The sequence below is a fragment of the Poecile atricapillus genome, chromosome 2 (genome assembly GCF_030490865.1).
Source record: "Poecile atricapillus isolate bPoeAtr1 chromosome 2, bPoeAtr1.hap1, whole genome shotgun sequence".
Taxonomy (NCBI): domain Eukaryota; kingdom Metazoa; phylum Chordata; class Aves; order Passeriformes; family Paridae; genus Poecile; species Poecile atricapillus.
Genome location: NC_081250.1, coordinates 82,816,406 through 82,943,834, shown reverse-complemented (window position 1 = coordinate 82,943,834; position 127,429 = coordinate 82,816,406). Strand labels below are relative to the sequence as shown.

Below are 127,429 nucleotides of genomic sequence, written 5' to 3'. Positions count from 1 at the left end.
AATCTAAACCACTACAACCTGCCAAGAGTGGTCTCACCTCTGAGCCCTAAAAAGGGCTGTTGAAAGATTGCAGCTCTTCAACTGAAGACATGGAGCCTTCATATGGAGTTCCTCAGGAAGCTTTATTCAGATTCTTCCTTGGAGGGGTCCAGGGACAAAGAGCCTGGGAGTCAGAGGGAGTAGGGGTTTATATAGGAGGATCAGGACCAGTCAACTGAAGGTCCAGGGGCAGAGCAAAGGGGAAGGACCAATGGGATACATAGAATCTGCATGGGGTGCACAAAATTTGCATGGGTGCAAGACGTGTTGGGCGGGGGGGTGTGACTCCTTTCTGCTTGTCACAACTGCAAAAGCTGTTAGCTAAGGTTTCTTGTAGAAATGCATCTGAACAGCTTGGGCCATAGTGTGCACCAGCCAAACTGTAGAGTTTCTTATTGGACCCTCTGAAATTTATCAAGGTTGCTGAGACATAAGCTGTTCTAAAAATAAGAAAGAAGAGCCTGAAAAACAAGAAAACAAGACTGCAAGAGCTAGATAACAGAGGGCAGTTGAATACCTGGACTGTAACCAATCCTGCGCCCCCAGGGGTGTGTGCAGAGCGTGTGGAAAGGACAGGGGCACCAATGAAAAGATGCATGTTCACATTGTTGTGGTTTTAAACTAGTAACAAAAATTACTTATTTTTTGCTGTGAGATATGGATTAAAATAAGAGCAAAACAGGCTTAAAACTTAAAAGGAATAAATACAGTTTATTAACAAACTACTAGGATAAGAATACTAGAATAAACTTTCAGAAAACCTTTTTACTTCTCACTACTTGACTATTTCTTTGTACACATAACCACATAGAGACAAAAAATTTTAGAATCTTGGTGGTTAAAAACAGTCTCAATTTTTAGAGTCTTTTCATCAGTCCCCGTAGAGAAACAGAAGTCTCTTTCTGCCAATCTATGGAGTTTTTAGAGTCCACTCCTCCCATTGTACACTACTCCGAGGTGTGCATGGGTCAAATGAGTCCAGGGATGCTATTTTTAAGGATAAGTTATTCAAAGGTAGAAATCTTCTTCATTTGTTTCTGTGAGCCTTCCTGGAAAACAGCGATCTCCTTGGCCCCTTTAAGGCTTTAAAATCTTCACTTCACTCATAAGTTCCAGCAACTCACAGTATCACAACCACTCTCTCTTTTCTCTAAAGTCCACACTTTGAATACTCTATTCCTCCCATATTCTAGTCATGAATTAAAGGAGTCTTTTAAACTACGAGTGTTCATCTCCATAGCTGTAACAGAAAGATATTTCAGCTGTAAAGCATCTTTTTATTTCCTCTTTCTTATTTAAACTTAACTCTTTTCCTTACTGTTTTTAGTAGTTCTATGATGTCTTTTGCATGTTGATTGTCTCTCTTTGTCTTTCTTAAGAAAAAGGAGTAATCTGTTTGTTTATCCAGGTAGTAAAAGAATTAAAAGCTTAGAAAACTGTAAAAGTTCATGGTGTCAGGTTTCAGTCCAGCAGCAGAAACTGAAAACCAAGCTCGGCTGACCAGCTCTGCTTCCCCCCCCCCCCCCCCCCTCCCTGCGGCCTCGTTCCGGCCTGGGAGGGGGGGGAAAGCCAAGACAGAGCTTGTTACCTGATCAGCAGTCGGAAATCAAAGAGAGCGAGAGAGCTCGGAATGTACTTCTTAAGGAGGTGTTTACAAGCTGAATTCACTTTTTAATGGTCAGAATGGCTGTCAATTCTTGGAAATGACTGATAATTGGTCTGGAGGAAAAACTCCCATCAGTCACCAGTAGCTTCAACTTCCCCTCTTTTTACTCTGTCTTAAAGGTGAAGCTACCCCATGACACATGTGAACAGTAGTTTTAGTATGTATGAATAAGTGTGTAATGTGAACAATAAATGGCTTCTGTGAAATCATATTGGTTCATTAGTCAGAGGTCCTGAACTCCTGCAGTTTCTCCCCCAGGGGAGTGTGGCAAGCTGGAGCTTAAGGGATTTCTCTCCAGGGGAGAGTGGTTACATTGTTGGCCGACTCACCAGCCTCCACAAATACTCCCCACTCTAACTTGTAGAAAATGGCCAAGGCTTTTGTACCAGCAATTTTACTATCCCAGCTGACATCTTGGGGAGTGTAAAAACAAGATTGGATTAGACTGATTTAGATGCATGTGTGAACTTGATGTGATGCACTCAAAGCAATTATTAATAGTCACAGTGACAAACAGTCAATTTGTTTACTGATACACCCTTAGTTATGTAAAACAAAACATGTAGCTGAGACGTTCTACACTTGCAGTTAGAGCAAAGACTAACAAGCAAAGGCTGGTCCTTTGGGTTCCTCTCCTGCTGCTAGGTCACTTTTCAGTTGAAAAAACTGTAGCACCTGCTGTTTCAACTATTTAATTAATTGAGCTTCAGCACAATACTATTTGGGGGGGGGGGGGGGGGACAAAGATAGTGTACAAATGACTTGTATAAATTTGAATTCTTCCAGGAGGCAGAAAATCCTGAGTACCTACCACAGTTTTTATATTATGTTTGTGATTGAAATATATTAATAAATTTAGTATAAGACTGTCCCAGTCTGTTTTATGCTCCTCAGTTTTAGCAGTAACAGTTGCACCTGTCAGGGCAGCCTTTCATACACACATCCATTTAGTGAGGAAAGCAGATCTCAGGGTAAAATTGCACCACTTTTTTCAGTGATGCAACGTATCTATCACCATCTAAATGTTCACGTGACCACACAAAAATATGTGTAACCTAGCAATTAAATTTCTGTTGCAGGACAAAGGGCAAAGCCTTAACCAAGGTTTGCATCTGAAAGAATTGCACCAGCAAAGCTTGCTCTCAAACTACTTAAAACAAGATATTTTTTACATCCCTTGCTTGATTTACCATGTCTGCTTAAAAATCAAAGCCAATACATGTTGCATTGTTGTGTACAAGTAGACACTGGAAGCAGGTTATTTGCTCACAGAGATGAAAGAGAAAAAGAAAGTGTTGTACCTGACTGTCGTGGTTTTAAAGCATTAGCTAAAAAAATCTCTAGAAAACTTATTTCTTTCTTGCTGTGAGATATGGATTAGAACAAGAGCAAAACAGGCTTAAAACTTAAAAGGAACAAAGAAAGCTTGCTAACAAAACTACAATTATAAGAAACTGGAATAAAACTTCCAGAACTCCTTTTTCCCCACTACCCAACCATTTTCTTGTTCACATGACAACATAGAGACAAAAAACCTTGGTGGTTAAAACAGTCCCAACTTTGCTATAGTCTCTTCATCAGTCTTTGTAGAGAAAAAGAACTTCTCTTCTGCTAATCTATGGATTTTTTCCCAAGAAAACCATTTTCCTATGGCTTTCTATTTCTGTGATGCCAGCCGCCCGGAAAACTCAGTCATCAGCTCTTTCGTCCCATTTTACATCACTCTGAGGTGTGTTATGGGTCATGGGTCAAGGGGTGTCATTTTAAGGATGAGTTATTCAAAGGCAAAAGTTCTCTTCATCTGTCTCTGTGAACATCTCTGTAAACAGATTTTTTCTCTTTGCCTCTTAAGGCCACAAATTTTCAACGACTCTCACTTCTCCGTTTCCGTTCCAGCATCACATAAGATCACAACTATTTCACCATTTGCTTAAATCCACACATTTAAATACTCTATTCTCCCCAAAATAGTCTTTCATGAATTAAAGGAGTTTTTCAGAACACAGTTCTCTATAGTTTTAGCAAAAGAATATTTCAGCTTATTAAAGCATCTCCTTATTTCTCTCCCCCATTGGAAGCTTAATTCCTTTCTTCACTGTCTTTGATAGTTTATGTTGTTTCTTTACATGTTGATCACTCTCTCTCTTCCTCTCTCTCTCTGGAAAAAAAGGATTAATCTACAAGTCTCAGCTGGGTAGTGAAAGAGTTAAATCTTGCCCAGGTATTGTAGATGGTTCTGTGATCTCTGCCGGAGCAGCAGCTGGACCTGTCTGTGATGGAAGATTTTTTTTCATAGTTGCTCTGGAAAGTGTAGTCACTGTCTCAGCTCGCCGCAGATCAATGGCTTTTTCTCTCCTTACTCGGCAGTCTGTGGTAAAACTCAGCAGCGGCAGAAACTGCAGCTGAGCCAGGGACTGGCCTGGCCTGGCTGGAGCCCAGGAGAAGCCCTGTAGACCCCATCTCCCAGCTGGGAGGCTGCGGCAGGCCAGCCCAGCCTTTGCCCGGGCTGGATGGCCTGGGCAGGGGAACGAGAGGCCAGCTGGAGCTCTGTTACCTTTCACAGCCAGAAAACAAAGAGACAAAGAAGTTCCCGAGCTTAGGTCTTAAGGTGGTGTTCACAGGTTGATCTCACTTTTCAATGGTTAAAACTACTGTCAGTTCTCAGAAATGGCCAGTTATTGGCCAGGAGAAAAACTCCCATCAGCCTCCAGCAGTTTTAACTTCTTTAGGTATTTCTCTTTGTTTCCTTAAATGCCAATCTAGCACACTGACACTTGGTACAACCATGGATGCTGTATGCGAGAAATCAGGCAGGGAGCACAGTGGCTGTGTGAAACTAAATCACGTAAGTTTCTCACACTGGCCTGAGAAATCATAAGGAGGGATCCAAACAGTCCTTAGAGAATGAAAATAACCTTTTCTGGTGTTGTTTGTCGCCTTGTTTACTTGCAAGAAACAGTCAAGGGGTGATCCTCCTAACTGTCCAATGATGGTGATGTGTTGGATTGATAACCAATGAGAGGTTTACCTTTTCGGACCTTCTCAGAACTGTCCATAAAAGATCTGGAAGAATAAAAAGTGCTCTCTCTTTCTTGCAACTAAGGCTGGAGAGTCTGTGTTGTCACTTCACCATTCCTAATTCAGTGCGACAGTGTAATACTTCCCTGGAGATGATGCCATACCAGTCTTCTAGCCAGAGTTTCTCAGTGGTGTTGTTTGTCCCTGCTCCCTCTTGTTTTGGAAATATCTGCCCAGTTTCTGAGAGGACATGGGTGGCTGGATCCAAAGACATAGCACTAGCAAAACCACATGTTCCAGCTGTTCTGGGAGGAGGCACTCCATTTCTCTAGGGCTACTGAAAGGGAAAACCACCACAAACGTAGTTATAAACTTCTGCCAAAAAAAGAAAAAGCTGTGTGATCTGTTAATGGGGTCTCAGACATTGAGCAGTACTGTCCAGACTAAAGGCCTGTTCAATGTAAGGAAGCAAAACTTACTCCAGGTACCTGCTATCTTTGTGTCCTGCTGGCTGCTTCATGGGGTTGGAATTTAATCTTTTTAATCCATATCAGTGTATTGGTGAACAGTCCAAGAGGCTTCCAGTTATGTCCCCAGTCCACATTTTTTTGCTGCAGAAGGACAAGAGACACATGCTGTGCAGAGTCAGGGTCATGCTAATGTGCAAGGAAACTGTGACAAAGCAGCCCAGTTCAATAGTGTAGATTTGTAGGATTTTAATGTTTTGCAAAGGCAAGTATGTTTCCTTTTTAATTCTCTGCCTGTCTCCTTGAAAAAGGTGATGGTATTGTTTTGGGGGTTTAGTTCTGGCTTGCCCATGGAATTTTTACCCATTAGTTGTGGGGACAACCTAACTGTGGGTACTTGGTAGGTGCTTGACAAAAGACAAAGAGTTCAGCCAGGCCCAGGGGGAAAAGGGGCAGGAAAAAAGGAGAGTGGGGACAGTTTGGTGGGCTTTCTTCAGCTTCGGAGAAGGACACTTTGGGCGCGGAGCTGTTGCGGTGGAGAGAAGGGAATTTCGCCATCACCCAGATGGAACTGCTGCTTCTTCTCCTTCTTCCCTCTTCATTGGTGGCCTTGCACCCCCTGTCCTGCCAGGATGTGCAGCAGTGCCAGTGACCACCGCAGAGCTGCTGATACACCTCAGCCACCAGCCCAGGATCTCAGCTCATTCCTGCTGTTCCAGCTGACTGTTCCTCAGAGCCCCACAGGAGCACCAGGACTGCCCGCCCGAGAGGGTTTGTGAAACAAAGCCTCTCCTCCATCCCTTCCCGTCTCAGCCGAGAAAGCTGTCACGGGGTCCCTGGTTCTGTTTTCTTGCTAATGCTGTAGTTATTGTTGTTTGTTTGCCTGGTTATACTAGTAAAGAACTGTTATTCCTATCCCCAGATCTCTGCCTGAGAGCCCCTTGATTTCAGAATTATAATAATTCGGAGGGAGAGGGTCGAGGGTCTATATTCTTTCATTCCAAGGGAGGCTCCTGCCCTCTCTAGCAGACACCTGTCTTCTAAAACCAAGACATATTGGAACAGGAGAGCTGACTCGAAAATCCCAAATAGTACTGTGAAAGTGTTCAAGTGTTAAAGGAGAGTCATCAGGATATACTAAAATCAGTAAACAAAGATGAAAATAGTCCTTTTTACATTTCAAATAATCCTTGCAGATTTTACTAGGCATCAGAAATAAGGAATATTAGATTAAGCATGATACTTAGTCTGAAATAGTACAGCATATGATAATTATTGATAAAGTAATACTAGGAAGAGTAGTGTAGAGAATATGAGTAGCTATGCTGACAGCATACAGCAGTATATGAATAGAAAGGTTATGAATAGAAAGCTAAATGACCAGAAAAATATGAGCTATTTTCATAAGCAAAAAGAGAACACTACTCTAGTGTGGAATCCTTCCTGGGCTGCAGGTGGATCTCTACTCCATTATGGACTTCATGGGCTGTGCTGGCACAGCTGCCTCACCATGGCCTTCATCACAGACTGCAAGGGAATCTCAGCTCTGGCACCTGGAGCACCTCTTCACCCCTCCTTCCTCGAACACCTGGGTGTCTGCATAGCTGCTTCTCTCACATTATCTCACCCCTCTCCCCACTTGCAGTTGCAGGGATTTTTGCCCCTTTTGAACTGTTGTCCCAGCAATGCCTACACCATCACTGCTGGGTTCAGCCTTGGCCAGTGATAGGTCTGTATTGGAGCTGGCTGGCATTGGTTCTGTTGGACATGGGAGAAGTTTCTGGCAGCTTCTCACAAAAGTAGCCCCCCTATTACCAAAACCTGGCTGTACAATCCCAATAATAAGTCTGAATTTATAGAAGTTCAAAATAAAACACTAACATGACACTTGCAGGAAAAGTCTTTTGTCGACTGCTTTAAGTGGTTTTCCTAAACTGAAATTGTGATGCAATGTAGACATTCCAGACTTCAATGAATAATATGCTATAATTACTACTCTTTAAGTGCTTACTATTAAAGGTAAAAAACCCCAAAGTAATTATACTTTGTTTCCTAATTCTTCATAGTAGATGAATTGTCATTGCAACAGCTTTTAATTTCAATTCAAAGCAGGCAAAACAATCACCTCTGCAGATGCAACCCCATCTGCTGCTGTGGCTAAACCTCAGAGATCTTCACGAATATTCTTGTTTCTGCATTAGATCAAAAGAAGATAAATTTCAAGTAACACTGCAAATGACAAACCATGCCTTATTTTTCATCGAGTAATACTGTCATCTTCTGCCACGTTGTGTCTTCATTAACACGCTAATTAGAAACATGAAATGATTAGCTAACATTTTATTACATATGAAATCTAGTCTAACACTGTTCTCAATTGTCTTATTGTGACACTGCACAGATGTGGGATTACTGGGTACCTATTGTATCATAGTTTCCAGTCCCCTCTAAGCACAGCCTAGAGCAGAAATTGTTACTCACAGCAGCAAATTCAAAGACAGTTCACTCCCCTAGCTCAGGGACCCTCGAAGCAGACAAGAATGCACCCCCAAGCAAGCGTGAATAAATTACCAGCAGAGGTCTGCACCAGCCATCTCTGTGTTGCACAACATGTAGAAAAACAAGGAGCGCTAACCTTCCTGCTCATGATCCTCTTTCCCCTCCAGCCCCCAATATGGTAGCCCCCAGTAAGATGCACCAGCCTCTACAAAGTTACTGATAGCTAGACCAGTTCTATGCCAGCACCTAACACATAGACTTTCATCTGGTGTCACAGCACTCAGCCAAGCAGGCCAGGAAAGATGGAAACTAGCACAGAGAATTTTTTAGTTCAGCCTTTCAGAGGCTTACAACTTTTGTTTGGGCTTGGAAGTTTTTTGTCTGTTTCTAGAAATATTTCAATAGAAATGTACAAAGTGGATGCCTCCAGCAGTTGAGCTTAGGCACCCAGTCTGCCCAGTAGCTGCCCCTGGATCTCAGTCTCCCCAGTCAGTGGCACTTGGATGCACCAGCCCATGCATGCATGAAGACACAGTTTGAATCCACCATTAACTGTGCTCAGACATGGAGGGCATCGAGCAAGAGGCTCTGCATCCTCAACCTCCACAGCTGACACCACTTGGAAATGCAAAATTCTGAGAGGCCTGCAGCTCCCTCCCAGCTGCTGGTATATTTAGTCTGTTCTTGTCTCAGATTTTCACTAAACACCTTCAGTTAAAATAAACAAACAAAAAACAACACCCAGAAAAAAAATTCATTCAATGATTTATTTATGTGACATTGTTTTATGTACAGTGAATTTATGGATTATCTCATGAATTGATAATAAGAGGGATTCCTGTAGAGTTTCCTGTGGAGAAAAGATTGCTTACCCAGAGCAAAGTTTTACTTTGGGGTGGGTAATTTTTGTGTTTTGTGGTTTTTTTGTTTGGTTGGGTTTTGGTTTGGGTTTTTTGGTTTTTCGTTTAATAATATTGAAACTCTATGATAGAGTTTGTGTTTGTGCTGATGAATTTTTGCAAAGCACTGTTTACAGGAGAAGCAGAAAGGGAAATGCTGGTACTGACCAGAAAAGTTGGGTTCTGCATTTATTAGTTATTTGCAACTTAAATATGTTCTAAAGTAGATGACTGTAGCATAAGATGTAGGCAAAATGCAAAATACAAAGCACAGGTCTATTGTTTATAGATACTGTTTTCCGTAAGACCATATTTTTCAGCCTAGGAACATACATCTCCAAAGGCATTTTAAACCACAGCCTTCGAATGGGCTTTCGTTTTAAGTAAATCAGTTTTCTGAACGGCTCTCCAGTAAGGCTTTGGAATGGATACTCATGAAGAATACAGGTAATTTTTGTTTCCAGGGACAAGGCCCCTTATCTTTGTTAGCCTCTGTACAGATTCTTCCGGAGAAACATACTGCCTTTTCCTACTCTTTGTCCAACATCAAGGCCAGCCATTTGGCAGCAAGGCTGGGAATTTAGCCAGAGCTCTACTTGATCTAGAAAAGGTTCTATCTTTCCTAATCTATACTGTACGGATTTTGTTCTAGGAGAACCTGTTTGAAACTTTCCAGGATGATAGATGAGATCTGCCCTGAGACATCACAGACCATTTCTTCTTCCTTGTAGGTAACTGCAAATGTAATTGCTGTGATATCAAAATGAACTGAAGATTGATGAGAGGGAGGCTGGTTTTCTCTTGTTCGGTCTCAGTTGTTTATTTTTTTCTTATCAGCATTACAAGGTACAAGGAGCTACATGCACTAAGATAGAAAAGGGGTAAAATGGCTAACAAATATCTTCTTCAAGGTCTTTTATATGTCCATTTACCCAATTAACAGATGCCAACCAAGCTATTTTTCTTAGTGACCCAATGACCCAACACCTGTGTGCTGCACTGCGGCATCTTCTACCCAATCACCTACTACTACCCAAAAACCCCTAGGAGAAGAACATGAAGAAGAAAGAAGAAGGACAAGAGACAACACTCTAAATCCTCCATCTTGTCTCTTGTTCTCAAAACTACTTTTTCACCCAGTGATTTAAAGAACTTTTTAATCTACACACTTACACTTTTCCTATCTAACTTTAGCATTTGTTCTCATGTATCACCATGAAAACATGCTCATGAATTTCATATTATATGAAATTCAGTGTTTCCTTGAATCCTAGAACTAAATATTAGAAACAAGGGCACACACTCTGTATCTCAGACTCCAACATCAAAACATTTTGTCTGTAATTCTTGCTGGCTTCCATGTAGCCCAAATGAGAGAGTTCAAACTGAATGAGAGTTTGAATCAGGCCAAGCAAAAAATCATGTCATGCAGTAAAAAATGTCAAGAAATTGTTCTTTGCAGCTGTGCAGAAAGCTGAGGCAGTGCTGTCTATGCTATAAATGGTATAATCAAGGTCAAAGCACCTCTACCCTGCCTCCTAGCCCTATGCCAGAGCCATTGCTAGAAGTAACAGATGGTTAGGCATATAGCAGCAGTCAGTAGAATCTTTATGGCAAAGCCCAGCAGTGTGTGATTAACTGTAACATGTCCTCAACAGGAAACATTCCACACTCAGGGCAGGGAAAGGATTTAATTTGTCACAAAGATACTGAAAGCAGAAAAGAGTAGGAAGAAATACAGGGCAAAAGGTGAAAAAGGCAGCTTCCACATCTTCAGGACAGATCCTTGTATGTTCCCCAGTCTACCTGTACCAGATCCAGTTCAAGGGAAGACTCTGAAGGGGTCTGCACTCCACAGCAAAGAGTCAGTAATAAATTTATGTAATGTAACTCTTGAAACATCTCACTGGGTAGTGTGGGGTACAGACTCATAAATACTGTGTATGGTTCTCAAAGGTAAGTTATGGAAGAGAAGGACCAAGAAATGGTCCCCACTCGAGGGCAGAGGAACTGATCAGTTTACACAAACAAGGAACTGTAAGAGGATGACTGTATCATGTAAGAATTGGCTGAGGCCCTATGAGAACACTAATCTCAGAAAGGATCACCTCAGGACAGTATGGCCTACCATCAACAAGGGAAGGAATCAACAGAACCATTTAAAATAGAATGGCAACAAAGTAGTCAGAGAAGCATTTTTCAACCACTAAGTGATACAGCATGCAGTTGGAAAGGCCAGTAGCCTGGCTTTATGCTCAGAATCACTGCTGTGGAGTCATCTGTATGGCCAGTATGATTAACTGATGGTACATGAACTGAGCAAATTACATGCAGAAATTGCAAGAGAGATTCATTCAATGCATTTTGTTTCTCCCACCATGCAAGACTTGTTTGCAGTATCAATCTTAGCTTCCTGCACCAGTAGCTTCACCAGGTTCTGAGATAATCCTAAAAAGACTGGTGTTTACATTGTGTTAATTACTGTCACCTTATGAGTACATGATCAAGAAATGATTTCCATCCAATAAAAATAAGTTTCATGGATCATATCTGTCATCGCCTAATGAGGAACCAGCTGGGATAAACTTTACGGCTGTCACCAGGCAACCCTGAATGAGAAAACATCTACAGCCTGGTGATGAAAGGAACTCTTCCAGGTCCCACCAGGCAGGCATGGAGCCACACCACATCTGTCCTGTGTCCAAATTGACTTGTTTCCCATGAGAAGGAGTTCCATGAAGCCTTGCTACCATATCAAAAGAAAAAAGCTGACGTTTTATGTTTCTGTGAGCAGAATGAATACCTATCTGCTTGATGGTATCAGTTAATACCACACCATGAGCTCTGCAGGGGACTCTGCAAGTAAAGCCTATCCCATTTCAAGTGTCATCTGTCAGTGATTATGGCAAAGATCTTCAATTTGAGCTGTAGTACTCGAGGGAGGTCAGACTATTTCAAGGCAGGCTCCTGGATGCAGGGCTGTCAGACCATTCACTCAGTTGAGAAGCACTAGAATCATCAATGAACTGACTGGACACCAGGACTCAGTGGAGTGGATCACCAGCCTATGAAGCCTCACTACAGGAACCTGGAGTTGTTTCCAGGCTTCTGGATGCTCTGAGCCAGTGGTGAATTTGAGGCATGGGTAAAAGCAAAGCTGCCCAATCACAAAGCTACATGGGAGCTTCAGCTTGGCACATGGCAGCTGGAATGGCAGCCTCTCCTTGCTCAGGTCCTGGACCTGCCTGGAGGGAGCAACAGATACTCTTCTATCTTAAACTAAGCACAGTAACCTTAGAAATCAGAAATCCTAATCTGTTTCAATGCTGAAATTTCACTCTTCTTTCCGCATGCCTTTTCTGCTCTCACCACAATAAATGAATGTTGTTTCTTCAATGTTATTTGCATGTCAATAGAGCTCACGAACCCAGGAGCTCATAGGCTTAAATTTACTGTGAAACCCATGTTTAGTGAGATTAGAGACTGATATTATGAGCAGACTCCTTAACTCAGTTTGCATGGCTGTGGAATTGAAAGTGCCATTGCAGGTAACTATGCTGGGTTCTGCCCATGGATCACAACAACCTTCTGCAGAACCAGAGGCTGAGGAAGAGTGGCTGGAAAGATATCCATTGGAAAAGGTCCTGGTTAACAGTCAGCTGAACATGAACCAAAGTGTGTCCAGGTGGCCAAGAAGGCAAATGGCATCCTGACCTGTATCAGCAATAGTGTGACCAGCAAGACCAGGCAGTTATCCTCCCCCTCTGCTTGGCACTGGTGAGTACTCAAGTCCTGTGTTCAGTTCTGGGCTCCTCACTACAAGAAGTACATTGAGATGGAACAAGTGCAGAGAAGGGTAATGGACTGGGGAAGGGTCTGTAGTACAATTTTGATAAGGAGCATTTGAGGGAGCTGGAATTATTTAGCCTGTGGAAAAGGAGGCTCAGGGGTGACCTTATCACCCTCTACAACTGCGTGAAAGGAGGCTGTAGCCAGGTGGGACCTCCCAGGTAATAAGTTACAGGACAAGAGGAAATGGCCTCGATCTGCACCAGGCGATATTTAGACTGGCTATTAGGAAAAAATTCTTTACTGAAAGGGCTGTCAAGCACAGACTGCCTGGGGAACTGGTAGAGTCACCAATGGTTGACTCCCTGAAGGAATCCTTGAAGTATTTAGAAGATGTGCAGATGTGGCACTTAGGGACACAGTTCAGTGGTGGACCTGGCAGTGCTGGGCTAAAGGTCAGACTTGATCCGACCTGGTTGGACCAGGTCTTTTCCAATTTAAACAATTCTTCCAATTAAACAAGTGATTCACTGCTGATACCTACAGACAGGAGATACTGACACTGCCATCACAAGGTAGGTTTGGATGTTCTATTCATCTACAGCCTTCAGGATCCCAAAGGCATATCTGTTAGACAGCATGTGTGTAAGGTCTCAAGGTGAAATGGTACTGACAAGCTGAAGAAGTCCTGGAGAAGTCACAGCTAACGTCTGTCCACAGTCTGTCCATGCACTGGAAAGAAATGATGGTGAGGCTGTTTTTTATTTCTCAAGGAAGGCAGCTGTAAAGTGCTATACTATTCCAGTATTGAACCACAGGATATAGGACCCATAGGAGGATTTGGTGCAAGAAAGTTGGACTGGTAGAAAGTCTGGGGGAGACTGGTGCCTGAATATTAGGATAGATGAGAATTTAACAGAAAAGCTTTACAGATATGAATTCTTAGCAGAAGGTTCTCTAGAAATGAAAGGAAGCTTTGATATATAAAAAGATGTTTTTAGGGCCAGTTGTTGCTGAAACAGCTGAGAGAACAGAGGTTTAATCAAGTTGGAAGGTTTAAAACAAAGGTTTAGTCAGTTGGAAAGAGGTTTTACGGCTAAAGTCCAACAGGTTAAGTAGTGTTACAAATGAGTAGCCAATTTGATTAAAAAAAAAGAACTTATTAAAAAATACAATCGTGAAAAGCCATAAGCAAAATTCAGTTTGATGCTGTACCAGGCTGTCTCGGTTCTAGAAGACAGGTGTCTGCTAGGGAGGGCAGGAGCCTCCCTTGGGATGAAAGAATGTAGACCCCCTCCCTCCGAATTATTATAATTTTGAAATCAAGGGGCTTTTAGGCAGAGATCTGGGGATAGGAATAGCCGTTCTTTACTAGTATAACCAGGCAAACAAACAACAATAACTACAGCATTAACAAGAAAACAGAACCAGGGACCCCGTGACAGCTTTCTCGGCTGAGACAGGAAGGGATGGAGGAGAGGCTTTGTTTCACAAACCCTCTCGGGCGGGCAGTCCCGGTGCTCCTGTGGGGCTCTGAGGAACAGTTGGCTGGAACAGCAGGGATGAGCAGAGATCCTGGGCCGGTGGCTGAGGTGTATCAGCAGCTCCACGGCGGTGGCTGGCACTGCCACATGTCCCGGCAGGACAGGGGGTGCGAGGCCACCAACAAAGAGGGAAGAAGGAGAAGAAGCAGCAGTTCCATCTGGGTGATGGTGAAATTCTCTTCTCTACCGCAGCAGCTCCGCACCCCAGAAAAAAAAATGTTTTTCCCCGAAGCCGAAGAAAGCCCACCAAACTGTCCCCACTCTCCTTTTTTCCTGCCCCCTTCCCCCCCTGGGCCCGGCCACTTTTTGTCTTTTGTTGAGCACTCACTAAGTACTCACAGTTAGGTTGTCCCCGCAACTAATGGGTAAAATTCCACAGGCAAGCCAGAACAACGACAACAAAAAAGGACACCTAACCCCCAACACTATCTACCTCGAATTTTTTCCCATACCAAAATGTTACATCAAATATTAAACTTTTAAATTATACACGAACACATACTACTTTAACTATATACATATGTACATGCAGATACAGATACAAGCAGAGTGTCTGTCGTTCTAATTGGGAACGGCAGGAAGAACGACACGGACTCTCAAGGGAGTCAGAACAGGAGAGAATCTCTAGTTTATTGCTACAGTCATGTTATATAGACTAGTTCGTAGAAAGTACAGAAAGGAAACTCTTATTGGTTAGTAAAGTGCTACATTACCATCATTGGTCAGTGGGGTTCACCACCCCCTGACTTTCTCCTGCAAGGAAAACACGGGAACAGACAAACAGCACCTGCAGGCTGTTTTCTGTCTTTGAGGATTGTTTTGAATCCTCCCATGAAATTCCCAGGCTAGCTTCTCAGACAGGGCTGGCAGGCCATGGGGCCTGCAGCTTGCTCCAAAGCTAGCCTCCACAATTCACCCTTTTGGTTTAGGAAAAAAAATAAAAAATGTACAGTGTTTGTAACATCCTGCTGGGCCCTGCAGGAGGGAGAACAAACACGGCACAAGTGGTTTCTTTAACTAGATATTGGAATGGATATTAATTTGGAATTTTGGTTTATGATGATGTTTAAAGATTGTTTTCCTTGCAAGGATTTGACGGTTGAGTCAAATATCCTTAACTCAGTGAACTAATACAAAACATTATTAGTCTGTTCAAACTGACAGTCTAACTTGTCAATATAGTAGTTTAAAAGAACACTAAAGTGGTACAAAGTGAGCAAATTTGGGTCTTGCAGGGATTGCAGGACTTTGGTGCGGTTCACCCCCTGCAAGGCGGGGTGGAACGCGTGCTGGCCGGGGCACTGCTCGAGCCCCGGCACCGTTTCGCGGGGTGGCTCGGGTTCGCAGGAGAAGAACCTGGCAGCACAAGGCTGGCAGAACTTGGCCCGGCTCCTGTAGCACGGTCCGCGCACGCGCGGGCCGCACTGACGGGCGCGGGGGGGGAGCGAAGTTCGCTCCCCGTCCTCCCCGCCACTTCCCCGCTGGAGCGCGGGTGAGCGCGGGGCAGCGGGGGTGTTGTGTGGGTCCCGCGGCTCCGCGCCGACCCTCGCGGCTTGCTCCGCGCGGGGCGCACACGCGCGGGGGGAGCAGGGGCGTCCGCGCGGGTGCCGTGGTTTCGCGCTGCTTCCCGCGGCACAGAAGAAAGGAGCTCACAGGGCACGCGCGCGCGAGCGAAAGGGGGGCCTGGGCCCCCCCCCTCCCCCGCCACTTTTTGGCTGGCACCTTGGATGGGTGCGGGGGGGGGAATGCTCGCCACGGCCCCGGCCCCGGCTCCAGATCCGGGCTTCGGCTCGGCTTTTATGGGGTTTTCGCAGCCGGCCGGAGCCAGAGGGCCCGGCTGGCCGCCCGGCCCGCGGCCGGTGGCGGCGGGCGGCGTCCTGAGTTAGCTTTTTCTTCTTTCTTTTCTACCTTTTCTCTCGTTTTTTTCTTGCTGCTGCTGCTGCCGCTGTGGGGATTTTACCGGTGGCTGCGGCTTTTCTGTGTGCTCGGGCGTCTGCCCTGGCTCCGCGGCGGTGGCGGCGGCGCCTGCGGGTGCGGTAAAGGCAGAGCTGAGCGATTTTCGCTCTTCTGTTGTTTTTCTGCTGGTAAAACCTGCGCGCCGAGCTCTGCGGATGGCGGGCGCTCAAATTTTTCTGGAGAGGGAGATCTCTGGTCCACGGATGGCTCCTGCCCGCTGCTAAAGTTCTCTAAGGGTCCGGGCAGAGCTGAAGGACCGCTACACAGCTCGGCTTCACTGTGTTTAGGCTGGCACTGTTCCAGTGCCTTAAAAATCACTCCCCAAGTTGCTGCTAAGCTGCACACACTGGTATCTCCCATAGCCAGCTTAGTCCACAGGTGGTCCCCCACTGACCACCAAATCTCAAGGTTAAACACATCATTCACAGTCACAGAAAACTCCTGCACTTTCACCCAGTGGAACAAAGCGCGTATATCTTCTTCAGGAATACAGAGTCCCATGCTCAGCAAGGCGTCTTGCCATGCAAAGCTGACAAGTTGCTCGTCAGCTAAATCACAATTCTCTATTATGAAAACTTTTTTTATCTTGGCGGCTCTGCGAATGCAATTATGCAAACGCTATCGGCTTGGACCCGGGATTTCAAGCTCTGCTTCACCAAGATAGGCTGTTCCAAGCCCGCTCTCTGGCAGGCTCCACTATCCTGTTGGTTAGAAACTAGCTTCCTCTTGGAAAGCCCGGGAGAATTCCACTTTCCCCTCTAGGGGGAAGGGCTGGTGTTTTTCCCGCTCGCTGCTTACCCTCAGGGGATTAGCAGATGTCGTCACGTCGGTTGCTTTCTGACCTCGGGGGTCGGCTGCACATCATGTCGGGTTACCAGACCTCGGAGGGTCGGTTCATCATCACGCGGGGTCACCAGATGTCGTTCTAATTGGGAACGGCAGGAAGAACGACATGGACTCTCAAGGGAGTCAGAACAGGAGAGAATCTCTAGTTTATTGCTACAGTCATGTTATATAGACTAGTTCATAGAAAGTACAGAAAGGAAACTCTTATTGGTTAGTAAAGTGCTACATTACCATCATTGGTCAGTGGGGTTCACCACCCCCTGACTTTCTCCTGCAAGGAAAACACGGGAACAGACAAACAGCACCTGCAGGCTGTTTTCTGTCTTTGAGGATTGTTTTGAATCCTCCCATGAAATTCCCAGGCTAGCTTCTCAGACAGGGCTGGCAGGCCATGGGGCCTGCAGCTTGCTCCAAAGCTAGCCTCCACAAGTGTCATGGGTAGTTCACCCTAAAACAAGGTCCCCTTGAGGTATGCACTGGGTCTCTCCATCTTTTTGCATCACCCACCAAGTGCAACCCGGTCCTTGAGCAAAGACAACCCTACAGATTGGATTGTCTTTGCTGGAGGCAGAATTAACCTAAACAGTTTTTCCCAGCATACTTCTCATATGTACCATAGGAACCTTATCTCCATCTGTCGTTCTAAAGGGCTCAGAATGGGCAGGGCCTGCTCGGTTAGTGGAACTTCGGGTGTTCACCAACCATGTGGCTTTTGCTAAGTGTCATGGGGTTACTTTACCTTTCAGAAAGTTAAAGTTGCTGGGGACTGCTGGGAGTCTTTTCTCCTGACCAATTATTGGTCATTGCTGAGAATTGACAGCAGTTTTAGCCATTGAAAAGTGGAATCAACTTGTGAACCCCACCTTAAAGTGTACAACCAGAACTCTGTTGCTCTCTTTGTTTCTTGGCTGTGAAAGGTAGCAGACCTCCGGCTGGCCTCCGGTTCCCTGCCCAGGCCACGCGGCCGGGCGGGGGCTGGGCTGGGCCTGCCGCGTCTTCCGTCTCCCAGCTGGGAGATGGGGCCTGCGGGAGCTTGCTCCGAGCCAAGCTAGGCCAGGCCGGTTCTTGGCTTGACTGCAGGTTTTGCTGTGATGGAATTTACCAGAAAACTGTTGAGTAAAGAAGGAGAAGAGCTCTAAGCCTGCTGCAAGCAGAGACGGTGACTATGCTCTCCAGAGCAGCTATGAGGAACTTTTCATTGCAGACAGCTCCAGCTCCTGTTCAGCAGAGATCACCGAACCATCTACAAAAGCTTGGGCAAGATTTTAACTCTTTCTTATCCAGATGAGACTTGCGGATTAATCTTTTTATCCAGAGAGAGAAAAGGAGAGTGATCAACATGAAAAGAGACTTTATAAACTATTAGTGGCAAGAAAGAAAAGAAACTTCAAGAAAGGTAGAGAATTAAGAAGATGCTTTAATTAAGCTGAAATATCTTTCTGTTAAAACTATGGGGATGGACAATGAAGTCCTGAAAAGAACTCCTTTAATTCATGATGGAGTATGGGGAGGAATAGAGTGTTCAAAGTGTAAATTTGAGAAAAAAGTAGAGTAATTATGGTATAGTGAAGTGCTGGGAGATTTGAAGCCTTGAGAGGCAATGAGAAAACTGTTTTCTAGTGAAGCTCACAGAAACAGATGAAGAATACTTTTTGCCTTTGAATAACTTATCCTTAAAAGTGCTATCCTCAAACTCATGACCTATAACACATTTCAGAGTGATGTGGAATAGGAGGGGTGGGCTCTGATAACAACAGATCTGAGCAGCTGATATCAGAGAAACGGGAAACTATAACAAAAATAGTTTTCTTGTGAGAAACTCCATAAATTAACAGAAAGGAACTTCTGTTTCTCTACAGAGACTGATAAAAAGACTATAGAAGGAATTAAGAATTGTTTAAACCATCAAAAATTTTAAAGTTTTTGTCTCTGTTGTCATGTGAACAAAAGAATGGTGGGCAGTGAGAAATGAAAAGGTTTTTCTAAAAGTTTATTCTGGTGTTCTTATTATTGTAGTTTGTCAATAAACTTTCTTTATTCCTTTTAAGTTTTATGCCTGGTTTGCTCTTGTTTTAATCCATATCTCACAGCAAGAAATAAATAAATTTTTTTCCCCTTTTTGTTAATTACTGGTTCAAAACCACGACACTAAGTTAATCTCCTAGTTCTTGAAAGTTCCCCCACCCAGTGCCTTCAAGCTGGTTTTAAGCAGGCCATTGCACTGTTCAACTTTTCCAGCAGCGGGTGCATGGTAGGGGATATGGTACACCCACTCAATGCCATGTTCCCTAGCCCAGGTGTTTAGAAGGCTATACTTGAAATGAGTCTCATTGTCTGGCTCAATCTTCTCAGGGGTGTCATGCCTCCAAAGGACTTGCTTTTCAAGTCCCAGGATGGTGGTCTGGGCAATGGCGTGAGGCACAGGGTCAATTTCTAACTATCCAGTGGTGGCTTCTACTATCGTGAGCACATAGCGCTTTCCTTGGCGGGTTTGGGGCAGTGTGATGTAGTCAATCTGCCAGGCTTCCCCATACTTATATTTGGACTAACGCTCACTGTACCATAGTGGCTTCAACCGCTTGGCCTGTTTGATCATGGCACACGTCTCACAGTCATGGACAACCTGAGAAATACCGTCCATGGATAGGTCCACCCCTCAGTTGCGTGCCCACTTATAGGTGGCATCTCTACCCTGATGACCTGAGGTGGCATGGGCCCATCGAGCTAGGAACAACTTTCCCTTGTGTTGCTAATCTAAGTCTATCTTTGACACTTCTATTTTTGCAGCTTGATCCACCTGCTCGTTGTTTCAGTGCTTTTCATTAGCCCTGCTCTTAGGGACATGGGCATCTACATGACGGACCCTCACAGACAGTTTCTCTGCCCTGGTAGCGATGTCTTTCCACTCATCAGCAGCCCAGATTGGTTTTCCCCTACACTGCCAATTGGCCCTTTTCTACCTTTTCAGCCATCCCCACAGAGCATTGGCTACCATCTATGAATCAGTGTAGAGGTAGAGCTTTGGCTACTTCTCTCTTTCAGCAATGTCCAGGGCCAGTTGAACAGCTTTGAGTTCAGCAAGTTGGCTTGATCCACCCTCTCCATCAGTAGCTTCTGCAACCTGTTGTGTGGGGCTCCATATGGCTGCTTTGCACTTCCGGTTCATCTTTACGATGCAACAGGAACCGTCAGTGAACAGAGCATAGCATGTTTCTTCTGTTGGCAGTTGATTGTACGGTGGAGCTTCTTCAGCCTGTGTCACTTGTTCCTGCTCCTCTTTATCAGTGAGACCAAAGTTTTCACCTTCCGGCCAGTTTGTAATTATCTCCAAAATCCCAGGGCGATTTGGGTTTCCAATACAGGCGCGCTGCGTGATGAGGGCAATCCACTTGCTCCATGTAGCGTCGGTGGCATGGTGGGTAGCAAGAACCTTTCCTTTAAACATCCACCCCAGCACTGGCAGTCGGGGTGCCAGGAGGAGTTGTGTTTCTGTGCTAATCACTTCTGAGGTGGCTTGAACTCTTTCATAGGCAGCTAAGATTTCCTTCTCTGTGGGAGTGTAGTTGGCTTCGGACCCTCTGTAGCTTTGGCTCCAGAATCTCAGTGGTCGGCTTCGAGTCTCTCCAGGCACTTTTTGCCAAAGGCTCCAGGACAAGCCATTGTTCCCGGCTGCAGAGTAGAGCACGTTCTTCACATCTGGTCCTGTCCTGACTGGGCCAAGGGCTACTGCATGAGCGATCTCCTGCTTGATCTGGGCAAAGGCTTGTTGCTGTTCAGGGCCCCACTGGAAAGTGGTTTTTTTTCAGGTAACCATGTAGAGAGGGCTCACAATCTGGCTGTACTCAGGAATGTGCATCTTCTAAAAATCTATGGCACATAGGAAAGCTTGCGTTTCCTTCTTGCTGGTGGGTGGAGACATTGCAGTGATCTTATTGATAACCTCAGTGGGAATCTGACATCGTCCATCTTGCCACTTTACCCCCCAGTAAATGGATCTCTCGAGCAGGTCTTTTGACTTTGTTCTTCTTGATGGTGAAGCTGGCTTCTAGCAGAATGTGGATGATCTTTTCTCTTTTCTCAAATACTTCTACTGCTGTGTTCCCCCACACAAGGATGTTATCAATGTACTGCAGATGTTCTGGAGCCTCACCCTTTTCCAGTGCAGCCTGGATCAGTCCATGGCAGATGGTGGGGCTGTGCTTCCACCCCTGGGGCAGTCGGTTTCAAGTGTGCTGCACTCCCCTCTACGTAAAGGCAAACTGAGGCCTGCATTCTGCTGCCAGGGGGATGGAGAAAAATGCATTGGCAATGTCAATAGTGGCGTACCACTTTGCTGCCTTGGACTCCAGCTCATACTGGAGCTCCAGCATGTCTGGCACGGCAGCACTGAGAGGTGGAGTCACTTCATTCAATGCATGATAGTCTACAGTCAATCTCCATTCTCTGTCAGACTTGAGGACAGGCCAAATGGGGCTGTTGAAGGGTGAGTGGGTTTTGCTGACCACCCCTTGGCTCTCCAGCTCCCGGATCATCTTGTGGATGGGGATCACAGCATCTCGATTTGTCCTATACTGCCGGCGATGCACCGTCGAGGTGGCAATTGGCACTCGCTGTTCTTCCACTTTCAGGAGTCCTACTGCAGATGGGTTCTCTGATAGTCCAGGCAAGGTGTTCAATTGCTTAATGTCCTCTGCCTCCACAGCAGCTATTCGAAAAGCCCACCTGAGTCCCTTTGGGTCTTTCTAATAACCATTCCGAAGGAAGTCTATGCCCAGAATACACAGGGCCTCTGGGCCAGTCACAATGGGATGTTTCTGCCACTCTTTCCCAGTCAGGCTCACCTTGGCTTCCAACAGAGTCAATTGCTGCGATCTCCCCGTCATTCCAGCAATGGAAACAGGTTCTACCCCCACATGTCCTGATGGCAGTAGGGTACACCGTGCACCAGTATCAACTAAAGCTTTGTATTTTTGTGGCTCTGATGTGTCAGGCCATTGGATCCACACCGTCCAAAAGACCCAGTTTTCTTGTGCCTCTTCCTGGCTAGAGGCAGGGCCCCTCTAGCACGTCATCCTCTCCTCCCTGGGCATACATGCTAGAGGTTCTTTCAAGGGGATCATCCTCTTTTCTGTAATATCTGGCAGTTTGGTCACGGGAGGTTGAGGCTACCTTCACTTTAGTAGAACTTTTCTGGTTAATGGTTCCCTCCCTGAGTCGACACACTTGTGCTGCTCGGGCAGGAGTGGGTTTCTCATCCCACTTTCCCATGTCTTCTCCATGGTCACGTGGGGTGTACCCTCTCTCTCTAGCTGGGGGACGCATGGGCTTGGAGTTTTGGGCATGTGACCTGCAATGGTGCTATATGGGAATTGCTCTTTTTCATCTCTTCCCTCATTTCCCTCATCTCCTCTTTGAGTTCTTTAATCACAGCGGAAATCTGAGCCTGCTGTGGGCCATGGACCATACTCTCGAAATTTCTAAGCCTGCTGGCGACAGAACCCACCATCTCTCGGCTGTTATTGGCATTAATTGTCGCAATGAAGGTGGTGTATTCACGTGGCCCTAGATTTGCCAGACTCTACAACATCTGCCCAGTGTACCTGACTTTGTCGGGGTCATTATCATGCTGTCCACCCCTCCCAAAAAGGACCTCTAATATCGCCACTTCTCTCAGCTCTTGGATCCTTTCTTCAATGGTTTTCCAGCCCCTTCTATGATAGTGCTCTTTCATTCTCTCTCTGTGGACAAACCTCTCTCTTACACTCATCCAAAGCCGCTCCCAGAGGGAAAGGGGCCCTGGCTCCCTGACGAATATCTGATTCACACCTGAGTCCTGGGTCAAGGGTCTCACATTCTTTGCCTCACCACCATCCAGCTGCACACCTGTACCCATAAGGTCCCAGACCCGAAGTAACCAGGTTCTATAAGCCTCACGCCCCCACCTCACAATGCCTTTTTGCAAATTACGGAGACTGTCATATGTCAGATACTCTGTAATGATTTCAACTTCTGGCTCCCCTGTGGGTTGTGAGGGCTCTCCTTTCTTATTTTTATCAACAGGATGCTGTGATTTCATCTTAAACTTCCTCATTTCTACAGGGGCAACAGCTGCTGGCTGTGACTGCCCTTGTGGTTCAGCTGGAACTTGGACAGTTGTAACGTCTGTGGGTTTCACTGCTGCACCATCAGAGTCTCCCTCTTCAAGGCAGGGGGAGGGTTTCTCAGCAGCTGAGGAAATGCACTCTATCTTCTGGCTCATCTCACTATCTCCTTCACCAGAACCCCCACCCACTGTGGGTGGTTCATTTCTGAGGTGGGCTGTGGGGCAGGGGCAGGCTCTGGAGCAGCACCCCCTGTCTCTGGGGCTGTGACAGGTTTTGGAGCAGCACCCCCTGTCTCTGGGGCTGTGCCAGGTTCTGGAGTAGCATCCCCTGCCTCTTACCCTTTGTTTCTGAAGACTAAGTAGAACAGGCCTATCAGCAGCACCAGCTACTGTATGATGTCATTAGCATTCAGAGAAGATTTTAACCCTTTGAAAACTGGTGGGGTAGGCCCAAGGAACTGGGTGAAAGGTTGGGAGAAAATTTCCCCAGCTGTCTTTTTCTCTTAGTAGGTACCATTATTAAAGTAACCCGAAAACCATCCAGTTAGTGTGTGATAGCTCTGAATCTATCAGCTTGCCATCCAGAGGACGTTAAACATCCATGAATTCTTCACTTTATCAACCCACAAAACAAACTGGATAATAGCCACAGTAGCCTTAGTTACAGGACTCATATTTAAGTAAGGTGCAGCAAATGGGAGAAATATAGCTGTGACTACATGCCCCCCGAACCTGGGTAAGCTAAACAACATGGTTCTACCTAACAAGGCTTCTAAATCCAGCATACAAAAGTTAGGTTATTTAAGAACTGTTATTCTTTTCCTGCCCTTTTTCTCTCAGTGCCGCACGTTGGGCGCCAAAATCTGTCTTGGTTCTAGAAGACAGGTGTCTGCTAGGGAGGGCAGGAGCCTCCCTTGGGATGAAAGAATGTAGACCCCCTCCCTCCGAATTATTATAATTTTGAAATCAAGGGGCTCTCAGGCAGAGATCTGGGGATAGGAATAACAGTTCTTTATTAGTATAACCAGGCAAACAAACAACAATAACTACAGCATTAACAAGAAAACAGAACCAGGGACCCCGTGACAGCTTTCTCGGCTGAGACGGGAAGGGATGGAGGAGAGGCTTTGTTTCACAAACCCTCTCGGGCGGGCAGTCCCGGTGCTCCTGTGGGGCTCTGAGGAACAGTCGGCTGGAACAGCAGGGATGAGCAGAGATCCTGGGCCGGTGGCTGAGGTGTATCAGCAGCTCCGCGGCGGTGGCTGGCACTGCCACACGTCCCGGCAGGACAGGGGGTGCGAGGCCACCAACAAAGAGGGAAGAAGGAGAAGAAGCAGCAGTTCCATCTGGGTGATGGTGAAATTCTCTTCTCTACCGCAGCAGCTCCACATCCCAGAAAAAAAAAATGTTTTTCCCCGAAGCCGAAGAAAGCCCACCAAACTGTCTACTCCCTCCTTTCCTGCCCCCTTCCCCCCCTGGGCCCGGCCACTTTTTGTCTTTTGTTGAGCACTCACTAAGTACTCACAGTTAGGTTGTCCCGCAACTAATGGGTAAAAATTCCACAGGCAAGCCAGAACAACAACAACAAAGAAAAGGACACCTAACCCCCAACACAGGCAAACAGCATCGGGTGAGGCAGGGAAGGGCTTGCTAGCACCGCTTCACATGCTTCACAAACTGCAACTGTTCCAAGGTGCTTTTTTATATGCTTTCAGGTTTTTCAGGGGTCTCTTGGAATACACTTCTTGTAGACAAATTTTCATGTTGTTTTGGGTGTATATGTTGTAATCTTGTCGGGTTTCTTGGAAATATACTTCTTCCAGACGAATATTCATGAGTTACAACCTTATCCGACAGAGGTTTCTTGGGAATATGCTCCTTGCAGATGCATATTCTTGTTGGCCTTGCTGCATATCACTATAATATTGTCAGAGAAGGTTTCCTGAAAATATGCTAGGATTTTTATCAGACAAGATTATAACTTCAGCAAGAATTTATTTATGTTTTGTATTACAGTCCCCCCCTTTCTTTATTAATTCATTAATTTGTGCTTTTTAGGACAGATTTTGATACATTTAACTTATTGTTTAATTTCATAATCAGTATTTACAAGATTTTTATACTGCTAATCAGTGTATAAAATTAATAATTTTTCATAAGATTGATTATTCTGGTATTTGACTCTTCTTATTTGGATACTCAATCATATATCAATGCAAGTGCCTATTGTATCCTGAGTTATATTTTGGCTGCGCAGTAGCTTAATGCTACTTGTAAAATACTTCTTTTCATGCTTCTTCATGTTATCTCTTTAAATTCATTTTAATTGCGTATGAGCTTTAAATCTGGCCAGAGCCTCAGCAGCTCTTTTTATTTTCTTTCAATTCTATCACTTTAGATATTTTGGGTGTTCTCTTGGATTGACCAGTTTTCATTGTAGCTAACTCAAGATCAATGGGCATTGCTGCTATGCATGCTTTGGACAACAGAATGGACTATTCGAAAAAACATGGTATGAGACAAGGTAGAAATAATAGCTCTATTATTGAACATAATATTAAAAATCCTAAGTTTTTTCACCAATCTTTCCTTTGAAACAATTGATCTCACTGAGAGGAATGATGAGCTTGTGGGTCAGTTGATAAGATGTAGCTATCAGTGAGAGATAATGGAAACAATGGGATGGATTCCAGTAGAAGATCAAAGAGGCACTGAAAGAACACTATGAATTCCATAAAAGTTAAGAAGTGTTATAAATTTGTATTGTGATATTGGCTTTCGCAGATGAAACTTATATGTTAAATACTTTTTAGCTATGTATGTACTTTTTTCTTACTAACAAGTCTTAAGCTTAAAAGAATTTCCTAGGTACAAGGCAAGGAAACCCCAGAGGGCAAGGACAGTGGGGCCCAAGCTGTTATCAGGAGAACAATAGAGTCCAAACTGTTATCAGCGAAAGATATGAAGCCCAGATACCCTCAGAGGAAGGATGATGGGGCGGACTCTTATCAACAAGTGACCATTTGCAAGAGAAAGGAAACCGAAGTCCAAAATAATGCTCATCAGCAAGAATAATGATGAGCAGCAAAAATAGTGCTGACCAGCAGAAAATTAAGTTGTGTAAAAGCATGATCTAAGAAGGCAGAACCAGGGAGGGGACATGCTTTGAATATGCATTAACCCCTCACAGCAGGGGGGGATAAATAGAGTGTTCCTGAGATACCAGGTGTTCCTGGCAACTCGCCAGGGCACCCGGCCGTTTTAACCCTTTGCTTTATTTCTTTTGTCTCCTAATTGTCTTTTTATTTATATTAAATTCTTTTTATAATTTATTAAGTGAATCTTGTTTTTAAGAAAGGGATTATGCATGGGGGGGGGGGGGGGGGGGGGGGGGGAGAGGTATCGCCGCCGGTATCAGGCGTTCCGGGAAGCCTGTACCACTCAAGTACCTTAGCCTATGGGGAAAGGGAGAAGGGACAAGCGGCCGGGAATTAGGATAAAAAGGAGGCTGCGCCCTCCAAAAATTTGAGAGACCCCAGGGGAATGTCCCATGGCCTCTCCCTTTATTCGAATAAAATAAAAGGACTCCTCTGTCTCCTTTTTGGACATAAACCTCTGGTGTTTGTGGATTAATTTTCCTGACATCACCAAGAAGTTTGAAGGATAGAATTCCATTTTTGAGCTGGTACATGTGCCACTTTTTTAATTTCTGCTGCAAGGTTTCTTATGGCTTCTCTATAGTCATTTATTTTTATACAACATTCAGATTCCTTGAACTTTCCGCAGAATCCTCTTTCTTCTGCTAGCAAGTAGTGTAAAGCAATTCGGTTCTTGTAATAAATTAATCTGTAAATAAAAATTCATAAAAGTATAAATAAGATATGTATGTGTTGTAATGATATAAAATCCAAAATGTAAAAAAATCCTTCTCCGAGTCTGGCCGGGAGTTTCCTCCGAGAGGCAACAGATTGCAGCCAACACCCAGATAACGAACATCAGCTCAGAAAATAGACAGGACGAGGGCCATCAGGAAAACAAAAGAACTAGCTCGGAGGAGATATCCATCTCCGGACCTGACCAACGCCCCTGCAGATCTCTGTTGGGAAACAATCAGGTCGACAAAAGACAAGCCCCGAAAAAGTAGTCCTCGCCAGACCTGAACACCCCACCTGTCAAACCAATGTTGGAGAAGCAATCAAAGGAAACAAAGGGAAAGACACTGTCGAGATACCCATCGGCACCGGCCCCGGATCACACCACTCTGCCTTGATGACACAAATTGAAATACATACAGAGTCTCTTTACATATGAGGAGATCCTGTCCGGACACTTGTTAGTTCTATTTTTCCATGCCAGGAAATCCATTCACCGGACAATCAAGGACACTTGGTGAATGGAGCCTGCTTGGAATTCTAGCCTGAGGATTTAAAATCTCTATAAAACCCCAGGCTTGAGAACACTCAAACGTGGATTTGGGAACCCTGCACCTCCAGTGTAGACCCTGTCCACCCAGCGCTGCGCTGACCGTTTTATTGTGGTTTTTTCTAGTTGTTTGTTCTTTGTTGTTTATTAATAAATTTCTCTTTTTATTTTTATCCTGAAATTGCCTTTGCATTTATAACAGTTCTGATACACAAATGCTTTAATATTCATTTGGGCTTTGCAGCCATGACTAGGTAGTGCTCGAATTTGTGGTACATACTCTTTTGCATGGGGTTTTACCTGCTCTTTTAGATTGTCTTGATTTTCCCTTTTCTAGCAATGCATTTTTGACTTACAACTGTGTTTACTAATTTTTTTTGAAATTCGTTTTACACCCCCCTTTTGTTTGTCAGGTTCTACATCCCTTTTTTAGTAAAGCACATATATTCTTTTCCCTTGGGACAAGGCAAACCCAGCTGCATTCTTCCTGGTGCAAGACTTCAGGCTACCCAAATTGATCATTTAGCCATGTTACATTAAGCTAATTGATATTGGTCATTCATGTGAGTGGCAGCTGCAAATGCATATTTGGTGTGGTGGCTATTATGTACAAGCTGGTAGCATTTGGAACAGTCTCCAATAGCTTGTAGATGTATGAAGCACATTACTATTTAAGAGGTCTGTTATGATTTATTCTTCTACCTCTCCAACCTAGCAACCAGGTAGCAACCTGGGTTGCTACCAGCAGTCAGGTAATGCATCTTCTCAGTAGCAAGAAGAGAGATCAATCCAGTCTTGCCCTCTTGTAATTTATAATGTGCTGCCACTTTTTCTGTTGCTGCTTTTTTTCACTGGGTTTTAACTTTGTCTCAAGTTTTAGCCTTAATATAAAAATATTCAGGTACTTAATTGCTTAAATCACACTATGTTCTTTCAATTTTTACCAGTTGTTGGGAAAAATTCTTTTTCTCAAAATGAAAAATTCTTTACTATTTTTCACTTCCTAGTAAAAGATGCTTCACCTGAACTGCAGTCTGAAGTGTTTGTTTGGTCTGCTTTCTTTCTGTTCTACACATTCACAGCAGAGGAGGTTTTTTGGTTTCTTAGCTCATGTACAATGTTTATATCACAAATTCTCAAATTTAAGACAGTGAAAACACACTCAAGGTTCACAATTACAGTTGGGAAATTAAAAAATTATTTTTCTGGAATATCTTAAAAGATATTTAACCAGTTGTCATGATAAGCTAACTTTATCAAGGTTGTCTCTGGAGTTCTTACTGTAGGTCTCTTGGGGTGGAAACAATTCTTTGTATAGGTTCAGGTGGAGGTTGTATTGGTCTTTTAACTTGAGAGGCATGTGTCTATCTTTTTTCAGCAGTCTACACAGCTGTTTTTGTAGTAAATATGGCTTTTCCTTTCAGGGGTTTTCTTCATTCTATGTTTTATCAGTACTTAATTTCTTATTGGATTTTGTGTACAGCAAAGTCTAAAGGCAGGGTCTGTACCAGTTGAGCTTTCTGTTGAAGAGATTTTACAGGAGACAGTATCTAAGCTACATATTGTTTCAAATATACATCACTTATTTTTACCCTCTGCCCTCAACTAGGCTGAGAATTACAAGGATAAGTAATCCTAAACATTAATTTAAAGGGAGATAATTGAGTATTTCTTTTGGGTTTGGCCTTTATTCTTGCCAAATCCAGCAGCAAGAGCCATACCAACAGTATTTTAGTTTATATTACCAGTTTCAGAAGGTGTTTTTTCATTTCTCATTTATTCTTTCAACTTACCTTAAACTTTAGGGATGGAGGTTCTATTCTATTCTTAAAGCAGTCATAACTCCTTTAAGATTTTTTCTTGTAAAATGAGTTTTTTTGAGTCTATTGTTTCCACAATCTTATATTTTGGAATTATTTGTTTTAAAAATGCCTTAATATCTGGTTTTGTAGTTGCTGAAATGCCTGGAAATGCTTTTGGCCACTTTATTAATTGATATCTTATTACTAGAAAAATTTATATTTTGTTACTTAGGGCATTTCAGTAAAATCCACTTGGCATCTCTGGAAGGGACATACAGCTCGAGGCTTTTTTGGTGGCAAGTTTCCTTTTTTTTTTTTTTTTAATTTTGTTACTGGTTTTAGCACAAATTAAACAATTATCAATAGCTCACTTTGCTAGAGTAAAAAGATTCACAGCATCATACATATTGAGGAAGGCTTCTGCTAGTCTTCAGACCTCAGCCACCATCAGAACTGTGGCTGCACAGCTCTGCAGATAATGGGGACTCAGTGTTCTTCCAATTTTGCATCAAGCCCACCCTAGGGGTAGGGAGGTGATTAATAAATTAACTAAGGAAAGATAATAAAATATTTCCCAAGATTTTCTTATAGCTTCCACAGAGGAAGCTGCATGATAATACTTTGCATAGGGACACCACTATCTTTACAAGGCAGCAGCTCCAGAATCAGCTTCAGGATTAGAATTTGCTAATTCTGGCTTTTTACAACAAAACACTCAAAAAGCAGAGGGGTGTGGTCCCCTCCAAACAGGAGCTTTTCAGCTCTGAACAAAACTTCATGTAGACAAATTAATTAAATTTTTAAATTCAGTTACTACAATTTTTACAATTTTCTCAGAGAAAAATGCATTCAGACTTCTGAGCTTACAGAAGAAACTACAATTCTCACAACTCTTTTGAACGATCAAAAAAATTATTTTGACAATTTTTCCCTCTCAGGGATAAAAATTAGAGGATTGAGAGGTTTTTGTTTTACTAAGACACACACCTCCTCTCGATCTAAACCCACTTTAAAAAAGGCTCCAGGTTGGTGGATAAAATGAAAGCTTTGACACTCTTAACAATCCATTTCTCTTATCTTCTGGACTTTCTTGAGAGTCCAGCTGTTTTTGCAGACACTGCTGTTTTCACTGTCCCTCTGCCCTGCATACAGCACACTGATTTTTCCCAGCCACTGTCTGGGTTGGGTCTCCCCTGCTGGGGAGAGAATGCCTCTGCCATTTGCTTGTGGCCGATCCCGTCCCCTCTGTCCTGGGGGACCCCTTGGGTCTTGCAGTTTTTCCCTCTTGGGCCGGAAAAAGGCCATCACCTTTGCTTTTCTTTCTTCTGCTCACTCTATTTGTCACACGCCAGATACCAATACCAGTCTCTGTCCTGCCACAGCTGTCCAAACAGCTCCTCCTCTTTACTCCGGTACTCCCAGCGGGTACGGCTGGCACCTCTACAGGCAGCTAGAGAAATGAATAGACCAGACTAGAGGTCCTTTTAATGCCTTTATTATAAGAGTCAGCTTGGATGGGGATCCGAGGGGTCGCGCACACCGCCACTGCTCCCAGTTTCCACGCAGAGAAGAAGAAAATTAACTTTGCCACGTGGCAGAGTCGGACCTTCCATCTTCAAGAGAGTCCACGGGAATGCTCATTTTCACAGCCTCGTAGTCTAGGGTGTCATCCTACTCAAGTCCTCTGTGGTTATGTTGGCCTCTGGAGGGAAGTCAGGGGACTCCTCTGGGTCTTCCTCGTTCGATAGGACTGTTTTGATTCCTTCCTTTTTGTGTGGCTCATTGTCTCTGGGTTTTTATCAGTCTGTGTGCGTCCCATGAGTCTCTGGTTTCTCTCATTTACATGTCATCTTCCTCCTCAGGGCCCAGCTGATCAAGGTACAGCAACTTGGGGCAGGGGTACAATGTTGCCATGTGGGAGTCTAGGAGCAGTGGGGCAGGGCCTGGCTGAACAAGGAACAAGAAACATGGGGTACAGCAACTTGGGACAGGGGTACAAGGTAAGGGGTTTACAAACAGTAACTGTACCATGGCTAACAATCTTCTAATTATTCTTAGCAATATCCCCCCTCTTATATTTTGATCAGGCTCTAGCCCGCATCAACCTTTAACTTCTGGCTCTTGGGAATATCTAAGTCTTAATTTTTGATATTGGTCAATGAATAGGTTCTTACCCAGTGTTTCATCCAGATTACCTTTCTTTATCCTCAATTGTTTTTCCTTTATTACATCATTCAGTCCCTCTCGTTCAAAGCAGAGCCAGGATTCTCCTACAGGGCATTCTCAAAGCAGATGTTGCCTAAATTAGGCAGTATTTCTAGTAAACCAGTATGTCTTTCCTTCTTCCTGACAGGTTTCCAATTGGGTATGATCAAAACAGGTGGGATTGATGTTTGTGTGGACCCTCATCAGTGATCCTAGATCCTCTCCATCATATAGGGGATAGTAGCACTTTGTACATGCTTCTCCACTTCCCCCTATCCCAAGGCTCACCAGCTGGACCAACATCAGTCCACCTAAGAGTCCAGTATGAGCTAGTTTTGTTTTAGGGAGCTTCATGGCTCACCTTCCTTTTTAGCCTCACCTGCTCTTGCCTCTTAGGTTTTTGGGGGATCAGGAGAGATGGGGATCAGGAGAGATGGTATGGTCCTTCTCTTCCCACCTTTTTCTTAATTTAGTTGCCTTTTTGGAGAATGGTCTGTGGGAGAAGTTAATGGGTGGGTTTTCTTATTCAACCAACTTTATTTAACAGCAACAACCACAACAACTTCAAGAACACTCCCGCTTAAACCAACCCACTCAGCAGAGTTCTGCAGTCTTTGTCTATATATTTTTTCTCAGTCTATTTCTGGCTGCCTCTTAAGCGTCACTTTTAGACTGGTAGGATCCGTAATTGCAGTCCACTTGAGAAAACTCGTGGCGGGTTTTTCTGGGCCTTGTCCACAGTCAGGAGGAGGTGATACCAGTCCTTTTACACGGGAGACGTGAGACCGCTTTTCTTGGGTCTGAATAGCAGCGTGGGTCACCAGCAGGACTTGGAAGGGACCTTCAAATTTTGGGGTTAAAGGGGTGTCTTTCCAGGATTTAATCCATACCCAATCCCCCAGATTGATCTGGTGGATGTTTGTGTCAAGTGGGAAGGTTTGGGGGAGGTATCCTCTCTTTCTTAAATTGTTTAGGGTCCTTCCAATTGTCTCTAGGTACTTTTTAGCCATTTCTTCCCCTTCTATATGATCTCCAGTGCTGTAAGGGGTCATTAGAAAGGGGAGCCCAAACATCATTTTGTATGGGGAGGTCCCAAGGTCAGATTGTGGCCTGGTTCTGATCCTCAGGAGGGTGATGGGCAAGCACTTTAACCAGTTCATCTGGGTCTCAGGTATTAGTTTTGTTAACACATTTTTCAATCTCTTGTTCATACATTCCACCCGACTCGAACTCTGGGGGTGCCATGGAGTGGGCAGTCTCCACTTTATTCCTAGAGCCTTTACAATGGCCTGTAAGGCTTGGGAGGTGAAATGGGATCCCCTATCTGAGTCAACGGTATTAACTAACCTATATCTGGGGATAATACTTTCCAGTATTACCCGGGCAACCTCTTCTGCTGTTTCTTTGTTTGTGGGGAATGCCTCTACCCAATGGGTTAGATGGTCAGCTATCACCAATAGGTGTTTATATCCTTGTATGGGAGGCATTTCTGTGAAGTCTACTTGCACACTCTGAAATGGTCTCATGGCTAACTCTCTTCCCCCAGGTTCAGCTTTTCTCATTACTTTCTGGTTTACCTTCTGGCATATTACACACACCTTTGTTATGGCCCTTGCTAGATCATAAACTCCCAAGCACAGGTTTTCTTTCCCTCAGAAAATGATCACACAACCCTTGGGTTCCCCAACAAGTCAATTCATGCATCTCATTTAATATCTTCCAGGCTAAAGCCTTGTTTAGAAACTTTCGCCCATCCGAGGTTAAATATTCCCCTTGTTCCCCCTGAGATAGTTCTAATTTATTACTTCCCACTCTTTCTTACTAAATATTGGTCCCTTCCTTCTGTACTCTTCAGTTACTACCTCATCCAGTTTAAAAATTTTTACTGATTCCTTTGGATCCAAGGCCACTTCTTTAGCTGCTTGGTCAGCAAGTTGGTTCCCTCTAACTTTCTAAGGAGTCTCCCTTCTGATGTCCCTTTGTGTGGACCACTGCAATCTCTGTGGGTTTGGTCAGGGACTCTAATACCGATCTAATCAGCCCTTCATGTGCCAGGTTCTTTGCTTTGGAGTTCAGGTAGCCTCTCTCTTCCCAGATCTTACCAAAGGTATGGACTATCCCAAAGGCATACTGTATAGATGGTCCCTTTTTCTTTCTCTAGCAAGACCCCTCTTTAGAGCATGAACCTCACAGCACTGAGCTGACCAACTGGGGGGTGTTTCCCTTTCTCTAGAACCTCTAGTTTTCCTTCCCCTGCTTCTATGACCACTGCATACCCTGAATATCTCTTCCCCTCCACCACTCTGGAGGAACCATCAGTGAATAGTACCTTCCCATAGGGCAGGGACACATCTCCCAGATCCTCCCTCACTTTGGTTTGGAGATTTACCAATTCCAAGCAGTCATGCTCTAATTCAGGCAGAGGCTCCCCCGATAAAAATTGTGCCGGGTTCAAGCTCTTGGAGGTTACTAGCTCCAAATTGCTAGTATCCATTAGGATGACCTCATATTTTAATATTCTGGCATCTGTCAGACACTGCTGAGCCTTTTGGCTCAAGATTGTTTTTAAATCATGTGGCATGTGGACTCTGATCTTACCCTATAGGGTTAGCTTTTGGGCCTCTTCTATTAGAATGGCAGCAGCAGCTATTGATTGCACGCAGGTGGGCCACCCACGAGCTACCGGGTCCAGCAGTTTACAAATTGTGTTTTTAACTATGCTTCTCCTATTGGAGAATTAGAGTCTACTTTGAATACAACTGTAGGCTGTTCCATAATCTGTTGAGCTAATCTTGCTTCTCTCTTGACATTCTTTAAATTCTTTGCTAATGTTCTACTCTCAGGGAGCAGCTATCCGGACTTTTCTCTGGGTTTTCTTTTTCTATACTTTATTTTACTAGATGTTTCAGTCCGATTTCTTAATTACTTCTCCCCTCAGTGTCCAGGTCTTATTCACTCAAGCGTACTGATTTTTAAGTAGTTGGTACTCACCGAACTTGGTCAGTTCTGCTTCTGTTTTTACCGATCTCTTCGGCCAGTGGGGACGTCCCATGGAGATTTGATTGGCAATGTGCTCCCTTTGTATTTTCTCTCTCTCTCCCCTGGACCTCTGGTCCTAGGCTAAAAAGGGCTTACCTGCCTCCAAGTACCTGGGAGCGTATCTTGCCTTTTTAACCCCTCCGTGACTGATGTCCGAACTCTTTCTCCTGAAATTCGGATTTTATGTACGTAATGAGCTTTTTCAAAATTACTTCCCCCCTTCACTGACCTAACCCCTCGCAGGATGTAGGAACTGTGGTTCTTCAGGGGTCCACTCTCGCTCCATGACTCTTGTCACATCTCATACACTCAGTCACACCTACTCAACCAGCGGTATTTACGGTCTATTTCCCGCATGGGTCTCTGTGCGCATAGAATTATGAGTAGAATATACCACGATTCCAAGGACCCCTCTTTGGATCATCTGTGGGGCCCCTGGGAGCACCAAGCTCGTTTCTTTCTTTTGCTTATGGCTTTTACTTTAAATTCAATATTCGAGTGCAACAAGGTTGTTGGTCTCCCACACTGTCAGGCTGCTGAAATAGTGGGGCACTCCCTTACTGGGGAAGGAGAGTCACAAAACCCAAAGTTGCATCGCATCAGGGTCACCAATCAGTTATAAATGAGTAGGCAATTTGATTAATAAAAAAGAACTTATTAAAAAATACAATCATGAAAATCCATAAGCAAAATTCAGTTTGACGCTGCACCAGGCAAACAGCGTCAGGTGAGGTTGAGAAGGGCTTGCTAGCACCGCTTCACATGCTTCACAAACTGCAACTGTCCCAAGGTGCTTTTTTATATGCTTTCAGGTTTTTCAGGGGTCTCTTGAAATACACTTCTTGTAGACAAATTTTCATGTTGTTTTGGGTGTATATGTTGTAATCTTGTCGGGTTTCTTGGAAATATACTTCTTCCAGACGAATGAGTTACATGAATTACAATCTTATCCGACAGAGGTTTCTTGGGAATATGCTCCTTGCAGACGCATACTCATGCTGCCCTTGCTGCATATCACTATAATCTCGTCAGAGAAAGCTTCCTGAAAATATGCTAGGATTTTTATCAGACAAGATTATAACTTTAGCAAGAATTTATTTACGTTACGTATTACAAGTAGTCTTCAAACGAAGCGTGTTTTCTACCAAGTGAAAAAGCATAGGCAGACAGAAAGATGTTTTTACCAAAGCAAAAAGAATTTTCCACTGCAAAACAAGTTTCAAAGTTTAACATGTAATTACTAACTCAAATGATTAGCTAGTCACTAACATAATATGGTAATTCTAGCACTTTTGATAGGATACATGTAAATGTAAAGGTATTGTGTATGATGCTGATTGGTTGTTATGCAATAATATGCACAGAAAGAGATATAATGCATTGTAACCAGAACCAAAGGGGCTTCAGGACACACGGCTTGCCAACAGCCATCAGCTGTAGGCCAACCCACAACCCCTAACTGCTAAAACTTAGTCTATGGAATAAACAGCATTATGAAAGAGAGCCATCTGAAGATGCCATCACTCTGTCGGCCCTTACAATTGACGTTCTAGTAGGCAAAATGGACTTAGTAGCAGTAAGAGGCCACCCAGTGAATGCAGGGTAAAGCGGCCTCAAACCCAAACTTCGGCACCTGAAAGAGGGTGACCAGAACTCGAACAGTCATCACTGATTGTTATAGATACATTTTATTTCGCAAATATTAAAATGAATGTTATGTGTATAAGAGGAATTTTGTTGTATTAATATAGTTTTCTTTATTTCTGTTATTGATGAAATTTAGAAATAGTAGTATAATACATATATGTTAGGTTATGGCATAGTATTAAAATAAAAACGGCTTTTGTTTGTATAACCCAAAGACTGAGGAAAAATAGCTAGAGAACTCCTGCATTTGTAAACTATCTTATCCAGATGAAGACAGCAGTGACCAGAACTCTGGGGGGAGGAATTTATTGCATTTTTGGTATCAGAGAATGTAAATCTCAATGGCGCCAAGAAGACTGATCTATTGGGAAGGGGGCAAGAGAAAACTAAACAGAAGAACACCAAAGATCCTAAGAAGAATGTATGAATATGTATGAGAATTTATGGATATGTAGTAGGGTTCTATTTTTAAGGGACAATCCTTTGTCAGTAAGGTGTGCTCTCTTGGCTGAATGCAGAGACACCCGGCCGTATCTGTACATTTGACTTTATTTTTTCTCCTAATTGTTTTTTATTAAACTTTTAAATTCTATAAAAATTATGTGAACCTCGTTTTTCACACTGATGGATCAGTACCTGGATTGGAGTTCTACTCAGCATCTGTTGAAACGGGGACAGCAGGTGAGCACCAGATAATCATGGGACAGTTTAGGTCTGCCCATGGAAGAGATGTTTATTACCAACTTAAACCCTTAATTAAGTCCAGTTCAAGAAAACTGCCAATGTAGGAATTAAAAAACCTCGTTGAATGGACTTTAAAACATTCCCCAATGCCGATTCCACGACTGTCTTTACCAGAGATTTTTGGGAATCCATAGGAGTTAAACTTTAGAATGATATTTCTCGCCGGAACAAAACTGCTGCAAAACTACTTCCGGTTTGTAGGGTGCCAGTAGAAATACTCGCTGCGCGACCCCTGCTGCCGCGCCCCGACCCCTCCGTTTCCATGACTGCCCCACCCGCGGCGCCTCCACCGTGTCCCACCACGGCACCGCCCCTGCAGCCTCCGCGGCCGCTGGCCTCCGCTGCGGCACCGCCCCCGCAGCCCCCGTCGCCGCCGTCTGACCCCGCAGCGCAGCCCTCGCCCGCATCCGTCGCGCCGGCGACGCCGCCCGACACCACGGAAGAGCTCTCCCCCATCTCCGCCCCGCCGCCACTGCCGACGCCAGCAGAGCTCTCCTCCGCGTCCGCTGCGCTGGCGATGCCGCCCTACACCGTGGAACAGCAGCCGCCGCCGCCGTTGCGCCCCACTTGCCCACGTTGCTGCCCGTTGTGCAGTCGCTTCCGGCCACCGTCGCAGCCGATGACGTCCCACCCCGCGGCACATCTACACACCTGTGCGCCATCACCACCAGCCGCGAAAAAGGGGGGAGAATGGCTGGGAGAGGGGGGGGCGGGGCTGGGGGGAGAAAAAGAGGGGAAAGCGGAAAGAGAAACATCAGAAGCAGATACAGCGGCACAAACAGGAGAGAAGAAGAGCTGCTCTGTCTCGGCAAATGCTATATTTCCAGATTAATAAAACTGTCCAGAGGGCTCAAATTATTTTCACTTAACAGACTGGCATGAAATAGGATGCCAAATTTGCAAAGAGGAAAGCCTTGATCTATTATCTATGCCAGTGATATTTGGGCTACAGTCCAGCAGTCCTAGGACATGGGCTCCTATTCCATCTCATGAAATCAAAGAAATAAGAACAGCTGTGAGAGATAGTGGTATTTCCTCACCATATTTTAAACAACTACTGAAAAGTACCCTATAGCGTCACACCTTAACACCAAATGATTGCAAAAACCTTGCTAGTATGATCCTCACAGACTCACAGTATGTGCTATGGGAACTCAAGTAGAAAAGAATGCTTACAGAAATACTGTCAATTTACAGACAAAGTAGAGATACAGATGTTCATACCATTACTATATCCAAACTAACTGGTGGGCATCCTGATGATAGAAATGAACATCAATTGACTTTACTCATAATTAAAACCTATTTTGATTGAGCAATGCAAAAATCAGAAGACCTGCTGTATGCCTTAATAGATGTTCCAGGTGCTTGCTTTATTCATTATCAAGTACACAAATTGATTAAAGCCAAATTATGCTACAAAGAAAAACCTCTAATCAGTGAAGAACCTTTAAATACAATTACTCTTTTCACTGATGTGTCAGGACAAACACATCAAACTTCAAAACACATTTTAGATCAACAAAAAGGGGGAGAAGCCCAAGCTACAGCCCAAAGAAAACAAAATAAAGCTTTGTATTTTTTGAATAGCTCTGCAAAAGAGCCTGATCCCCACATGTATGGACATTTCTTAAACAACAAAGAAGCAAATCTGAAAGAACACCCCCCAGTTCTAATTAAAGACTTAGAATCAGGACAAATAGAGGAACCATATAACCTTATAACGTGGGGAAAGGAGTTTGCATGTGTCTCCACAGGTGCACAACCCAAGTGAATTCTAGCAGAGAACAGAAGGTGAGGAGCAGGCACCCAAACGTGAGCTACACAGAATCATCAAGAGAAAAGTGCCTGCCAGAAACAGCGTAAGAAAAGAATGAAGTTACATTATCATTTGCGCGGGTGCATGTTGTTTTTACCCTTTTATTTTTATTTCTGTAGTGAAGCTTTACTTGTAACTCAACCGAAAATGGATGTTTGGGTTGCTTTAACCAAGCCAGCAGGCTCTGACACCTTCTGCTTATCTGAAACGAGCTCTGACAAACCTTTTTCTCCTTGTTTAGTTAGAGTGCCTTTCCCAGAAGGTTTTGATAATGTTACTTTTGATAAATATTGGCCATATGATGATCATCACATTTCTCCAACTCACAGTGTGAGACACCAGACTTATATTGATAATTCTGAAGTTGATAAATCTGACCTTCAAGAATTAGAAATTTTAGGCTCATTAACTATCGACACTTGTTATCTGTTTCATTTTGTAGGGAAAAAACGGCCCTCATCTAAACATTACTCCTTATCACTCAGTTTATAGTAATATAACTTCTTGGTGTAAGCAAACTAAGCTTTTTACAAATTATGAACCATCTTGGCTAGACAGTTTGTTTGATGGTTGGAGCTTTGCAACCTTGGCTAAAGGAACTTTGTAAAATAGATTTAATTATTTTAGTAATAATAATTGTAATCATATTAGAAGCACCATGTATACTCCAATGTGTGCATAAGATGATGAATAAGACAATTTCTAGCATCTATGTTGTTCATCAGGATGGGGGAGATGTAGGGAAGGATGAGAATTTAACAGAAAAATTTTACAGATATGAATTCTTAGCAGAAGGTTCTCTAGATATGAAAGCAAGCTTTGATATGTAAAAAGATGTTTTTAGGGCCAGTTGTTGCTGAAATAGCTGAGAGAACAAAGGTTTAGTCTAGTTGGAAGGTTTAAAACAACGGTTTAGTTAGTTGGAAGGAGGTTTTATGGCTAAAGTCCAACAGGTTAAGTAGTCTTCAAACAAAGCATGTTTTCTACCAAGTGAAAAAGCATAGGCAGACAGAAAGATGTTTTTACCAAAGCAAAAAGAATTTTCCACTGCAAAACAAGTTTCAAAGTTTAACATGTAATTACTAACTCAAATGATTAGCTAGTCACTAACATAATATGGTAATTCTAGCACTTTTGATAGGATACATGTAAATGTAAAGGTATTGTGTATGATGCTGATTGGTTGTTATGCAATAATATGCACAGAAAGAGATATAATGCATTGTAACCAGAACCAAAGGGGCTTCAGGACACACGGCTTGCCAACAGCCATCAGCTGTAGGCCAACCCACAACCCCTAACTGCTAAAACTTAGTCTATGGAATAAACAGCATTATGAAAGAGAGCCATCTGAAGATGCCATCTCTCCATCGGCTCTTATACCTGAATACTCTTCTGGTTCCTGGCTTTGAATTTAGGTTCTTCAAAGAGCAAATGGACATGTGTGTGCTGACTGATGAGCCTTCACTCTGACAGTTTTCCTAGCCCCCTGGCCAATATCTGCATCTGTCCACTCAATTTCTTTTGCCCCCCTTATTCCTAGTCGAGATATTTCTCTATATCAAATAAAATTGCTAGCCATGTTCTCTTACCGATGCATGCTTTTCCTGTCTTTGTTCCTATCCTCATTCTAAAGGACCCGCTAAACCATATTATTCTTTCTTATCAATCTTTATCTAATCTATCCTGATTATCCAGGTGCTGCACATCAACTCTAGCTAAAAACCCTGTCAAAAAATGTTCTCCTTTAATCTTCTGTACGTCTCTGCTAACTTATCCATGACCCAATGCAAATACAGCTCAGGTCAGCGCTTTTATATCAACAAAAAACTGTTTCTCTTCTGGAAATGTTCTTCCTGAGACATCCAAGTGATTTAGTTGTGGCCCAAGAACAGTAAAAAATTATAGCTTTGAAGATGTAGATGCAGGACATAGATGTATTTAAGGAGAGGGAGGTGCATTGCAATAGAACAGTTTCTATTTAAAGAGCGAATGCATGTAGGTATATGCCTCTGCTGGCTATAGGTGAGGACCAGTGGGCAGGATGAACCAATGATGAATACTTAGGCACTTGACCATGAAGGACAAATTACCTTCTTGACATCTGTACAAGATCAAATATGGCTTTGATCTAGCATGGAATCTAATAAAAGTGGGCTACATCTTTCACAATGATAGTTTTTGCTGTTGTCTGACGTGACCTTAATTCTAACCACAGTCGTTCTGCTATGCATAAATGATCCTTACAGGTTTAGTACAGAAGCAGCTGCTACTCTGATTGCCATGTTAATGTGACAGATCAGGGCTCCTGGGTACATTCTCCCTAAGAGACTTTTACATCAGCTTTCTCACAGCTTGCCTCTCATGCTCTCCCCAGCAGAAAGCTTACACCCAGCAGATATGAAGAAAGAATTTTTATTCTAATATTGTTCCTAGGAGGAACAATGTTTATCGATTATTTTCCTAGAAGACAGTCTAGCCAGATCTACTTTTTCTTTCCATATTAGTGCATGTGCAACCACTCTGTGAGTTGGGATCCCTCCCCTCTGCCAGGATTCATCCAACACGTTCTGCATGCCCTCAGCTGTTCTCCACAGCAGCCTGGAGAATGAAAACTTAAATATTATCCTGGGACCACCTAGATTGCAAACATAAGTAAGGGAGGAATCCTGACCAGTTTATTCCTATGAATTTTCATGAGAATCTCTTTAATATATTCTCTCAACCTATCATTCAAAGGCAAGCAACACTTCTGACAAAAGCAACTCTTTGCAGGGCTCTGTGTTAACCAGGACAGGAAGACAGAGCATCTGATTTCATACAACTCTTCAGAATCCACTTAGAAAAGTACTTTCAAAAGCTTTACAGATATTTAGCATAAACTTCATTTGTATCTTCTTTGTGCTTTTTATCACAATTTTATTTCATGTGTTAATAAAGCTTTGGAGAAAGAAAGCCTTTGAGATTTGTCTTCAATTACTGCTCTCAATTACATCCTCTCTTATGAAAAGTGACAAGTCTCTAAGGCAGAATTCCTAACCCCTGTGTTAAAAAACAAACCTTCCAAAACCTGTATGCTCCCAAACTTTCTCTAAATAATTAAAAGAAACAAAACAGAACACAAGAACAACTTTAAAACTTTCATAGAACATCCTTGATACAGAAGAATTAAATGTCACTGAAAACTGTAAAAATATGCTGTATTAAATACTTAATTACTATGTAACAAGCTAAGATAAACATTCATAATAAAGCAGGCTTTTGAAAGTAATCATTATCAGAGTCCCAGATACAGTAATGGAAATAGACTGTGGGAATGTCAAGGTGGCACCTTTACCTTGCTCCTGTTGTAGTATTGCATATGCATACCATGCACAGAGTAATGAAAGGTCTCCAAGGAAGAGTTCCTGCCAGAAGTGTTGACACACATTCAGCAGTGTGAGGCAAGAATCACACCCAGCTGTCCGTGCATGTTCTCCCACTATGATGCCACCCTGAATGCAGCGTGGCTTGTGAACCACCTCCCACGCTTTCTCCATTTACCACACAGCTATTTTATGTAGGCAGCTAGAAAAGGATTTTCATGTGCATGAACACGCCTGGCTGCAGCTGTTCAGCTGCTGATTTATGATGCGTTCAGCTTCTCTGACACAGGGCTGGCAACCCTTGTAAGAGCAAGGAAGACAGGGTGGGAAGAGGAGATGGCTGGTGGTTGACAGCTGTTTCAGGCATTTATCTTAATTGGCTCTGAATATGCCTCAACAATCTAAATTTGGCTGATGCTTACTGTCCATCAGAAGAGGACATAGAGCCTTGAAGAGAGGAAGGACTGAGCCAAGTAGAAGATTAAGGGAGAAAATATAACATGATTTAACCCAGTTCAGGGTTACTCTTACCCGGCCTTCTTTAATGGGAGACACAAGCCATTTTGAAAAAGGTAAAAGTCCATATTTCCAGACAACAGATCAAAAGAATGCCCCAAATCATACCTTTCAGGAACCAGAAACTGGTGTTCTAGATTTCTACTTGCCTCCCTGTTATGATCAGCCACATTTGAGACATGAAAATGGTATCTCCACTCTCCCATTCAGGAATTTATTTACTGAGAAAAAGAAGTAATGATAGTGCAGCAAAGGAAACTGTCTCCCTGCTACCTCCTCCCCAACACTATCTCCTGGTGACTAGCACACTCTGAAGGTCACTTGCTAGAGATGCACCTCCTTCGGTGAGACAGCCTTTCTCTCACATCCCCATCTAGCTTGAGACCTTGAATTGTTCTGTTCTTTCCTCTTTCCATCTTCATCAGGTATGAGTATGATATACTGCTGAGCCATAGTCTCTGTGCCTTCTCCATCCATCCATCCATCCATCCATCCATCCATCCATCCATCCATCCATCCACCCACTGAACCACAGAATATTCTGAGTTGGAAGGGACCCTCAAGGATCATTGAATCCACCTCTTAAGTGAATGGCTATGGGCCACAAGGGCTACAAAGGAGATCAGAACTGGTGAACATGAAGAAAGTGATGCATCAGAGGCTTGCAGTGTGATTGTGGTGGCCAGAATCAAGGTCATATGCACCAAAATCTAAATTTCATGTCCAGTCTTACACACCTCTAGGGATGGCAACTCCACCACCTCCCTGGGCAGCCCATTCCACTGTCTAATCAGCCTTTCAGTGAAGTAATTCTTCCTAATGTCCAACCTGATCCTCCTCTGGCACAGCTTGAGGTTGTATCCTCTCGTTCTGTCACTGGTTGGCTGGGAGAAGTTACCAACCCCCACCTGGCTACAGCTTACTTTCACGCAGCTGTAGAGAGTAAGGTCACCCCTGAGCCTCCTTTTCTCCAGGCTAAATAACCTCAGCTCTCTCAGCCATCCCTTATGGAATTTGTGTTCCAGACCCTTCATCAGTTTTGCTGCCTTTTTCTGGACTCATTCCAGCACCTCAATGTCCTTCCTGATTTGAGGGACTCAGAACTGGACACAGTATTCAAGGTGCAGCCTCACCAGTGCCAAGTATAGGGGGAGACTTTCCATTACCTGCATCTGTGGACATGATTTCTGAACCTGAGAGAATTTCAAGCTCTCAGGGGCTGACTGTTCCCAAGGGAAAATCTTTGGGAACTGTCTTTTTCAAGGACTATTTGTGTCAATAAGGTTTTACTTTCCCAAAACAAGGCACAGATGTTCTGAGAGTGTTATTTCTCTTGTCCCACCAATGAGAAGAGGGAGGTGTTGTTCCTTCTACCAATCAGGGTGACCTGATCAGAACAGCTTATAAAAAAGTTGACAAAACCCCAAAATAGAAGCTTCTTAACCTCACAAAAAACTGGTTACTGTGTGTGTGATTTCTTGTAACTATTGCTATACTTCGTGTCCTCTAGTGACATGCATCCTCAAAATTCAACAGTGGGAAGGAAGATTGATTGAAAAGAAAGGATATTTTTCTTATGATACAAACAGTATTTGACTTTCAAACATTCTGAGAATCTTACCTTCAGTATGGAGTTTCACTCAGTAAAGGACAGCTGAATTAAAATCAACCAGCCTTTTAAAAACTTAATCCTTGCAAAGGAAGTTCTCACTTGCTACTTTTAGAGGGAAATTCTCACTTTAAGGATACAAAATTAGAAGCATGTTTTATTTAGATTTCTCACTGGAGAGGCTAGAAACAGAGGAGAGAAAAAGCTGATGTTAGAAGATGATGATTTTTCTTGTTGTTGTACCACAACAGACCACCGGGTATTATTTCTCCATATTGTACATATTTATGTAGGAAACATGTAATATCTCCTTTTTTGCAGAGATATTTCAGTGATGGGCCACAAGCTTTGACAAATAATCATGAAAGAGATAAATTAATTGGTGTATCAAACCATTGCATATAGATTTCTCAGAGATTTCCTTCTTCTCCAAGTATTTAAAATGTGGACCTTCAAGCACATTGTGCCTACCCATCCATCCCATGTTCTCTATTACACTTACATGGTATCTTCTGCCTTGAACCCATACAAAGAACGGACAAAGCACTATTGTAGCTTCAGAAATTCTGGCTAACACAGCTTAAGCCATGAGAGACAACTCTCTCTGTGGCTACTTCAGGAAACAGCCTAGCCTCTTCCAAGACAGTGTTCGGATTGGTCAGTCATCCCTCATTCAAAAGCTGTTTCTGAGTTTCTGCCTCTTACAAAGCAGTGGTCTCTACCACTTAGACCTGAAACTGGAGATAATTTTAGCAAAGAGGGAATCAGACCCTCTTGAAAGTGCCAGCTTTTAAAAGATGGCAGAAAGGCAGAGAAGGAAATAAAGAAAACGGGTCATGAAACTGATGAGCTTGGAAAGGTCTCCATAAGGTTGCCCATTGTGTCTTTTTGGTTTACCCCTCCACCTCTTCAAGCAGCCTGGTCTAGTGGAAGGTGTCCCTGCCTATGGCAGGAGGGTTGGAACAAGATGATCTTTAAGGTTCCTTCCAATACAAACCACTCTATGATTCTATGATCCTACTGATCAGTGTTCCTTTAAGAGTTTTAACTCCGCAGATTGAAGATGTGATCTTTATTGGATGTATGAAAAGTCAAAACATGGAAATGAAGATGCTGAGCTGTGGTCTCTGTAGCCGCCTCAACCATCTCAGTATTTCACAGTCAATCTACAAAGTAACTCTTCCAACCATTAGCATACCACAGCAGCTACCCTTGCAGAAATACTGTTGATCCCCATCTTTCCTTGCTGTAGTCAGGCCACCAATAGAGGCAGAAATGCAAGGTATTCAGGGCTAAAAGAAGAGACAGTGTAATCCTCTGGTTTATTTCTTACAGTATTTATATAAAAAGAACAAGAGTCAAGGGGCCTGTTTATTTGTCTTCTTTCAAGTTCAGTTAAAACCAAACCAAAACAATCAAAAATTCTTTGGAAGATGAACCGTAGAACCAAGGACTGCTATCAGTAACTCAAGCTGGAATCTCTGCTGAAGATATGAACACTTTATTGACCATGCAAGAAATTGCAGTGAACATACTCCTACACGAGACATAATTAACAGCTCTTTCATGTGGTTTGGGTTTGGTTAGTTTATTGTGTATTCTTATGTGTACTTTGGCTGTTAGTCCTGAAAATGGGCCTACTCCTTAACAAAAACAAATTAATGATCTGCTTTTTCTAAATGACTTATGGTAATAAACATTAAGCTGCCACCCTAATATCAGTTGCCCTTGCTCTGAAGTCTAAGGGCATAGTTCTAGAACACAACTGCATCAAGCACAGCTATCTTTTGCTAACAAACGACTGTCTTGTTCTCTCATTCTCTCTCCATCCCCTCCTTAGTGCCAGCTCTGATCACAAAGTAAGCTAATTCAAAATAAACTGCTGAAAACTATTACTTTTTTTCCAAGTGTGGTCTTCTCTGAATTAACAAGTTAAATTGGCTCACTGATAAATATCAGGGGTTGTGCAAAGCAGCAGGGAAAGGAATTAGCAGGATTATGGAGAGTGGGACTTCTCCTTTTCTCACCTTCTGTGACAGCTAATTCATTCAAGAAGTACATGCAATTGCATGGGAGGGCTGTTCTAACTGGGATTCCCTGATAGTATTTGGGCTTATGCACGTACAACTCTTCTCTATGCTGTTCTGCAGTCAGGCTAAGTGCTCTATTGAACGGTCTGGGAAGTCCTAGATGGTTGGAATTTCTGGGGTTACCTCAGGAGAGGACACTTTATCCATATGCATGCTAAAGCTGCTCAAGGAAATAGGCAAATCAATGAAAGAGAACCATTACAGACATCATTCTGGGAGGCTGGCTTGAGATCACAGTGCATCTGTGTCTGATCCCCTTCCGATAGCAGTATGCATTTTACTTAGTGATCACTGCACACGAAACCCATCCATTAGAGACACCCCTTGGAACAGGCACTGTCTCCCTGTCCTGTCCTGACTGAAGCCCAATAAAAACTGAAATACCCAGTGGAAATGTGTTGCTTTGCGGTGCTGTCTTGATGCTACCAATCCAAGGAAAGCCTTCTCTTGGTTATGAACTGCATGGTGCTGCCTGGACACATCACCCAGGCCTCCCCTTTCCCCCAGGGAGTGAATGGCCCTGCTCAGCCCCACGCTCTCCACTGCACAGCCTCCCTAAAGGAGGGCTGCCTGCACCTGCTCCTCCTCTGAATTAGTCCTCAAAATCCATCCTTTCATTTTTGTGGGAACTGGGCTACAGTTCTCCAAAGGGATAAGCTGTGGCATGGAGGGGTCAGACAATGCAGTATTTGTGAGAAACCAACTCAGAAGCAGGGCTGCAGCTGCATCAGCCGCTCATGGAGATGAAGGGAAGACAAGAGGGAACCTCATGATTGTCTGCAAGTATCTGAAGGAAAGATATCAAGAGGATGGAGACAGGCTCTTCTCAGCGGTGCCAAGCAACAGGACAAGAAGCCAAGGGCAGCAACTGATGCAATGGAAGTTCTACCTAAACATGAGGAAGAACATCTTTCCTGTGTGAGTGACTACACACTGGAACAAGTTATCCAAAGAGGTTGTCGAGTCTCCCTCACTGGAGATATTCAAGAACTGTCTGGATGCAATCGCGCGCCGCGTGCTCTGGGATGCTTCTGCTTGAGCAGGGAGGCTTGGTCCACTGTGGTCCCTTCCAGCCTGACCCATTCCGTGACTCTAGGAGTTACGAAACTGCCGGAACCGCCCCGCGGCTCTTCCCACCCGCCTCCGGGGCTGAGGTACATCTGCCCCACTCCGCGCTGGCGCGGGCGAGAGAGTGCCGAGGCGGGGGAGCATTCCCAGCTCGTCTTCCTCCTGCTTCCCGCGCATGTGCGGTTGCCAGGGCGGCCGTCTCCGGTGAAGGTTTAAAATCTGCGGGACATGCGCAGTGCCGGTTCTGGCCCTGGCGAGGGGGACACGCCACATTGGAACGGCGAGCGGAGCGCTCCGGGCAGTATCGGGTACTGTTTGCGCCGCCTTTCCTTCGTCCCGAACCGCGCTCACCTCGCCCGGCTCTGCCTCCGGCTGCCCTGCCGCCCTCCCTCGCTTCCTCCTCCCCGCGACACATGCCGCTGCTGCCGGGCCGCTTCTAGCGCCGCTGCCGGGCCGAGCGACCGAGGGAGCGGGCGGCGGCGCGGAGCTCTGGCCAGGCAGTAAGGGACGGCGGCGACGGCGGACGGACGTGGATGGATCCCCGCGTGGCTTGGATCCAGCCCGAACAGAAAGGACCCGCGAATGCGCTGTGGATGCAGATCTGGGAGACCTCGCAGGGCGTGGGGGGCCGGGGCGGCGCCAGCTTCCCGCACTACCTCTGCCTCAACTCCCCGGCGCTGGACTCTGCTGCCTCTCCGCCCCGCGGGCATGGCTGCGTACGGATCGGGGCGCCTGGCGCCTGCTGCTCCTCTTCCTCGCCGCCTTCGCCTTCGCCTTCCCCGCCAGCCCTGCTGACTGGACTGGTGCCCACTGTCCCCGGTGGCCCCGCGGCGGTGAACGGTGGCGGCGAGGGAGGGCGGCGGCTGCAGAAGTCGCCTTCCGTGTCTTCCTCGTCCTCCTGCTCGTCGGTGGAGTCCGGTACCGAGAGCCCCGGCTTCTCCTCCTCGGGATCGTGCAGCGGAGGCGGCGGCTCCTCCTCTTCCTCCGGCGGCCCCCGGGCGGTGGCGGTGGCTCCTCCCGGGCTGCTGGGCAGCGGGGCCGGACCCGATGAGTTTTTCAACTTCCACGAGAACAAAGTGAACGCTGTGAATGGGCACCAACAGCCGTCGCACCCTCCTTCGGCGTCTCCTCAGCAGCACCAGTACCACCCGGGCCGCCGGAAACGGGAGAATAAAGCCAGCACCTATGGGATGAATTACCTGCTCTCCGGCAGCCGCGGCGTCGCCGTCATCAACTCCCCCCACCAGCAGCGGCAGCCGCCTCAGCCAGCGCTGCAGAGCCCCGGCACACCCTGGAAGACCAGGAAATACAGTCCGGGCGTGCAGGGGTGAGCAGCCGGGGCCCTGGGGGCTGCTGCAGTCCCAGAGGGAAGCGGGGGGCTCGGCCGCCTCCTACGGCTCCGCCGGGAAGAGGGGTGGTGGTTTGGGATCATAGGAGCTCCTCTGGAGCTGACCGCGGCAGGGTGCAAACCCGTGCCCTTTTGTAAATCACCTTGATCTGTGCCGGCTGGGTGGCTCTTGGCCGAAGCAGCGATTCAAGCAGTGCTGGGGAACCCGTAGATAAGGGGTTTAGGCCTTACGTTGTAATAGATTGAGAGGTGAAGTTGTCCGGCCATGATCAGAGGTCATCTACAATGATTAAAGAAAGGTTGTGTGCAGGATGCATGTCAGAGCTATTAGGTGTCAATTCAGATTTTAAAGGGGAAGTGGAAGGCTTCCATTCAGAGGAATTCAAAACTCTTGCGTTAATTTTTAAATGCCTCTGCTGAGGCTGCATCAAGCTCGTTAGCCTTGGGAATGTTAGCAACATCCGTTGAAAAGGAGGTGCCGAGTTCTGTCTGAGATAGGCATTAAAGTCAGAAAGTTGGAATATTTCTCTCAAGTGTGTTTTAGCTCTAGGATAGGTTGAGCTAGCCAATACCTGTACAGAAATCTTGCCTTTTTTAAGAGAATGCTTTTATGAAGCTTATCCTATCTTGTAAGCTATACCTTTCTCATATAAATGGGTAGTTGGTAAGGCCGAGTATTCAGTTTGATCTGATTGGAATGGAGAAGGGACTGCTGTGTTTCATCTGTAAAATTTCATTCAATCAAGGGGAAATATTACTTCCTGAAATTAAAGTTACTTTATTATTGGGAAAAGTGCTAGCTGACTGTAGCAGATTTCTGATGTCACTTCAAAAACAGTTTCTTGGAATATCCTAACATCAAGACCCTTGTATGCCTATGGAATAAACGCACTGCATATTGGTAGAGGGGAAATAGCTAAAGAGATGCGAGCTGGGGATTTTCAAGTGAGAGATTTAACTTAAGGACAGTGTCTTCCTTCTCTCTTTTGTGAAGTACTGTCATGTGCTGAGTATGTTAAAAGTTATGAAGCAGTATTAAAGTATATTTTTAAAATTCAGTTTTTGCAAACCATAACCTCCAGAGGGGGAGGACAAGACTTGTGACTACTGCTTTTTAATTCTGGACTGACACTGAAAACTAAAATTTCTTATAGGAAGCTAGAATTTGAATCTTTAAGAGGTGTCTTGTGCTAGGAACTTAGTCCTATACTAAGAAGTTTGTATGTCTCAAGTTCCAATAGTGTCTTTAAAATTCTGTGAAGTTTTTGTTTTAATTTCATAGAGATGTGATAGAGCACTGAATTAACTTCTCAATTCAAGTCAACTCTGCGTGAGGCAGATCTCCAGACAAGTGGAGGAGCAGCAGCCTGAGTTCACCCAGCAGATCAATGGCAAACTTGAATCAACTCCAAGCATTGCAAGTTTTGTCCTGTAGCTGTTAGGCAGCACCACCTATGCCATTCTCATATTTTTATTTTTATTCTTCCGTCCTGTTTTCTTTTAGCTTTCCTGTAATAGATGCTATGCCACTCTTCAAGTATGAGTTTACAGAGAATCCATATGGAAGGAAATTGTGTAGCTGAGATTCAGTTGCACTGCTCAGTTCTGTAATGTAGGTAGTTCTTTTGTTGATGTGTTAATGGCCGTGTTTTTTGCTAAATATCTTTGAGTGTGGGATATGTGTCTCCTGATCTTCTGTCAAGGATCTTTGTTACAAAAGTGGGACCTGATTCTGGGAGTGGGATACCAGTAACTGAAGCATGTGTGATACTGTAGTTCCAAACCATTCCTTAAAGCAGCAGGGAACTAACTAGTGCTGAAGGAGAGCATGAGACTTGAAAACATAGACCTAAATATGACAAGCAGTTTATACCTTAAAGTTTGAGTTCTGTTACCCTAGGTGAATCTTGCACAAGTATATATTCTTAAACAATTTTCTGGTTAGTGTTAGTAATTTGTTATGAAGTGTTTGCATGATTGAAATAAGAATACTGTCACTGATGGAGTGGATTTAGGTATCTATCTTCTGCAGTAATTCTTGTGTAGTGGTGACCTTAACTTTTTCCTGAAGCCTGGCTGTGTGTTATTTGGCAATTCAAGTAAAAATGCACTGAAAAGGCTGGGATGGGGACAGATCCCTACAGGATTTTCTTGTGGATCCCTTGCATTTCTTTAGTTTCCAGCTGTTCCCTGGAACTGTCAGCTCAGTCCTGAAGTATCACTTTGATAACTTTTCATCTGTTGACAAAGCATCTTCAGTGATGCCTTATGGTATATGCAGCTGTTAAAAAATGTGATCCTGAAAACTTTTAGCTGCAGTCTGGTTTGGGCATTGATTATAGGAGGAAGGACTTGATCATAGGTATTCTTATGCTTCCCCTGTACATGAATGGTAGAGCTTACTCTCCTGTGAGTACTGTTTGTAAAATAATGCTTTTTTACAATGTGTTGGAATTTCCGAGTGATTCCAGTGACTCAGTGTTACTGTATTGTCTTTTGGTAACAGAGTAAACAGGGTAATCTCTGTTAGCCCTTTCCCAGGCTGCAGTTCTACTTCTGATGAATTGCCTGTGCGCTTTGAAGCAGTTTTGTAGCTCAGCCTTGCTCATTCAGAGCTGAGGATGGTCTGTAGCACTCCAAGTTGTTTTATTCACACTGCTCGTAGTCAGTAGCTTTGTGGTAGTAGATGTGGTGATGTGTAGGAATACTGTATAAACACTGTTTTCCACTGTTTTATATACAGCATTCCTTTTCTTCCAGTGGCCTCATGCTTTCACCACTTTGATAGCAGCATGAAAATCTTTGCAAAGGAAGTTTTTCCTATAAAACACAAGTGTGAAAAGCTGTGTTTGATTAGATTTCATCCTAAAGCTGTGCTCTTGGATGCACTAGATTGCCCTATGTTACACTTTCACAGAATTTTGGAAGGAGTGAGGAGAGTGAAGCCATATTTATTCCAGTGCTTCAATAGAGTGATTAATTTAGCAACACTGTAAATTCCTGTGTGCCTGGGTTTAGGGCTACAGATGACAAAATGATTGGTTTCAGATTCAAGGCAGAGAAGTGTCCTTTAGTATTATGAGGTTAATTCAAACTAGTGACTGATGTTCAGAACTTCATGTTATTTCTTGGTACTGTAAAGTATCCTCTTGTGGGGTTTAAAACTACATCTAGCCTCTCAGGGTGTGCATTCTTAGTTCAGCAAATACCTTCTGTTTCTGTAAAGTTAATATCTTAAATGTATCTGAGTAACTTAAGCATCCAGAGAGTTTAAAAGTGCTCAAATACTGCTTCAAAAGACCTCATCAAACTATTCTAAGCTTTTTACTGAAGCCTCTACTGTTTTTGTTTGGATCCACAGCTAATAGAGTGCTTTCTCTGAAGATGTAGCTAATACCTTGTGAATGCTATAAAATCACATCAGATTTAATTATTTTGCATCTTAATAAGAGTTTAACAAAGTAAGTAAAGAATTAAAGTGGTTTTAATATTGTGAGTCCATTCTGCTTAATACTTTCAACTAAGTGTTCAGTCTAATTGTGGACGTTGAATGAGATAAGTGCTGAAACATCTGGCATATCTGCTTGGTACATTACAGTGCTGTGCAGAAACAACAGAACTGGCTTGTTGAGGATTAGCTTGGATGTATTGATACATTGGAATGGTACTCTGCCTGAACTAATTAGTTTTGCACAGTGTCTGATGACTTCCAGCATTCATTGTTTCCCCTGTATAGCTTTTGTCTTTAACTCTCTTTTGATAATGCTACATAAGTTCTGCTGCATAGTACAAGAGCATCAAGACCTCTGCATTTCCTTATGCTGAAGGAGGATTCAGGACAGCATTCCCTGATGACTACAGCAGGTACTTGGGGAGAGTTCTCATAAGCAAAGTAAGCTTATGGTAGCGCTTTCACAGAAGCTTCAGTGTTCACCAGTTTGTAGCTGAATTGATACTGTGAACAAAAAGTGATATCCAGAGATAATGGTGATGCACCTGTATGCTAAGCCTGTATTAGGTCATCTTTATTTCTTCACTTCTATGCAGGGTTTCTAATTCCAGTCTTACAGGGGTTTTTTGCATTTTTGATATATTTCAGAACTTTAAGTAGGTAAAATTTAATTCCAGTTTAGTGCAGTTCACTATTAAAAATCCATTGCATTCAAGACTGTGCATAGCTCCAGTTGCATGTTTGTCAGCCCTTGCTTATTATCCTGCTGTCAGAGCTGTCAGATACAAATAAATGTGTGAGCATGCCACATTGTCAGCCCCTTCTGCAAAATGCTTTCTTGTAGTTTGAGCTGAAAGAATGTAGACTTTGTAAATACTCTGAAGCCTTTACTGTCTGCAGTGAGATGTCCAGTTCTTGTAAGGGCTTTAGGGGCCTTCGCTCCAACACCTTCTAGTAAAGATGCAGCACAGTGGACTATGCTTCATGCACACTGCTGTCCAGTCCTTGCTGTCTGCTATCTGTGATGCTAGGTGGACACCTGTAGTGGAGGTGTTAATGTAAGAGGCAGGTCATGCTGGCATGGTACACTCAATTCTTGTTTTGCTTGACTATAGGGTCAGGGTAGAACTAGGCAGTGTATGCTGGAGTATATGCAAAGGGAAGTGTGGAGCTAGTTGCCTGTTATTCATAGTAAATTTCTGGAGAGAGCATCAGGATGTAGTTAATTAAATGGATTTCTTTTCATGCCTGAAGGTTGGTATGAAGGAAAGTTCCAAGATAGCTGCTGGATGAATTGTCAGAAGAACAGAATGTCTCTTTTTTTTCTGTGGTCAAGTAAACTGCCTTGGTAAAGCACAAAGTTTCAATGCAAAGTGAATAGATACCTAGTGTAGAGTTAGAGACTGATGCTTTGGGCAGTGGAATGGAGGGAACGTTTTGGCGGCAGTAGGCTCGAGTCACCAGAGGTGTACTATAAGTCAGAAAGGCTGAGCTACAGTAGTAAAATATGAGAAGGCCTTCCATGACAGGTGCTCACATCTCTGTGTAAAGAAGAATGGGAAATATTTGGAGCAGTTGAATCCTGGCATCAGCTTCATGGTGTTTTTGACAGTTGTTAGGCTTTGGCAGTAGAGGCAGCTGGCACTAAGAATATCTACAGTTGTACTGGGTGAGACCCTTAGAGGCCAATGGCAAATATTGGGAAAAGAATATATCAACATGAGCTTACAGTGATATTTCCTGGAAGCATCTCCCAGCTTTAAATTACCTGTGGTTCTTGGACTGTCTGGGCTGTAGGCAGTGCATTGTTGTGCTTATTGTAGATTTTGTGTATGAATGTGTCTTGCATTGACATTTTATGATCTGGCGTTAGCAATGACCTGTGGGAAGATGTTACATTGCTACAGTAAAGCTGTGCATTATGTAATGATTTTTTGTTATTGTTGTTTTATCCCGAGGCTGTCACTAGGGTTGTAGTGGCAGCCAGTTGCTGCCTGTGCTCTACAGGGGCAGATCATGAGTGCTTTTTGCAGGGGACATGAAAAAGGAGGAGGGGGAGGTTGAATCACCTGGCAGTTGTTTGTTTTCTAGCCTGTTAAATAAGTTTTTGTATTGAAATTGTTTCCTGCCTCTAGATGTTTATCTCCTCTGTATGCTTTACAGTCCCTGTTTTATCTTTGGGACTCACATGAACCTCACCTGTGTGTGATAGCGTCACAGTATTCTTGCATCTTGGGCTGTCTTGTTCTATCTTGTACTTTGTCTCCTGATTACTAACATGGGACTTGCCTGATGTTTTTGTGCTTTGAGGCTTCATCTGCGATCTTACTTTAATATGGAAACTAAGAGTTCCAGCTGCTTGTTTTCTGTTTAAAACACTTCTTTATCTATATGAAGATATATATCTATATATATATATCTTTATCTATGTATATAATCTCATGTCAGCTTAGTTTCTTCATAAGCCTGCATAAGGGTGTATGTCAAACGCTGTCACATGCCATTTGAAATCCAAGAAAATAATGGATTTTCCTATGTAGTTCTCTGATTCTTCTAAGTAGCAATGAAAGTTGTTTTTTTAAGACACTACTTCCATTTATGTTAGTAATGTCAACATCTTTATATAGGCATAGCTATTCGTTTAATGCATTGATTCTATTTTAGGCTACTTTGATTATTTTGAATGTCAAAGCTAATGCTTTTAAATTAAAAAAAGAAAGATAACTGCTTATTGTATTGGTACAAAAGCCATATTGAGTGAGTGTGACTTCTGGTGAGTACTGAATTACCAGAAATAGGTTTTGCTGTGAAGTATTTTCTATTAAAAAGTTTGGGGTAAGTTCTCCCTTCATAGCTGTGGATCAGGGAAGTCTCTGAGGAATTAACAAAATAAAATACTAGCTTCTCTGCATATCATGCATTGAGGTCACTTAATTTTCTCTGTACTGATCACTTAATTTGCTTAACAGAAGCATGTTTTTGGGCTCTTGAACTAGTTTAGCCTTTCTCAGTCATAGCTTTGCATCTCATTAAGTTGTTCTTCGTCATTGTTTTTCATGTCCTTAATCTTCCAATCCTCTTTTTCTGCTTTGTACGTGACTTCAGGATTTCTGAAGACATCTTCTGATGGAATCTTACGAGAAAGTAGTAAAAGCTCTTTTTTCCCCCTAAAACCTGATTAGCGATGCGCAGTAAACAACCAGTGTGAAATCTTTAGAAGTCTCTGAAACACATTATTCTTTTGGTTATGATTTTAAAGGAGCTTCTTCTATAGCAAGCTGCAGCAGTACTTAAATCCAGAAAATACTTTTCCAGCTTTTTTTGACTTGCAGAGATGCTGACTTTGAATATGAGGGGTCTGTTACCAGTAGTGCTTTGATGGATGCATTTTGAATTAAGAGTCTGCTCCTCAGAATTATGCCAAGAGTTACTTCTCTTTAATGTTTCAGTGACTAATCTGATGTAATGAATACCTGAATACCATGGGCATAATTAGTCTCTCATCAGTAATATGTTTCTGCTGTTGCAATCTGACTTGTCTGGGATGTTAATCACTTGCTATCTTTGAGCATTTGGAAAATAATGTTATTGAGACAGGGATTTGGGGGTTCAGTGGTTTCATTTATTTGCATAGCAAGCTTGCTGGTTCAGTCCCAAGGTTTAACATATGGCATTCTCCTTCACTGGTGCAACAAAATTATTGCAATGTTTTTTTTTCATCAGGACTAATGCACTTCAGAAACTTATGTAGTGGATCTACCATTGCCATGTATTAAATTGGAGGTGTACATCTGCTTATTTTTAATTTTTTTTTTATGATGCAGCTTTTCCAAAGTCTGTCCAGCCATTAATAAGGTAACTGTTTGAGTTTTATTGGATTGACATAGCTTGCAAATTAGTTTAGTTTCTGATTTTCTTCAAAATGCAGACAAATTCTGTTACTTAGGTTTGGAAATTTACAGTACAAATCAATCCAACAGACTTGGTTTCTTGAGTGTATCAACTGTCAAGGTGTTCCTAAGAGGTAAAATCTAATTGGCAAAAAATTTGGTCTAAAGTTAGGATGGACTCTGACTTGCATGACTGTGGGGCAAAGAGAAAGAGAGGAAATAAGAACAGTATGATCTCTTGTGGAAAAGGTACAATATATTTTACAAACTACTCTTTGTTTTGTGGATGAGAACAAAGTACTTTTTTCTTCCAATCTCTCCTCTGTAGCTAACTTGCAAAGTAAACTCAATTTGAGTTTGGTATTTAGCGTACCTGTCTGTAAAACCCTTCACAGCTTTGATTAATAAGTTCTATATAGTTGAGGTTTGTTTTTTTGTTTTTTTTTTAATTCTGCCTTCTGTACAGTTACAGTGATGAAGATAATTGCTATCTGAATAACGTAGTACTATGAGACTGATTTGGTGCAGCAGTACAGTCTGTGAATGTAGCACTGTGTTCTCATAGTTCCTCTCATCTGTGTCCTTAGAGCATTGCATAGGGCATAGAGTAGTAGTGCCTGAGCCTTACTGGTGTTGAGGAGGACTAGTATACAAAGGTAAAGGCATCTGATGTATGTTATGAATGGGAATATGAAGAATTGTAGTTCATCTCTCCTTGGTCATAGTTGTATTTTAGCCCCTTTTGCACATGTCTTAATCTTTAGATCATATTGGGAGACGTCTGTGTCAGAATGCATTATTGCGTTCACATACACACTCACTCTCTGTCCCTGTGTGTATATATATATTCATATATATCTCCCCCTTTATTTCACTGAAGTGTGTTCCTTAGACAGTTTCCTGCTTTAGACTGTAAGACTGATTTCAACTATTGAATGCATTTAATAGTTGTAGTGTGAGATTTCACCTGCATTTCCATGATAGTGCAATTGTGCTTTGCCCTAGTCGTAGGTGAAGGTACAGTTCAACAGATTTCCAAAATACGTGCAGTGACGGATGTGCATTTCATCATTTAGTCTAGAGATGGTGAAGTCACATGTGTTTTGGAATTCATGTTTCACTGAAGGAATTTTATTCTATGTATGTATTCTATGACTTGTAACCTTTATTTCAACAGAGATTCTTTTGAGATACTGCCTTTACTTCCCATTTCTTTACCTCCATTTTCTACACACTTGCAGTGTTAGACCCCCATGCTTTAAACTGTGGCATCTCTTCTTTCCTTTTATAAGGATTCTTGGATGATGTGTTAGCCTTCAGCTAGAAAAATACTTACTTTAATAAGTAAAGAATATGTTTTTAAAAAGCATTAGTTGTTCCACATAAAAGATGCAATCATGTTTCTGTCTGTTCCTTTAGAAGAAATGAATGTGCTTAGTAGTGTAGTCATGTTGAAATGGAACCACATGCTTTCTTGAGGGAACAAAGTCTCTGTAGCTTTTCATTTGCTTTCTAGTTTGTTGATGTTTGAGAATTTAGTTTCACTGCATTGAAGTTAGCCCTTGAAGTAATAAGTCAGTCTTATGTAGTAGTAAATGAGTAAAATGGATGATCTCCTTTCTTAGAAATGTGCCTTTGAAGAAAAACATTGCAAAAGTCTGAGAATGTCGTCCAAGTGGTATTTTAATCTAGAAACTAGAAGAGTGGCTGCCTTTTCTAAAACAGTAGAAGGGATAATTTTTTGATAAACAGAAGATAATTCTGTTGCAGTAGTTCAGCCTGTAAGTGGCTGCTGCTTGCTGTGCTAAGCGGTAAGAACGTCAGTAAATGGTAGGTTTTTCCAGGCTGTTAAAATTAGCAACCTGAATTATGTAGTAAGTTGTAGTGGTGTAGATTTGCCAATCTGAGTTTCCTGGCCAATGCACCAAATAATGTGGTGGGTTGTAAGCGCTGGCTAAAATCACCAGTGCACGTACTCATTTCTTGCTGTGAGATATGGATTAGGAGAAGGGCAAAACAGGCTTAAAACTTAAAAGGTATAAAGAATTTTATTAGCAGGACTACAAGAATAAGAAACGTCAGAATAAAACATCCATAACACCTTTCTTCCCCTTTCCCAACTTCCCTTTACAACTGACAAGGTAGAGACAAAACCTGGGTTGTTAAATCAGTACCACTATACAATAGTCTTTCATCAGTTCTTGTAGGGAAAGGAGTTTTCTCTTGTCATTCCATGGAGACTTCTCCACAAGAAACAGCTTTCTTGTGGCTTTTCATTTCCACAAATAGCAGCCACCCGGGCAAAAATTTTGCAGCTTGACATTCCTCACATTTTCACAGCCTACCTAGAGGTGTGTCTATAGGCCATGAACTCATGGGGTATTATTTTAAGGATGAGTTGTTCAAAGGCAAAGGTTCTCTTCATCTGTCTCTATGATCATCTCTGCGAACAGAGGTTTTCTTCTCTCCCTGGAGGCAAAGGGTCTCCATAATTTTCATCTGTCTCTCTCTGTTTAAGTGTCTCATGAGATCACAGCTACTCCACTATCTGCTTCAGTTTGAATACTTCATTCCCCCATACTCATGAATGAAAGGAGATATTTCAGTATATCATTGTCCATCTCCATGGCCCTATCAAAAGAATATTTCAGCCCCATTAGAGCATCTCCTCATTCTTCTTCCATCTGAGGCTTGACTCTCTTTACTGACCTTGGTGTTTTCAGGTCATCTTTCTACGTGTTGATCACTCTTTCTCTGTCCCTGGAGAGAGGATTGAGGTTTGCCAGTCTCATCTGTGTAGTGAAAGGGTTAATATCTTTCCCAGTGGCCACAGCGGCGCTGGGCCCCTCCCTCGACGTGGCCGCTGCTGCGGGGGCAGTCGGTCCCAGCTCAGCCCGGAGCTGTCCGTGCGGGCCAGGGAGGGAGAGCGTAGTGTTGACGAGATGTCAGCAGCTGTGGCCCGGCTCAGCCTATCCCCTGCCTGGGAGCCGCTGGGGTCAGGCCTGGCTGCCCCCCGCCTGGCTGCCCCCCTCCTGGCTGCAGGGGAGCGGGGCCAGCCCCACCAGAGCTCAGCTACCTTTCGAAGCCAGAAGCAAAGAGAGATTTCCCGGGCTTACGGTTTTTAAAATGTGGATCTCACAGAGGCAGAACTAATTTCTAAATGGTGTAAAATGTCAGTACGCAGAACTAGCCAGCTATTGGCCTTTCCCAAGCACAGAGGAAGCTCTCAGCACCTTCTCAGAGAAATCACTTCCATGGGTGTTTCTTACGTCTTTCCCCACATGTCAATCAATGTGAAACCACCACACAAGTACAAGTAACTGCTCTTCTGCATCCCTGTGTTCTAATCTTTGCCATCTTATATTAGGAAGGACGACTGTTAGAGCTTACCAACACATTTCTTTCCCAGTATTTCTATAAATACAGTAAAACTGTCTTGTGAAAAAGTTGATTAAAAGGCCTACATTTGCTAGTAAAGTAAAACAATAGGAATCTTAAATGCCTGTTACAGGAGGTTGCTAGGTCCTGTGATGCTGTTGAGTATCCAAATTCTTTAAGAAGCCAGAAGGAAATTGAGAAGACTGACTTATCTATATGTTAAAGGAAGTTCTATAAAAAGAAGAGTTAGAATGTTACTTGTATCTGCATGTACATCATGTGCTGCAGATGGAAATTGTGTTCCTAATGGTTAAAATACTGCCACAGTCCTGACTTAGGAAATGCTTATGAAAATCATAGAAGCTATGTGGACAAAGTACGCAAGTAAAAACTATTCCTGTACTGGCTGGCTGAATATTCCACTTTACCTGTTTTTTTTTAAGACACTGCATTTTTCCTTCAGCTGGTAAGAAGTTACACTGGGATTAGTCCCAAACAGCATACAGGATCTTGTTTTTATACATGAGAGCTGAGGTTTTTTTGTGACAGTGTTCCAGTAACTTTATCTGAGCGAGGATGTTTACAAAATTGCAAACTACTGTAGCATTAAATTTTAAAAAAGCATCTCTGTTTTGAGAAGCTTCTTCAGGTGTAAACCAGAAGGTAAAATGCTAGCGTGGTTGTGCTGCCATATGCTGTTAGTATAGCATTGATTCTTACCTGGAAGGACATAGACTAAGAAGATGGTCTGTAAGAAGTAGAAACTGTTGAATTAAGGAAAACTGGAAAGAACAAACAAAACAGACTTTTATTAAGACAGAGAGTTGAGAACTGTTTTGCCAAATGCATTAAAGACCTGAAAGTCTTGCACATCGAAAGCAAGAAACTTGCCAATCAGTAGGGCTCAGAGAGAGACACAAAAGGGCACCAGGGGGAACACAGATCATGTAGTCAGGCAATCGGAATTTTAAATTTCAGTAAGTGTTTAAATCCAGTCAGCAGAATGATACCTGTTATATACCTATGTATTGTGGTATTTGCCAAAGAATTTCAGGGGAATTAGCCATGAGTATGGCTTGAACTCCAAATGAGGTTTGATATCTAGACCTTTGCTATTGTCCCAAGCAGATTGAAACATTAAACCTTGTACTGCCTTGCCAGTGCAAAGTGGAAAATATGAACCTGACTTCATATTAAAAAGCAGATTAGGGAAGGAAATGTAGACTAGTGATGAGTGATACTCCTCTGAGTCTTTCATAGGTGGTTAACAATTGTGACAGTGTTAATCGTTGGAAGAGGTGCTCAGTGGGGCATCAAAGTGAGAGTACTTGTGTTTGGCTCTTTTCCTGAGCTCACTGATGCACTGGGGCTGCTGTGTGTGGTGGAGGTTGTGATGAGGATGGCTACTGTAAATACATTTTTTCCACAGAAATGCCTAGATCTCTTAGAGTGGTTGGATGGAGCTGATACCATAAAAAAAACCAGAACTTCTTGCATGACCAAATATAAAGGAAGGGTCTAGTGCATGTTTTGATAAAGGTGGTTGTGTCTCACAGGTCTCATTTTCTTGAAGGATTCATTGTTAATCCATATTCCTCTGTTCAGTTTAATAACACAACTGCTGAATTTTTTTTCAGAAGAATGTTTGAGATTCTTTTTGAAGACTTTGTAAAAACCAGACATTTACAAGTTTGCTGGGTTAGCTGCTTAGAAATAACCAAAGGAAAGAATAAATTATTTACTTTACTTAAAGGAAAGTTACACATAGAATTACTCACGACTCTTGCTCTATATGTTCATAAATACCTGAAGGGAAGAAATGAGTGAGAAAAGGATAGAAAGGATAATAGAAAAATAAAGCTGACTGCAGACAGACACAGTGGGAGTTCATTGTTCATTAGATTATAAAATTGCTGGTAAAATTAAATTCTAGTAAATATAGAATCATGAGTGAAGAAAAACAATTCAGGCTGAATGCACCCAGTGAGTGGACTTTATGTTAGTGGTTTTGTTCAGAAGCTCCTTCATTATGGTCTCTTCTAAAGAGCAGCTGTGTGCTCAGGTACCCTGAAGCAGCAGCAATATTCTCAAGTGTAGGGGCAATAAAATGAAAACAGGTGTGTGTCCTGGACTGAATGGCAGAATTACATGTTGACTCTGTGTGTGTTTCTGCCCACCTGTCAGAAAATGTGGTGCAATAGAAAACAAGCTGAAGAAGGTTACCGGTGGTCAAACTTTGGACTTGTTCTTGTGGAAGGAGATAGAAGCCCGTGAGGATCAGTAGCTTGGAAAACTGTTGGTGAATAGAGATAAATGGATTGAGGGCCTGAGAAGTCTTGTGTTTTGAGACGAACTGCGAGTAACAGCTTTTTTTTTGCCCCAGGAAAAAAACATTAGATAAAATCATTACCAGGCAGCAGTTTAAAATAAACCACTCTTTATTCTGATGCATATTTAATTAATTCATGCATATTTAATTAATTCATGGAATTCCGTGAACAACAAAGCTGAAATGGACTAAAAGACCTGGAAAAATCTATATAATGAAGTTCTTTGAGCTAGTATGTGTCATGATTTGGATTCCCCCTGAAAATATGCCAGACAAAATTACTGGAGGCTTGGAAGGATGTCTTCCTCTTGCCTTTTCTTGCCTTTTCTTGCTTTCGATATCTGCCTACTGCAGAGTGTTATAGGCAGGAGAACAGGAAGTCTTTAGGTTGTCTCCATTGCTGTTGGGTATATTCAAGTATTTTATTCATTGGTCTTTTGTCTTGGAAAGGTAGGGAAAAAACATACTTTCTATAAACAAAACAAAATAAGAGCATGTCAGTTTGTATTTTTTGTCTTGCTCTAAAATTTTGGAATCAAGTGGATTCATCAGCAAATTGAAATGTTACTTAAATGTTCAGTTGTGGGTCCAGGCTCAGTTTAAGATAAGAGAAAGGGCAAACATTAATTCATAATATTTATGCTTTTTCGAAGTATATTTTAGTTTTGCTGCAAAAATCTCTGTCTCTGGAAAGGAAAACTAACACTTAAAAATTAGGCATGTGGTCTTTTGGAAGTTACCTCGTAGTAGGGAAGGTACCTAGTAAAATGAATTGCAACAGACTTGGATGAAGAGTTGAGTTCTACTAGTGAGGTATTAAATTTTCCTTTTGGAAGGCTAAGTATATAAACTATAGATTGATTTTTCAGTTTAGGACAGCATTTGGATTTCACTACGATATTGACTAGATATATTTAATGAGTTAGAAATCTTAGAAATATGTGAACACTGAAAAAATATTTTTGAAAAATGTCACAGCAGTAGTTACTTGAATTTTTGTTTGGCATGGCTTGATGCTTTTTCATTTAAGGCAAACATGACATTTACCTGAAAACTCAAATTTGGCAGCAAGAGTTCTGTAGTAGTGGTAGATGTGAAACAAAAGGGCTTAATAGGTGTATAAGGCTCCAGTGTCAGGACTCTTCTTGTAACATGGGTATAAAAATACTTTACACTTGAGAATATATTTAATATTTCTTACTTTGAGTTCAGTTGGAAGGTCACTTCGTATATGAATGAAGGGCTTGAGTGTCAAAAAGTGGATGTTTTTATGTCAAGAAATACTCAAATGTCCTTTTTATTGTCCTCTGCAAAAACTCACAAATGCCAGTGGCCTGTTTGCAGTCTGTGTAAACTGCCCCATACACAGAAGTAAGAACTGCTGGAAGAGTAAACCTGCTTGAAGTCTGGTTGGTCTTGTGCTGCTTCACATTTGCATGCTTATGTAGTTTTTAAGTCTCAGCTTTGTTTTTTAAAGAAAATTGTCATTAAAAATCAGGAATTGAATTTGACCTTCACTGTTGAGCCAGTAAGAAATTCAGTAAATGTCTGTGTCGTAGTTTGGCATTTAGAGAAAGTAGTGGGAAACTCCCACAGAAGTGATTTCTCTGAGAGAGGCTGCTGGGAGTTTCTTCTGTGCTTGAGATCAGGCCAATAGCTGGCCAGTTCTGAGAACTGACAGCATTTTGCACCACTGAAAAGTGAGTTCACCTTTGTGAATAACACCTTTTAAAAACCCAAGCCCAGGAACTTCTCTCTTTGTTTCCGGCCTTGAAAGGTAGCAGACTTCTGGTGTGGCTGGCCCCACTCCCCCATGGCCTATGCTGCCTGGTGCAGGGGGCGGCTGGGCTGGACTCCAGCAGCTTTTGGGCAGGGGGTGGAGACTGTGTGGCCTTCCCCGGGCCAGGCTCTGCTGTGGCCCCTTCTGGGAAGCCCTCTGGGTCCCATTCCAGCGGGGCGGCTGAAGCTGTTCCCAGAGGGGCCCCTGGCCCAGGCTGGGCCAAGCCATGGCTGCTAACATCTCGCCGACACCCCTCCTCCCCCCTCTTGGCCTGCACAGATGGTTCCAGGCCGAGGACCGTTTGCTCCCTCCTAGCAGCTGCACAGCTGAGAGAAAGCACCAGCTCGGCCTCAAATCTGACACCATGACTGTCTGTGTGTGATTTAGCCCTTTTGCTACACAGATGAGACCTGCAGACTTTAATCCCCTCTCCAGAGAGAAAAAGTCAGAGTGATCAACACGTAGAGAGACAACATGAAACATCAAGGTCAGTAAAAGATGGAAGAAGAATGAGGAGATGCTCTAATAGGCTGAAATATTCTTTTTGTAGGGCCATGGAGATGGACAATAACGTTCTAAAAAACTCCTCTAATTCATGAAAGAATATTGAGAGAATGAAGTATTCAGGCTGTAGATCTGAGCAAAAGTATCCCTTGATGAAGCTAAGGAGATGGTGGAGTCACTGTGATCCCATGAGATGCTTGAACAGAGAGAGAGAGAGACGCGAGAGCTGATGAAGACCCTGTACCCCAGGGAGAGAAGAAGAAAACCTGTGTTCCTAGAGATGATCACAGAGATAGATGGAGAGAACCTTTGCCTTTGAACAACTCATCCTTAAAATAATACCCTAGGAGTTCATGGCCCATGAACACACTTCTTCAGAGTGGTGTGAAAATGGGAGGACAGCATGATGGCAGAGTTTGTGCCTGGGCGACTGGCAGTCATAGAAATGAAAAGCCACGAGAAAACTGTTTCTCATGGAGAACTCTCCATGGAATGACAAGAGAAAACTCCTTTCCCTACAAAGATTGATGAAAAGACTATTGTATAGTTGGTACTGCTTTAGCATCCCAGGTTTTGTCTCTATGGTGTCAGTTGGAAAGGAAAAAGGTTGGGTGGGGGGAGGAAAAGGTTTCTTATTTTTGTAGTCTTGTTAATAAAGTTTCTTTATTCCTTTTAAGTTTTAAGCCTGTTTTGCCATTCTCCTAATCCATATCTCACAGCAAGAAATGAATAAGTAGTCTGGTAATTTTAGTTAGTGCTAAAACCTGCTGCAGTCTACTAGAGTCAGTGTTCTGAGCTCTTAAGTTAAAGGATGATATTAAGTAAAGCCTATAGCCTGTTTCTTAAAAAATTTATTGTAATAGTTAAATAGTTCAATTGTCACTTTAACTGAACCTACTTTCTCCGTTAGACTACATGAAGAAATCATTGACTTCTATGACTTCATGTCCCCTCGTCCTGAAGAAGCAGCTATGAGAAGAGAAGTGGTAAAAAGGATAGAAACGGTCATCAAAGATCTTTGGCCTACCGCTGATGTGAGTGTAGCTTCAGTTGTGATTTGCTTCTCTAGTAAATTGTAGAGCTTGGTTTACTTAACCTTTCTATTATCTTTCTTTCTTTTAGAAATGAACAGGTTTCAAGTTTAAGGCAATTGACCTACTATCACAATTCTTGCAGTATTTGGAAATTTATTTTAAAAGAAATTTCAAACGTGGATTTTGGGTTAATGAATTCTACTGAATGTTTTTTTCATTTTGAGAGCTGGGAATGTGAATAAATGTCCACTCTTAGTAGTGCATTTCCTAAAGTAAAAGCTTATTAAATTGTCTCTGTATATTTTAATTTTGCATATTAAAGTGAGACTGACTACCTCTGTATCCGTTTCTGCAAGGGTCCTGAATATGTGGATATTTTTAAATAAAAAAAAATATAAAAGAGCAATTAAATGCAGGTTGTTTGTTTTTTTTTTTTTTTGCTCTTCATGAATTTGACATTCAAGGAATTACTTTAGCCCTACTGTAGTGGGAAAATTTCACTTCCTGAGATATGTTGCAATCTAAGCTGGCGTAATTTCAAACACTTAGTTATTCAATGCTTATTCAAAAAAGCATTATTCAAAAATAATGTATTGTAAACTGTATTTCTAGCATCAGCTTTGATTGCCAGATGGTAGCATTGTCATTAACAACCAAAATGTTGTGATTTCATAGCCTTCCATGGCAGACAGTGAGGGCTCAGGCCACAGCACTGAGCTAAAAATACTGTAAAACTCCTCTGCTTCAGCCTTACCCATGTTTTTTCTTCATAATGAGATTTTACTACCTGGTGGAAATAAAAAAAAAAATGCTGGAAAGGACTTGTGTTGCTGAGGAAAAAAACTAAGTGAGCTTGTAAATTGGGCTCTACTCTATTGGAGAGGGAAGAACATCTCAATTCTTTAGCTAGGCAGCTCACTGAAAGTATTCGATGTGGTCTGTGGATTTATCTTCATTGTGGCTGCTTTTTCACATACAAACACCTGCTACTACTTTATAGTTGTTCTTAACAGTAAAATCTGAAGTATTTCTTTTGATCTGAATGATATATTTAGGTGTACTTGCTGGTTTTTAAACCTAAAATTTTGGAAAAATCTTCCTTGAACTCTTCCAATTTCAGTAAAGCTGTCCTGTAAGGAAAGGAAGGAACAAGATGGAAGGAAATTAATAAAAGCTTGTATGTCTGTCAAAATGGAAATAAATAATTAAAAGAACTTGCTTAAATTTATTCTTTGCTAGCTGGATTGGTATTTATTTCATATTAAAGAAGCCAGATTTCCTCTAAAGTTGCGTCTGTAAGAAAATGTGTGTTTGTACAGAGAGTATATAGTAAAGTAACTTTTTTTACTTTGCTATATCCTTAACACCTGGAGAAACGTATGAAGTTTTGTGAAAGTAAAAGGAAGTGAGCATTCATAATTGCAAGATGTTTTCCTGCTGTGTTCTTTTCAGGTCCAGATTTTTGGCAGCTTTAGTACAGGGCTTTATCTTCCAACTAGGTAAGTAATAGTTTACTCTTGTCTTTTAGAGAAAAGGAGATTTCAAGGAGAAGTTTAGAATGTGCAAATGTGTCAAATTTTCAGTAAAACTTTTATCTAATATTTCATGTGACAAAGGGAAGAACTTTCGAACTTCAAGATTTGCAAGTATTTGATGTAACATCTTACTGCTCTGCTCTGCTTATTAACCCTTTGGTGAATTACCTTTCTTTCCTTGTGTCTGGGGTTAGTCTTTGGCTTTTTTTTAAATAGACAGTGGAACTGAATGTTTAGCATTTCCTTTGTAAAAATTGTGTTTTATTAAATAAGAAGAATTACCGAGAATGTGTCACTTATCGCAGTGTTACTATGCAAAGTCAAAGGAGCCATCACAGTGCTGTATTCCCATCTTTTTAGAGAGGAAAATGTCTTACTTAGTTTGGCATTTTATATCACTTAATGGTTCAATTAGATGTGGAAACCTGTGTAGCTCTGCGTTAAAGATGTTGTCTTTACATCAAGTAAATTTTCAGAAGAAAAGCACTGGAAATTTAGTTTCTATGAATACCAATCACTGATAAAGTTCTTTGAATTATTATAATGCCTGTCAACATGAGTAGATAGATGAGGGATGGAATTGGACTGTGGAAGTCAGAGGGGAGGGAGTGTGAAAGGTAGAAGGGAAAGGAACTCTTAAGAACTCATCAGAGTAATGGAAGCAAGAAACTAGACTACTGCTTTGGGTCCTAAAACACTTATGGACTCTTTCTTAAAATTCCTAGAAGAAGCTTATTGGGAACCTACATTGAAAATTGCAAAATGATCACCTTTTATGACTTGTAAAATGTAGAATGCCAATCTTACCATATTTTTTGGTAATGTATTGTGCTTTAGACTTAATGGATTTCATCCTGTGTTCTTTTTGTCTAGTGATATTGATCTAGTTGTTTTTGGGAAATGGGAACGACCTCCTTTACAGCTGTTGGAGCAAGCACTGAGAAAACACAATGTGGCTGAGCCATATTCCATTAAAGTACTTGACAAAGCTACGGTAAGTAGCTAGTAAGCTTTGGAATACTGAACTGAAAAAGTTTCAGACCCCTTCAGATGTTGGTAATAAATAGTATTCGTAATTCCTGAAGCAAATGATATTGTCTTAAGCTCTCTGCAAGGTGTCAGTAGAATCTGTAGGGGCTTAGCAATAGCATGGAGTCTTTTACATGTGTATTGGTAATCCTGTGTACTGTTTGCCGAAGGCTATACTTTATTCTTATGTTGTCAATAAAGAAAGTTAGTGTTTGTAAAATATCCAGTAAAATAAGTTAACTATTTGCATAATGTTTTTCCAGTGACCTTTGAGGGGAATTTGTTACGCCAGTAACTAGAGCTGTCTAGCTCTCAACACTGTTTTCACGTTGTCTTGTTTCTGATGCCATCATGAAGCATTCCAAACCTAACATTGGGTTTTGTGTCCAAAATAGCTGTTTAAATGAGAGCTTTGTCATTTATGTGACTGATGTGTGTTATGTCTTGAATCTTTCTTGTAAGCCTGAATCATGTTGAATATGTTAAAAACTTAATGCATGAAAATTTTATATTACTGAGCAAGAAGTGTTTTCTTCATGGGACTAAGGTGAGTATTCATTCCAAATTTCTATCAGCAAGCTTCTGTTTTGTGGTCTCTAAAACAGTCTTCCTCTTTTAGGTTCATAATATTCCTGTGGCTTTCATTAGAGTAGCAGTGCATAATAGTAGCCTTGGTAGTCTTTGATTTACCTGAGAGCTAATGGGATATTCCGAATCTGTATTACTAGTTAATGATGGAAAATGGCACTAGGCTAGGCTTACAATTTTACTATCCGTTCTTATTCTTTTCCTTCTGATGTTGGTATAAAATTATGCTATATTTCTTTTTTGTTTTCCATTTCAGATTAAAAATATGAGGAGTTAAATTTATTTTAAATGTTATCAGCTGAAGTTTAGGTTATGATTGTGAGATGATTTTGGAGGCCACTGCTTTCCAGGTGGTGGTGTGAAGCTAAACTACATATTCAGTCATTTAATGTTCATTTATTCCTGCCATATTTCTATGGTTGCTTTGCATTATCTCTTCTGGCTTTCATTTGACTCTTCATTGAACCAGTTCATCTTGATAAACCAAAAGGTATTACTTCCTGCTAGTCTGGTTTTCTGTCAGTTCAGTAAGTGAATGGTGCAATGCTGGGTCAGAGGAATGCAGTTCCCACAGGTTATGAGATTAGAAGATCTCCTATTAACTGGAATGAATCATTAAAATGAGTAAATTGAGTGGTCATATAAAACACTGCTATTGTAGCTATGAAGGCAGATAGCTAATGGTTATGGGAGAGTACCAGAGTGATGATAAGTTAATGTGGTTGTACATTAATCATCTCCCTAGAAAGCATTCACTTGTCAGTCAGGTTAGAATTGTTACCTCCTCTCAGACGGACTTGATAGTTGCATTCCTTTGGACTGTTAGCATCCATGTGTCTTGAGTAAGCTAGGGAACAGCACCAGTGTTGTGTTTCTGGGGATTCACATTCTTGTATTAATCTTTTCAGGTACCAATAATAAAACTCACTGACCAGGAGACAGAAGTGAAAGTTGACATCAGTTTTAATGTAGAAACTGGTGTGAAGGCAGCTCGATTTATCAAGGAATACATGAAGGTATCAGCTATGTATTGAATGTTATTCTACTTACCAACGATGTGCTAGATGCTTAGCTAATGTTTTTTGGTATGGCTTGACAATTTACTGCTGAAGACTATTCTCATTAATGCTAATTAAACAGAAATATATTAGTTTATTATCTTTTGGTGTCCATTCAGCATTCCCTTTGAGTGCTGGGTGTTGGACTGAATAAACCTGTACACTGTGAGAGGACTTCACAGTCATATTTAGATTTGCAGATAGGTGCTAACCTTTGCTTCTGAAGCAAGTCTATGTGCAAATTTTGCTTACCTTGTGTTTGAGTTATGCTACATTATGAATACTGTCTTACTAAACTGTCAGGAAGCAATTGTGTAGATACACATTTAAAAGTTTCGTTTTATGCTCTGCAGTAAAAGTACTATTTAGAGCAAGAGCTTTGATTATAGTGGCAGTGACATTCAAAGAAGGATATAAAAATCTTACTGTTTAGGTGGGAAATAAATTTGGTATGTAAGGTCTTCAATAAAATAAGAATTGAAGCTATTCATCTGTTTCTAGAATAAAAAAAAAACATGTTTCAGTTCTTCCCATGGAAACACTGCACAGCACAACACTGGAAATATTTTTGTATTGGATGACTCTTTGTTTGCTGAGATTGTGTACTTCTTTTTTTGTTTTGGAATGTTGACATTGTCATTGATAAGACTTATTTTGCTTTGCAGAAATATTCTTTGCTACCTTACTTGATTTTAGTACTAAAACAGTTCCTCCTTCAGAGGGATTTGAATGAAGTTTTTACTGGTGGAATTAGCTCTTACAGCCTAATTTTAATGGCAATTAGTTTCCTGCAGGTAAGTCTGTTGCTTATTTGTTTCTATGTTCTTCAAAATGTTTTGGGTTCTGTACCTATGCCCTTTTATTGTACTCTTTCTTCAGATGCCCCTTGCAATGCGCAGCATTACTGTTATGAGTGTTTGACTCTTGAAAGATCCTGTGGACTACCTCTCAAGCATCCAGGATCTATCGTGTGTGAACTGGAGCAGCAGCAGGACCCTTGTGAAAGGCCTAGAGGCTGTGCCTACACCAGGGCTTGTACCTGAATCACCTTAATGGTGCTTCTTAAGTCTGCAGGATGGATTTTCTTTTGCCTCCCAGACTACTGGTACTGAATGTGCAAAGTAGTTGATTTCAGTGTTTATTGAAGTGATGAAATCCAGCAGTCAAGTTGTTTTTTTTACTTACATGTTAGGTTTTGACATGCTTAAGACTGGCAGATGCTGTATTTGACTGATGAAATAGCCAAGTTACAATGTTACAAATAAGTTACAACATTTCAATAAATTTTTGTGATAGCCTCCTACAGGTATGATGAGGTACGGGGTTAGCATTTCTCAGCAGCTGTGGTAATGGAAAAGTTATATATTCTGCTGCTGCTGGTGTTGACTGAAATATTGCTGTAGGTTTTGTATACCAAATATAATAAGTGGAGCTACGGACATAAACTGTATTTCAGTTCAGGCAACTAGATTGCCCCCCACTTTCTGAAAACATTGAGGGATGGATTGTCTTGAAAATCAGGTACTACTTCATTACTGACTAGGCTATAATTTTGTATGCAGTACTTCTTTCTTGCTTTTGACTTGGGGGAAAGAATTCCCTAATCCTCAAAAAGCTGCATGAGGAAAGATGAAAGAATTCTTTGGCTTCCAGATACTGCTGAATTGGTGCCCCCTTTCAGTTATGTGGGAGTGGTTTAAGTACATGAAGAGTGAATGGCTCAGTTGAGACTTATGTGAAGAAACACTCAGCTATTTGAATGAGAGCTTTTTGTTTTCCTGTGTTATGGTCTGAAAAATACTAATTTTTAATAAGCAAAAACTGGTTTGTGTTACAGCTACATCCAAGAATTGATGCCAGAAGAGCTGATGAAAACCTTGGAATGCTTCTAATAGAATTTTTTGAACTCTATGGAAGGAATTTTAACTATTTGAAAACCGGTATTAGAATAAAAAATGGAGGTGCCTATATTGCCAAAGAAGAAATAATGAAAGTCATGACTAATGGATACAGGCCATCTATGCTATGTATTGAAGATCCTCTCCTGCCTGGTAGGACTATACACTTCTTGCAATATTCCAGAGCTGTGGCTCAGCTTGTGCTTTCAGCTTGTGTGTCAGATGAATTAAGAAGCTGCACTGGGAAGAGGCTACTACTGGTGTAGAGGTACAGTCAGGTTGGAGGACCAAGGGATATAGACCTCCCCCAAGAGTCTTAGCTTGAGTAAATTGAATTATATGCAAACAGTGCAGTTGCATAATGCTTTGGAGATCCAGAACTGTGTTTAATTTATTAATAAGATTCTCTGACAGTGCTGAGAGGTAGTGAAAGAAAGAATTCCAGGAAATCCTGGAAGGGGGGATGTTAGAACAATTATCTATTATTTGCTGTGAGAATGAGATTGGAAGGTAGCTTTTCCTGCCACAGTCTGTGGTGCCATACTTCAGATAAATCACACCATATTGGAAAAAATGCCCCAGAAGCATAACCTGTCCTGCAGGGTGGTGCCACAGAGACTGTTCAGGAGTAGGGGTGCGTATCTGTAAAAGCCAGCTGTGTTGTGGTGGTCGTGGTGTGGAAAGCGCTTTGCATAACTGTCTTCTGTGCTGAACAGGCATCTTTAGGGAATGCCAGAGTTTTAGAGTTACATCTTCTTTTGAAAGTACTTAACATTAAATTATTATTTTTTAAAATTTTGTTTTAATTCAGTAACCTGCAAATAATTGAGCTTAATTTTGGCTGAGTGCCTTGGGAAAATTTCCAACTTTATAGTAGTTTGTGTTCTATTTAGACCATCACAAGTAGCTGAAATTCCAATTTTCAGTTAATTTGGACTGCAGCACAAGTATTTCTAGAATGTAATTGGCAAAGTCCATACTATCACATCTTGTATGTAGATTGCTTATTTACAGCACTTTTAAAGCAAATACCATGGATCAGGAACTGAAGTCTGGCACTTTTCTAAACACTCAATATGCTGAGTGTTCATACTTCCCTAGAACAGGTTACAGTGATACTCATTTGTCTAACCATGTTTCTGATTTGTTTGTAACTCTGAGTTTGTGTTCATCATGACTTGTTCTTGGCCAGGCATAGGTTATGGTGCGATTGTGCAGAACTGTCACTGTCATTGAGATTTCCTTTGAACAGCTGTGTACTTACTTGTCTGAAGACCCATTTGAATAGGAGCATGAACCACAATTGTTTAGAGTCAAAAATCTTCATTGCCCTCCAGTTCTGTTCATTTCTATCTGCTGGGGACTGAAGGAGAGCAAACTGCGTGTACTATGCAATGTTTTAATCACTGCTGATAGTACTCTGGAGAAAAAAAAGCCTTTTAAGTCGAATAGGTGCCCTGAGCTGTTCCTCCTAGCATTAATCTTGCAGAAACAAAGAATGGTAGTTTAGAGGAAAGAATAGCTATAAGCTGTCAAAGAGTTGACAAAAATGAAATTCTAGAGGAGTTTGTATGGTGTAAGATAATATAATTCTTACAGGAGAGAATATTTTAACAATGATAATGAAAGCTGACAATATTTTGAAGTTATCTGACCGCTATGTGTCATAAGGATATTTTTTAGTAGCTACCACAGACCTTCAGAACTTGCCATATGAAGCTAGGAGGAAAATTACACAGAACATAGGATGGTTTTTTGAATCAGATCTGATAGGTACAGCCTTCTTAGATCCAGTCTTAATCACATATTCCTACAGTATCTAAAATTGCCTGTCAAGTATTTGTCAGTATCGTCTAGAATTCTGTTAATTAGTTTAGTTTTGTTACTCCTTCTAACCCAGTACAAAAATCTTCACCAAGGGTTCAAGTCCTTGCTCAGTTTACAAGTCATCTCTGATTAGTTTATGATGAGATCCACTCAGTGTCTGACTCTGAGGGTTGGTGGCAGTATTGTGAAGGAGATGAGAATGAGTTATTTTGATAAAGAGTGGACACAGATATCTCAACTTAAATTAGCATAAGCTGGTGCACAATTTTACCCCTGCAAGTCAGTGTTTGCAACTGTACGCACAAGTTTTTAATTTTGTTTTTCAATCTTTCCTTTTTTTTTTTGTTTTTTTTTTTTTTTCCTGATCACAACTCTTTCTAAAGCTCCTACTAAGCCTTGGAAGAATACTTCAAAAGATGGCTTAATCCCAAAATGAGACAAAAAATACAGGGATAAAAAAACCTCTCCCTTTTAATTTCTCAAAGATTATCAAAGTAGTGCAAAAGTTGCTTCTGTGAGTGTATGCACTAGTGCAGCAATGTGATACTGAAGGGTTGTTTCAGTTTGGAAGATAGCTGTCTGCTAGGGAGGGCAGGGGCCTCCTTTGGAGTGAAAAATGTAAAGCTCCTCCCTCCATATTATTATAATTTTGGAATCAAGGGGCTTTCAGGCAAAGATATGGGGAGAAGAATAACAGTTCTTTACTTTTCAGTTCTTTTTAGTATGGTGACAAGGCAAACAAACAATAACAGTGGCATTAATAACAAAACAGAACCAAGGACCCCGTGACAGCTTTCTTGGCTGAGATGGGAAAGGATGGAGGCGAGGCTTTGCTTCACAAACCCCCTGTGGGCACTCAATGCAGTGCTCCTGCTGGATCCTGCTGAAACACTCAGCTGGAGTGGCAGAAATGTGTAGAAATCCCAGGCCGGTGGACGAGGTGTATTAAGCTCCGCAGCGATGGCTGGCACAGCAGCACGTTGTGGTGGGACAGGGGGTGCGAGGGCCTACAGATGAAGAACAGAATAAGGAGAAACTCTATCTGGGTCACAGTGAACGCTTTTTTCCTTAGTAACTACAGCTTCGTGTGTGTCTTTCTCTCAAGCTGAAGAAGTAAGCCCACTCCCTGCTGCCTCTGCCTTCTCTTTCACCTGCCCCCTTCCCCTGGGTTTAACCAAACTCTTTGTCTTTTGTTGCTCTATTGGGAACGGCGAGAAGAACGACACAGACTCTCTTGTGGAGTCAAACTAGAGAATTTCTCCCAGTTTATTGCCTCAGATCTTTTTTTTATAGACCGATACGTGAAAGTACAGAAAAGAAAACTCTTATTGGTTAGTAAACTAACACATCACCATCATTGGTCAGTGGGGTACACCACCCCTCGACCTTCTCTTGCAAGAAAACAAGGAACAGACAAACAGCACCTGCAAGGCTGTTTTCTATCTCTGACGATTGTTTTAATTCCTCCTTATGATTTCATAGGCCACTTTCTCAGGCAAGACTGAGAAAGTTACATGGGCTGCTATTCCACAGGCACTATGCTCCCTGCTTCACAGTTAGCATCCATAATTCCCCCTTTTTGTTTTAAAATAAAAAGGCAGTGTTTGTAATCTGCTGCTGGGCTCTTGAGGAAAGCGAGCAAACACAGCACAAGTTCTGTCTCCTTCAAGAGAACCTTGAATGGACACTGATTTAGAATGATCTTCTGGTCTATGTTTTTGATGTCTAAGGATTGTTTTCTTTGCAAGGACTTGATGATTGACTCTAATACAACTAGTTCAGTGAACTAACACACACAGCACATAAAACATCGTTAGTCTGCTCAAAACTGACAGTCTAACTTGTTGACAGGGAAGTTTGAAAGAATACCAAAGTGGCAAAACTCAACCTAAGAACACTCAGATCCAAACCCAGTGAAACTCTACTCAATTCTACCATGCAAAGTCTATAAGCTTTTTACAGATCAGTCAACAATGCAACCTACAATGCTTTTAATTTTTCATTGTCTAAGTAAAATCCCCCTTTTTTTTTTTGTTGTTGACTATTGGATTTTCACCTCAAATATGATTGAGGGACTTGTAGAGTTTACATGGCTGTGGTCAAAAGCTTCTCGACTCTGCAATTAGTGAAGTAACCGGAGAAGCTATTTGCGGTGTAGAGATGGCTTCATCAGGCTGTTGTTGTTTGTTGGGTTCTGCAGTTGTGCTGCTGAGAGGCTCGAAGTTTGCATGTTTTGAGTAAAGCTGACTCCGTTGTAAAGTTGTCGTTGCTACTACTCGCTGAGACTCTTGCTCAGCTGTTGTTGTTTCCAGCGGTGGTTGCTCTGGCAACAGCATTGCAGTAGCCAGCACGGGCACTGGCTCCGCTTGTGGACTCGTCTGCCCCCCTGCGCTGCGCTGGGCATGGAGGGAAGGAACTATGCTTGCCTCTGCCGTGGTGGGTGGTGCCGCTGCCGTCAGGGGGCGGTACAGAGGTGGTGTGGAGGCTGGAGGGAATACCCTTGATGAGGGCTGCTGCAATGGTTGCTCCAGCAAGGTCAGTGCATGCGCGGACCCCGCGGATGGACACGGGGGGCCTAAAGCTCATTTCCCTCCACCACGCCAGCAGCCCGCTGTGGGGACTGCTGCCCTTGCGATGCCGGAGAAAGGGGCCCGGGGGGGATGAAAGCCCTTCTCCCCCCGCTGTGCCGGCGGGCCGCAGCAGGAGTCGTCCATGCTGTCCCTTGCGGCACAGGAGAAAGAAAAACAGAGGGCGTGAGGGGGCTGAAGAACACCATCGATAGCAAGGGGCCCCCCACGGCCGCTCGCGGCAACGCTCGTGATGCTGGAGAAGGCGCCGCAGGCGGGCGGTCTCCATTCCCCTGCTGCCTCTCTTTTGATGAAGCTTGCGCGCCCAGCTCTGGGGGTGACAGGTACTTGAACTCTCCTTAAGAGGGAGATTTCTGGTGCACAGACTGCTTCCGCCCGTGGCCAAAGTCCTCCGAGGCTCCAGGCAGAGCTGAGGGAGTGCTACGCTGCTCATCCTCGGTCCCATACCCCAGTCTCTCATGGTGTACAAAAGAGGCACCCCTGGCATCCAAATCCTCTGTCTCGGCATCACTGTCCCCAGACTGGCACCGCTCCAACGCTTTAAAGAGCACGCCCCAGATGGCTGTCAGGCTACACATGCTGGTATCTCCTGCAGCTAACTCAGACTATAGGTGGTCTCCCACTGACAGCCAAACTCTGAGATCAAAGGCATTATTGACAGTCACAGTAAAACCTTGAGCTTTCACCCACTGGAACAAAGCGCACATAGCATCTTCAGAAATATTGAATCCCATGCATGGCAAGGCATTCTGCCATGCAGAGAAGACAAGTTGATCATTAGTTGAATTTTGGTTCCCCATTGTGAGAACTGCCTATCTTGACGGCCAGCAAATGCAATTACACAGACGCAGTGGCTTAACCCAGGACTTAAAGCTCTAGCTTCGTCAAGATAAGCCATTCCAGGCCCGCTCACTGGCAGGGCCCCACTAAACCATTGGTCTAAAAAACCAGCTTCCTCCAGGAGAGTGTGGGAAATATTCACTTACTCCTCTGTAGGGGAAGCGGGTGGCACGTCATCAGTCGGCTGCACTGCATGTTGGAGGTCACCAGATGTCGCTCTATTGGGAACGGCGAGAAGAACGACACAGAGTCTCTTGTGGAGTCAAACTAGAGAATTTCTCCCAGTTTATTGCCTCAGGTCTTTTTTTTATAGACTGATACGTGAAAGTACAGAAAAGAAAACTCTTATTGGTTAGTAAACTAACACATCACCATCATTGGTCAGTGGGGTACACCACCCCTCGACCTTCTCTTGCAAGAAAACAAGGAACAGACAAACAGCACCTGCAAGGCTGTTTTCTATCTCTGACGATTGTTTTAATTCCTCCTTAAGATTTCATAGGCCACTTTCTCAGGCAAGACTGAGAAAGTTACATGGGCTGCTATTCCACAGGCACTATGCTCCCTGCCTCACAGTTAGCATCTGTGGTCTTTCTCAAGCATCTAATAAGTATCTGCAGTCAGGTTGCCGTGCAACTAATGGGAAACATTTTATAGGTAAGAAGGAACAAAAGGAAGGACAGTTAACCCCCAAAAAGGGTGTAAAATTCAAAAGAATAGCTTTAAAGTGGTCTCATAGGGAACAGGAATATGTTTAGTGGGATTAGTTTCTTTAAGTTGGAGGAACTTTTTTTTTATTCAGCATGAAATGGTGGGTGATGTCTGGCTAAGAGATAAAAGGTGTCATCAGAAGGAAGTCATACGTCATTTTACCTGCTCCTTACCTTTTCTTAGCTCCTGGATTTGGGAGGAAGAAGCATTAAACTATTGAGTTGTTTTGGTTGTAGTGGGTCTTTTTAGATTATTTGAGGTACTGCAGTTTCCTCAGAGATTCTCAGAGACTGATCATTGTGTGCCAGAAGATGATAATTTCTGTGGTTTAAGAACCAGGATTCCAACAAAGATGTCAGAAGTCTACACTTCAAGTGGGAAGCTTATTGAGGTCTGGATTTGAGTTGTCAGACTAATAAAGCGGTGATGCATTTTGAAGGAGTAGTTTATACTTCGTATGTCATCTAAGATCTTTCATTTTGGGTTAGTGTCCTAGGACAGGGTAATGAGATGAAAATCATTCCCTACGCATTGTCTAAAGGAGGGCGTTTCCATAAGCATCTTGTAGCTTCACCTTTTCAGTTTTTCAAAGCACTTCTCCTTTTTGTAAAATATGTAAAAGGTAAAAGCATTTATTAAGGAGAACTGCAAAGTCAAGCAAGAAGTTTGTTTACAGGAATATGTTGGAGCAGGGTAGATGATATCATCTTGGAAGAGGTTTGTCCGGAGTTGGTCTAGCAGTATCCTATCCTGGAAGTCTTAACTGTTTGCAGTTGACAAATCTTTTACTCTGTGGTTATAAAACAAATTTGATGCTTATCTGCCAGACTGTTGGGGGGCTTGTTATTTTATACCTGTGTGAATCAAGGTCCTCCAGTCATTTCTGATGCTCAGAACAGGAATAAATTTGGTCTAGTTTCATACTGCCAGTGTCTAGAGTAACTAAATTGCTACTCTTTAACACCAAGTTTAAAACTGGGAGTTCTACCTGTGCTACTCCATTCATGAGAAAGTTTGTTCTTCATTCTGAATTGCTGTGGGCATTAATAAAAGTTCTAAACCTTAAATTCAATGTGTTTTCTTTGAAAAGAATCTTTAACTTGCAAGATTTATTATGCTTTGTGTTGCTTGCTTCCACACCTTGACAGGTCACAAGTACAGGAGGTAAATACATTTTAGATTGGCAACATCTATGAGATTCTCTTCTAGCCTTAGTGGCTGCCCTAAATTATTCATTGCAGCTTTTCAGTATCAGCTATTCGTTATTAGAACCTGCAAATATATATGTTCACGTGTGTGTGTATAAAGCATAAGTGAAGTTAGCATTTGAAAGAACCTTTGTAATGCTGAATGTTGCAAAAAGCTGTTTACTAGCTAATAGCTTAACACAAGTGGGTCTGCTTCAGTCCTAGCTCATGGTCTTACCTTTTGCCCTTTCAGGCCGTGTTCTTAAAACTGCTTCAGGTAAAGGAAGGCTACCTGATGGAGTGGTAATACTGATAGCAAGTGATGGAAATTTTGGACGTGCTCCTTTAGGGATGAAGGCTTTGTAAGAAAGAATAAGGATTGAATTATACATGAAATCAGACACCATTGTTATCTCCTAATGTACATCTAAGGATTGAAGTATGTATGATTTTTTTTAGAGTGACAGCATTTGCATTGCGTGCTTTAACTGATCAGTCTAGATTGTGACAAAAGAGGGATGCTCAGTTATGTAAGACATGGCTCTCTAATGAGAGTGATCTCTCAGAAGAAAATCTATTCAGGGCAGCAAATGCAAATGTGTGATCTGGCTTCTTTAATATGTTGCTTTCTGGATTGGCTAGGATCATCTTTATACAGACTTGGCAGGTGCAGTTCACAGTAGCTCCAGCTGCAGCCCAACTAAAGAACTCTGTACTGTATTATTAAGACCTGTTAATTTAGACATTTCTATGAACTAATTACAGGTGCAGGATGAGGCAATCCAGGAACCTAAGCATGGTATGGCACAAGCTAGTCTGCCTTTGTTCTCAAGTCTGCTTCAATCAAGACTTAAACACAACTTCATTGATTTATACTAAACTGCCCAAATTTACTATAAGTGGTTTAGGGAAGGTTTATGATTTCTTTTGCTGGCACAACAGTAGTGACAACTGATGAAAGGAATAGCCAATATTTTGTGGCAGCTCTGTCTTCATTTTGGTATAACTTTATGCAGGATACATCTCAAATGTACCTGCCTAGCATTAGGTTAGACTAAACTAATACAGATTCTTTGAGTGTGTATTCTTAATTTGTGTTACATGAATTTATAGAATCATTTAGGTTGGAAAAGAGCCCTAACATCAAGTCCCACCAGAGAGGGACTTGAATTTAGTGGTAGGTAATACATGTGCTTAGCTGCTTGTCTGTATTCCATTTCTATATTGCTTCTCAATTTAATTCTCTTATATATCTGTGTTTATAATATCATTATGTAGCTAGACACAAATGACCTGCCTCTGAAAATCCCATACTGAATTAATCATTACTTTTCTTGTAGAAAAGTGTTCTGATTTCATGACCACTAGAATATATTAGTCACTTTTCAGCCACCTTTGGATTAAGTCCTTCGTGAAGTCCTCTGTGAAGAACATTACCATGTGTTTCCTCCTAGATTCACTGTCCTAGGCCCACATTGATCCCTGCTTTTACTTCAGAACAGAGTCCAGTAGCTAATAAACCATTTGGAGAGGCTTCTGTAACTTTAAGCCTCGTGGTTGCTGGATTGCAAAGTGGTGCATTCAGAGCAAGATACTCAGTTAGGTCAGTAAAGAGAAAGTATTTCTTGATCAGTTTTTATTTGACCATGTGAATTACTGGAAAAAAATCTGTTTTCCCAAATGCTTTTATGTTTTCAGTTAGTTTTCATTGATTATGCTTTTCTGTTAGAGTGGCATTATTGTTGGAGAATTTTGAAAGGAATGTGTTTTTTTTTCCCCTGGATGGCAGATCTCAGCATATTTGTCTATAGTGGCTTGCTGGACAAAACACTCAGAGGAGTGAAGTGTTCCTTTTCACTTGGATTCAGCCTTGTTGGATTCAGTCCTCCAAAGGATGGATTCTGTCCTTGATCCATCAATTTTTCAAAGCAGAATTTTCATTGATTTCTTTTATTGATGGCCCTTGATCTGATTTTCATATTTGTTGGTTCATTCCTTTCTAGTATTCTCACAGCATTTCACATGTCATTCTGAAGGAGGGAACCTTTCACTATAAGCAGTTTTCTACCCACTCAAGACCTTGTCCGTATTTTATGCAATTTGAAAGCGGTTTTATTTATGTTTTTTAAATTGAGTACTAACAGTGAATTTTGATGTCTGGTACCAAATACATTCACAGAAAGCCCTGAAATGCTTTCTGCTAGTAGCAGCAAGATTGTTCTAGGTATCAGATGGGCAATCTATTCTTCTACATTGTCACTGATACAGAAGGTGTACAATGTTCTTAACTTCTGTAGTTCCTCACATGGCAATAGATTTGGAAAGAGTTCCAGTTAAATGTCACTCATTTAACTGGAATGAGTAAACTGCCCTCTAAAGTAGGGCAGGTGAGAGTTCCACAAACAATCAAGAAACAATACTGTAAAAGCTTCTGGAATCTTCTGTGGTAGATTTTTGAAAAACTGGTTTATCCTGTGGAGATAATTATCTGTATATGCTAGTTTATTAATCTGTAGTTTTGATAAGGTTAAATAGATTTGATGTGAGTCTGTCTTACCTAATGAAGGTAATGTGGTTACACAAGTGAAATTGTAAACTGAATTTTGAATTAGAATTCCTGGCCTGCAGGAACTCTACTGGTAAGTGAGATGTGATGCTTTAAGCTTGGTAGCTTCCCTCTTGAAGACCACTCTAAGAGCTTTAAGCTGATCCCTATGTTCTGTTTCTTTCAAGCACTGTATGTGAGTATTTTAAAAGTGGTGAATGGAATGCATAATGTTAAGTGTCATTCCTAAGGTCAACTTCTTTTGTTGAAATAGGCACACTTAGGTGTTCCTGATATGACTAGGATGGGATAACTGGTTTAAACAGAGTTAAGCTGTATTGTTAAGGCTTCTGAGCTTTACGTATGTGTAATGTTTTGGTAACTGATACTAAAAAAAGATGATCTGATGCCTGTCACATTATTTCAGGAAACGACGTTGGCAGAAGTTCTTACGGTGCCATGCAAGTGAAACAAGTTTTTGATTATGCCTACATTGTTCTTAGCCATGCAGTATCACCACTTGCAAGATCATATCCAAATAGAGACTCTGAGAGGTAATTAGTTCACTTTTTCAATACCCATTTGTCTGTGTAATCAGTTAGGAATGTTTAGGTCTAGATTCATAAAAAGAATGTTCTCATTTATTGTTTAACTGTGCTTGCATTGAAATCTGCACAGCAATTTGAGCTGCTCAGGGGTATGAGAGTGCAATGCCTCATTGTGCAGCATTGAAATGGAGAAAGCATGATAAAACCCAGGATGAGTCCATTGTGAGATTCTGATAGTGTGGAAGGAGCCAGAAGATAATTGGTCTTTCCTGAAACATTCTGCTTGAAGGAGGACAAAACCCTCAAAAGAGGGTTTGCTGGTTTAATGTTTACTAAGATGCATGTCTTTATTGTGGCAAAAGAAATGTGTGTGATCGAATCGCTTGTTTAGACAAGTAGAAAATGAAACAACAAAGCTAAGAATTTCCCTGGTTCTTTAATACATAAGTTATTTTAAAAGACTTGATATGTATTTAAGAATTTTAAAAAATGATTAAGAGTACTATATTAAAAAAAAATAATAGAATCAGTCCGGTTTGATGATAATGCCAGAACTGCTATTAAAAGTAGCATACTTCTAGACATGCCATTTTTAATGCAGTTCTTAGTGTCTTTCATAGAAACATAAGCAGTAGTTTGAGCTCTCAGCTTTGCACTTTCTATTTTTTGAAAGACAGCAGAAAGACAGTGAAGGCACGGCAGCCATGTGGTATTTCCATTCATGCATCTGGTCTAGTGCCTTTTGTTCTAACCCTCAGTGTGCCCAGAATTTGGGCTAGATCAGTGGATGTCTCTTCCCAGAGACTTCCCTAAAATCCCAATGGCTTTGAGCTCCCCAGCTAATTGCTGGGAAGAATGGCTGTAAGATGTCACATAAAGATCTCAGTACAACTGCAAACTCTAGTCATGATGTAAACTTCCAGCATTAATGTAACTGGAAGGTAAAATAGTTTCCTCTAGTAAGTTTACATCAAAGCGGATGCAGTCTTTCACTTGTGAGTTTAAAACTGACAGTACTTTAAGGGTGCCTGTAAATCCTTTAGGTTTTCAGTGGTATTAAATTCACAAAGGTTGAGACTGCACTGTGATGGAGGTACAGAAGGAGTGGTACAGAGTTTCACACTGACATTTGAGACTGCTGTATTAAGATATTAAAGGACACTGTTAAATGTGTATTGGCTGACAATTCTTGGTAGTGAATGAAACTTTGTCCTTAACTAAGTACAGATAGAGCAACCTAGGGATTCCTGAAGTTTTGGTTGTCTTGGGTCCTGGCCTCCATTAACTTCTGGTTTTCTGTGAAGGATATAGTCATTATTTTATGAGGTGTCTGTACTTACTACAGCCATTAAAAAGTATATTTGTACAGCATCTAACGGGAGCCTCAGGTGTCATCAGTATGTGCATGGTCCATGGACTTGGACTTGTTACTGTATCTGGGAAATGTCTGAATTTTGTTCACAACTGCAAACCTTTGGAGCAGTCCCAGCAGCAGTGTTCAGGTGTCATGTCTAACCTGTCTGTGCATTCTGGGCTCTGTACCAGTGACATATGAATCTCAGAACACATCATGCCACTGGCTTGAAAGTGGAACAGCATTCAGCAAAGTTCTGTATACAAATGGCTCCCCTAGCACCAGTCTTGTCAGTGACAAAGGACTTGTAAGTGGATGATGAGCTGTTAGGTAACAAGTTTGTTGCAGAAATCAACAGTCCATATTTGGTCTCAGTCAAACCTGATGTGCTTGGATAATCCGTGTATGTTTGCAGGTTCCTCTTCCTGCTGTAAGGCAGGGTGGTCTATGCTCTGTATAAAGACCTTTCTGGTGGCCTGACCTAAAGCCTGGCTGGCTGTCTGGGAGCCCTTTGTTTTAATCAATTTTTTTTTCCTTTCCTACCTACTTGTTAGCAGGTAGGTTAAACTATAGTATAACTGTAACTATAAGCAATGGGCTCCATTTAAGACCAGGGACTGGCTTCTAGTAGAACATAGCATTCTACTAGAGGGATTGAGACTAAATGAAGAGTGCTTGAAAGGATAGGAGAAGTTGCAGGAGGCTGAACTCCACAGGCTGTTTATTCAGTTTTGTCTTAGTTGGGGTTAGCTTTATCCTAAGTGGGATGGTTCTTGAACTGTCTGATGGGTTTGAATTCATATTTGCTCTTCCCAGGAAAGGTTTCTGTGTACAGAGTTCTCTTTTGTACATGACACTTAGTAGATTTCACATCTTTCCTGGTAATTGTTGCAGCTCTTTTTCAGGGTCAGTCCAATGCAAAAATATGTCTATATTAATTTAAGGCTTTCTAGAGAGCTGCTGCTTCTGATAGTCCCAATGGAAAAAAAAAAAAAAAAGTCAGATTGTAGTCGTTCAGCAGCACAGGCCCTTTTCTTCTTCATGTTCTGTAGTAGCAAGTCCCACAGAATAATAAGGGATAGATTCACATCACTTCATGTGAATCACGATGTACCATCATCATTCAGGCTTCCAAGTAAAACATCCGAGGTGTAGTGGGAATTAAAAGCTATCTCCTGTCATGGGAAAGCTTTCTTCTCAGTGGAAACAGTAATCAGCTGAATCCTGCAGGTAATTCTTTCAGCTACAGAAATTACCTTACCACTATCTTGTTCCCAGTCAATCTCACCTATCCCCTTCCAAGAACAGCTTAGGAGAGCTTGATTGGCAGAGCTTGGTTGATTTTGTTAGAGAAAACAGCTTCCTGTCATCTTGGAAAAAGTAGTTTCCTCTTAGGAAAATAAGAGACTGATCCATTCTGAACTTGTACCACTTGTATGCAAGGTAAAGTTTGGTGTTGTGTCTTCAGCCAAGGTGATTGAAAACAGTGATTGATTTCTTAATATTTAGGGCCACAGTGACATGAGTCTAGCTGTGAAATACAGTTATGGACAGGATATTTTCCTGCTTAAGGATTGGTGTCAGTATGTGTTTTGAACAGCTTTCACATGATCTTTGCTCCTAGCTTGTCTCTGGGAAAGAGTGTGCCATCTTAAAGGAACTCACTTCTTTAGCCTGTGAGGAATGATAGTTTCATAGAATCATTTAGGTTGGAAAAGATCCCTAAGATCATTGGGTTTAGCTCTTAACCCAGCCACTACTGTTTTCACCATTAACCATGTCCCTCAGTGCCACGCTTACATGGCTTTTAGCTACACCCAGGGATGGTAACTTCAGTGCTTCTCTGGACATCCTGTTCCAGTGCTTGACAAGCTGTTTGTTGATAGAATTCTTCCTAATATCTAATCTGAACCTTCTGTCATGCAGCTTGAGGTCATTTCCTCTTATGCTTTCACTTATCTTGGGGGAAGAGACCAATGTCCACCTGGTATAACGTCCTTTCAGGCTGTTGTAGAGGATGATAAGGTCCACCCTGAGCTTCCTTTTTTCCCAGGCCAAACAAACCAGATCCTCACAAGAGTTGTGCTCCAGACTCTTCACCAGCTTCATTGCCCCTTTCAAGTCAGTTACCATTTTTCCAGTTATGTTTCCTGATGAACCACAGGAAACCTTAGCAGATATTTGGCAACAAGCTCTTACGTATTGATTCGTGTTCATTTAAATACTGGTTATCTGTTGCCACCCCGTCCATGGCCTTTATATTAAGGTGTAGTTTCATATTATACCTTCCTAAGCTGAGTATCTGTGTACTGTCTTCTGTCAGCTGTGCTGTTCCTTCCTTCTCTGTCTGAATCTTGCCTTGTATGAGATCTAGCAATCCTGCAGTGAGGTGAGTCAGGTCAGGTTTCTAGTCTGACTGAAAACAAGTATCTCAATGCTTCTGTCATCCAAGTTGATCTAGCTTGTGGGTGATGGTGGGCAGATCAGAAGCAAGAGAAGCAGCAAGAATTCACATTTGGGGCAGGAGAGAGTGGTATTGTTCACAGCTGTAAGTTATGCTGCTCTGGATATGATAAAAATCCATCCTTAGGTTAATATTTATGTTTTGCATATTGGGATACTGGCTCACACACTGGTCTGTCAGATAGTTCAGCTATGAGTGTGTGCTCAGGCTGCATCTCTTAACAGCTCTGTAGCCACATTTGGGAAGCTGAGGTGCTCATATAGAATGAGGAATGGAAGACTTGATTTTGCTGTCATATGCCCTTCAGTATAAATTAGACCTTGGAAATCTTCTGTATTGTGCTAGACGTGATGCAGCTGGATAAGGGAAAGAGTCTCATGCCAACAGGTCAAAGCTTGAGAAAGCCTAGGCAGTTTCCTACTGCATGTCTGGAGTTGTCATTTACAGGTCATAGTCTTCAAAACAACCATAGCCAGATAGAAAGTGATCTTTCCATCTCTGTGTGTGTAAAGCTGTTGGGTCTCTTCCTAGTGTTCATCTCAACTTGATCTAACTGCTTAGATATAGGTGGTGTCCTAACAGGTCTATATCTTATCTTTGAGTTGCTCTGGTTGGCCAAAATAGTTTTGGAAGCATTGGGAACTGTTACTAGAATGTCTTCTGTCCCTTAAAAGGTGTCAGTAATACCAGCTTTTCCTAAACAGTGTATTTGTTAGGGTAAAGGTTTTAGGTTTGAGGTCTTTTTTAATCCTCATGCTCTAGGATATCATTCTCAGGTGCACCTTACTGTGCTTTTAGATTATATTGCACTTTCAATACCTGGGGGTTATTTCAGTTATTTTGACCATTCTTTCAGACTTGGTGTTTTTCAGGCTCTGCTACTCAGTTGTTCATATGGAGCTTGGCTGCAGCTTTCCATATTTGATTTTGCTGAATGTGATATCATCACTCTGATCCTTTTAAGAGTGATCTTATGATTGATTTGTCCAGTAGTTGTGGTGTAATGAGAGTTAGAAAGTGTCACTGTGAACCAAGGTCTTGCAGCAGGTAAAAGAAGCTTCTGAGTTCTTAGTATAAAATGAACTAGATCTGTAAATAGCTTATTCATGGTCTTACTATGTGATAATATTAAGAGAAAATACTTAAAGGGGCATCTTTCTCAGGAGACCTGTCTGATTTTACTAACCAGATAAGAGTATTTTTTTCTCTTCCAACCAAGCATATTTGAAGAATTGTCTCAGACATCTGTAGAAATTTTGCACTCAGTAAAAATAAAAGCCCCAAAAGCATGACATTTTTTCACACTAAAGTCAGGGTAGATTAATAGTTTTTTTTTGTTCCCAAGCATTTTCAGTGTTGTAAACAGATGAAAGCACAGTTTTCAAATGCTTATTTTAAAAAACTGTTCTTTGAACCCATGGATATGCTTGAGTCCCATACATAGGAAATAGTGTTCCTTTGAGATCAATACCTGGTTTGATCACACTTGCTTCCTCTTTCTTTGCTGCTTTATTAAGTATATGTCAGTATAACCTTAATCACCTTTCAGTTTCTGATGTCTCATAATGAATGTTTTTAATTTTGCTGTACAAGCAATGTAGCATGGATCTGCCTTTGGACTCCTGACCTTATAACTTAGTGAATTTCCTTTTTTCTACCTTTATACCAAAAAAGAGAGTTTAGAGCTTTGATTTCCATGCTCTTTCAAAGAACTGGTGAGAGAACATATTCCCCTATTCTGTGCATGCAACTCTGCCACATTGTTGGTGTAGCAGTCACTTCACCCATTTTGCGTGTTTGATAGCAGGTGTTTTTGGTATATCAGTCACCCAGTCTGATAAAAATACCAACCTCTATTGTTCATTTTGCTTCTGCTATCTGAAATTGTGACTTGTCGCACTATATTAGTAATGGCGAGAGGTACAACACAGATTCTCTTGTGGGTTGAACAGGAGAGCAAGGTTTATTACCCCAGATCTTCTTTTATAGACAAGTACGAGAAGGTCCAAAAAGGTAAAACTCTTACTGGTCAATAAACTAACACATTACCATCATTGGTCAGTGGGGTACACCACCCCTTGACCTTCTCTTGCAAGAAAACAAGAAACTGACAAATAGCAGCTGCAATCTTCTGTCTCTAAGGTTTATTTTGATTCCTCCTTATGATTTCCCAGGCCACTTTCTCAGGCTAGTTTGAGAAAGTTATGTGACTTGCTTTTCCACAAGCACTGTGCTCCCTGCTTGCAGTTAGCATCCACAGTGACTCTTGCTTTTCATAACCCTTTACTTCCAGGAACATCCTACAAGAAGCTTCAGGCTTGACAAACTCGTTATATGTACTAAGCTTGTGTTACTCAACCCCTGTTCACTTTCTGGTTCTAAGACCACAGCTGGTGGTAGTTGTGAAATTTATGTGTAATCCTAGAGTAAAAGCTCCACTCTTTCTGAAAGTGTTCTCAGATGAAACTTTTTAACTGCAATATTTCCTCCCCTGTCCTGGTGCTGATGAGACCCAGCTGGTGCATGTTTGAGTCCCTGCTCTTGGACTGCTCTCGAGAACTGCAGCTTTAGAGCCACAGCTCTGCAGTTTTGGTCATCCTTGTCTTCATTCTGTCTCCTCTTGCTCAACTTACTCTTTGAGACAAAGAAACCAGAACTGCATTGAGTGTTTAAAAGGCTGTTACATCATGGGAGTATACATTAACAAAACGTGGTCCTCTGATTTATTTGTTCTTTTCTTAGTGTGCTCTGCTTAGCTATTGAACTGTGGTTCCCAAAGCATGATCTGTTATAACACAGTTCTTTAATTTCTGAGTGGTGACAACCACACCTTTAATTCTGTGTGTAAAATTTAAGATTTTATTTTACAGCATGCATCATTTTATCCATGTTACATAAATAGAATGGTGGATGATATGCATTCGGTCCTGCTGGCCCATCTGCATCTATTGGACTTGTAATTTAGATGAAATTATTTGCTTCAATGTTTGCTGGACTGAATTTTTCAGTACTAACAGTAAAACATCTTTAAATCTGGAAGACTAACATGGAACATGTGGTATTTGGTCTTGCATGAGATAGTAATTGCTAGGATAGTAGGAGAATTATTGCTACCTGAAGTGTTTACCTAGTAAAGGTAGTCTAAATATACCAGGGTGTTTGTATGTTCTGCCTTCCCATTGCACACCTAAACCGAAACAAAAGTCCAGTACTGGTACAAGGTACCTTTATAATGTGAAATACAAAATAAACTTTAATGTAACCATTCAAGATTAAAAAAAATAACATTATCTGCTCCACAGTGGTAACTTTGCACAGCACATTTTTGTACAATAGTAATTTCTTCATGTATCTTGAGCGTGGATTTTATAGTTAGTGTTTCAATAACTAGTCTCTGATGAAAAGAAAGCTTGAAAATTTCTCTCTCAAACAAGAAGACGGGTCATTCCTGCTTAAGAAGTACGATTCAAGTAGCTGAATGTTGGGAAAGTGTGTTGGAAAAACACTACTTTGTTGATAACTGGTCACTGTTCAGCAGGACCAGGTAAGCTTTTTCTCTGAGCCTATTACTGTTACGAATTTATTGAAATTCTACCTTGTTTTGGAGCCAGTCTGTTTCTTGTTCCACTACCTCATGATCCATGGTACTTCCTTTATAATTTTGGGGGCCTTAACACCTTTTAAGTTGTTTTGTAAATCCAGAGGCAAGGATTAGTGAAGGTTCTCTGTCTCCAGACAGTCAGTTGCAGTGCTGTGATGTTTTTTGTCTTCCATGCATCCCATACCTGTTTATAATGCAGATTCTATGGAAAAACTTCATGTATGGAGAAATGCAAGAACCATAAATTGCTTTTATCAAATATACTGTTATCAGCATGTGCATTCTTAATCATTAATAGGCACTCCATTTAGAAATACAGAGTAAAAAATTTACCTATGTGTCACTGCTTGCATGTTAGTATGGTAGAAGAAAAATAATATGAATATAAGTGGTGCTTCAGTGGACTAAATGGTGCTTCAGTGGATTAAATGCTAAAAAAAAGAAGGTTCAGAAAGATTATTTGGTTAGGGATATCTTAAATTAACTTTTAGTGTAATTTGGTAGCTTGTTAAAATGCTTGCAAATATGTAACCAACAGTTTTTGTTTAATACTTAATTGAAAAATTTTTTTAGCACATTAGGTAGAATCATCAAAGTGACCCAAGAAGTGATTGACTACAGGGCCTGGATTAAAAAGAAGTGGGGGAGCAAAATTAATTTATCACCTGAACTTGGTAGGTATAGCAGGAAACCAACTTAAAATTTTTTCTTGAATTTGATGTAATTCAAAATACATTCCTAGAAATTAACCATTCAGATATACAGGAAAAAAATAAAAGGAACCTTTAACTTTCTAACCCAAGATTAGTTTTCTCTGAGCCTGTTTTTCAATTAGCTTGTTAAAGTGCAGCTCTTCTTAGACTTCAAGGCCCATGTGTTTGTATTGTGTGCTCTTAAATGATACTTACGTATTCTGTTAACAGATAATAGGTTGAAAATAAGAGACCCAATAGCTCTCTGCAATGGAGAACAGCAACAGAACAGAGATTCTGATCCATCTTACAGTCAACACTTGGCGTTGTCATTGGCCAGTGCACAACAGTTATCTGGTTCTTCTGCCTCTTCTGTGTCATCGCTCTCCAGCAGTGACATTGTAAGTGTTTTCTTTTAATGGGTTAAACTAGTAAATATCAGCGATTAACTTCAAAGCCTCAATTTATACAATAGCAGTTAATGTGCTATTTTCCCTTAACTGCTGCAGCAAATCAGTAATGTTCCCTGCTCAGAAAAAATTACTAAAATAAAATACTTTTTTATTAAATTAAATGTGTCTTATTTCTCTCCTAAATCTTTGGTACTCTTTGTGGTAGTGGTTAGATGTAATGAAATATAACAACCCAATTTAACAGTAGCTAATTTAGTAGAAGAGAAATGTCTTCATATATCCTTCCATTAAGCAAAATCATCCATTGTCAAATTGTGATCTTTGTTCCCCATACATGAAATTGAAGATGAACATTATATTGTGCTGTGGAAGTGAATAATACTCATTATTTTCAGCCAGTCAGTTCATGTTTTAGTGGTAACAGGGCACTTGCATAAAGTCTTGTCACCTTCCTTATTTTAAAGTAATTGCTGGGCTTTATTATAACTTCCTGGAAGAGGAGGCTGCAGTCTCTTGAGATATGTTCCCAGACTCTTTAAGGTTCTGCCAGGTGCTTTTGTTTTGGAATAAAGTTAAATCAGTGCAGATTATAAAGCATAGCACTGCAAGGCATGAGTGGCTCCTTGTAAATCTTCTGAAGCATTTTGTCATAGGTAGAGGCATTGATGAAACAAGATGTAATATGCAGTCAACTATGACAGTGAATAACTGGATGATGCCAAGAGATGTCCAAATACCGGTTTCTTGGCTGCTTTCAAAAGCTAGTCAAATACACGATTAAAAGTTAGGAATTGTATTCAATAAACATTTAACAACTCTTGAGAGGGAAGCACTTCCTATATATGTTCCAGTTACTTTCTGTAATTACTTTACACCACTGATTTTTTGGTGTTGAATTGTCTTTTTATGCCACCTTCAGTAAACAGGACAAATGTTTTAGTTTTACCATCTGGCTAATAAGCAAAGAACAGCATAATACTTGCCAGTGATACTATTAGCCATGCTCCTGGTTTAAGTATATCACTGGGAAGGATTTTGCTGTAATAAATTCTTTGAAAAATGCAAGTATTGGTTATTACATTGGGAGTGCACAGTATTGGGTGGTGAGTCATTATGAACTCCCCTTAGTCCTGTTTAGCCTGATGTTCAAGGTGAAACTTCATTACTTGATGCCAGAGAAATTAATGAAAAGTGAAAAGGAAGCTGTCAACGAGATAGAACTGAAATAAATTTTGGCATTCAGTAATAATAAATAGTAAAAGGAAGTGCTATGTTTTCTAACATAACCATGTTCATGTCCTTGTGAGAAGGGCCAGACCATATATTGGCATTATGTTCTTAGAAGACAGATAGCATGTTACCTTAATTTGGAGTGGAATGGCAGGTTTCTGACAAGTGACTGATGAGTTCATCCTACTCTTACTTGGGCATGTGAGGAGGAGAAAGTTCTGGCTGAGCAGTCCTGAGCTGCATCTGATTCAGGAAGAGAAGCCTATTCTGCCATAGTCAGGTGATCATGCCGTGATCTGGCATAGTGTTGTGCCCAGGTTGAAGCAGAGGAACATCTGGCACGTGTGACAATTTGGTATTTGTGCCAGAACTTCTGGTGCATTAATAGGCATGATGTAGTGAGCTTTTCTGTCAGCTTTAGAAGAAGGTAATTATGAATATAGTGCATCTCATCACTTTAGATTTAGATGCAGTGTTACCTCTGATCTTGTGCAAGGATTGTTCTTTGGGAAGGAATCTGTATTTATTTAAAGTTAAATAATTTGAAATTTTCTTATACTGGAAGACTGAAAGCTAGGTATAGATTATAAAGAAAATGCAGGAGACGAGGAGACCTTAGAGTTACAGCTTGGTGACCTCTTCCCAGTAATTCAGGTTTTATTTTAATAACAAGATATTATTCCCTATGTCACTATTAACCTTAACCACAAACTCTTCATTAAGGCACTGTTTAAGGAGGTGTATTTTTCATGACTGCAGAATATAATTTCCTGTTTATGAGGTACAGGACCCTATCTGTTAAATTGTAGGGACTAGATAGTGTATTTGCTTTTCTATTTACTGCTAAAGTTTTACTGGTAATAATGATCAGCTGCATCTGGTCCTTTCTGAATTCTACCTACCAGTATAATAGAAGTCAGCTTACTTGTGTTGAGGAAGAGGGAATAGGCTTGAAAACTTGTGACATTACTTTTTCACATTGCCCCTCTCCAGCCATCCGCTGGAATAGACGTATTTTGAAGTCATCACTTCACTGTTTACTGGTGATAATTCTGGAGGCCTTGCATATATTTGTCAACATGTCCTGGAAACAATATTGGCTGTATATATGGAGTGTGCAGGTATTAACAGGAGTGCAGTATTGCTCACAGGAATCCTACATTTTTTATCAAACCCTATAGTTTAATAGTTGATTGCAATGCAGTGTGCTGTATGGTTTTTAAAGATTTGCTTCCTTGGAGTTCTTACAGCATTTCAGGTTTTGCATTAATAATCTGTAAATATGACTCAGCAGCTGAATAGATAATTGTTCTGGTGTCCTGGACTTTTGGGTCTGTCAGCTAAAGCAATGGTTATAGATTTATTCTGGCAGCAGGAGAACAGAACAATTACAAGGAGCATGTTTTTCTCAAGACTGGATTAACATAAACCAGAGCTAACATTTAGAAGCCAGATTCTCAATGTCTGTATATGCTCAGAAAAATGGAAGAAAATAAGAGCTTACAGTTACTACCCTGAGTTCTCCATACTGGTGGCAACTTTTTAAAGTTACACTTCAGTAACACTGAGGAACAAGAGAACTGTCTTCTTAAAGGACAGGCTTCTCTTTCCCCATATATTTTAGATTTCTGTGCTTTTTCTCAGCAAACCATCTGAAACTCAGGAGGATGTTTGCTTTCATCTTTGTACATCTAGGACTAGCTTGCAGGAGCCACTTCTGGTCCACTGCCTACACAGCCCAAAATTAAGAACTGGATCTAATGAGACCAGATCATAATTTGAACAGAAGGTATCCTTTTATGGATTTCCCAAAGTAGCAAAGCTAATTACAAAATACCTTAGTCTAGCACTCTCTGACAAATTAAATTATAGCCATGCTGTCTTTAGTAGGTGTTCTAGCCAACTGCAAAATCTTAATCACAAAGGACAGCTTGTCAAAGGGCCAGTAAATTTTTGGTCAAAGACCTTGTGCAAGAGAAGCCTGTCTTTGGGTATCACCATAACTATTAGCTGGAGAGCTGTTCAGTTCATGGGGTTGTCCTATTGTAAATGTCAGTACAGAGCTCCAACTTACTCAGCAGTATGTCTAATATAGTTCTGTGCAAAATATTGAGTATTAAGATTCCTGCCTTGTTACCTCAGCTCTGTGAAGAATGTAAATATTAGTGGTCAGGAGCAAACTAAAGAACACATATTAAAAAACCTTATGGATATAAGGAATTTGGTTATCAAAACATATTGGACCATTCATATATTTTTCTCAATTATGTTAATTATCAAACTGATCTACGTAGTAAGTCTTCTCTCAATGAAACTTTCTGCTGATTTCAAATACCCTATGCTGCTCTGAAAAAAAGCAGGTATATTCCTCACCCCTGCATACAGGTAAGTTGTACAATATGATGCATTCCTACATGATCCAACAAATGTTGACGTGAGTAATGAAACATGCTTTATAAATGTCTGTCATCAAGGACAGTGCACAGTATGTGAATTTTTACTGTGTGTAAGCCAGAGTCAAACTGTTCCACAAAAAAAAACAAGCCTGTGGCATTAAAAAAAATCTCACCTTCATACTGATTTAAGTGATTGCTGAGAATCTGAAACTAGATGGAATGAGCTATGTTCATCCCTAGCTCTCTGCTTGTTTTGGGTAGTTGCAGATGTCAGTCTCACAATCTAAGCAGTGACCAAATTCCTCTTGAAAATGCTATGTTGGTTGGTTGTTTGTTTTTTTTTTTTTTTTCTGGGTACATTTTTTTTTCATTATGGACCTGCAGTCTATATCTGGTGACCAGGATTTCTTGTTGCTTAAGCATTGTGGAAAAATGATTTTCATTAGCTCAGGAAGTCCTAGAGTAGTGCTAGAGAATATCTGATGCCTGATCAGTGGTGTCTGCCAAGTAGGAAATAATCCTAGGTATGTTTTTGCAGTCTCATTTTGGTCTGGTTTGATTCCTGGTGCTTAGTATGCTCTGCAATTCTGATGATGTTATGCCAAATAAAGCTTAAAATTTTATGTGACAGTGATGCCTGCATATCAGCAGCAGATAAAATGGCTCATAGGAAAATCTTAAAGCTCCTTTCTGTTACCTTACGGATATATAATGTCATATCCAGTCCATCACAGAAACTCCAAGTTGTCTGTTAGAAGTTTGATTCTAACAAATTTCATGCAGCTTATCTCAGTATTTCTGGTGATAATGTAGTGTGGGCTTCTACAGTGAGGTAACTTTGTGAAGACCTCTGAGTTCTCAAGACAGTGCAGTCATGCCAAGGTAGTTGAAGTTTCAGTGAACAAGGTATCTCTGTAGTCTGGCTTTGGAGATGACACAGTCCTTGCATCTCTTTAACATTTATAATACTTTCTTTCAGACTGTTCTTGAAATTTTAACTGTAACCCTTGCAGGATTATAAAAACCTTTAATCAGAATGTCAGTGCTTGATCTGTCCATGGTTCAGCCCCATCAGCTAGAGAATGTGCCCCATCAGCTAGAGAATATGCTGAGCAGAACCTTCAGTGTTTTGTGAATGTCTTTTTACTGTATTGAACTATTACATATTCAGTACCTTGATTGGATACTTACATTCTGAGACTAATATATAAATATGACTGATAAGAATAAGATTCACTATTCTTACAGTTCTGCTGAGTGCACACAAGATCCACACTAATTTTTTGAATGGTTTACTTGCTTTGCAGTAATTGTGGCTTAATACTTGAACTCAACATGCTTAATGAAGTTATCGACCATCTCACCTTTCTTCCTATTAGTGGGGCCTATTATGCTTCCATATTCACAGAGAGAGGTGATAGAGTATATGACATATCTCTGGATAAATGTTGTGCTTTTTAAAAATTATCAAATTTGCAGGCATGAGGCATGCTTGTCTGCCCTAGAGGGACAGACACTTCAGAATATGTAACAGCTCTTCTTGAAAAATCTTTAACAGTCTTGTTAAATCCATCTTAATGACTGATTAATTTGTAGACTTGCAGTTGAAATTGTATGTATAAGGAGTGAGGGCAAAAGGAGGTTGCCTAATAAAATTCTCAGCCTGAGAACAAGAACTACAGTTTTCTTCCTTCTACGTGCCTGAATGTTCTCATCTCCTAGCGAAGTAACTGTTCAAATATGTTTGAGTAGTTGATCAGCTTTTTGTAGAAAAATGCAGGTTGTGTCTTAGGCTTCTCCCCTTCCTGAACAGATAGAGGCAAGTTCTTTAAAAAGCCTCTTGATGTTTAGCCTTCATAGAGATATAAGTGCTTACTTGTAGACAGATTGTCTCCAAATAAAGCAGTGGGCGACCCTGAGTGCAGAGACAGGGATAACCTGGTGTACTGGGGAAAAGCATGTAATTGACATTTGATTTGGGGCATCTAAGAGTTTAAGCCCCCAAATCCTTTAAGATGCTATTCTTTTTCTTTATTCTTGCTATGCAGATTACTAACACTTCCTGTGGATTAGAGTGGAACAGATTTTTCCAGTGCTGCTTTTGCCTATTTTCCTCTTTCACTGTATGACCCCATGTTTGTTTTTGAGGTTTTTAACCTGTATCTCTGACAGTGCAGGGTTTTTATACTTTCTCATGCCGTTCTTCAGTTCTTCTGTATCAAGTTCCTTGAGCAGTCTCTTTTCCATATCCACTTGAAGTAAGAGTAAATTCCTGCAAGGCTGCAGGAGACACAACTTTGAATACAAAATTTTCAAGTAATTTTATTTAATAAGTTAGTCTAAGCAGGAGATACAGAGGGAATCTGTAATTCAGCAAGTAAAGTGGGATTTTGCAGCTGTGAGGTCAGTGAAGTAAGGAGAGAAGCACATATTTTTTTAAAATTTGACTTCAGATTTGTTTCTGGTGCCAAAGTCTAAGCTGTAGTCTTGCCATATCTTAACATTCTGTCCTATGGAAAAAAAACCAAACAACTCCACAGAGGTACCTAAGCCATTTCAGGATGGAAGAACACCTAAATTCTGTGTTCATAGTCTAGTATGGTGCATGTTCAGCTTTCATAATGAGTCCTGTGATTTAGTGCATAACTTGAAAATCAAGGTGGAAATATTTCTATATTGTTAGCAATATAGACCAGTTGAAAGCCTGTGAAATAAAAGTATTGGGGCAACAAAGGAAGTTTTTAATTATGCATTTTTGGGACTTTTTAAATTAAAATGGCTCATTTGAAATACAGTGAGTATTGATAAAACATGGAATAAGCTAAGCTTGCAGTTAGACCTCTCAGGATATAATGAGGTGTACTAGGGTACTAGGCTTGTATCTAATTAGATACTAATTAGATAATGTTTTTAGTTGCCTTTCTGTAAAACAAACACTAATGCTTTTGGAGGATGCATATATTTCAGTTTGCTTGTGTATCCTATATTCTTTCATTGCTTCTCGTCTGTAATCACAATGACCAAGATATTTTCTTTCTGCAATGAAAGGCAGAAAAACCAACCAATTTCACCTTTACTCAAGACTTATATTGTTTATAGGCTGGCCAGTGGAAGTGGAGCAACTATATGGATGCAAATTATCTTGTGACCTTCCATAGAAGTAGACATTTTCTTCATCCCAATTCTACATTATTTACACCATAGTTGAAGTTATGGCTCCACCTACCAAGAAAAGAAATGGCACACAATGTGAAAGAAATGGGATGAGGGTGATCACATAGTCACCTTTGGAAGCATGGTGGTTTATCAAGCACAGTTAAGTGTGCTGAGGCTAAAGCCATTCAAGTGAGAGGATGTATTGAAGTTCTTCTCCTGTGCATGGCACCAAACTATGAAATGTCTGAAGTCCTCTGGTGTTGCTTTATGTTCAGAGGAGTGTGCTTTTGCACTTTACTAAGCCAATTCAGTAACAGGATGTATTTGCTAACCAAATTTCCTTTCATTAGCTGCTCCTGCTTTTCTACACTGCAGTTCACCAAATCGTGTGGTAGGCTGATTCAGAAAGTGAAACTAGTAAGAAGGGGATTACTGTTTCTGTGGTTCACCTCTGTGAATTATCACATAGTAATGTCAGATGCTAATACAGGTGTAATGGAGAAAGCTGGAATAGGAAAAGAGGCAGAAGGTGTAAGACTGGCAGCAGTCATCTGTTAAATCACTGTAATTTTAAGTAAGGACAGGAGTACTTGAAAATGTACAGTGTAAAGTGTTAACTATAAACAACAATTTTCAGTTCTTCACTTTCAAAGATGGAACAGAGTTTTTACTGAAATGGTCATTGTTCTCTCACAGTTTCTAGTTCCTGAAAGTTGTGGGAAAGAGAAAAGAAAAATGTTTAATTAGTGGAAGAAATTTTGAGGGTGGAAACAATAAGAATCTTTTTGCCAAGACTTTTGTAGTTCTTTCTTGGAGTTGGGGGTGAAAACCCAAATCCATCACATTCAGGAAACTTGTATTCTATTGTTTTAAGTTTTTACTTCTGAATACTGACTTTAGGATAGACTCCTTTAGCACTGAGCCAACCTTAAACACACTGGGATTGTGAATTAATCTTACATAACTTCAGCTCTTAAAAAAACATACTGTCTTGGAAATGGAAAGCTCTGAAATGGTAGCTGTTAACTGAGAAGTTACCAGGTATCTTAAGCCTTGAGTTATTAGTGGAATTGAAGTAAATTCTTATGGCCAGACCTAGTTAGTAAAGAAGTTTTGGCAAGTAAATATTCTTTTGGTAATGGGGTCCTGGGTCTTTTTGTAATGGGAGAAGCATTTTGCAGAAGAGTAAATGATTTTACTTTATTCTTATCCTGTGTCAGGAAGAAAAGTCTAGATTTCACTTCTTCATCTTTCATACGACTTCAGTGTTTTACTGTTTCTGTCTAGGCAGAAGTTCATCAGTTACACTTGAGTTTCTAGGTATCTTCCATACTTTATTTTTTCCAGCATTAAAGTAAACTAGAGTCCTCAGTAGTCATGGCTATGAGTATTAGAGCTCTTCCTTCCACATACTAAATTCTTAATCAGGAGGTTGAAACTTGTTAAAGAGCATGTTTTAAAATGGAAATGTCCCAGGAGGATAAACATACATCTGTTAGTCTTTCTTGGTTTCTAAAAGCCTATCTTTAGAAGATATTTTTCTTGCAGGATGAGGTACTGCTACAAGGTGCAGTCTTGTAGCTTTATCCCTACATTATCTGCTAAAATCAATTGAGGGATCTTACCCTTTTTGTGAACATTTATCTTTTTTAATGTGACCTCTGTAGCCCTCACCCTAGTAGTGGTCAGAGCTTTTGTCTTCCAGAAGTGTACCTAACATGTCAAAGGTGTTACCTCCATGTATTTATTTGTAGGTCATCTGAACTTCTGTAGTGCTTCAAGTTTTCATGTGACACTTAAGATTCTGGTCCAGAAGACCCAAGAAAAGTTTAATCCTTCAATGTAGGCTGTGCTTATGGAAAATCAGATTGGTTCACATTGGGCCTCAGATTTCTGATCCAAATTTAATCTTTCAGTTTAAGAAAGGTAATGCTGCTCTTTACAGAAGGATTTTGATGCTCTTGAGAAGTCACAATATCAACTCTGTAAAGTAATGCCATTGGCAATACAGGATTGCCTTAGAAAAAAGATACAATCTGCCTGTATGAGATGTGTTTCAGTGATTAACACTTAAGGCAGAAAAACAGATTACAAACTTAAAATAAAGCAACATGAGCTTCATTTGTGGTGAACTGTAATCTCAGTTACGTGATGTGATGCTCTTTTCCATCTGGAACTCCTTTTCTTTCCAGCTACTTTTGTTGTTTCTAAAGCCCCTTAGAAATCCCATTAATGAGAAGTGTCTCATCTGGGTTAGGTATGTGAACCTTCAGGGATCTAATTGTATCTAAGTAGTAGAGAAAGGGTAGATCCTTTGAATGGAGACACTAAAATTGTTCTTTGGTCGGGTTTGTGACAGCTGTATTGCAGTAAATTTGCACATTGGTTTGGCTAGACAATAAGATTTCTTTTTCCATCCCATCTGCTAGCTCATGGGTACTTGTGAGCATGCTAAGAATTTGTCTGTCCATTTCCCCCTCTTCTCATTATTTTTTTAATAATTCCATGACCAAAAGTGTCCAAGGAAAAACATCTTTGTGGAGACCTTAGCCTATTCCCATGATGTTGATACTGTAGGATTGGGAAAAGGAGAAAAATGCCATCTAATCTAGGCATCAACTAAAGCTTAATTTTTGGTCAGTGCTGCAGCATATAGTTTCCCTCTGTGACGAACATATTTATTAAAGAATAAATATCCAATCTCATAAATAAGAACTTCCTGCACAGATTCTTTTTACGAGTATGGTGTGTCTCTAGTGAATTCATGATGCAGTTACCTGCTTCAGAGGTGTACTGTAACTTTTATCACTAGTTCAACTAATTAATAGAAGAGCAGCTCCTTTCTTTTTAGATCTTATTTTTTACTATGCACAACTTTATACAGACCAATAAAAGACTGGTTGTTCTAACAAATTTGTTTTATTGAGGACTCTTTCTACTGTATTTAATTCAGCTGGGATGCAAGTTTTGCGTTGTAGTAACTCATTGCTTAGGCTACTTAGTAGTCACAGTTGTCAGTCTCACATAATCTTCCCCAAAAAAGCTTTTAAACATCTTGTTTCTGTTCTTGAGCAGCCTATTCTCTAACTGAACAATCTAATCTAGAAAACAAGGCCATTTGAGGGCAAGTAGTAGTGCTGGAGATCTATTTAAAGTTTACATGATTTAAGTAAAGAGTCTTTGCTTTGAGGCAATTAATCTCTAGAGACAGAGCAATAGAATACTTCAGCTATTACTTCAACAATAAAGATCTGTGATGACCTGAGCCAATAGTGCCTTTTAACATGGTAACTTCTAAACTTCTAATTGGCCAGCCCCCATGTCTTGCTATTATTTCAAACCTAAGAGTTGACAGTGGAAAAAACACTGGTGGTTTGGGATAAAAAAAAGGTTTTTCCATTGTTTTTAAGTTCAGAATGCTTTAGAGTTAAGAATGTGGTAAAGCAGCAGTGAAACATAGGGGAAGCTACTTCTGCCATTATGTTGTGCCTGAAAAATAAGTTTTACAAGAGGTTTTGTCTTCAAAGTTGTTTTAAAAGGCTATGGCTTGCTTTCCACTTTTCTCAAATTAGAAAATAATCATTTAAGAACTGAGGTAGGTGTTTTCAGACTTTAGTAATTCCTATAAACCCCTGGATCTGTGCTTGCCTCCTTGCTCTTAGGTTATTATTATAATACATATTATTTTAGCATCACCAGTATGTCTGCTTAGGATGCATCTGAGATTGCAGGTGATCAGGCTGGATGGAGGAAGAATAGTAATCAGTGCTATCAGTTACATTGCATTATCTTTTCTGTTATCCTACATCTATCTTGCTCTCCCTGAAGAACTATACCTCAGATTTCAGATGGAATGTGAGGGGAGCAGAGCTTCCCAAGAGCAGTGGTGTGTGCAACTGGTGCATATATACTGGTCCTTACTGGCAGAGCATCAACTTGTTTCTTGGTAGGTGGAGCCCTAACTTTGCTATTGCTGGATAGAGTGGAGAAGATTGTAACAATTACAGTGAGTAACTTCACTATATAAATCAGTACACTCCAGAACACTGTTCTGAGGAGTGAATCTGTCACGACAACTCAAGTTCTTACGTTCTATCACCCAGATTATTGCCGTTCTTGTTCTCTTTTTTCCCAGCTTTAGTTATCATCTTCTAGTTTGAATTTGCTAGAGACATAACTTTGGCTTTAGATTTGTGCTGACTGGAAGTGACCTGTGATTGCCATAGACCTGTTGACATTGTCTTCTTAATGGAGGTTCAGTTAAACTTTTGCTACATGTATAAAATAAACATAGTGCTGGCTTTTATTTCATTATTATTTTGCTATTGAAAAAAAATAATTTTGTTTTATAGTATTCACTTGAATTGATATTTGGATGCATTTTCACGTGCATAGTCTGTATATACTGTACTTTCTGTAAAGTTGCTTTTCTTTTCCCCTTTTTCTCTGCCAAAAGGAATCAGATACACCACCTTGCACAGCTCCTAATGTTTACCAGTTCAGTCTTCAAGCACCGACTCAGCTTATGGCCAGTTTAGCACCCGCATTGCCCCTGCCAAGTGGTAAACCCCAATCTGCGCCTCCGAGAACCCTGATAATGGCTGCCAGTAATCAGGTATGAGCCAGCAACTGTCACAAGCAAGCAATCACATCACAAGTGTAGGTTGTGTGTGCTGTGCTGTCAGTCTAAAAGCCTCTGAGGATAACCTTTATAGAGCATGTACTAAGCTTCACATGGTCATAGTAGTACTTACCTGCTGTGTCAGAGGTGTGGGGAGAACAAAGGGTGGGAAAGGGTTTAGAGTAGAAGAACCCTTCCGCAACACAGACACCTAGGAGTAAGTTAAAGAAGGTGTGTCAGGTGTCTGACTCCTTAATTTGTATTTGAGAGTCCTGGTGGCCAACTAGTGCAATATTTGTAGATCTTTAGGCTGTTTAATTTCTACCACCATATAGGTGGTAGAGCTGTAAGATAGTTTTTTATTTTTAATGAATAGTAGTGAGCTTTCTGGGCTTATTTAGTTGTCTTTATTTTGAATTATTGGAACAGATTTGGTTACAGTTGTAATATTCTGTAATACATTTTAAAGGTAGAGAACAGAAGATTAATTATGGACATGTGCACAAGATTTTTACCAAAAAATTAAATGTGTGCATAAATGTGATGGGACCTGAATGTATTTTGGCCAGTGTATCCATTCTGGTACAACCTCGATGCATCTTTCTGCAAGGAAGACACACCCTCAATCTTGATAATTAAAGCTATTTGTCAAACTTACCTCACAGGAGGCTTTTTGCGAATTGTGGGTTGTAGGTTGCCTACGGTAACAAAACAGTTTCTTTGAAACTTAGGTTTGGTCAGGTTCTCTTTCTTCTTCTCCAAGTCCTTCTATCAGAGTTCTTGGAAGTCAAGCGCCAGGAGATTTTCAACTTAATGACTTTGTCTTTTTGTAATTGATTCAGCACTTATTCACTTTATGAATCTTCACTGGAGACTCTCCCATTTGTCTATATCTCTGTTCCTGGGTAGCCCAGACCTGGGCCTAGCACTCTCTGTGTGACCTCAGCTGTGCTGAGTAGAGGGGAAATGATCACTTCACTTGACTTGCCTTTGGTTTTAAGATCCTAACTGATTACACAGATTCTTCCCCTCCTTTTTTTCCCCTACTACTCAGTCCCACTGGCAAGACCAGCTTACATGCACAGGAAATGTATTAGTGAGAAGCTAATAGAATAATAAATTTCTATAGTAGTGTCTGCAATTGAGTATTCACTGGCTAGTGAATACAGTCCAGTCTGAAATTTTAGAAACTTTTTAAAATAAAACTTGAGACTTATTTTAAGTTAAAATTCATCTGAAATACAAACTTAGTGTAGATTGTTCTTTCCTTAACAGCTCTACTTTTCTGAAGAAGTACCCTGGAGCTAGTTAGGAGCCGTGCAGTTGTTAGTACAAAACAAGTTGGCATTCAGAGTGTTTGCCACAGTTGTGAGGAGGCAGTGTGTCATGTGAATTTTGTATCTTTGCTAGAATTTTGAATCTTGGAAAACAACTCCTTTGTAGCACTTTCTCTGGCTTTCAGTTCCTTGACTGTTCTTTCAAGTGATTAATTGTTGTTAGTAGTTTTATAGTACTTGTATGTTTAAAAGCAGGAGTTTTTCTGTGGTTTTGCTTAACAAATATGTGCCTTTGAGAATTACATTAAATCAGAAGAATTTCTTGCTACCTATAGTTAAGAAATGGGATAATAGACTATTTGCATTGAATTTATCAAAAGCTTATATTTTGTGAGGTAGAAGTAGGGTTTTTTTATAAAGTTTATGATCAAGTCAGAAGTGGGAAATGAAATAGTATCAGCCAGAATACTGTAAATATCTCCTTTCCACTTCCAACTTTCTGGAACATAACTGTGCGAGATTAGGCTGATGGCTTTTCTTTTGAGTTGATGAGACTCAGCTAGCTTATAACTCTTAATAGGTGCATTCTGCCATCTTAGAGGACTTCCTGTCCTGATAGATTTGAACATGTGTAAGACTTTCTTAAAATCAAGTCTTCTTTCATATTAAAAAAATTTTGAAGGGGACTTATTTGTCTGCATGGTGTCTTCAGCTTTCTCTCTGGCAACTTTTTCCACCTCAGTTCAGCTTGGAAAGCTGTACCTAGATGTCAAGTACAAATCTCAAAAGCAGGAGGTGCCAAGAGCATTTAACTGTATTTTGAGCAAATTACTGCCTTCTAGGCAAGTTTGCCGCTGTTAAAGCTTCCTGTTATTTTTATTTTTGAAACATGTTTGGTGTGATTACCAATTCTGTTTATGTAGTGCATAATTAATTAGAGAATTCACAGATATTTCAGGGACTGATTAAGCTCCTGGCATAGGTCTGTGTGCTTTTCAGGACCATCATCATCCATCATTTTTCCAAGATGATCATGCTTCTACACTGCTGACAGCAGCTTGAAATTTTACTCGGGGGAGCAGAACGGTGTATGAAGCAATGCTGCCCATTAGAAATAAGCTGATAAACAGATATTGGCGTACATGTGCAGATGAGTAGAGGGGGCAGAAATTTCTTGGTAACTTCCCAGGGAGAGAAGGGGACTACATTCCCTGTTGCTACTTCGACATAAATTTAATTAATGCTGGATTGCTGTTTGCTAGGTTACCAAAATGAAGACAGAAGAAGCTTCCTTTTTCTTAAGTCAGAAGAACTCTTTCATTAAACTTTTAAGATGCTTTCTTTTTTCCCCCAAAGGGTTATGTTTTGATTCCAAAGTATCTAAAGCCAGTAAGCACCAGTCCCTCTGCTGCACTGGCTGGCTTCTAATGTGTCTGAGAAAGTCTCCAGTAAAGGTGAGTGGTGTCTGATTTGGAGTACTGTCATGGTTTTAAACCAGTAACTAACAAAAAAATTACTTATTTCTTGCTGTGAGATATGGATTAGAACAAGAGCAAAACAGGCATAAAACTTAAAAGGAATAAAGAAAGTTTATTGACAAACTACAATAATAAGAACACCAGAATAAACTTCCAGAAAAACCTTTTCATCCCTTATCTACCCACTATTCCCTTGTTCACATGACAACAGAGACAAAAACTTTGGAACTTTTGTGGTTAAAACAGTCCCAATTCCTGCTACAGTCTTTTCATCAGTCTTTGTAGAGAAACAGAAGTTTCTTCCTGTTAATTTATGGAGTTTCTCACAAGAAAACTATTTTTGTTATAGTTTTCCATTGCTCTGATGTTAGCTGCCTAGAACTGCTCTTATCAGAGCTCACTCCTCCCATTTCACATCACTCTGAGGTGTGTATGGGCCATGAGTCTAGGGATGGCATTTTAAGGATGAGTTATTCAAAAGCAAAAGTCTTCTTCATCTGTTTCTGTGAGCTTCACCAGAAAAACAGTTTTTCTCATTGCCCCCCAAGGCTTCAAATTTTCGCTTCACTGTTTCCAGCACTTCACTATATCACAATCACTCTACTTTTTACTCGAAATTTTCACTTTGAACACTCTATTCCTCCCTATATATGGTCATGAATTAAAGGAGTTCTTTCAGGACTTTATTGTCCATCTCCATAGCTTTAACAGAAAAATATTTCATCTTAATTAAAGCATCTTCTTAATTCTCTACCTTTCCTGAAGCTTCTTTTCTTTCTTGTCACTGGTAGTTTATAAAGTCTCTTTTCATGTTGATCACTCTCTTTTTCCTTTTCTGGATTAAAAAAAAAATTAATCTGCAAGTCTCATCTGGGAAATGAAAAGTTTAAAATCTTGCCCAGGCTTTGTAGATGGCTCTGTGACCTGTGCCGGTGCAGGAGCTGGAACCGTCTGCAATAGAAAATTCCTCATGGCTGCTCTGGAGAGTGTAGTCGCCGCCCCAGCCCGCTGCAGGTCCAGAGCCTCTCTCCTTCTTCACTCGGCAGTCTCTAGTAAATTTAGTCACAGCAAAACCCGCAGCCGAGCCAGAGATCGGCCCAGCCAGAGCCCGGGGAAAACTTTCCGCAGGCCCGCATCTCCCGCCTGGGAGATGCGGCGGGCCCAGCCCAGTCCCCCGCCCGGCCACATGGCCTGGGCAGGGAATGGGAGGCCTGGAGCTCCGCCACCCTTCACAGCCAGGAAACAAAGAGAACCCAAGTGCCCTGACTTTACATCTTAAGGTAGGGTTCACAAGTTGATCTCCCTTTTCAATGGTTAAAATTGCTGTCAATTCCCCGTAATGACCAATAATTGGTCAGGAGAAGAGACTCCTTTCAGTCCCCAGCAACTTTAACTTCCTTAGCTCTCACAACCACCTTAAAGGTAAAGTCACCTCATGACAAGTATGTTCGTTGCTATGGAGAAAACTAGGAGTTGAAACCTTAATGTCAGTGCTGAAATACCACAGTCAAAACTTACAAAACGATTTGCAGGAGTAGATTTTTTAGAGTTTAACCAAATAAGATAGAACATATAAACTTACAAACTACTTTTTTATATTGTGTTACAGGCACTTCTGTGGCTAACATATTTTGTTTCAGAGTTTGCATTTATCCAGAACAATTTTTAATGGTGTTGCTTTCTCTCACTGCTGATACTGCTAGTATCTCTGAGATGACTGCTGGAAACTTAGTAGTGTTGCAAACAAAATTGGTCAGGGACTTGAGTCAAAATTTATTTTAGATGAGTGCGGACAGTTAAGTGTTGCTCACTTGGATGAAGGATAAATTTGTAAGTACATGTTTTTATTCATGTCAGTGCAGAAGTATGCTGAATTCCCTTTGTATATTAAGATACTTCAGTGTTTTCAGTATGTCAGCTTCAATTTAGAAATTACCTAATTTGTTCAATGGCATTTCTAAGCTGCTTGGGTACTGAAGGCTTCTTCACTCAACCAAATTAAATTTTTGTAATTATTTTTTTATTGAGAATGCTCTCATTTGGGGTGGAATAATTTTTCAGTGTCCATGCATTTTCGTAGAAGTAGTTATGGTTGTCTACTTTGGAAACAGTTTTGTTTCTAAATGTCAGATTCTCATCTTCTGTGTGTGACAGAACAGTGTTTGGTTTTTAACACATGCAAAACTTAGGAGAAGATGGTGTTTTATTTCCTTTTCTAAGGAAAGAAGAGAAGGAAAAAGGATCTTGAGTTTGAGGTTGTTCAGCTGAAAACAGTACTAGAGATTTTTCATCTAGATTGCCCTATACTTACATGTGGTGTTATCCTTCCGTGTATGGAAACTGATTTAGCCTGACCAGACCCTGGATAACCTAATCTGACTGCTTACAACAGAATGTTGGTTTAGTGATCTCCAGAGGTCTTCATATAAACGTTTAGTCTAGATGTTTATAGGACTGTAGGTATGAGATCCTCTGGCCACATTGGCAATTGCTTCCTGAGTGCTTTTTGAGTTGCAGGAAAAGCAAAGTATAAATAGAATTTTCTTAGAAACATAAACAAACCCACCATAAATAAGACCTAAGGAAACGTAGAAATCATACCTTCCTTTTGTTCTCATAGTAGTCCTTTATCTTCCAGTGTTTTTTCCAGATTTTTGCTCACAAACTGAGATTGATTTGAATAATCACATATGCATTTCCTCTGCAGACTTTTTCACATGCACTGTGTTGGTATCACCTCATCATTTGGAAAGGGGTTTTCTTACTGTAGTAATGGTTTTTCTGTTTCAAATTGGAAGTGAGAATTCTCAGTGAGGTAAGATTTTTCTTTAAGGTCTGAAACTGTCAGCTTTGTCTTAAGAAAGCTATTATATGTTGTTCTCTGTAGTGTCAAGTATGCAGATACACTTCATGGCCCATGTCACAACAGCAGCAATGTTGCAGTACAAGTTCTGTCTTCTGGTAGCATTGTTTTGACTCTTGCCCCAGCTTGGAAACTTGGGTACTGACAAGATTGAAAGGGTATTTATTTAATTTGTCATTCTGCTTTCTTTATCATAAAAAAGATATCTTTTCTTTATCATATTTATCATTCTTACTCTCAGTCCCTCATTTTGGGGACTAGGCCCTCTGTTCTCTCAAATACTAGTTTATCTTGGAGCTGCTCATACTAATACTGCCTAACCTGTTGTGAAAGGTGAAGGGGACCTTGACCTTTGTGTGGTAGTTCTGACAGTTGTCTGTAATGAAGTGAAGTAAGATCTGAAATATTGAAATAATCTGCTCCCTTGCAGCTTTAATTTTTCCAGTTTTCTTGTGCTGGAAGGTAAGAAACATCTAAAATTTTTCTTGCTTTTGAACTCTTTTTAAGTTCCCATGTTGGTTTATCTATATTCTTTGCTGTTCTTATGGTTGTCCCTATAAATTTCCCCTTTTAATAACACCAGAAAAGAGTTATGGCTCTTTTTATAAAATCTGTTCAGGACTCAAGATTTTATGAGTTGTAGGTGAACATGGCCTATAGGTCCCAAAAAGAGAAGTGTCTCTGTTTCCTGTGTTTTGAGCCATATTTTCCTAGATTGCCAGTACTAAATAACTTTTGGAAGAACTTACTTTGGTTTGTGTCTACTTCAGCTTAGAATTCTAGACCACATAGAAATCTTACCAGGTTGAGTACACCCAGGTAGCAAGTGCAGATATCTTGCAGAATCCTGTTAATTAATCTAAAGTAATGAGGCTAGATTGCCTAATAATTGGCTTACTGTTTATGCAGTTGTGACTAAAATGTCAGTTAGGTCACTGTCTATTACTTCTCTTCAAAACAAGGAATCTATTTCATAATGAAGAAGTTGTTAATTTTTTTGAGAGTATTTACGGATGTTGGTATGCTCACAAAGTCAGCAAGTGAATGCTACAAGCCTAAGAGAGTTAGGAAATACTGTAAACTTTGTGAAGTACTTTGAGAATGCATTATAAGTTATTTAAGGGATACTTAAAGTGTTAATGGTACATTAAGGTAGCACTGAATACTACTCTGGTATTTCACATGAAATGATTTTGAGGTGTTTGCATTTGGTTACAAGTCTGATCAACTGCAGACGAGATTCAAGTCATGGCCTTTAATCCTGTACTCTAAACAACAAAATAGTAAATATGTGATCTTTCAAAACTGTCTTATGTGTTTTCTAAGCTTTTCCTTTACCTCTGCAAGCACTTAGCAATCATGTTGAAGCACTGTATGCTTAGTCTCTTTTTAAGTTTAGCACAGATACTTCATTACCAACACTTTTCTGCCTTTGTTTCCTCCCCACTTTAGAAATGCTATCAGGCAAAAAAAAACAAACCAAAAACAATACTAACAAAAGACCAAAACAATTCAGAAGCCTGTCTGTATTTAGATTTCAGCTCTGTTATGTTACTTGTGTTATTTCAAATTGTAGGGGATTGATTTTTGGCTATAAATTTTCTTTTTGAATAGTGGCAGTCTTTAAATGTCAGCAGTTTTGTACAGTAAATTTACCAGTTTTCAGGAATAGAAATTTGGTTTCCTTAGCAAATAATTACTTGGTATTTCTGTTGCAGCCAGATTTTTGTTGAGTTTTTTTCTGGTGCTTTTTCTTTTCATCTTGTTCTTGTTTGGTTTTTTTGGTTTTTTTTTTTTTGTGGGGTTTTTTGTTGTGGTTTTTTTTCTCTTAAGTTGTGGGGGTTTTGTTTGTTTGTATGTCTTTCTATTTTCAGTTGTTCTTTTATTATTTCCCTGGCAACTTTTCTAACCTGGTGTGTGGTGCAGAATTTCACCTTATTCCCATCCTCAGCCTTGTCTTAAATGTGAATTTTTTAGTTTGCCTTCCAGATCTATCAGATTATTCAACACAGCTAAAAACCAAACCGCTTCTATCATTCATTTATTGAATCAATAGCCTTAAGATGGGAGAGATTGTTCTATCTAGAGGAATAGACCCAAAGAAGTTGAAACTTCTAAATCAAAGATTTCTCTGTTGTATCACAGATAAAGGGCTTTATTTTTGCATTATTTGATCTCTCTAGAAATTATCTGCGTACAGATGTCATCTGTCAGTGATTGTGTGAGTCCTGAGCGTGGGGATGACCAGAAGTTCATGCACAGGAGAAAGATGTTTGTTACAGCCTGTTGAGATTTCAAAAAATATGAATTAAATTTCTTTTTTCCAATGTGTCCGGTTTTAAACAATTAACTAATTGGAAAATGAGGAATAAAAAATTCAGTGTTTGTAAAAGATGGAGTTCACCAGGAAAGCCCTGCAGGAGTTTATGCTGCCTAATGTCTAAAAGGCAGTTGATGAAGCCTGGTGAAGTTTGCTGGTGGTGAGAAACACCTTAAGGGCTATCTGAGAAAAGGATTGAGGAGGACCTTTCAAGGTCATGCACCAGGAGGGAGAGAAATCATTTAAACTTTGTAGAGAGTGGTAAGCCCTGAGCAGACAGTTTCTTTTAAAGATGACATCATGGTGTTCTTACAGAAGACCAACAGCGAGTAAAATTTTGCCATTTCTTTTCTTCTCAGAGGAAAGTCAAAACAGAAATGGAAGCAGACTAGGGAAGGATGTTAATAGTGATCAAACACATGGAATTGCTTCGGTGTGAAGAAAGAATGATGTTTAACCTCAGCAAGATGAGGTATATGATCTAGGGTCTGTATTGTCATCAGCAGTATATGAAAAAGATAGAGAACAGAATAAGAAGAAATTATTTACTCGTGGAACTGATAGATCATCCCATAGTAGGCTCAAATTAAACATGATGCTCATTTAAGCCGTGAAATGCCATAGCACAGGATGCTAAAAGCTGATGGTTTCAAAAAAATGAACAAACTAGTGAACAAAATGTAGTTGAGAACTGGTAAATATAAAGGCATCATCTCTTACTGAAGTAGTCCCTGAGTCCCTTCCTTAAGTACCTCTCTCAGCTGATGAGTCATAAGACTGATAAATTCAGATCCTACTCAGATTGGCAGTTTATCTTGATGGCCAAAAAACAATGTAGAATGCTTCATCACAAGCTTAAGTTCACATTCTGGCTAGGTTATTAATCATTCTTTGAAAGTTTGTTTACACTTTGAGCAGTCAAGGAGTATGAGATCTTTTAGGATACAGGTACTTGTCATACTTGCTGTGCTGTTTGTCTCATCTTGGGGTCACTTGCTGTCCTGTTCCCAGTAATTCTCTTTGGTGAATCCTCATTCATATTGAGGAAGAAATTCCCAGATTTTTCACATTTTCAACTGAAGTGGATGGATTGGCTTCCTGGAAGTTTGTATGCTCCTTGATCAGTTTTGTTCTGGTTGTTCAGTAGCAATACTTAAGTTTTCCTGTCTTTCTTCAGCATATCATTGAAGGTCACTGTGATGACTGGCTACTTCCAGTGTTTTGCTGTTACGGGTTAATTTTTAGTATTGATGTAATTTCAAGGGAATGCTTATATATAATTAACTCAGATATGCTTGCTGAACTAGAAAACTTTGCATGAGAATGTGACATGGTGTGTTTGCTTGAAGGGCCACTTGCCAAAAATATAAAACATTCTCGTTTTTTTTTTTTTGGTTTTTTTTTTTTTTTTTTTTAGTTTCATGTTGTTTACTTGCTAAAACGTCTACTAGAAGCTATTTCTGAAATATAGTTCAATAAATTATGTTTGGGAAGTAATGTCTCTTATGAATGAAAAATTCTTAGCTTGCCTTTCCTTTTTGTGTTTGTCCTTGAATTATTTTGCCACTGCTAGTCTGAGAATAACACTTGGTGTATCTATCTTAAGAGTCTAGAAGTTGCATGTTGAAGGTTGAATAGGTTGCTGTAGGAAACTGTACAAATCAAAAATAATTTTAAGGTTTTTTTGCCACCTTGAAGTTAACTGCGGTTGTTCCTCAACACTGCTCATCACCAGTTTGTCTTTCTGGATGCTCAGTGTCTCTCCTAGTTAGAGTTTGACAGTAAAATATTGCTTACAGAATTATGCTTTCAATAATTGTTTTTGTTTCGTGCACACAATTGTAATTATGGCTTGGTGTTCTTGTTTCTTTCTACTTCACACTTGTTTGGAAATACAGAATATGAAGTACCTGCAGCTACTTCAGTGTTCCAAGCAATTGTCCCAAATGTGTTCCTGTTCAACCACTTAAGGTTAGAATTAGCTCTTGTTACAGGCAATTAGTTGTCTGTTGAGTTATTGCTGTCAGACATCAGGAAATGTTGCTTGCATCGATGTTACCAGTATTTAGGAAGTCCTTCCATTTTATCTTCTGAAAATCTTGTACCTAATTTAAGTACAAACATAATAGCATACAGTAAGTTGGCTTAATAAGTGATACAGATATCTGTAGTACCTTATGGTGAGGTAGGCTTACTCAGACTGCTGCTAAACCTTCTGGGCAGATTTTGTTTCAAGTTACTGGAGATCCCCCAAAGAAAGTATTATGCTATAGTTCTGGTGACTTAATTGTTTTGCCTTGGTCTGTATATGAGGTACAGTGTAGGAGCTGTGTAACCTGATGATCAGACCAGCAGGATTTACAAGCTTCTCATAAGCCATTCTTAGTTTGCCTGTCACTGACTTGACATTATGGTGAAAGCAGACTTGTACTCCCCAAGCACCAGCTCATGTGATCTTGCTCTTACCATTTCTCCATGATGTTTCTGAAAGACTGAAGTGTCTCACTTGGTCATGTTCCTGCTGAGATACTATCCAAAATAGACACATCTGTCACAATTAATGTTGAGTGTAGAAGTTCTCTGGTTTTATAAGGACTTGTACAGTGAGTATATTTCATACTGAGATCCAAAGGTTTTAAGGGTGCTTTGAAATGTACACCATTTCATTTTCTTCAGAAAACACTTGGTAAGCTGTTAGTGCCTTGGGACTTGCACAGCTGCAAATAAACAAGCATGAAAAGACCACTGCTTCAAGTAGTGTTTTGTGGAAGTGACTTGTATGTTGAGGAAATACAACGGGTAATATATATTTTGTTAGCTGTTTTTATACCTAAATGAATGCTTATCTTATTTTATTTTTTAGCAGCACAGTGGAATGAAGTTTTCCATGAAAGGAACTCATAACCAAGGCAACAGCTACAGCCCCATCAGCAGTGGAGGCATGAGGCAGCCAGTTGGTAACCGGGGACACCACCAGTACAATCGTAATATATGGAGAAGGAAAAAACACAGAGACAGCTTGCCTATTAGTCTGAGCAGATAATGGCAGATGCCAAAATGACCTTCCCTGTTCGGACAAACTGAGTGAGTGCCACTCGACTTGAGGGATGGAGACCAGCATCCAGCACATCGTTTTATTGGTGTTGCCAAATATCTGCAGCTGACTTCTTTGCATGTTTCTTTGTGTGGTGGTTCGGTCCATCTTCAAGAAGTAGTTGTGCTTATCTGTGAAGCCTTATTAAATGTGGAAGTTTGTTTTCTGCCTTCCCACAATGGTTCATTCACTGTCGAAGCAGCTCTGACAATAGAACTGCTAGGACATTGTATTACAAATGCTGTAGCTTTTTTGCTGTGGCTATAGCTGTTCCTTTTATTTTAGAAGTGAAGCAAACTTCATCTCCTTGGAATTACTTTTTTCTTCTTTGCAGCAAATCAAGTTGGTAATTCATAAGAGTAAATTTGCTGCTCTCCTGTGTTGGTTGTTTGTTTTTTTAGTTTGTTTCTTTTTTTTTCCAGAGCTCAGTTTTTTTCTCTGTAAATATTGGAATTATGATTTGTGCAATAACTTGGAATTTTTAATTTAATTTCATATTATCACATAAGTTATATTTAGGGGAAGAGGTTTTTTAATTTACAGATCCTTTCCCAGGTTGCATTATCTAAGTTGGGGTCATCATTTTGGCAGGTTGTCTGAGCAGTGTTATAAACATGACATTTTGGTAGTATTTGAGGCTTCTTGATTCGCAATGAAAGCGCGATTTGGCTTACAGTTTTAAGACTTTACTAATCTCCAAAGCATTTTGACCCTGTGTTTTTTAGCTCATTGTCTGGCCTCTTATCAGTTGTCTTGCTCTGACCAGTGAGTTTTAATTTTCTTTAACTAGACAACAAATTGAACATTTGTAGTACCAGAAGTAAAACTTTTCAGAGGAATGGGAAAAAGGTTATGGTTCAAGTTCTGATATGAAATTAAAAAGCTGTCAACTACATGCTTTGATGCATTTTAGTAATGTAACTTGTTAATGTTTGGGTTGAAACACTACTATTAAACAGAGATACCCGGCTTAAGAAATGTGGAGAAAGGAAATATGTTGATTCCATTGAGGAATCTGTATAGTGGTATGCATTAGTTCTGTTAAGAGCAAATATATAAAAAGTACTAAAGCTGCTCTAACCATTGCAAGAAGTATCTTTTAATGTGTTGCAGGAGAGCACAGCTCAGTGTTGTACACCGTATGAGTGGCTGGCACTTAATTTTTACAGATGCATACAGGTATACTATGCAAATGTGTATTGCCATGACAAACACTGTCTAACTTTTTGAAAAATGTTCATCCTGCCTAACCCTGAGTTTTTAAAGCACCACAGTTGTCCTGAGAGTAGGTCACATCTCATGCCCTCTGGCTTCCCTATTTTTAAGTGAAGTTCTTAAACTATACAGAAAATTACTGGTGAGTTATGTAAGTCCAATAGCAGAGAAAGCTGAAGAATCTTGTTAATAGGACATCTATACTGTGTACAGTTATAGAAGGTTTTAAAACTGGTATCTGAATATTGAAATGAAGTGTCAAGCATGAAGCTTTTTGATACGCTATATGCCTTTGAAGCAGAAGTAGTTCATGTTATTACTGAATCTGTCAAACACAAACAGGTCCTTGAGGGGAGAGAGGGCATCATTCCAAACTAGAGTAGTACATATCTGTTTGCAGAAAGTTTGTCTTAATGCTCCAGACTCATCACAATAAAAAAGTACTAAAAATTGTGAGCTGTTTCATGAATAATACCTAAGGGCTGTCACATGAGCCTGTACTGCTTAGTCTCCACACACTAGCAATATCAAGCATTACTACATTAAAGAGCCTTCGGAGGCTTTAATTGGTGTCTTATACTAGTGTCCATTTTAAAGCCAAACTCATTTGAAAAGTGAGATCATGTAACACTTCAGTCATGGTGAACCAAATTAATTGGCCTGGCTATCACTGTGGTTATGTGCTACAGGTTTAAAAAAATGTTTAAATTTTTTGTGTGGACAACTATGTGGAAGCTAAAATTGACATATTTTTATGTAAAGTTTTCTATTCTTTGATTTTTAATAAACTTTGGAGACCAGTCACTCTTACGTGCTTTTTTTATGGGAAACTTAATGGATGAAGTGACACTCGACCATGACCTATTCTTTGATGTACACTTTGAACACCTGCTTTAAATTGTTCATGTTGAGTATCTTCAAAATGAGTTTGGAAGGTGGATGGGTGCCCTAAAATTATGCTTTTCTAAAGGGAGTAATGAGCATGGATGTTGCTTTTGTAGTTGTGGATTTAATCCCTCAATAATGAGAAAGTGGAGGAGCTGGAGGTATTGTCCACTGTATTCTCAAGAGGAGATCAACTGACTTAATTCCTTGGGATCCCTTAACTTTTAATTAACTTTTTTCCTAGTTCCTCCCTGTAGTTTTAAAATTCCTTTCAAAATCTTCATCTAGGTTTCAGCCTCCTCAAAGATTGTATGTATTTTGTCTTTTTCAGAGTCTCTGAAAGGTCTCTGGAGTGTCAGCAATTGACTCTAATTAAAAATTTTGAAAAATGAGTCTTTGGAAAGAACTAGTATATATTTATCTGTGAATCCCGAGAAAGGGAAGTGTTTTTAATAGACAGCAATGCAAGGCTAGGGGGTTGACAGTCAGAGAGGTCTGTGATGCTTGGTCAATCATAATGAGTATTTGCTGGAGAAAGCAGAGAAGTAGTGGGAAGAGAAAATAACCACTCAGTTGTAGCTGGGATGATAACAATTATTTTTTCTGTCAAAAGTCAGTTAGCCAGTGGGACATGGCTGACAGAGAGATATATAATCTCTGCAGACACAAAGATTAAGTGCAGTGGCATTGGTTTTGTAACTTCGGTTGTCCTAGATTCTTCCTTTTCCCTTTTCCTATCCCAGATGATGATTTTGCATTATTCTTCCCACAGATTTTGCTCGACTGTCAAGTGAAAAATGTCAGTGGTCTGCATTTAATGCATTAGGATTCTCCCTTGAACCCTTGTTCTCTGATAAAAATCTGAGATATACCCTTAATCCCAGCCCTAGTGACTATTTTGTACACTGTTTATAGGCAAAACTAGTCCATGGACTTAAGAAGTGCAAGGAAGAGGCTGAAAATTGAATGGAAGGATGGGACCAAGAGAGTACATCATAGAAAGAGCTCAGTTATGATCTATTCCTGTTTATAAGACATGTCAATACTGGTGTTGCATTGGACTTTCCCTGTAACTCCATTGCTGTGCACTGAGGCAGGGTAAGAAGAGAGAACTGTGACTGCTGGTACCGTGGTCCTGGTTCAGCAGTTTCTTTCCATAGGAGAAGCCTCTTGAGAATGAGCACAGGTATAGTCAGAGTAGCATTAGAATACAGCATGCTTTCAAAGCTCTGTGAGCTGTTCATGATTTGTGGGTAAAAAGAAAAGCCTAAATTGTGAGCTACTGGGCAACTGATCACTTGGTGTATATGTGTGGGGAAATAAATGTGTCAGCTTCTGTGCTCTCAAGGACAAGAAGCTGTCTACTTGCTCACTGCTGCCAGTATAGTCTGGTTAAAAATTTAATAATACCTGGAATAAACCAAAATTATGACCTAAATTCTTCAACTGAAAGACATGACAGAGCCATTAATTAGGTGGCTGCTCTTGTGCACTTACACTGTTTCGACAGGGGCTTGAAGCATTGTGGAAAGCAGATGTGCCAAAAAAAGGAGGAAGTAGCTTTAGAAGAGAAGCCTGAAAAGAAGCATCTTAGATATCAGGAAAATGTGTGAAGAAAAATACCAGAGGATGCCTCAGACCCTTAACTAATAGTGCCTCTCTAGAGCTCTTCTCACAGTTCTCAGTGTGGTGATACTGCGATGGTTTTGGCTTAGAGCTGCCCATGGCACAGTAACCTTTTGGTTTCAAATCAATTAAGCAAGCATTTTCTTTTTTTCATAATCCTTGTCTACTGACAGATTGTTGCCTGAGTATAAAAAGAAATTATGAATGGCCCACATGCAGCACATACTGATGATATGCATGTCTGTGCGTGAGGTCAGGAAAGACAAAGGGCATCTCATCCAACACCAGCTATTTTTCCCCTTATCCACCAAAATGTGACATCTTCTGATGTGGATTCTTAGGAAGCATCAAGCTGCTTCAGCAACTTAGGAGAGTTGAACAGTAGATTGATTTATGGGCTTACTAAAACATGGCTCCCAAATAAATGCTTCACTGACTCATATTCAGATCTAAACCAAACAGGATTTAGGAGCCCCTATTACAGGATTTTCTGTGTGAGAGAATGAAAGCAATGTTTAAATTAGAAGTCCATAACCTCTGTGCTAAATTTGCCACTTTTTATTAGTGAAGACTTTGGCACTGATCCTCAATGGATGTTTTGTTGACAAAATCTTTGTAAGAAAATTCCTTGCTTCGTGCTCCTCCTTTCCAGAGAAGAAAAGCTGAATCTTCGAATGGGTTACATCCACTCCTTCAAGATTGCCATTGGGCACATCTGGCTAATTTCAGGAGCCAAAATGAGTAGGTGCAATCTCACCCTTGTTAAGGTTTGCATGTCCAGGTCATAAAAGTCACTTGGATATCACTTACTGTGTAATTGTGGGTGAGATCAACAAATCATCTCTGTTCTCTTGGGGAAATTTCTTAGGAGACTTATGAACAAAACATAAGGTCATTTTGTCATTTGTACATGTGTATTCGGTCTTCTGTAGATGAGCAGAGTTGTGTTGAGGTTCCCAGCTGCAAGTACAGGATTTTTTCTGTCCTCGCAAGGGCCCTGGAGGGAGGCAAGACAGCATAGCAGATGTGTTTGCCCCTCAGATTGGGGGATAATGGAGCAGGTCTGTGCAACAGTTTTCTGACCTGTTCCTAATACAGTGGTTGAACAAAATGATTTGCTGTTTTCCTCCCATTCTTCTGTTAAAAAGGAATTGTTGGGGAATGGAAGGTTATGGGAAATGTGCTGTGTGGGTGTGAGCATTAGGAATTATGAGTGTTTAAGCACTGGGATACAAATGCTCTAGTGTGGTAGTAAGATTTCCAACCTTTGAAGTTATAAAAACCTGTCTGGATAAGGCCCTAGGTAACCCACTCGAGTTTCAGTCAGTTCTGCTGGACCACTTCACCTCTGTAGGGCTTTTCCTCGTTAAATTTTTCTATGGTACCACAAAAAAAGATAACTTTTTTTTCCCCTAAATTTAATTTTTCTCTGCTGGGTTTATGAATTTTTTTTAATGGGGAATTAAGTCAGGTAGATATTGTTTGTTTTTTTGCTTTGTCCTGCATTTGAGAAAATACATCTGCAAATTCTAAGACCAATACACTGAAGCAGGTAAAAACCTAGTGATTTCTGAAGTTGATAATCCCTGGAAATTAGTAGTCCCTAGTTATAATTTACTGATCAAGAAATACTAGTTTTCTTATCTTCTCTGTATGATGATGATTACCATTGGTAACATTTTTTTCTCTTCTGAGTTCAGTAAACTTGCATTTGCAATGGTAACACAATGTAGGTGTGTGGGAGTAGTGTTTTGTGCAGCACATCAGCAGAATACTATAAATTGCCTAGTCCTTCACCTTTTTTTCCAGTGATTTACATAGATTCATTGTGGAAACTTTTGATAATTAAAATTTGCTTGTCTTTATTCTGCAGTTCAGGAGTAGGCAGATTACTTATACTCCCTGAAAAATTGTGCTACAGTGTTGACGGAGCTGAAAGCACCATGAAAAGGGTTTTTTAGAGATAAGATTTGGAAGCTGCTATTAGCCTAAGTATTACCTAAATAACCGAAGGCTGTATCTGTCTAGGTCAGAGTTGTTCCTTACAATGCATCATAGAAGTCTGAGACTGAACAATGTTTATCAAGAGTGGATATGTAGAAAAGAAAACTTCAGCCAAGAAAAAGGAAGGAGAATCCAGGACCTTAATGATCTTAACTTGAAATATAGAACAACCATTTCAGCAGAATGGGAATTGTGACATGCCAAGCTGTAGATCTGTTAATAAGGACTTAATCACCCCCTACTACTGTTATTGCTACTACTGGTAGTATGATGTATGCAGCTCCAGGATGCCTAAGATACTAGTAAGGCCAAGACACGTCAAAAGTCCTTATCTGGAAAACTCATACCAGTATTTTGTTTTTATTTCTGTCACAAAACAGAATGGGGCTAATTAGAAACAGAGGATAATTTTAACACTAATTTTTCAAATGTTTTTAATGGCTAACCCAGTATTGCTGCTATAATATCTATATATTTAAATTGTTCAGTTAAGCCTGTGGTGTGGTTTAGTGCTGGGTGGTGACTGAGCCACACAAGGTGGTCTGAACCCAAACAGCATCAACAGATGGCGCTGAGTGCAAATTTTTGGGGCAAAGTGGTGTAGTTAGTTGAAGATTGATTTTGGAAACAGATTCTTTTATCTGTGTTTGCTGATGATGACACAAGAACTGCCATACATGGGCTGAGTGTCCTAATGTGACAAATAAGGGAAATGTGGCCTATACACAGTGTTGGAGTTCTGTAGTACTGAGTAAATAAGCATGGGATGAAATACAAAGCACTGGAAAATGAGAATTTATAGCTACTTCCAAATGGTAAAAGCTGATGGGTTAGAAATTATGAAGAGAGACACCTGCTCGTATTTGTTAAGAGCATGATTAAATTCACTAGCTTGTCTCACGGAGTTGATAAGTGAAGCAAACAGATTAAATGTTTCCATTAGTGCTAGCAATTTCAAGTCCAGAGTTTATTGCAGGTCCAGAGTTTTACTGGTTAAATTACGTATGTATTTCTTCATTTTAGGGAGGAAAAAAGAAATAGAAAAAAAAGAAAAGAAGCATAATCCTATTGGTTTTTTTATTCAGTCATAGCAAGCAGTGGCTACAGACACAGGTTTGAAGAATTTTCTGATACCTGAGAATCTACTTCAGCTGGAGATTCATCAAAGCACAAGCTAGCTTTTATGGTGCTATGTCATAATGCTGTGAAGTACTAGGGATGAGAGATACTATCACCCAGCTTTTTGCACCAATTTGCACTGTTCTTGTACTGACAAAGTTTTGATCTTTGGCTTTGATATAGGAGTGACTTACCTCCTGAGGATACTGAACATGCTAGCTGACTGTCACTTCAGATGTTTGGGTGACAAGTAAATCAGAATGTGTGTAATCTGTATAGGGATTGTGTTATGACTGAAGTAGTCAGCCTTCCTTTCTCAATTTTGGTGGAGAAACACATGGGGTTTCATTCTGGTTTCTTGTTAGATACTTTTGTTATATTTGGAATAAAAAGGAATGCAACATTTCAGACGCCTCCAATAACCCTGATCACTTTAGTGGATAAAATAGGATGAGAATTTCATGACACAATTTGACCTAGCTTGGCATCTCACCTTGGTCCCTTACAACTCTTGCTTCCATTTCTGACCATTGGCCTACTGGCACAGATAGGCCCAAACTCAAAAGTAAAGGAGAGGAGGGGTGGGGGGGCATCTGACATTTTGAGGGATGTAATCCTCTAGACAATGAGGACTATTTAAATTCTCATTGTGTGGCATCTGGCTGTCTGCAATGGCTTGAAAATGGCCAATTCTTCGTCACTGAGAAAGGTCCTCCCACAGGGAAGAAGAGGTCTCCTCCAGGACTGCTGTGTCTAAATGGAATAAATGTTGCTGTCACTTCTATCTACTTGTACAGTCTGATCTTAGTGACATGAAAGAATCTCCACTGTTTTATTGTATTTGCTTTCACTCGTAATCTATAGTTCTAATATATTCTATACTGTCCCAAAGGGAACAATAACTCTGTTAGGCTGACCATGTTACTTAGTCTTCAGTGTTCTCAGATTTATGCAGGATATGGTTGAGGGTTTTTCCCCCCACTCTGTACATTCCCTGCAATTCTAAATTTGATGCTTAAAAAAAAAAAATTGTCATTAGATTATAGCATGGTCTTACAGCTTTATGAAGCAGAATCTTGGTGGTTCTTACCACCAATGTCTCTGCCTCCACTGGACTCAGAACAGCCAGATAGGTTGTCCGTGTGTGTATTTATCAAACATTATAGAAATGCTGAGACATCCAAGTGTACAGCAGTATTCTGCAGGACAGTGCTAAGATAGATACTTAATTAGAAGACTTGGAAATGCATGGGCAGACCCCAAGATTGAGGATGCTGCCTGGAGTATCTGAGGCTGTAAACAGTCATGGCAGCCAAACTTTAAAGATAGAAAAGGTTTATAAACATTTCTTAAAATGACCCACCTGTTCATCCACCTCACAGCTTCCTTTTCCCTATAGCCACTATGTTCTGTAGGAACTAAAAAACCTGTGCTTTCTGGCTCTGGTGAACTTGTGAGAGGAGAGAGGACTGTGGGGGAGAAGAGGTAGGGAGCCATCTGATTGTCATGACTGTAATACTCTGATCATGAATCCTATTTAAATTACCAAGGCAAAATGCATTATTCATTCATTATGCATTTAAATTTAAGATGCCCTTTTGATGCAGGAGGTAAAAAGAGGCTCAGCGGGATCTTTCTAAATATGTTTTATGAAAAGAATTGTGATGAACATTAATTTTCCAGCATTGTTTGAGCAGATTGCTGTTGGTAGTTACTTCACAATTAGTTTGTCCTTGTGTCTTTCTATGTGAGTCTTGAATCTGAATGAAAAAAAGCTTTTTTTCCTGTGCATTTTGCAGAGAGTTTGGGGTTTTTTATTATTTTATGTTTAAGTAAAAGTCCCTGGGAGTCCTGGAACTGAATGTTGCTCATCTAGCAATAGGACTTTAAATTGACTCAAGCATAAGATCTATTTTTTAAAATTTATCTCCTTACTGAGTGTTACAAGATTTTGCTGCTGTTAATCAGGAAAATGTGATTTGGTAATTTCAATTTGCTCCAGTGACAGGGAGGGTGCGCTCTTGCATCGCTCTTATTTCCCTATGCAAAAGCAACAGCTCGACAGTCTGGTTTGGAGGTGGTGCTACCATGATGGGAAAGCCTTTCCTGAGACACAGGGTAGCTTTAAAGGTAATTTTGTTTTGTTTCATACATATCAGACTCAGAACACTTTACTTATCATCAGTAATGGATATCGGAGAAAGGTAGTTGTTTTTCTGTCTATCAAAATTGTACTTGGGAAGTCCATGTTTGATTTATGATGTGCAGCTGTGCCAATGTTTAATCCTTACAGAGATTAAATTGTTGTTTCCTTCTTAAGGTTCTCTTGGTCCCTTAACTACACATGTAACTATGCTCAGGTGCATGAGCTCCTAAATGTGAGATCATGCAGAAGAATTTCTTTTTTCCTTAGTGCTCTTGGAAATGGAACTGGGACACTGACAGGCTTTTAACAGCGAGCCTGAAATGGTTGTTTCGGGTTGGATTTTTTTCCCCCTCCCTTCAACTTTAAGATGTCAGCTGAAAATATAATATACTCATCATGCATATAAAAGACACTCTTGAAAATAGCTCCAGGCATCATCCAGTCTGGGGATTCTTTGATTTGTGCAAACCTATACTTGTGTTCAGATGACACAGGTCCTTGTGTTATCCAGCTTTAGTTCAACAGTCAGTTTACCATTAATAAGGTTTTCTAAAGGCTAGAGTCGGTAGACCAAAATCTTTATTCAGTAACATAATATCAGCAATCACCATGGCACATGTGTTTGTGTTCACTAATTGTGCATGGGAAAGAATAAATAGGAATAAGACTTCTAACACAGAGCAAAGATGTGCAACCCAAAACTTTATTCAGTTCTTCTGTGCAGTTCAGGCTGAATGCAGGGATTCTGTGTTACCATCAGTTTAAGAGTGAAATTCATGCTTTTAAAGAAGAATTGGAATTGCAAGTAAACCAGGCTGCATCAGTAGGCATTGTATTTAAGTAGCTTCTTATGTTTTGTTAACTTCTAAACACAACTGTGTTTGTTCACAAGGCTGACCATTCTTGCAGATTAGAATCAGAATTATTTCAATCAAAGTTTGGGTGTTGGTTTTATGTTTAGGGTACCCCACCCCAAAAGCTTCCATCCCACTTCTCCCTGGAAGTTATGAGAGATAAGAGTACTAGTACCTGTTTCGCTCCTCTATCATTTGCTGGGGTTTTGCCTCCGTTTAGACTCACATTCAGAATGTGTGTCTAAGACTTTCATTTTCTTGTGTTTATATTAACACCATGACGAATGGGACGGATGTTTCCAGAGCTTGGCTTTCACTGTCGCGTTAGCATTCATTTTGCCATAGCAAAAGCACTTGATCTTTCCTAGAGCCTCTTTCTCTCTCCAGCTACTTCATATACTCTATAATGAGTAGTCCTTTAGAAAAAATTATGGTTTGTCAGTCCTGTGTATCAAACCTTCTGTGTTTTGCCAAACTTTTGTATGCTGAATGTTCATAAAATATATTAGATTTCTGCTTTGGTTACTGTATTTCTTAATTTGACGTAATTAGCATACATTTTAAAAAAATCTTTCAGCAGTGCAGACTAGAGCACATATCTTTTTTTGTTTCCCCCATAATTTTGCATAGTTCTCATTCATTACATGCATGCTTCAATTCAGATGAATTTAAGAATCTAAGCCATCTATTCAAATATGGTCAGATTTGGAGACACCAAAAGTAATACCCTGTTTAGTTTCTATGTAAATTGCATAGTTTCCACATAAGACTACATAGGATACACAGATAGGACTTTTCACCTATGACAAAAGATAAATGAAGATGGATTTGACAAGGGTCTAAACTATCAGGTGAGGTAATAGTTGCCAGTTTCTTCTGACAGCAATTGAACATCATCTAATAAATCATGTATGTGTAGGTTGAAAGAGAGCAAAGGGAACAATATTTGCAACTCCTGGTTTAGTTGCAGAATTTTTTCCCTGAAAGATTTTTTTATGTGAAATCTTGAATTTGAAGGTCAGTTGGACAAATCCCAAGAAAAGAAGGCTTTTAAATGTGAGATAATGCCTCTGGATGCAGCAACCAGAGCTGCAAATGAGTTGGTTTGGAAAAGGAGGTGTGTGGTGCAGATGGAAGCATCTCTTTTCACCTCTATTCAGAGGCATCCAGAGCTATGACTGGCTTCAGGTTGAGGTAAACTGTCTCCAGATAAACTGAAACTAGTTTGTGTGGGGAAGGAAAGAGACAAGAAGAGAAAAGGAGTTTCTACAATGAAAAGGATCCAGAAAAAAACATAGTAAGATTAAATTAAAGAAAATTACATTAAGAGTCTGGTGATACAGACTTCTTCAACTGTACAGGAGAGTGGGGAACAGTAAAGGGCTTTAGAGAGAAGAGAAAAATTAAGTGAATTGCACAGAGGTGCTGCAGAAGGGATGTGGTGTGGGGAAAGATAAGTGGAACTTGTGAGGAAAAAGAGGAAGAATAAAAAGAGAGAAAACTGGCAGCTGTTTATAGGGTTTGTTTGTCCATTGTGCCCCAATTGCCAACCTAGTGCCATGTGGTTTTACAGCCTCCAGCTACTGTTTTCTCTGTAATCTGTCTCTTCTGTCGTTTGTCTCTGTTGCCACCACTCTGCTGGGTGGCCCAGGCTTTTTTTAGCTCTGCTTCTGGCCACCTGTGGGATTCATGCCAACAGTCTGGGGTAAATATTAGTAGGGCTAATGCACATATATATATATATTTATATATATATGAAAGCAAGCTCTCTCTAGTGTGTAGAAGCCTCTTTAGTATGAGTCAAGTGCCATTGGTTATTTTAATTGTACCAAATTTTGGCGTATTGTTTACTGGGTCTGCCCTCTGGCTTAGGTTGTTGTCTGTTTTGATTTAGTACAGGTTTGGGCAACCTGAGAGCTGCTGTAACCTCTGTGGTAATCCTTTGGTCATGCTTTTAAAGAGGTTTTTTTTTATTTTAAGACTAAAAAGTTCCCTCTTTCTATGTATTTAGTCAAGACTACATGAAGTTTACCAGAGCTATGCAGCAATACTGTTAATCCTTGCACTTAACAATGTCTGACACTAAACCAATTTCCTTCCAATGATTTCACATGCAGGGAAAGACTCCATTTTTACTCCGTAAGTACTCTGTGTTTATGTGGACTTTTGGGGATGAAATCTAGATGACTTATTACTTTATTATAAAAACATTTAATATAACCCTGTATAGAAAGAAGAATTACATCAGGTAGACTATTCAATGCATCAGGGTAATTCTTTTCTCCTTAGCTGCAGTATTGATTTTCTGTGGGAATTCTTCCACTGTTGGCGCATATCCAAATGCCACTGTTGAATTAGCTGATTTACAGCAGCTAAGAAAGGGCTCTCAAAAACTTGAATGCAGGATATAATGTTTGTAAAATATCTTGTGAAGTGTAAAATACTGAAATAATTAGAAAGTTCTTATAAAAATCTGTAAGGGTGATAGTGGGATTTAAACATCAGCATCTTGTTGATAAATGAAGTGTGTGTGTAAGCTGAATTCTGAACTTTCCCTTCGCAAGTAGGCTGCTGTGATCAGGTGTGGCTGCTCGCACTCCTGTGAATTTAACTAACAAGATAATCTTCTTGATATTCACCCATTTTGAGCTGGCCTGAAGTTGGCCAACAAAATCAAATCTTCTAATAGAAGATATGTAGATGGGACAACTATAAATTTGAATTGCATAAGCTTTGTTTTCTTAGGAAACTCCCCAAAAAATACAGCCTTTTAGACCTATGTCTTGGTTTAGAAGACGTGTCTGTTAGGCGGGGCAGGAGCCTTCCTTGGAATGAAGATGTAGACCCCCTCCCTCTGAATTACTATAAATTTGAAATCAAGGGGCTTTCAGGCAGAGATCTGGGGATAGGAATAACAGTTCTTTACTAGTATGTATAACAAGGCAAATAAACAACAATAACTACAGTGTAAGCAACAAAACAGAACCAGGGACCCCGTGACAGCCTTCTCGGCTGAAACGGGAAGGGATGGAGGAGAGGCTTTGCTTCACAAACCCCCTCGGGTGGGCAGTTCCGGTGCTCCTGCAGGACTCTGAGGAACACTCAGCTGGAACAGCAGGGATGAGCTGAGATCCCAGCCCGGTGGCTGAGGTGTGGAGACTGACACTGCCACATGTCCCGGCAGGACAGGGGGTGCGAGGCCCACCAAAGAAGAGGGAAGAAGGAGAAGAAGAAGCAGTAGCTCCATCTGGGTGATGGCAAACTTCTTTCTCTCTGCCACTACAGCTCCCAGCAAGTGTCTTTCTCTGAAGCTGAAGAAACCAGCAAGCTGCCCCTGACCTCCCTTTTTTTTTTTGCCCCCTTTCCCCCCTGGGCCCAGAAAAACTCTTTATGTTTCTCAAGCACCTGCCAAGTACCAGAAATCAGGTTTTCCCTGCAACTAATGGGTACAAATTCCATAGGTGTGCCAGAACTAAAGGAAGGACACCTTACCCCCAGCAACCTATTCATGGGTCTTGCATTCCACTGAACTGCAGTTTTTCATGTGTGACAGATACCAAGATTTGGAAACAGAGAACAATTTGATTAAATTTTTCTTCTTTCTTGCCTCACGTGTTTTCTTTGTATTCTTAGAATATAAATCCTGCTGATAACTAAGTTGTTCTCTATTAGATATGATATTCTTAAAAAAATATAGCTCACCTCAGGGTATCTCAGAAAGTAAAATGTCCGTACACAGGGTTGTAATTTAAATAACTACTCTGTATTCTTTCACTGAAACAATTGGAGCTATTTTCATTTTCTTATAAATTCTTTTCAGTGTGCAGAAGTTACTTTTGTTCTCAAAAGCTGGAAAACAATCATAATTCTTAGAAAGTCACATATTGATTATTTGAGTTGAACAATGAAAAGTAAAATTGTTCAAGTTGATCTCTGTTCCATGCTTCATTTTAACTGTAGAGAGGTGAACAGTGATTAAACATAATATTTATGCAGAGGCAATATGCTCAAAGGGTAACAGCAAATACAAATCTTACATAATGAGTTTGAATTCATTTTGTATCTGAAGAAAACAAAACCCAGTAGAAGCAGGCTGTTTTATGAGCAGCAGAACTAATCCATTCCAGTCTGTTGGTATTGTTTCTGTTTCTGTTCTAAAGACCAGGTTGGAGAATACCTTGGGGATTGTTTTGCTGATCCTGTGTTGATCAGAGGTTTCGTAAGATGACCTTCAGAGGCTGAAGTCCCTCCCAGTCTGTGTTATTCTGTGACTCTATCTTTCTGTCCAATTTGGTTGACTTTGTGAGATAGCTGCGTGGAATATATAGAGAATTGCATAAACAGGAGAGTGTATTTCCTCTTAAAAAGACCCCTTCATTTCATTTGTGATAAAAAAAGGTAGAAATTTTGTTTTTCTTCTCCACATCAAGCTCATAATATTTGGAGGGGAAGCCCTTCCTTCACCACATCCTACACCCTCAGCAGGTCAAGGGAAGTGAGGAGAACTTTCCTGTTAAAAGAGGACTGTGCAGGGTGAACTGAAGAAAGCTGTTTTCTATGCTTTGGTATTTCAGGTTCTCTGCCAAGGAATTTCAGTGGATGTAAACATCTCTGTTCCCACCTACTTAACAGTTCAAATATTTATTTATATAATTTGTCTTTAAACCAATAGCTATTTTATCCATAGTAGGAATAAGAAAATAAAGTTTAAAGCTTTTATAATGATTCTTTCTCTTAGTAGGAGTGTTTACTGCCTTCTAGACTGACACCTTTAAAGCCTTTTTACTTCTACAGCCACTCTTGCACGTGTATCCCAAATCACAAAACAAAGGAGCCATCTTAACTAATTAGGAATATTCCCCATATTTCTTGTCTATTTACTTCATTTACGTATGAAAAAAACCTCAGAGGCTGACTGTGGCTTTCTCTTTGAGGTTATATTTTTTTGTATGAACCTGCTACACCTGTCCTGAGGACTCCTGAGGTGTGGTGGGTGCTGTTCTTTTTCATATCCTTTTTTATATACCCATTCCCTGCTCCTCTGGATCCTGCTGTTTGTGGTTTTGTCCTGGTGGATATGCTGGGTGCTATGATGAGTTGTCAGCACCTGATGTCCTTTGCCAGGAGGAATACAATATTCACATTGATAATTTTGTCTTCCTCCTTCTAGGAACTACTTGTGGTCATTTCTATTTGCTCTCTAACACACTTCTACACCTTTGCTCTTTCTTAATTTTTCTCCAGCTCTAATGTTATATCAACATTTTCCGCATCTTGTGTCTCTTATGTATTGCTGTTAATAAATGTATTATTGTTCTATGTCATGGGGTGACTTTACCTTTAAGGTGGTTTTGAGAGCTAAGGAAGTTGAAGTTGCTGGTGACTGATTGGAGTCTTTTCT

At 40.7% G+C, this 127,429-nt stretch overlaps 1 protein-coding gene across 4 annotated transcripts; it reads left to right on the top strand.

Moving 5' to 3' along the window:
- Positions 1 to 47,681: 47,681 nt before the first annotated feature.
- Positions 47,682 to 114,195, top strand: TENT4A (terminal nucleotidyltransferase 4A). 4 transcript variants are annotated; one of them, XM_058831539.1, is made up of 12 exons: positions 47,682 to 48,479; positions 64,743 to 64,866; positions 66,319 to 66,365; positions 67,275 to 67,395; positions 68,927 to 69,034; positions 69,742 to 69,870; positions 70,914 to 71,127; positions 81,100 to 81,226; positions 89,213 to 89,313; positions 89,563 to 89,732; positions 100,983 to 101,141; positions 111,952 to 114,195. In XM_058831539.1, exons 1-12 carry the CDS (start codon positions 47,686 to 47,688, stop codon positions 112,126 to 112,128), a joined length of 2,271 nt encoding a protein of 756 aa, XP_058687522.1. In that variant the 5' UTR covers positions 47,682 to 47,685; the 3' UTR covers positions 112,129 to 114,195. The 4 variants fall into 4 exon arrangements, with proteins under 4 accessions (XP_058687522.1, XP_058687521.1, XP_058687524.1 ...); XM_058831538.1 differs by having other exon boundaries at positions 111,949 to 114,195; XM_058831541.1 differs by lacking the exon at positions 100,983 to 101,141.
- Positions 114,196 to 127,429: the final 13,234 nt, after the last annotated feature.

Bases quoted from the DNA above. Each gene is read 5' to 3' on its own strand.
- TENT4A (XM_058831538.1), top strand. From the start codon at position 47,686: ATGGATCCCCGCGTGGCTTGGATCCAGCCCGAACAGAAAGGACCCGCG. The intron at 66,366-67,274 runs GTAAGTAATAGT...CTTTTTGTCTAG, and splicing joins GGGCTTTATCTTCCAACTAG to TGATATTGATCTAGTTGTTT. The intron at 69,871-70,913 runs GTAAGTCTGTTG...TTTGTGTTACAG, and splicing joins TGGCAATTAGTTTCCTGCAG to CTACATCCAAGAATTGATGC.